The sequence below is a fragment of the Protomyctophum bolini genome (assembly GCF_963924005.1).
Source record: "Protomyctophum bolini genome assembly, chromosome: 9".
NCBI lineage: Eukaryota > Metazoa > Chordata > Actinopteri > Myctophiformes > Myctophidae > Protomyctophum > Protomyctophum bolini.
This window is the reverse complement of record NC_137870.1, coordinates 5,026,033-5,157,784: the sequence shown is the minus strand read 5'-3', so window position 1 is coordinate 5,157,784 and position 131,752 is coordinate 5,026,033. Positions and strand designations below refer to the sequence as shown.

General features: G+C 44.2%; 5 protein-coding genes across 8 annotated transcripts; 2 read left to right on the top strand and 3 right to left on the bottom strand.

Annotated features, from left to right (window-relative positions):
* Positions 1–16,463: 16,463 nt before the first annotated feature.
* On the bottom strand, positions 16,464–35,666 carry panx1a (pannexin 1a). Of its 3 annotated transcripts, none has more exons than XM_080771858.1 (8): positions 35,526–35,666; positions 33,180–33,397; positions 32,684–32,826; positions 31,726–31,928; positions 28,208–28,486; positions 26,235–26,457; positions 18,149–18,416; positions 16,464–17,401 (listed from the first exon to the last, which is right to left on the bottom strand). In XM_080771858.1, the coding sequence occupies exons 2-8, from the start codon at positions 33,358–33,360 to the stop codon at positions 17,331–17,333; spliced, it is 1,368 nt and encodes a 455-aa protein (XP_080627984.1). In that variant the 5' UTR covers positions 33,361–33,397; positions 35,526–35,666; the 3' UTR covers positions 16,464–17,330. The 3 variants fall into 3 exon arrangements, with proteins under 3 accessions (XP_080627984.1, XP_080627986.1, XP_080627985.1); XM_080771860.1 differs by having other exon boundaries at positions 18,149–18,347; XM_080771859.1 differs by having other exon boundaries at positions 32,684–32,799.
* Positions 35,667–37,630: 1,964 nt separating this feature from the next.
* On the top strand, positions 37,631–39,634 carry LOC308321396 (sec1 family domain-containing protein 1-like; the record flags this gene model as incomplete). Its single annotated transcript, XM_080772258.1, has 1 exon — positions 37,631–39,634. One exon carries the CDS (start codon positions 37,631–37,633, stop codon positions 39,632–39,634), a length of 2,004 nt encoding a protein of 667 aa, XP_080628384.1.
* A 4,541-nt stretch (positions 39,635–44,175) lies between these two features.
* fam124b (family with sequence similarity 124B) lies at positions 44,176–62,273 on the top strand. Of its 2 annotated transcripts, none has more exons than XM_080771455.1 (8): positions 44,176–44,418; positions 50,822–50,853; positions 51,264–51,533; positions 52,171–52,302; positions 54,277–54,558; positions 55,185–55,381; positions 57,788–57,974; positions 58,646–62,273. In XM_080771455.1, exons 1-8 carry the CDS (start codon positions 44,306–44,308, stop codon positions 59,377–59,379), a joined length of 1,947 nt encoding a protein of 648 aa, XP_080627581.1. In that variant the 5' UTR covers positions 44,176–44,305; the 3' UTR covers positions 59,380–62,273. The 2 variants fall into 2 exon arrangements, with proteins under 2 accessions (XP_080627581.1, XP_080627580.1); XM_080771454.1 differs by having other exon boundaries at positions 51,243–51,533.
* Positions 62,274–65,650: 3,377 nt separating this feature from the next.
* mmp28 (matrix metallopeptidase 28) lies at positions 65,651–100,188 on the bottom strand. Its single transcript, XM_080772437.1, has 8 exons — positions 99,799–100,188; positions 91,520–91,596; positions 89,287–89,525; positions 77,315–77,536; positions 76,174–76,422; positions 69,812–69,952; positions 68,929–69,096; positions 65,651–66,311 (listed from the first exon to the last, which is right to left on the bottom strand). The coding sequence occupies exons 1-8, from the start codon at positions 99,946–99,948 to the stop codon at positions 65,902–65,904; spliced, it is 1,656 nt and encodes a 551-aa protein (XP_080628563.1). The 5' UTR covers positions 99,949–100,188; the 3' UTR covers positions 65,651–65,901.
* A 1,364-nt stretch (positions 100,189–101,552) lies between these two features.
* Positions 101,553–125,412, bottom strand: taf15 (TAF15 RNA polymerase II, TATA box binding protein (TBP)-associated factor). Its single transcript, XM_080771640.1, has 16 exons — positions 125,281–125,412; positions 122,988–123,021; positions 122,711–122,744; positions 121,922–122,012; positions 121,272–121,365; positions 119,491–119,695; positions 118,369–118,703; positions 112,158–112,192; positions 111,326–111,358; positions 110,170–110,300; positions 109,365–109,494; positions 108,622–108,774; positions 107,239–107,317; positions 105,925–106,019; positions 104,395–104,530; positions 101,553–102,096 (listed from the first exon to the last, which is right to left on the bottom strand). Exons 1-16 carry the CDS (start codon positions 125,288–125,290, stop codon positions 102,057–102,059), a joined length of 1,635 nt encoding a protein of 544 aa, XP_080627766.1. The 5' UTR covers positions 125,291–125,412; the 3' UTR covers positions 101,553–102,056.
* Between the last annotated feature and the right edge of the window lie 6,340 nt (positions 125,413–131,752).

Here is a 131,752-nt window from a genome sequence, read left to right as displayed (position 1 = left end):
AAGGGGGTTTTATTAACCAAAATCAGGAACAAACAAAACACTGGAACACGAGGAAAAACTAGGAGCAAGGCAAAATACTAGGAACATGGAAAATCACGAGGAACAAAAAACCACTGACAACATTTTAAGAACGAACAAGGAGCTGAACACACAAGGGCAAACTTATAGACATGGGATAACTAGACACAGGTGAACACCACTGACAATCAAGACTGGGATAGGCTGGGGAACTAAGGGGACACAGGTGGAAACATGGGCAATCACAGGACTAGTGAGACAAGGCAGGAACAGAACTACAGGGGCAGACAGGAAGGCACAAAACATGACTACATAATAAAGGTTCACAGTGCGAGGCAAAACTGCAACTAAGAAACGAGGAATACAAACCATCAAGATCACAGAAACACAACAGAAAGGTAAAACAATAACAAAAACCAAGAACAGGGTACACAAGAAAACATAACACGTCACAGAACGTGACACTAACCCCAGTTTTGTGTAATGCAGGGTCATACTTACATTGATCCTTTCATGAGAATTGATTCTGCCCGAAATCTGTTAGTTTCCATTTTTTTTGTAGCCACAGCAAGGTAACCTTTATTAAAACAAACGAAAAGATCATGTAGAGTCATCATGTTTGGATATTTGGGATGTTTCATATTCAATTAAAAATCTCCATGCTACTCTTGTTATAGTGTTTACTCATTCGAGCTATAGTTAAGTTACCTATATTTTATTAATTACAGTTATCATCACAGTATTATAATATACCAGTAAGACGCGCAAACGCGGGAAGCGAACGCAGCGCGTACATATTTGGGGTTTTTTAAGATTTATTTTTAAGTTATAATTTTTTTAAGTTAAGTTTAGCCATAACCATATAAGGAGTCCCCAAAGCAGCTATACGTCCAAATATGGAGTGTGTTGCATCAATCAAAAACAAATCACTCAGCTCCATATATGGGCACAAAGGGGGGACACACAGACACACGCACGCACGGACAGACATGATCTGCTAGGTCTCGTAGTAGCCTAAGTGCTCACTGCATTCGCAATCACTGCGTTCGCAATTATATCTTGGAGCACATTACCTTTTCCAATGTCATATTTTCAAAATGTACTTACCTCCGGCATCAAGACTTTTGTGTAGAAATCTTCACTTCCGTCTTTCAATTTTTCATACACCTTCGTATTTCTTTTACTCAGAAATTTTAGAAAAAATTCCCTCTGTAAATACAAAGACTTTATTACATTCCTGCAATGACATGTCATTAGGGGGATGTGACAAACATAATTGCGAACGCAGTGAGCACTTACTACGAGTAAGACGCGCGAACGCGGGAAGCGAACGCACTCAGCTCCATATATGGGCACAAAAGGGGCCAGGTCCACAACAAACAAATCACTGGCCCCTTTTGTGCCCATATATGGAGCTGAGTGGACCTGGCCCCTGACAGACACACGGACAGACACACAGACATGATCTGCTAGGTCTCCTAGTAAGTGCTCACTGCGTTCGCAATCACTGCGTTCGCAATGAGACCTAGCAGATCATGTCTGTGTGTCTGTATGTCCGTGTGTCTGTCCCGCTATCCAAATATGGAGTGTGTTGCATCAGCAATCACTCAGCTCCATATATGGGCACAAAAGGGGCCAGGTCCACTCAGCTCCATATATGGGCACAAAAGGGGCCAGGTCCACTCAGCTCCATATATGGGCACAAAAGGGGCCAGGTCCACATATACAGTAACAAAAAGGGCCAGTGATTTGTTTGTTGTGGACCTGGCCCCTTTTGTGCCCATATATGGAGCTGAGTGCGTTCGCTTCCCGCGTTCGAGCGTCTTATTCGTTATTGGTATATCAAACGGTTACTTACGTTTGCTGCAACGTAAGCCAGAAACACACATTTCTATGAAAAACACAAGAGTTGACTTGAAAGCTTTGGACAATGTTATGATAACCACGCCTTTTCTAGACAACGAAGATCTTCCACTAACCACTATGTCTAATGAGTGTTCATTTTTAGATTGTGTAATCGTGTTTTTGGTGAGTTTTCTTTACCTGATTGTATTGTGTTGTATGAGTTTAGTTTTTTCGCTGTACAGAATGACAAAAAAGGTCACGGGCGCATCGGACGTTGTGATTTTTCAGGGAGGCCGCCAACTCGTGACAGGGAGTCCTAAAAACTGCTGAAATGTTTTGAAACATTCTTTTTTTCAAATATGACAAGATGTTTCACTTGTGCTGTGTGCTTCATTGTGTAAAATGTGTTTGAAATGAAATGTAATGTGACATGTTTTGAATTACATTGCGTTCAAGAAATAGTCATTGTCTTAATATTATTATGTGAATTTGATATGAATTGATTCGCCAATTTAGTTGCTAATGAATGAATGTATGAAATACTTTCTTTTATCTCGTGCATAGTTGTAATTATTTAAATAATGAAATAAAAATGTAAAAAAATGCATGAGAAAAAGAAACGGGTCTTCGCTCTTCGCGCATGCGCACATCTACAGTACCCTGTTGAATGCATATTCCATACACTTGAATATAAACACATTGTTGAGATAACATTGTTCATTTCTGTCTAACATCAATGGGAACTATAGATGCTAAGTGCTAACATTGATAACAGCTAAAGTGCATTAATTTGCCGTTGCAAAGAGTCGTTTCTGAAGACATAGTGCCATTCACACTGACCCTTTGTGTGCGTTTAGTTAGGAATGAATGGTACCATCTAATAATAAGCGGATGGACATTTAGGTCCCTCAACCGTTTTATTAATAGATGTGGCTGTATTGTGTTAAATGCTGAGCTGAAATCTACAAGAAGAAGGCGTGCATAGGCTTTGTTATTGTCCAAGTGTTTCAAAAGAAAATGGTCCAAGGTCAAGACTGCGTCCTCTATACCCCTGTTGCTCCTATAGGCAAACTGAAAGACATCCAATGAGCAGCCTACCGCTGCCTTCAGCAGACTGACAATGATTTTTTCAAAGCATTTCATGACTACTGAAGTCAAAGCGACTGGACGATAGTCATTATTTTCCTTGCAGCCTGCCTTTTTGGGAACAGGAATAATAATAGAGTCTTTCCAGGTGGGCGGAACAGTACATGAGTCCAGTGATTTCTGATAGATGGGACACCAAGCCTCTGCTAGCTCCTGACTGCATGAATGCAGCAGCCGGCCACATATCCCGTCTGGACCTGAAGCCTTCCGGGGACATGTGTGGGAAAACATCCTCTGGACTACACGTTCATCCACAGTAATTCCCAGATCACTGTGTGTGGGTACAGACTCTAGGGCAGCATATTGTTCATGCAAGAAGTCAGCTGTTTCAAACCTTGCATAAAAGTTGTTTAGCTCATTGGCCTTTTCTTTTTCATCCGTAACACAAAGACCCTTCTTAGCTGGAGCCATGTTAGTCATGGCCTTCATAGATTCCCACATTTTCTTTGAATTAGAAGAGGAGCAGTAGGCCTCAAACTTCTCCTTCTCCTTCTGTTTAGCCTCCCTTATTTTAAGGTTAATCTCCTTCTGAATGTTCTTCATAGTTATTAAATCCCCGCTCTTGAATGCCCTTTGTTTCTTAGCTATGCATTCTTTGATTTCCCTTGAAATGAAGGGTTTATTATTGGGGTACATTGTTATGGTCTTTTTTGTCAGCACATTGTCTTTACAGAATTTAATGTACTCTGTTATAGTACTGTAGCCTCCTCCAGGTCTAGGCTATGGAAGAGGATCCAGTCAGTGCAACAAAAACATCCCTTCAACGTTTCGATGCCATCATTGTCCCACACATAAATGGTTTTCACCTGTGGTTTGCTGCTCTTAAGCAGTGACTTGTATGAGGGAATTAAATGAACAACATTGTGATCTGCATTGGCCAAAGGAGGTTTAGCTTTGGCTATATAGGCGTTCTTAATATTGCCATAGCATTTATCTAATATGTTGTTCCCTCTGTCATAACAACAAACATAACAACAATACAAACATTCAGGGTTTGTTCTTAATTGACATAATTTCACAGTAAAAAGAAAACATAACAGGTGAGTAGCTAAATGACCTACACACACCAAGGCAATTAGCAGGATGCCCTACACCTGTGCACTCTAGGCTACTATGCTCTGCAAACAGCAGCAAACATTGTTAAATAAATAACTTTCCTCTTACAAATAAACATGAAGGCCTACACAAATTCACAAAGTTGTACAGAAAGTTAACTGAAATCAACACAACAACTTACGGCATTGCCACTAAAATGCTTCCAAGTGGGTTAGATGGGATTCTAGGCTCACAGCTCTGTACAGCCTGTGATCTCTGTGCACTGCTGCATGAAAATGGTGCTGACAGGAAATGACTCATTAAATACAAAGAGTTTTCAAAATAAAATCACTGCCTGTAACCGCCTTCAGAATAAAGTACTCAAAGCCCTTCTAAGGTAAACAGAAATTCAACCACGTACCATTAATTAATATACAGAAAAATAGAACATTTGCCTTAAAGGCAACACATATGTGTTTATTTCTAGTTTTATATAAAATCAACTAAATACATTTTCGTTGTGGCTTGATTGTTTATTGCACAGTAATTGAGTAATTAATTGCACAGTTTTGTCGGGTAACGCGAGCCTTGTCAGAGGGAAATAGATTGGTTAAATGTCCATATCTGAAAAGTGTGTGTGTGTGTGTGTGTGTGTGTGTGTGTGTGTGTGTGTGTGTGAGAGAGAGAGCTATAGTAAGAATAATATGCAAATGGTTCTCTCTGTCTCCCTCCCATCAATAGATATCTATCATGACAATGTCAAGATTTACCATGTGGGGGTCCCCGAACCTCCTAAACCCCGATAATGCGCCCATAGAGGCAACACGATTGGGCGGCGGCGGTGGCGGTGGCTCAGGGGTAGAGTGCCTGGATGGGAACCGCAAGGTTGCCAGTTCGAACCCGGGCTCCCCCAGAGTTACTGTCGAAGTGTCCTTGAGCAAGACACTGAACCCCTAATTGCTCCCGATGTGCTAGTTGGTGCCTTGCATGGTTTCCGCTGCCATCGGTGTGTGAATGGGTGAATGTAATGCACAATCTATGTAAAGCGCCTTGGATAAAGGCGCTATATAAATGCACCATTTACCATTTACCATTTACGATTCCAATCAACCCCTGTCCAAAACAGTTGAGAATTGATAGTTACCATGGGGGGGTCCCCGGGGGTCCCCGAACCTTGAGACCCCCAAAGACGCCCCCGGGGGGGGGGGCGACACGATTCCAATGAGACCACCCCCGTCCAAAACGGTAGAGAAATGACAGAGTTACCATTTGGGGGTCCCTGGGCCGGGTCTCCCCCCGGCCCAAATGGATTCTGCCCTCCCTCGGCTTCACTTGCTAGAACATTTCCATCTCTATACTCACCTTAACCTGGCTGTTACACTACTGTCTACTGTCTGGTCAATTGGTACAAATAATTTTCTCCCTCCCTCACCATCTCTCTTTGCACTTACTGTACAAAAGTGTACATCTCATATACTTTATCTTAGCCCTGACCACTTCTTAGCCCACACCACCTGACATCACATCTCTCTCTTCTTACCCATCATCTAAAAAAAAACCCAATGGGCATTGCCCATTGACATATATATTCAAGTCTGTGTGTGTCTGTACATCTGTAATCCACGTAACCCGAGAACCGTTTGCCCCACCGACTTCAAACGTTCCACACACCCACAGGGAGTGCAGTGCCCGGTCTCGAGTTGGTCGGACCCACGGTTGTCCAGAACCGCCACAAAAGGCCCTTTTCATTTGGCGGCCATCTTGAAAAATGGTGTCCATTTAGTTTTTTTCAAGTGGACAACATACTTTTCTGAGAGAGTAGGTTCTGAAGCACTTGTGTGCCAAATTTGGTGCTTGTACCATAAAGTGACCGATCGTCTCACTAATATCCTCCACTTATGAACCGGTTCCCAACCGATGGAAAAGGGGTCTGCGAGTGTTGAGCATGCTTCTCTGCTGTGTGCGTTGCTCTGCAATGTATGTGTGCAGCCTGTGTTGGGGCTGCCAGGGATATGTGACCCTCCCCTTCCCATTGACCAGAGGGCAGCTTTGCTGTTGGTTGGTGTCCCATTGGCCAGAGGAGCCAATCAGATCCGTCTAACTAGGTGGTAAATTGGTGGTGAAGTCGAACATGGGCGATATTAGGTCAGGTTTCGTTTACCTGACAGAACAATTAATAAAATAAAGTATCAATACTGCAATGTAGAAATGCTCTGTTACAAGTCAAAGTCCGGGATACAAAATTGGAGTAAAAGTGCAAAGGTATTGGCTTCAAAATGTAATTGAAGTATCAAACGTAACGCAAAACCATCAAATGGGCAATGTGTGAAGTTTGCATTAAAAAAAATTGCTAATGTCAAACAATCTTTTTTGTGTGCGTGCATGCGTGCGTGTGTAACAGACGTGATCTTGCGTTGTGTTATATGAAGCACCATAGACCAGGATCTCAGCAGTGAGTAGATTTATTCTGTACAACAAAGAATGAGTCAATCACTGCTCTGCTCTGACGTATGTTTTCCACATTACAATTGCTGGAAAAAAAGCAGATGCAACAACTTTGGGTACATATAATAAATAATAGACAGATAACAGATAAATAATCTGCAGAACAAAATAAACACAACCTACCGCTTTCAAAGCCAATATGAAATAGGAAGTGCGGTAGGTTACGTCATTAGGTTATAGGTCATAGGTTACGTCAACCGCCTGAACTCTTAAAGTGACAGAACATTGGATCATAATATAATATAATGCCTGGACAAGTGGAAGCACTATTAACCACGTTACACGTGCATGTGTGTGTGTGTGTGTGTGTGTGTGTGTGTGTGTGTGTGTGTGTGTGTGTGTGTGTGTGTGTGTGTGGTGAAAATGGGGGGTTGGTGATTGTGGAAATGTTGATTTGCATCACAGCGAAATGTTGCGCAATAACAGTCACGCAAAAGCAATATTTTTACAGTAAATAACAGTTGCAGTGATACAATGTAGTCTTAGAATTAGAATTCCGGTGGCATGCAGTTTTTTTTCTGCATGGAGAGATGTGTGCTAATGGAGTGGGAGATGCCGACCAGATAAATGGCTTGTGTTCTATTAGGGTAGAAGGATTTGGCCGCCGACCCCCATCTGAAAATATGTTGTTTTCTCTCAAAAACCATCAGAGCTACAGTTACAACACTTGGAGGGGAGGTTCAGAATAATTATTAAAATACATGTAATAAATATTACATCACTCGGCCTCATTCAGATGTGTCATTCCTTGGGTCATGACACATCTCCCAATATAGGCCACGCCCATTTGCGTCAGGGTAGATTTGACGCCATTTTGACTTTTCTTCAAAACACACTTCTTGCTCTTCCACCTACAGCTTTTGTGCAAATCTCACAAAAAACGGTACTCATCCGATTAAAACACCACAGGCAGACTTTTCAGAGTCCGTATCGTTCGGCTGTAATCGGCTTCCAAAGTTAGTGGGAGGGGCCTGTTTTACAAAAAATCTCACCCGTGTGAACTGAGTGGTGCAACTCCCCTCCCCCCTCCTCTCTTTCTCTCTCTTTCTCTCTCTCTCTCATTAGCAGGCAACAGCGCAGCACTATCACTCTCTCTGTTTCTGGCACAACAGCATTGGTACTAATAGTCATACTGGTGCTCATTAACCATTGAACTAAAAAAAACATAGGAGGGGCTAGCGCCCCTCAAAAACACCAAAAGGGGTTCCCGTCCTGAATGGGATACATTGACACGAAAACATGTCATCAGAGCGGAGGGAGGGGCGTCAGCTGCGACTCCTCCCACCCCCCAGGGTAAGTTGTGATTTGCTCTCGTTCACTGCAATGCAATTTGCGGCATTTCCAAAACAATATTGCGCAGAGTAGCGATTATCAAACGTATTTGCAATGCCATACGTTGAAAGATCTGTTGCCCGTGGACAAGGCACGTTACCTCCGCAAGTTAGATATTATCGGCATAGAGGCACGGTGGCACAGTTGGTAGTGCTGTCGCCTCACAGCTAGAAGGTCCTGGGTTTGATTCCCGCTCGGGGCGCTGTGGGTGCTGGCGGCGAGTTTACTCCTCCGCGTCATCAGTGCCCATACCCGAAGGCGGGGTTGGCAAAAGGGCCTTTCTGTGTGGAGTTTGCATGTTCTCCCCGTGTCCCCTAGGGTAGGTACCCTCACAAAAACATGCAGTAATCCTGGTCTCTAAACTGCCTCCCCCTGGCCAGCCTGATGGAGGGGAAAAGGAACTGGTTGGAATAACGTGTTCCTTCCACGCGCTACGTCCAATCGGGTGTAAAGGAGCAACTTGGACACTCAAGCATGAAGGAAGCATGAGTTAAGTCAGTTGCTCTCCCCAGGTTGGTGGAGGGTGTGTAGAGCCTATAGGATCACATTAGATGATTGACACAGGGGTGAAAAATGGGTTACAAAATCGTGGGATAAAAAAATATAAGAAATAGATATTATCGGCATAGATGTTTGTCCGTATGTGATTAAGGATTGGAAAAAGTTGCATTGGCAGCCATAGAAAATTCTGCCCAGGGTAAATGGGTTTTTGGGCGTTCCTGTCTTGTTAAAAAACTGGATGTGACGTTTTTGGGCGTTCCTGTCTTGTTTCGTGTCAGTGTATACAAGGTGTGCGGTGTGTAGATAGATAGAATACTTTATTGGCAGTTTAAGAAAATTACAGAAACATTACATAATTTAAAAAAAACGCCAAATGGACTTCGACACAAAAAAGCCTTCGCTTGTTTCCATTGTGGTCCACTTTGTAACAATGAAACTATAAATACTGTACAGACAAAACAACCACAACAGTCTTGACGTTGATTTGGCACAGTCGCCTTCCAAAACCAACTAACTGTGGAGGAATGGACGGGAGAGACACGTTAGTGATGTGAGAAAATAAAGATTGCAGCACATAGAAAACATCCGGCCCTAACGCAGTGATGTGGGGAAAGGGTTATATGCCTGTCTGTCCAAACATGGACAGGCATTCATTATGTAATCCTCATTTCAACAGCACTTTTAGTTTTTTGCACAAGTTTGTTTCAACGAATAACGGTGACTTTGCAATTTAGGAATATGAATAGACACAGGAATATGTAGACAGCATAAGTGCATTGTATGTAGTCATAGCACGTCATAGTACATAATGTATATCATAGTAGTATAGATGTATAGCTTATTTCATTATAGATATTCCACTGTTACTTTCTTAGCTTACGCATGTTTCATGATAAATGTTTTTATGTGATGTATTCCCCATGCTTTTTGTTCTTGCTTAATGTAAGTCGCTCTGGATTAAGAGCGTCTGCTAAATGCCTAAATTGTAAATTGTATGAAACATGGTCTTCCACAAGGTTCAGTAGGCCTAACTCAGGGGTGCCCAAAAGGTACAAAGGCTGTGCATGGTATAGACCACATGACCTGCCCCTAAATATATATAACGTTTGGCATGTTTGACTTGATTGATTGACTGTCTGATCTGTCAGCTTAAAGAGATAACTCAGATTTTTTTTAACTTAAGCTGTATGAAATCCTTGCAGGGTTGGACTCATTTTCGCGCGGATTTGGCCCCGACCAGCCCACCACAACTATAGCGCGCAGATAGCAGAAACTATACCGCCCGCTCCGTCGAGGCACACACAAACAAACAAGCCCTAATACCACCACTTTTACTGAACAACATGAATGATACAAACCAACAGACAACTACACAACCCTTTGTAGAGGGCTGACTGGCTGGCTGGCTGGCAGAATGGCAGCATACACGGACCATTCCTGGTGACCTGCCGCCTATTGGCCTGCCTGCCTGTCGCGGCCCACCGGGAATATGCCGAGTACGTCCTATGGCCTGAATACTTGCCATAGTGGTTGCAACTGTATTAATTGATTGACCGAGCCCCGTGGTGGGTGTTCTGCTCTGGTTTCGGTGAAATATTAAGTAGTTCCGTAGTTCTTCTATATGGAGAACAACATCGGGTCATCTTAATAATAATAATAATAATAATAATAATAATAAAACTTTATTTGTATAGCACCTTTCATGACATGAAATGCAGCTCAAAGTGCTTTACAGAAAAATGGAGAATAAAAGAAAAGCAAGGCAACAACATTAAAAACAAGCAGTAATGCAATACAGTGAGGACATGAATAACAAAAATAAAAAATAAAAGATCAATTAAAAGCAATGTTGTAGAAGTGGGTCTTGAGCTGAGCTCTAAAAATGTCTACAGAGGCTGCCTGACGAAGGTAGGCCTACAGTGGGAGCTTGTTCCATGCCGACGGCCCGTAGAAGCAAAAAGCTGCTTCCCCGTATTTTTTAGTTGCCATTTTTTTTGGCAAAGCGAGCAGGCCAGCAGTGGAAGACCTTAGGGGGCGGTTTGGGACATATTTAGGCAGGCAGTCATGTAGGTAGGAAGGTGCGAGACCATTGAGAGCTTCATAGACAAGTAAAATAATTTTAAAATCAATCCTAAAAACAACCGGAAGCCAGTGCAGTGATGCCAAGTAATATGTTCTAATATGAGTAATATGTTCTAGTAATATGTTCTAATATGAGTAATATGAGTAATATGTTCTCTCAGAATCGTCTCATATAATAATTGTGGTCCAAAAATAACTGTCCCTTTTCGCTTTTTACAGATTATGAAAGAAGTACATTTCTAAATGATGTCATTGAAATGACATGGCCTGAGAAAAAGCCAAGACAAACAATGTGACGCTCTTTGGACAATCGCAACCATTCACAGTACAAACACGACGAGGTGGACAACAACATTGTGTGTGTGTGTGTGTGTGTGTGTGTGTTGAAATAGCCGATCTAAATTGGGGTCTAATTGTGGTCCAAAAATAACTGTCCCTGCGATATTATCGGGAGATAATGATGCTCTGTATCATTTTTTTTTTTTCGCTTTTTACAGATTATGAAAGAAGTACAGAATGTACGATTTCTAAATGATGTCATTGAAATGACATGGCCTGAGAAAAAGCCAAGACAAACAATGTGATGCTCTTTGGACAATCGCAACCATTCACAGTACCAGTAAGACGCGCAAACGCGGGAAGCGAACGCAGCACGTACATATTTGTGTTTTGGACGTATAGCTGCTTTGGGGACTCCTTATATGGTTATGGCTGAGTCGTGGTGACGTAATCACTCAGCTCCATATATGGGCACAAAAGCGGGACAGACAGACACACACACAGACATGATCTGCTAGGTCTCATAGTAAGTGCTCACTGCGTTCGCAACAAACACGACGAGGTGGACAACAACATTGTGTGTGTGTGTGTGTGTGTGTGTGTGTGTGTGTGTGTGTGTGTGTTTTTACGAGTGAAAAAAAGCTAGTATACGAACATTGTTCGTCTTAGTATTGGTAGACGAAATCAACATTGGGTCCCAGTTGAAGGGTTCCGTTTTTTTCGGCCGCGCTTTGTTTTGGTTCCCCCAATCCATCCCCATTTAAATGCTGAATCTACTAGTTTAGTCGCCAGTCGCTATATACGAGTCGCAATAGAAGATGGATATACCAAAGAAACTATTCCTATATATGAGCTAAAACTACGCCGTGTCATGGGTTTTAATTGGACAGGCCCTAAAATTACGATGTAGGAATTATTAGTGTGGTTGTTGCCTATAGGCCAAAAAATAAACGGCCTCCTGGTGGCGCTACAACATGCCCATGTGAAAACTCTGGGGCAGAGGTTCTGCTGTGCCATCCAGGGAGTGAGTGAGTGAGAGTGAGAGTGAGAGTGTGTGTGTGTGTTTTCGCCACGACGGTGCCGGAGATTAGCTCACAACGTGTCAAATGTAGATCAGCTATAGTTCAACCATTTTAAAATGTTTTTCAAAATAGTAAAAAAAAAAAAATCACACCTGTGTGAACTGAGTGGTGCAACTCCTCTCCACCCCTCCTCTCTCTCTCTCTCTCATTAGCACTGCAGGCAACAATGCAGCACTATCTCTCTCTCTCTCTCTGTTTCTGGCACAACAGCGCCCCTACTGGTACTCATAGTCATACTGGTGCTCATAAACACACATTAAGGGGTGGCGCAAGATATAGCCCCTGTCTCTCCCCATGGCTTCGGCCTTCGGTGGAGACAATAAGTAGCTTAATATTTTAATGGTTAACCCAGAGACTTTTAGAGAGAGAGAGAGAGAGAGAGAGAGAGAGTGAGTATTGAGGGGTCAGAACACAGAGCTCGAGAGCTGTTCATGCAGCCTGGAGAGTGACAAGCTGGAGTTTGAAATGCATCGTTTTCAACGAGGGCGGTGAAAATATCAGCAATTCTATAGGCATGTGTGCAAACGTGGTCTCTGTAATGCTTATGTTGTACTATTACTATATAAAAAAAAATACATCTAAAATAAAAGGGATTTAAGATCATTAAAACTGTCTCAGTGCAACATGAAGCCTTATGAGGCCTCCCCAATATAGCTGCTGCCCGAGTCCAGTGCATTCTGCCAACTATACATAAAGAGACAGACAGTGGGTGGGTATGACACCTTCAGTCAAAATGTAAGTAGCCTTGCAGAGCCATGAGGCCCATAGGGGCAGGAGCCCATCTCCTGTTTCTGTAGCGTGAGGCAGCTTCAGAAACAGGGGTATGACCCGGCCGGGGATCGCACCCCGACCTCCCAGACTCCGGGTGAACACTCTAACCACAAGGCCACTGAGCTGGTCAGTCAAAATCTACTGTCCATAAAAGGTTCTCAATAATGGAATGAGGTCCCCCTTTTAAAAGAATCTTGTGATCGTGTGTGACGCTCAGTCCAAAATAGAGTAAACCTACCCTAATAATAGCTTAATCTTTTCTTATTTTTTGTATTCTTACTAGTCTTATTACGTTTGAAATGTACTAGGTATTTGTATGCTGTGTCCTGTATGTCAGTCCTGTTTGTATTGTTTGATGTTTGGGGAGGGAGCAGTAGTTTAGTTAGACTAGTCATTGTTCTGGGGACTGCAGATGGAAATTAGCATGTTTTGCTAAATCTGATATATTTACACTGCATTTGTCATGTAATGTTCATCAATATACACGGTCCCGACTAAATAAACTAATAAAGTGAACGGAGTTGTGGCAACTCTCTCCTCTAAACGGTGCTGGGTTAACCCAGCAGCTAAAGATTCTAAAGACAGAGTTCCTAGCGCTTACCTCACCGGTGGCTCTCCATCCAATACATACAAAAAAAGCTCAACTCAAAACACGTTTAAAATATTGTATTCAATGTGTGGAATATGACAATATCACAACACAAACACATCAAGCAGCCGTTTCTTACAAATATTCAGTTAGCCTTTTTTCTTACAAATATTATACAAAAGTTTTGTTTGAGAAAAAAAGAAATGCACAAAAGGTGACCCCGCAATATTCAACCATCAAATTAAAAAATATATATACACATGCAAGCATGAAAAGCCTGGTTTCTCTCACAGTTTACCAATGAAAACATAAAATAAACTAAAATAAAAGAGTATAAAAGGCAGTCATCGTCTGGAACATTCCAGTATGTCTCTCTCACGCACGCACGCACGCACGCACGCACACACACACACACACACACACACACACACACACACACACACACACACACACACACACACACACACACACACACACACACACACACACACACACACACACACACACACACACACACACACACACACACACACACACACACACACACACACACACACACACACACACACACACACACACACACACACACACACACACACACACACACACACACACACACACACACACACACACACACACACACACACACACACACACACACACACACACACACACACACACACACACACACACACACACACACACACACACACACACACACACACACACACACACACACACACACACACACACACACACACACACACACACACACACAGGGTCCCTGGAGTCTACAGTCTACAGCAGGTATCTGACATGCATTGATATGTTACTTATCTCCCTGAGATTCCCAAAGTAAACATCGATGTTACAACGTGAGAATGTAAGTAGTTGGTTTCACATGTAAAAGAATTACATGCCTCGAGTGAAAAGTCCACCAATACTGTATGGCAAAATCGTTACGCGACGAGTTAAATAAATCGCCTTGTGATCGGTTGTCAAGTGGGGTAGGGAGGGAGCACTCTGTGAGGTGACCACCGAACTACAACATGAGTGTTATAATGTTATAATCATGAGTTGCCCATGTCTGTGTACTTGAACTTGAGATACAGTGTACTTGATATGTATTGTGTACTGCCTGAACTGTAGCATACTTTATATATAGGCTACGAGAGACATCTCGGTGGCAGCAAGGTCAGCCTTGCTGCAGTATAGGCACGTTATTTTGTCTCATATCATATTATCACGTCATCGTCTATAAAGTATGCTACAGTTCAGGCAGTACACTGCATCTCAAGTTCAAGTACATGGGCAACTCATGATTATAACAACGAGCCGAGGTGAAGAGCAAACCACCGCCACCGCCCCAGCCCTTCTCTCTGTTTTTACTCACCACCGCTCAACGTTATTTCAGCTCCGGGGGTGGTCAGCTCATCACCGGAGCGGTGGTCACCTCACCACCGAAAATCCAGACTATGAATGAGCCTTCTTGAGCTGTTGGAAATCCCATCCTACAATGCCATTACTTTTCGGTTTTCTGTACAGTTCCAATATTGAGGATTAACTGCGTAAAGTACCATGAGTTAACTGTTGTGTATTGTGCATTCCCCTTACCTTTTGAAACGGTTTGAAATACGAATGACAAATGGCATAAAATTACATTCTCACAAATAACTAGTAGTGCAACTTGACGTTAGTACCTATAAAACTCCTATTCTACACAACGTATTATTAGCTCATGAAGATTTTTTTATTTTATTTTTTGCTTAGGCAGCAGTTCAGTGAATCACATCACACCCAGCTTCGGCAGTCTGCACATAACCACTAGATGGTGCTGTGGCACTGATTGAGTTCCGGCCATGTAAGTCCCCTAACCTCATATCAGTCTTAAAGGTAGTGTAGGTGATATTTTTGGGTTAAAAAAACAAAACAACTTTTGTTTAAAAAGGTTACTATATTCTGATAGTAGTGGTAGAGGGCGGGGCTTTGCTAAAGGTGAATTCCACGTGTTTGATCTGTATCCTGATTGGATAAAATTGCTATTCCAGTTTCGGTTTCTGAAAATGCATTTTCTGTTTAATTAATAAAAAGCTGGAGAGACATGAGAAACTCCTGTTACTTAAACACTCTACAGCAATGAGTACTATCACAATACAGAGTGTTTTAAAAAGACCCCTGGCTATAAAAGACAAATATGCCTTAAAACATCATACTTGCCTTATATAACTAAAATTAAAAAATAAAAAACACCTTAAATATTGTATTTCTTTCATAAAAAGAAAATGTTTCACTCAATGGGAACTGCTCCTGTCGCAAGTTGATGATGTCATATGTCCATGTGTGGTCCCGCCCTGTGTAAAGTACGTGCTAATAAAAGTATTTAAAATATTGCTTTGATGCTTATATTAACCTTAGGAAGTATTAAGTTGTTTCTTTTCAGCATATGCATTCCGTACATTCCACAGGGCTAGACCACACATGGACTTTATGGACCACATGCTCATATAGTGTTGAACAACGACCCAACATTACATACTAAGCATTCTGAATGTATATATTCAGGAGAACAAATGAAAGCAGAAAAAATGCAGGCAAACTATCCTCAGGCTCCATCACAAAAACATATTTAAAAGGATATTTTAGGGAAAAGAAGAAGAAAAAAATGTAAAAGGAAATTACATCTCCGAAATGCATTTAACATCGTATGACAAATTATTGTCCAGGAGATCTCCCCATGTGGGCTCTTTGCCCATTGACTGCCCGGTTTATTTCGCCCACCTGTTCTCTCCCCTGGCCACGTCTAAGCTCTTATTTTAGGGAAAAGAATCGGAGATAAATTGGATTTTAACAGTCTCCATATCCAGCAATGATTAATAAGGACAATGGCCTAATCGATTAGGCCCTAATCAATCCATTAATAAAAGGACAATGGCCTAAATCCAGTGGTTTTCAACTTTTTTTTTCATGTTTCACATTTATTCGGAATTTGAGCCACACGGACCACCATTTGATGACATTAACCCATTCTGAACGGGAACCCATTTTGGTGTTAGCATCATGTTATGCTTTAGCTTTTGAAAAACAGCAGATCTACAAGCTCATATCGCGCCACCGAGTGGCGCGCTACGAGCTTGTAGGTCTGCTATTTTAGAAAAATCGAAGAACGACTGACATTTTTTAAATCTGATCTCAGGTCAGAATGGGTTGATCAGACCCAGTGTGTGTCCAGTGGAAACCTCGTATGAATCTGATCTCAGGTCAGAATGGGTTAAGCCTCTCAAATCCAAAACTTTGAAGATTTTGTTATCGGATAACACTTTGTTAAGGTGGGGTCAGACTCGCCGCACCCGTTCGTGCAGCTTCTCGTCTTTGCATTGACTTTGTATGTAATCGCGCCGCTCTAACCATCCGAGGCTACATTAAAACAGGCTCAAAAAATTGTCAGTGATGTTACCCATGTTTTAAATGGCGAGTTTGTACTTCTGCCCTCTGGGAGAAGATACAAAGAACCAAAGTGGAAGTACATCAGATTTAAAAAATAATTTGTATCAGCATCAACCAAGATGCTGAACGAGGCTCTGAAACAGCAGTAACTACGTGAGGCCTGATTATCCACATAATGTGTGCAATTGTGTAATGTTGTGTCTTCCTCTGTAATGTATTTGTGTTGTCATTGATGTTTTATGTGTGGCTGCAGCTGGGGTGAAAGCCCAAGACAAATTTCCCTTGTGGACAATAAAGTTTACCTTGACCTTGACCTTGTCTAAAACGCACCTTTAGGAGGGATACAGTAACAGGGCAAATATTGATCAAACTATCAATTCAACTTCTTGTAAATTATTATTTAAAAAAGAAAATCGTAAAATTAAACCAAATAATGGACCCATATGTTACGGTTTACAGGTCCATTGTGTCTCATTGTATGCTCTCAAGAGCTAAAAGATCTAATAAGGGTCCATTTGTTTACCACCTCTCTGGGGACCACCTGGGAACCTCCTCGGAGACCACCACTGGTTGAGAACTGCCGGTCTAATCGATCCGTTAAATCACGTCCAATCGGTGCTCTGGTATCTGGCTCCCAGCGCCTGGCCAGCAAGCCAATCAGATCACTCTGCATCCAACGCCGGGCAAGCATAGCGTCCATGTCACACCGTTCGCTGGCGGACCTCCCCTCCACCTGTGACGTCACTGTTGCCCGGCAACAGAGGAGACAATTCTGGTGGGGGAGGAAGGGGAGAAATGAGTGGTTATACGTACTTCATCGGGGTGTTAAGTCCGTAGGAAAGTTATCACACACAGTGGGATGGAGAAAAACAGAAAGAAATAACATTTAGTTTGACCCAGAGCCTTAAGCCATTTTGACCTAAGGACGATTCTACAAATCCTCATGTTTCTATGTCAGTGGTGCTCAAACCGTTTCATTTCAAGGACCCCCAATATCATTATGTATTTGGCTGCCGACCCGTATCTGAAAATATGTTGTTCCAGGGCCCTCCCAGAAGCGAAGATTTGAGAAATGTTCGCTCTGAAAGAATATATATATATTCAAAGATTTGCACTACATTTTCACTCGGCCACTGCAGCATGGCAAATTGTGGTGAAATTGGTGACCTGCCGAAATATGTGACTCGGTGCCACACTATGAGCTATGAGCTATTTCAGAACAATCGTGAAAATGTGCCTCAAATCGTTGAATATATATTCTTTCAGAGTGAACGTTTTTTTTTACCTCAAATCTTTGCTTCTGGGGGTGTGGGGGGTTCCTGGAACTACATATTTTCAGATGGGGGGGGGGGGGGGGTCGGTGGCCAAATACATATGACTTTTGGGGTCCTTGACATTAAATATTGAGCACCACTGTCAACTGTCCGGATTTAGAAGATGTCAGGCCTAAATGGGTTAAAAACACCAAATGTTTATGGGTTTAAGAAACGTAATTGAAGCGTCCTCCTCCATTCCTCACCCCTCATCACCAAGGTGGTGTCCTCCTTCAGAGACGCTGGACCGTCGCCGCCAGCCTTCGTAGCTCCCGTGTGGCCGGCGGCGGCGGTGGCGGTGGTGGGGGGGCTCCCGTTGGGGTCGGCCGCGGCTTTGACCTTGGACGGGGGCCACCGTTTCCTCTTCCTCCCGTCCACCGTGTCCACCTTCACCTGGCAGAGGTTCTGCAGAAGACCCATGAAGTCAAATTCCTCTCCCGAACACTCGCCCTGTCTCTTCAGCAACTCCAGCACCTGTTTTGTTGTACAGAACACACACACACACACACACACACACACACCGCTGGTTCTTTACTGGGCTACTGGGACAATTGGGGCAAACACCGTCTTTTAAAGTGAACGCGTATGCTGACACTGGGAACTGGGGTTTATGCTAACAGCTAGCGGTAGAGATAGAGTTAATGTGTAATAGTCAGTCTTGACACATTACATGACAAGAAACACAACCCGGGTGGGAATTAACGTCTGTGTATAATGCTGTTAGGTTTTTTTTACAGGACTCCAACACATTCTCACAGCCTCTGTAGACATTTTTAAAGCACAGCTCAAGACCCACTTCTACACTCTTGCTTTTAATTGATCTTTTAAATGTTTCGTTATTCATGTCTGCACTATATTGCATTAATGTCTATTTATGAGCAGGCTACATTAAAACGGGCTCAAAAAAATTGTCAGTTGACAAAAACACACACATAATAAATAAATCATTTGTACCAGCGTCAACTAAAATGTTGAACGCGGCTCTGAAACAGCAGTGAACTGTAAGCGGTTAGATTATTCACACTGTGTGCACTTGTGTAATGTTGTGTCTCCCTCCGTTATGTATTTTGTTTTGTCATTAATGTTTTGTGTGTGGCTGTCCCTTGTGGACGATAAAGTTTACCTTGACTTGTAGGACTGTAGTTCACATACCTTCATGTACTTGACTTGAGCAGTGTTGTTTTCGTCGACTAAAACTAAGACGAAGAATGTTCGTCGTCTACCTTTTTCCACTGACAAAAACTATTGGAAACTAAATGAAAACTAAGCTATGATGACTAAAACAAAGACTAAATGTATTGACAATTTTGCCAACAGATAAAAACTAGACTGAAATGTTAGGAAGGGACTAGTGGACAAGAGATCCAGTATAAGTCATTTTACACTTGGTTGCATGCTGAAAATAGCAGATCTACAAGCTCACGACGCGTCGCAGCGCGACGCAAGTGTAAAATCATTGTCATTGCGATGGCATCAAGGCCCGCCAAAATACATTTCAGTCGACTAACTCAACCGTAGATTTAGTCGACTAAAATCTCACGACATTTAGTCGACTAAAACTAGACTAACACTTAAAACATCCCAGGTGACTAAAATGTGACTAAAGCTAAAATCTAAACTATTCGATCACTTCAATTGTATGACTAAAACTAAAAATCAATCATTTGCTGCCACAAAAACAACACTGGACTTCCGAGCTCTGTAATGGGAAAATGACATTTCAGTCTATGTAAGCTAACTGTAGACAGAGAAAATACTCTTCCACCTGTTACCAGCTTATTCTAGTAGACCAGAGCAACAGCATGTAAGGGCATGTGTTAAGCCATATCGGGACATGTGTCGAAGGAGTGTCTTGTTGCTTTTTCAACCATATGTATTTCTATTCTTTTGGTACCTCTCGAGATGTATAAGAGAGGGGGAAAAACCTGTGATTGGGAGTTGTCATGATACTGTTAGGATATTGTGCTCTGGGGCAGCAGAGGGTTTCACATATATATACACATCAGTCCTATCATTCCACCTCATGCACACATGGTTTGTTTATTTGTTTTATTATGTTGGCACCGCCTCTACGTCACAACATTGGAGGCCGGCCACTGGAAGTACGACGTCATAAAATAGACGTCATCACAACGGGACGGGAGACGGAGGAAATGTTTGGACAGCACGGTGTCTAGGGCGTGAGGCAACAGTTAGGAGGACGCGACTCAGTGGTACCGACCGACACATACGAAGGCCACCGGCCAGCTGCACTGAACTAGACGATAGGCCACGGAGGGATAGCGCTGTCCTAAGTAGGTCTATAGTGTTACAGTGGGTTGGGTGTATAGTGGAGCTTCGCGTAGTTGGAACGTTGTTACTGACCGTCCCTTGTTGTCCTCCTGTGTCGGCGCTGAGCCACGACTAATCCATAAAACTAGAAAATACCCTACGGGGAACAAAAAAAGAAGCAAACCAACGGAAGCTATTAAAATAGTAACGACGCGGGTTGTTATCCCCGCACCTGAACACCTACCGATCCAGCACCTCGCTTCGGCTGTGGGCCAACGCCAGAGCTGGCCGTGGACAACAGGTGAGTGGACCGGGGTGTTGGTGATGCGGGGGCCGGTGCCGTTTTTGTTTTAGTTTGACATATGCACGCTCACACGCACATACGTTCATCCACGTCTTTTAGGTCAGGGTAGCTCCTAGTGTTGTTGTTAAATATCGAGCCTATAGGAGCAACCCGTGACAGAATGGGGGCTCGTCTATACTGAACCTTTATATCTAGTTGTTTGGAAAATAGTTTAAGTGTTAAGTGTTAACAGTTTAAAGGAAAACATGGCAGAATTTACACCAGAGACGTTTTTGGGAAAAATGCGCAAACTCAGTGAGTGGTATAACCTGAAGAAAGAGGAGTTGCGGCTAGTGGCTGATTATTTAGCAGTGACGTTAGCACCGGAGATGAAGAAGGGGGAAATGGTGGAGATATTGGTGCAACGAGTGGGGGGAGAGCCGCTTGATAATGCCACTCGACAACAATTGTCAGCAGTAGAATTACAAAAAGTGGCGCTGGAACAATTAAAAATCAAAGAAAGAGAAGAGACGGAGCGTGAGCTGGCTCGTATTGCTTTAGAGAGAGAAAAACTGAGGGTCGAATTGGAAATCAAGAAATTGGAGCACGCTGCTGGACGAAATGAGAGAGTATTTGAGGTGGGGCGTAATATATGTCTCGTGCCCAAGTTTAATGAACAAGAAGTGGATGTATTCTTTTTGTCATTTGAGAAAGTGGCAAGTAGCTTAAAGTGGCCCCCAGAATGTTGGGCGCTGTTGGCACAAAGTGCATTGACAGGAAGAGCTCAGGAGGTGTATGCAGCTCTAGATGAGGAAAAATCAGCTGATTATCAGACGGTGAAAAGGATTGTTTTGGGTGCTTATGAATTAGTCCCTGAATCATATCGCCAGAAATTTCGGGGTTTGCAGAGGAAAGGGGGGGAGTCACATTTAGAATTTGCCAGACAAAAGGAGATGGCATTTGATAGGTGGTGTCGAGCCCAAAATGTGAATCAAGAGTATGATAAACTGAGGCAGCTCATCCTAACCGAGGAATTTAAAAATAGTATGCCCGCAGAGATTAAAACACATTTGGAGGATCACAAAGTAGACAATTTGCATAAAGCTGCAATATTGGCAGATGAATATGAATTGTCGCATAGGACAAATTTTGCTGGGGCAAAGACATTCTATCAAGAGGTACAGGATGAAGGGGGATTTTCAGGTTCCAGGGGAGGGGGGAGGGGGAGGGGAGACAGGCCAGGAGCACCTTCGGGTATGCCGGCTGGACCAACATGTCATTATTGTAGGAAAAGAGGACATATAAAGGCTGAATGTTACAAATTGCAAAATGATGTGGCAAGAGAAGGGGGAGCGAGACCAGTGGGGGTGGTTTCGAGGAATTCTGAGTTGGAGAGGACTATGGAAATGTACAAGGAGTTCATTTCAGAAGGGTCAGTCATAGTTGATGGAAAGGAGAGCTCCATAGTAGTGTTGCGAGACACAGGAGCCAGTCAGTCGCTGTTAATAGAAAATGTTGGAGAGAATGACGGAACGTTTCTCAAGACATATGCGCTGATTAAAGGGGTGGGAGGGGAATACATCTGTACCTATCCACCAAGTGATGTTAAAATCAAAAGTGGTGAGTGGGCTGGTGTCTGTGGGAATGGTTGCCAGTTTGCCAGTGCCGGGAGTAGATTTTATATTGGGTAACGACCTGGCTGGGGACAAGGTTTTTGCCAACCCTACAATCACTACAACACCAGCGGTGTCGAGGGAGACTGAGGAGTTACAGGATAGATTCCCAGGAATATTTCCCGCTTGTGTTGTGACACGAGCACAGGCGAAACAGACAACAGAAAGTGAGGGAGAAGAGGAAGCAGGAGAGGCTCAGCGTAGTGTGGCAAAGGTGTTTTTTGCAAATGTGGAAGGCTCCATTAGGACCTTTACACATAGGGATTTAGTGAAGGCCCAGCAGGAGGACCCAGACACTAAGAAGCTGTCTGAGGGTGCGATGTCACAGGAGGAAATGGAGAATGAAGCGGGGGGATTTTATGTGAACAATGGTGTACTCATGAGAAAATGGAGGGCTAGGGAGTGTCCAGCTAATCAGGACTGGAAGGTAGTGTATCAGGTGGTGCTCCCACCGGGTTATCGAGAGGACATCCTTAAATTGGCTCACGAGGTTCCGACAGCGGGACATTTAGGAATTAGGAAAACCCAAGCCAAGGTGCAACAACATTTCTATTGGCCAAAGATGCATAAGGACATAGTCTGGTTTTGTAAAACGTGTCACGCTTGTCAGATGGGGGGGAAACCAAACCAGGTTATTCCCAAGGCACCACTCATTCCGATTCCGGCCTTTGAGGAGCCTTTTACTAGAGTGTTGATAGACTGTGTAGGGCCCCTGCCAAAAACGAAAAGGGGGCATCAGTATCTGCTCACAATCATGGATGTGGCAACGAGATATCCTGAGGGAATCCCCCTGAGGAATATTAAGGCAAGAACAGTGTTGGATGCACTATTAAAGTTCTTTACCCAGTATGGCATTGCACGGGAGGTCCAATCGGATCAGGGTTCGAACTTCATGTCAGGAGTGTTTCAGGAGGTAATGCACCAGTTAGGTATAAAACAGCTGAAGTCATCGATCTACCACCCGGAGTCTCAGGGAGCCCTGGAGAGGCACCATCAGACCTTGAAAACTATGATTAGGACCTATTGTGTGGAAGACCCAGGGGACTGGGACAGAGGTATCCCTTTTTTGCTATTTGCAGCAAGGGATGCGGTAAACGAGTCAACAGGCTTTAGTCCGTTTGAATTGGTGTTTGGTCATGAGGTAAGGGGACCGTTGAAGTTGGTAAAAGAGAAGTTTCTTGGGCAGGAGGCCGAGGTGAACATCTTGGATTATGTTTCAGAGTTTAAGTCCAGACTGAGGGCAGCCTGTGGGATTGCGGGAGAGCATTTGAAGGGTGCCCAAGAAAAAATGAAGGCTACATATGACCAGACAGCTCAGAGGCGCAGTTTTAATGTGGGGGACAGGGTGTTGGTACTGTTACCTATTAGGGGAGATCCCTTGCAGGCGCGGTTTAGTGGACCCTATGTAATTGGTGAGAAGATCAGCGAGGTGAATTATGTCATTAACACTCCGGATAGACGTAAGAAGAAAAGGTTGTGTCACATAAATATGGTGAAGCGGTATCATGGTCGGGAGGAGAAGCCAGTGGCGGCTATTACCATAGGAAAGAGTGACCCAGAGGAGGAAGGTGGGGCAGAGAGTTTGGAGCCAGTGGGAATCCGGTTGCTAAACAGTGAGGTGATGGATAAGTGGGGTCCGTTGGTGGAGCATCTACAACCAAGTCAGGGGGAGGACGTGTATGCTCTGATCCAGCAGTTTCCGGAGGTGTTTACTGACACTCCGGGGTTGACCTCGGGGGTTAAACATGATATAGAAATAGGGGATGCCTTGCCTGTCAAGCAGCATCCCTATAGGTTAAATCCTACGAAGATGGCTGCAGTTAGGGAAGAAATAAAATACATGCTAGAGCATGATATTATTGAACCTAGCAGTAGTGATTGGAGCTCGCCGGTGGTACTCGTGCCAAAACCGGATGGGAGTATTAGGATGTGTGTGGATTTTCGCAAGGTAAATGCAGTGTCTAAGGCAGACTCATTTCCGCTTCCCAGAATTGAGGACTGCATTGATAGAATTGGCTCAGCTACATACGTATCTAAGTTTGACTTGTTGAAAGGATATTGGCAGGTGCCGTTGACAGAACGGGCCAGAGAGATCTCAGCATTTGTGACTCCCGATGGACTGTATCAATTTCGGGTCCTGCCGTTTGGGTTGAGAAATGCTCCGGCCTGCTTTCAGCGTCTGATGAGCCAGGTCACCAGAGGACTGAGGAACTGTGTAACCTATATTGACGATGTGGTTTTGTACCATGATACGTGGGACGAACATGTAGCTCAGATAAGAGAGTTCTTTGCCCGGTTGACAGAAGCCAACCTAGTCATTAACTTAGCAAAAAGCGAGATTGGCAAGGCTCAGGTGACGTATTTAGGGCACGTGGTAGGTCGTGGTCAGGTCCGCCCACGTACCGCTAAGGTACACGCCATTAATGATCTGCCTGTACCTCAGACAAAAAAGCAGCTCATGAGAGTATTGGGAATGTGCGGTTTCTATAGGAAGTTTGTTCCTAATTTTGCGGCAACTACAGAACCCCTCACGAATCTCTTGAAGAAAACTGTGAAATTTATTTGGAACGAGAAGTGTCAGATAGCATTCGAGCAGGTAAAGGCCATCTTAACCTGTCAGCCTGTGTTAGCGGCACCTGATTTTGGGAAACCATTTAAACTGGCGGTAGATGCATGTGATGTGGGAATCGGAGGGGTGCTCATGCAGGAGGACTGTGATGGTATGGATAGACCAGTCGCTTACTATTCGAAAAAACTGAACCGACACCAAAAGTTCTATTCAACTATAGAAAAGGAAGGGTTGGCATTGGTGTTGGGGTTGCAGCATTTTGAGATCTATGTGACCAATGGTTGTGGGGAGGTTGTAGTGTATACTGACCACAACCCTCTGGTTTTCATTGAGAAGTTTAAGACCAAGAACCAGAGGCTCTTTAGATGGGGTCTGGTCCTGCAGCAATACAATCTGCGCATACAGCATGTAGCAGGGAAGGATAATGTCATTGCTGACACACTGTCTAGGGCAGCGGGCTGAAAAAGTGCTAGGGGAGTTGAAGAGAATAAGAAGATGTAGAGTATACGTGCAGGATAAAGAAAAGTAGAATTTTCTTTTTTTTTATGGGGGGAGATGTTAGGATATTGTGCTCTGGGGCAGCAGAGGGTTTCACATATATATACACATCAGTCATATCATTCCACCTCATGCACACATGGTTTGTTTATTTGTTTTATTATGTTGGCACCGCCTCTACGTCACAACATTGGAGGCCGGCCACTGGAAGTACGACGTCATAAAATAGACGTCATCACAACGGGACGGGAGACGGAGGAAATGTTTGGACAGCACGGTGTCTAGGGCGTGAGGCAACAGTTAGGAGGACGCGACTCAGTGGTACCGACCGACACATACGAAGGCCACCGGCCAGCTGCACTGAACTAGACGATAGGCCACGGAGGGATAGCGCTGTCCTAAGTAGGTCTATAGTGTTACAGTGGGTTGGGTGTATAGTGGAGCTTCGCGTAGTTGGAACGTTGTTACTGACCGTCCCTTGTTGTCCTCCTGTGTCGGCGCTGAGCCACGACTAATCCATAAAACTAGAAAATACCCTACGGGGAACAAAAAAAGAAGCAAACCAACGGAAGCTATTAAAATAGTAACGACGCGGGTTGTTATCCCCGCACCTGAACACCTACCGATCCAGCACCTCGCTTCGGCTGTGGGCCAACGCCAGAGCTGGCCGTGGACAACAGGTGAGTGGACCGGGGTGTTGGTGATGCGGGGGCCGGTGCCGTTTTTGTTTTAGTTTGACATATGCACGCTCACACGCACATACGTTCATCCACGTCTTTTAGGTCAGGGTAGCTCCTAGTGTTGTTGTTAAATATCGAGCCTATAGGAGCAACCCGTGACAATACCCCGGTGTTATGCTTCTCCAGGAGCGCTCTTGTAATAAACTCGTGATTGTGTTCTCAACACTTTTGAACTTTTAACATGATCTGGACTTCGACTTCTTTCCATTTTTGATTGTGAATCTAAAAAATAATCCACTTCAGCTCACACACACATACCTTCATGTACTTGTAGGACTTGAGCTCACTGAGGTTCTCGTGCAGGTAGAGGACGTACATGGCCAGGTCGTCCCACTGGCCGCCGGGGTGCGGCAGCACGTCCACCGTGGGCAGCAGCTCGTACATCTTCAGGAAGTGGGCGTAGCCGTGGCAGAAGAGCGGGCGGAGGCTGGCGTAGATGACCACGGGCACCAGCGTGAGGTAGACCACCAGGTTCACCAGGCTGACCGCAACACCAAAACATCGTCAAAACAAACACACACACACATAATAGTTTAGGGGGCCAAGTAATGAGGATGGCGTAGATCGGTGGTTCTCAACCAGTGGTCCTTGTTGAGAGGGTTTTCCTGGTGGTCCCCAGCTAAAGGATGGGAGAGTTGGTAACCAAATGGACCCGTATATAGACTTTAATTAATTTTTTTAACCCATTTAGACCTGAGACTGATTAAAAAAAGTATTCAAACATTTCTGAAAAAACTATGTTTCTATGTCAGTGGTTTTCAAACAATTTCGTGTCAAGGAGGGAGCCCCAGAATCATATTGTAACTGGCCGCCGACCCTCCATCTGAAAATGGATTTAACCCATTCTGACCTGAGATCAGATTCAAACGAGGTTTCCACTGGACACACACTGGTCTGATTAACCCATTCTGACCTGAGATCAGATTCTAAAAAGGTCAGTCGTTCTGCGATTTTTCAAAAATAGCAGACCTACAAGCTCGTAGCGCGCCACTCGGTGGCGCGCTATGAGCTTGTAGATCTGCTGTTTTTCAATAGCTAAAGCATAACATGATGCCAACACCAAGATGGGTTCCCGTTCAGAATGGGTTAAAAAACAATATCAGATCCGAGCTATTTTTCAATAGCTATAGTATAACATAATGCTTAAAACACCAAAAGGGGTTCCCGCCCATAATTGACAAGAAGTCTATACACAATATTATATAATGTAGAAGAATTGTTATTTTGATCAACGTTTGTCTGTCGTTTGTCTAGATGTAGCCTCGGAAACCCAGACGTTTTTATTTCCAGGGAGAAAAAAAAAGTCCACTTCAATTCGGCATAGAGTAGCGCAAACATTGCTCACTCTCTGCTGATTTCTGATTGTCTGCACCTTTGTAAAATTGACATACACACGCACACATGTACACACACACGCTCCTCTCTCTCTCTGTCGCTCTAAGTAATTAGTCTCATGTCGCGCAGCTGCGCATATATTCTCCCGGCGGATCCTGCCGGGAGCTGCCTATGCCATAAAAAGCATAGGTGAGTTCCAGGCTAGTCTAGATGTGTCACAGACTGAGACTACATTTTTTTTGGGGAGCGGTCTACCCATTGCTGACTGTCTGAACACCCAAAAAAAAAAAATATATATATATATATAGCAGTTTTAATTTAACTCTGAGAGTGCACGAATGGAACATAATGGACCCCTGGGGGTCCCCAGACCCCAGCATGAGAACCACTGTCTTTAGAAGACATATTGCAGTATATATATAAATATATACCTGAGTTTTCTTTTTTTTTTATATATACTTTGTTTTATTTTATGTTTTGTTTTATTTTATTTAACTATTATTATTATTACCCTTATTTTTACCCCCCATTGAAGTTGTTTATTAATCATAACCATATGATCCCTTTCTTTGTATCTTAGTATCTTGTCTACCTATTGGTTTTATACCTGTGTATATACTGTATGTAGTGTGTATTGTTTTGTACTCAACCTATTGGTTTTATACCTGTGTATATACTGTATGTAGTGTGTATTGTTTTGTACTCAACCTATTGGTTTTATACCTGTGTTTATGTGTTTATATGTTGTTTGTATGTCTGGCCTCGTGGGGAAAGATGGTGGGTGGGTGGGGACGACTGGGAAAGGAGTTGTGGGAGAAAATGTAAAAAAACGAAGAGTCATATTCTCTGTCTGTGAAAATGACATGACAAATTTACTTAAAAATATAAATATATACCTGAGCAGCGAGAAGACCCCGACGGCGATGAGCTTGCACTGGACCTTGTCGGGGACGGTGGAGTCGTTGACCAGCAGGCCGGTGCGCAGCGAGCAGCCGAACTCGTCCGTGAGCGAGGCCAGCTGCAGGTAGTAGCCCAGGTAGACGCACGCGCACAGCAGCGTCAGCAGCGTCAGCCCGCGGCACAGCAGGTACTGCACCAGCAGCGTCCGCGAGAAGCGCTTGGTCTTCAGGTAGTTCTCCATCAGCGGGTAGATGAAGCAGCCGTCCGTAGGGTCACTGTGGGGGGGCAGGAGAGGAGGGGAGGGCAGGAGAGGAGAGGAGGGCAGGAGAGGAGAGGAGGGCAGAAGAGGAGAGGAGGGCAGAAGAGAGGAGAGGAGAGGAGAGGAGAGGAGAGGAGAGGAGAGGAGAGGAGAGGAGACATATTTTTGTTATGACTCATACATGACCTTACAATACAATGTTGTTTTGACCCTACAAATGTCTTCTAAATCATGACAGTTTTATGAAAAACCCCTGTGTTTCTGTGTCAGTGGTTGTTCTCAAACTATTTCATGTCAAGGACCCCGAAAATTATATGTATTTGGCCGCCAATCCCCAACTGAAAATATGTTGTTCCAGGGAGCAGCAAAGATTTGAGTTACAAAACGTTCGCTGTGAAATAAAGATTTGCGATTTTGTGCCACATGTTCACGATTCTTTCAAATATAGCACATCTACAAGCTCATAGCAAAGTACCGAGTGCCACGCATATTTGGCCAGGTGATTCCTTACCTGTCTAACGAGGCATTAGAGGTGGAGCTGGCCATGCGTTTGGCCAGGTGGTTCCTTACCTGTCTCAAGAAAGCTTAGAGAAGGAAACGTGTCACGTGACTGAGGGGCTGCGCCCCACCCCCTTGTGCCAAAACTCACACTGGAAGTTCGATGAATACATTGCAGTGGATGGGAGCCCGCTGGACATCTTGTAAACAAACATTATGTATGAACGATAGCGACCTTTGTCATATAATCGGTCCAGGAATATAATAGAAGACATATGATATCACAGATTGTTTTCCGACTGGGTGTTTTTCGACTTGCTAACTGTTTAATTTTATTCAGAGTACAGCTCTGGGCTGCATGGGCTTAACCTGACTCCGCCAGCTGGTGGCAGTATTGAGTTCACAATCCTGCCTTCAAAAGCCCATAGGCCTATATTGTTTTTAATTCATCAACATTACAAACTAAATAACGCTTTAAAAATGTTCAGAATAAAGGATTTTGCAATATTACAAGTCAGTGGTGTTTGATGAAATACTTTTTTTCACTAAAGTAAAAGTTGCCTAGCAGTATCACAATGTAACATGCTCTACAAGTGGTGGAAATTAACAGTAGCCTTAGGACCAACCTGCCTAGTATAATACAACCGTAGTTTTAAGTGGTACAACGTAATAGTAGTCTAGTAGTAATAACTAATAATTGTAGTGAAAGTATAATATTTGCATGTGAAATGTAGAGGCAATATTAAACGATGTGTCCCTCAAAATATATAGTAGGCATAGGAATACCTTATTAAAGAAGTTAATGCTTGCTCTATCAACTCCAGACATTGCCTTATTCAGTTTCAAGTTAACCCATTCTGACCTGAGATCAGATTCATACGAGGTTTCCACTGGACACACACTGGTCTGATGAACCCATTCTGACCTGAGATCAGATTCTAAAAATGTCAGTCGTTCTTTGATTTCTTTCAAAAATAGCAGACCTACAAGCTCGTAGCGCGCCACTCGGTGGCGCGCTATGAGCTTGTAGATCTGCTATTTTTCAATAGCTAAAGCATAACATGATGCTAACCCCAAAATGGGTTCCCGTTCAGAATGGGTTAAATATGAATGAATGACTGGCCAAATGAAATGTACTGATACCACGGAACGGGACACGCACGCACGCACGTGCGTGCGTGTGCGCATCGCGGCATGCACACAGACAGAACAGCTGCATAGCCTAAGCCTAAAACACAAAAGTGGACTTAAAGTGGTCAGACAAACATCCTTACTGCACACTAGCGAAACTAAAAGGTTTGCTTTGGACGAATATATCTGTAACTGTTTCTTTGATGGAGGAGAATACCACACAGCAGCAGTAGCCTACTGGAGCCATAGCAGTCCACAGCACTGCTGTTAAAGTCAAGTGTGCATGGCATGCTTACCGGCTACGTGTGCTCACAGTCACAGTCACCGATCAGGTATAAACAAGTTAAAGCTGTTGTTATGCAAAGTAGTGGCTATTTGAATTCGGCACGCTACTTTACACGGGCGCCATGAGTAAACCTAGACCACTGGGTACTTGGTGGTGACTTCAAGACAGTAGAAAGTAATGTGTGATGATATGTTACAGAAGCGTTTATTTTACAACGGTCTCAATCATTCAGAAAGTGTTTATTTATATGCTTGTCTATACTTTGCTCCATTTACTTCAATATTCCACCGCAGTCAATGTCTGCTTCAATTTGGTACTCTGCCACCCATTGTGACGAATCTGCCAGCTGGAATTGCAGACAGTCTTCACGTTCAGAAACGTATTTGTGCTCTTTGGATAGCTCTATAAAATTACACAGTGTACAAATCGAAAAGAAACACAGCAGACAACAATGTGTTATATGTCTTCTTTTCGTTTCCAGAAGTGATTATTTTACAAGGGTCTCAATCGTTCAGAAATAGAGTTTGTTTATGTGCTTGTCCACTCGGCTCCATTCACTCCAATGCATTCCCAGCAGATTTGACACACAGTGACGAATCTGCCGGCTTGAATTGCAAGGTAGAGAAAATTACTTTGGAGTCTTTTCCCTTTAGATGACTCAATAAAATTACATGGTTCGCAAGTTGAAAAACACCCACTCTGAAAACAACCTGTCATATGTCTTCTTGTATATTCCTGGACCGATTATATGACAAAGGTCGCTATCGTTCATAAATAATGTTTGTTTACAAAATGTCCAGCGGGCTCCCATCCACTCCCATGTATTCATCGAACTTCCGATGCGAGTTTTGGCACATGGGGGCGTGTCATAGCGCAGCCCTGGCGTCCAGTCACGTGACACCATGACGTTGGCGTCTTTTCCTTCTCTAAGTTTTCTTTTTTTTTATATATTATTTTATCCCACGATTTTGTAACCCATTTTTCACCCCTGTGTCAATCATCTAATGTGAGCCTGGGCTCTACACACCCTCCGCCAACCTGGGGAGAGCAACGGACTTAACTCATGCTTCCTTCATGCTTGAGTGTCCAAGTTGCTCCTTTACACCTGACAGGGGGGAGATTCCCTGGTTGGACGTAGCGCGTGGAAGGAACACGTTATTCCAACCAGTTCCTTTCCCCTCCATCAGGCGCCCCGGCTGGCCAGGGGGAGGCAGTTTAGAGACCAGGATTACTGCATGTTTTTGTGAGGGTATCTACCCTAGTTCTCTAAGTTTTCTTGACCTGTCTAAAGAGGCATTAGAGGTGGGTGTGGCCATGCGCTTGGCCAGGTGATTCTTTACCTGTCTAACGAGGCATTAGAGGTGGCATTCGAGGTGGACGTGGCCATGCGCTTGGCCAGGTCCACGGCCCGGTTGTAGCAGCAGTCCAGCTGCTCCATGATGAAGCCCAGGTCCGACTGCAGGATGGGAGCGGTGGAGAACCGCCAGAACAGAGCCGGCCCGTACATCATGACGGCCACCAGCAGCAGGATGTAGGGGAAGAACTGAGAGGAGAGGAGAGGAGAGGAGAGGAGAGGAGAGGAGAGGAGAGGAGAGGAGAGGAGAGGAGAGGAGAGGAGAGGAGAGGAGAGGAGGAGGACTGGGATCACTGGGGGAATTCAATACTGCACAAGGCATACATGAACAGAGAGAAGAGAGGGGCAGACTGGGATTAGAGGTGCTCCAGTCAGGTTTTTGTGGGGACCGATCACCGATTGTTTGAGTGGTGCAACCACTCCAAGGAACAGCAATGTCTGTGTTCACCTATGTGTTCACCTATGTGTTCATTAATGAGCATCATATAATGAGTACCAGTAGGGGCGCTGTTTGCCAGAAACAGAGAGAGAGAGACAGTGCTGCACTGTTGCCTTGCCTTTTTTTTTCTCACGATCGGCCAACATTGAATATTTCCAAAATTGTTATATGTCAAAACCAAACATCAAAAGTGTTCCTGCATGTGTGGCAAGGAAGAGGAGAATGTTTAGGCCTTGTCACAAACATCAGCAAAACGATATTATACTATAATAAACACTTTGTAGATAGAAAATAATTCAAGCTAATTCGAGGATAATTCAAGCTTTTCGTACAGCTGCGATGTTGGCGAGTTTGACGTCGTTTTAATACCTCACCTTCATACCTTGCTGGCAAGATGGCCTGCATATGGTCAATGGCAAAAAAAGAGGACAGGGGCAGGGTGTGAGTGTGTAGTGTAGTACCTTATGCAGCCACAGGGGCAGGGTGTGAGTGTGTAGTGTAGTACCTTATGCAGCCACAGGGGCAGGGTGTGAGTGTGTACTGCTGCCCAGCAGTACGAGTCGACATACGCGCCCTGCTTCCAGGAGAAGTTTGCCGGGGCGAAGCAGCTGATCTGTGTACCTAGGGCAGCACAATTCGGACAGTTTTCTGAAAAAGCCCATCGTTTCTATGTCAGTGGTTCTCAAACAGTTTCATGTCAAGTACCCTAAAGAAATATGTGTAGTTGACCACCGACCCCCATCGGAAAATATGTTGTTCCAGACGCAAAGATTTGACTTAAAACGTTTGCTCTGAAAGAATATATATTCAAAGATTTGCACCACATTTTCTCACCCAGAGACACCCACCCACTCACAGACACCTCCAACTCACCCAGAGACACCTCCAACTCTCCCCACAGACACCCACCCACAGACACCTCCAACTCACCCACAGACACCTCCAACTCACCCACAAACACCTCCAACTCACCCACCCACCCACAGACACCTCCAACTCACCCACAGACACCTCCTGAGCGAAGGCCAGAGAGATGAGGAGCAGAGGAAGGCCCACAGCCACGCACGTCACCATCATGTCCACGGCCAGCTCCGTGCGCACGTTGCGGTAGCGCTTCTGGTTGGGCTCCTTCAGCAGGAAGTCGCTGAACACGTACTCCGTGGCCACGTGGGCGATAGCCATCTCTGAGAGAAAGATGCGAGCCTGCTGCTGGACTGGGCTGGGGGGGGGGGGAAACGCAAGACAACAGTTACATTATTTTACACTTTACAACATGTAACCTTTACTTTCATGTAACATTATGGTCCCCGTTTTCGTCAGCGCCTTTACCCTCATCCCTAAACCTCTTTGCCTTTTTTACTAGTACTCTGAATTCTGAAAGACATTTTTGAATAGTTCAAAGAGACGATCTACAACAAGCCTCCCATCACTGGAACAGTCTCCCTACAGAAATAAGAGAGACCTCCCAACTATTTGACCTTCAAATGTAACCTTAAGAGGTGGCTTAAAGCAAACCAAATCTGTAATCACGAGTCACTGTTATTATTACTAGCTTCCTTCGTCACTGGTGTCACTTTTCACTGTAATTGTTCTGCCCCCTGTACTATGTTTACTTGTTGTTGTATTGTATGTTTTTGTACGGATAGTATACCCTTGTACCACTTTTAAGAGCCCACAGATGGAAATTAGCTTATGGCTAACTCTGGCCCATTTACATGGATTTGAAAAAATGACGTGTTGAGTCCGTTGACTAATGTGCATTGTCCCTGTTAAATAAATGAATAAATACAATTTGAACTGCACCCATTCTACAAACTGGCTGATAAAGACTTATATTCCTTAATTAAAATACAATTTTATGCCTTTTAATTTTACCATTTCCAATCAGTAACTCATCTATGTGCTATGGCTGTGCTACTGTGTGGTCATCCTGATGACAGGCAGACGGCCCCATCTGCATGACGACTAGAAGCTATAATTTTGCACTCAACTCTAAATGTACATATTGTGTAACAACACATTAATTGAATGCATGAATATATGTATGTATATAAATAAATATGCCTACATTGATCCATCCAACATTCTCTCTCGCTAAAATAAATCATATATTATATATGTTATACCACTTCAAACATGTGCACATACATGATCTATATCATATTTATGTACAAAAGGTTAGACATTTAAAGTAAACTAAATTAAACAGATTTTCACTAATTACAGTCATATTGATTGATTGAAATTCGTAATTAACAGTAGAATGGCCAGGTAGCCAACAGTTGAGTTCAAATGAAAGCACAAGTCAATACAACAACTGATAGAACCAGAAAAAGTTGACATCATCAAGGGTCCTCCATTTTCAATTCATCAGAAGTTAGAACATTTAAAAATGTACAAACATACACTTCTATGAAGAAGAAATTAAGGAAACCATCACGGTCATAGTAAAAGTCATAGTGTACCATTATACATCCAGTTTGTTCCTACCTGTGGCATAAATAAGACTTCTGTATCTGATCTTATAAACATACACAGCATAAAAACACTGACTTACTTTTGGCTGCCCTGGCTGGCTCACTGCAGGCTGTATGTATATTTATATATGACTGTCTGTCTGTCTGCCTGCATGAATAATGATACGCCCAAACATACATAACAACACTACAGGTCTGGTCTTGCTCATTTTTATTTTTAGAAATAAGAACGACATTGCTGTAAAGGCAGACAGACTATACCAACCCTTACCCTAATAATAAAGTTAACAGAGGGGTTTCACTTTCCCTCAGAGGGAGTGGGGGTGTTTCGTTTCAGACAGATGCCGTTCGCAACCAGTGGTCCGGGGACCACCAGTGGGGCCTTGAGGGGGTTGGTAAACAAATGGACTCTTCATGTAAAATGAAACCACGTACGGGTCAATTTGGTTTGTGATTCTACACTATCAAGAGTTATAATGTAGTGTTAAACATCTGCATTACTTAATTTAAAAGAAGATTACACAATTAGAGAATGTAGAAATAATGACTTTCATCAACGTATACGTTGATTCAAACAGTATTGCTTGTTATCTGTCCTATGGTACCAACGTCAAAACAGCATATGGAATTTTGGACAAAAACGTATCCAACGACAACATATTCTTTTAGTTTTGGGTCTGAATCTGAGAGTTATACATGTCATCAAATGGTGTACGTGGCTCAAATGCTTAATAGAATAATAATGGACCACCTTGGATGTGTAAAATGAATGAAAACCACTGATATAAGAAATCGCATTCACAGTTTCTGTTGGTTGTGATTTAAACAACAAAGACAACGTGTGTGTTTTCCTATTGTTTTTTAACTTACCTCTGCTAAACTGCTGCTGCTGCTTCTCACGAACACATAATGAAGACCGTTCGGTTTGTCGTCATTATAATGTCAGAGAATCAAGAAAATAAACACGGGAAATAAAAACGTTCCATGGTCGGAAAACAAAATAATAAAAACTTCCAACTCTCAAGTTAAACTGGAACTTCTTCCGGGGTATGCAGGATCATAGTAATCTATTAAGAGAGTAGCGACACTTTGTGTTGACTCCCCATCGTAACAATGGAATGCAGAAGTGCTAATTCTATCTCAATGGGATAGTTCCAATGTTTGGAACTATAGTAGCCCAGTTGCGGCGTGTCGCCACTCTACTCTGGGTAGGATCTCCTTCTTCTATAGGGTTTAATGGCAGTTGGCAAACCATTTAAGGTTCATTACCGCCACCCACTGGAGTGTGGAGTGGAGTGTTAAACTAGTACAAAATCAACCTATTTTTTTTTAAATAGGTGTACATTCAAAATAATGACAATCCCATTGAACAGACATTGCCCGCTCAGTTTGTGATATTATGCCTCCTTGGAGTCCTATAGCTCCTACTCCCTCCTTTCTCCTCTGTGCATTGTTAAGTGTAGAATATATAGACTATTAACATTATAGGCTTGTAGATCAGTTATTTCTGGCAAGCGACACAACAGCAGGAGCAGGGAAAATTAAACCCTGCTCAGTGCCGGTTCTAGGCCTTTTGAGGCCCTAGGCAACATATTATACAGAGCCCAAAATGTTTATAAACAAATCACAAATGTTTATAAACAAATCACAAATGTTTATAAACAAATCCCAAATCCCTTGGTCCTACCCCCCCGACCATGAGACTTACTACAGGTAAACTGGTAGTGGTCCTACCCCCCCCCCCCCCCCCATGAGACTTACAAATCCCAAATGTTTATAAACAAATCCCAAATGTTTGTAAACAAATCCCAAATGTTTATAAACAAATCCCAAAATGTTTATAAATAAATCACAAATGTTTATAAACAAATCACAAATGTTTATAAACAAATACCAAAATGTTTATAAACAAATCCCAAATCCCTTGGTCCTACCCCCCCGACCAATGCCCTGCTGATTATAAACCCAAAATCAATTTGTTGTGACCAAAGGTCACAGATTACGTCACATCTCGTGAATAAAAAAAGAAAAGAAAGGTCCATATATGGGCATTCCAAGACGATGCCCTAATACAATCCCTGTTTATGCATATGGAGATCCCTGATGTCATCAATATTAAGCCCATATAAGGGAATGTCAATATATGGCCATATTGTGACAGTCTCATGATAACCACGTGGTTGTCATACTTGCAAATGAACCAAGTTGGTACAATTAACATGGATCTCCATATGTGGAGCTGACTATCATCACCTGGATCTCCATATATGAAGATCATGACACTGACCTCATCAAACCCAGGATGCTCAGCCAATCAAATCATCACATTCCGTGTAACTTGTAAGGTGTGCATGGGAGGCCCTCAAAAATCACACTCGTGTGAAGTGGTGCATGCAGTCACTCCAAGGAACAGCAATGTGTGTGCCTGTCTGTGCCTGTGTCTGTTTAGAGTACCAACAGGTGACAAAGTGGCGCTATTGAGCATCACACTGTACTTCACACTGTACTGCTTGATGGGAAGCGGAGTTCTTAACAGCCATTACGTGATTTCGGGTGCGACAGTACAGTGCAATACAGTAGGGACCCCCTGCGGACCCCCACCCGGTAACTCTGTCATTTCTCGACTGTTTCGGACTCGGGGCGGCTCGCCTGGAACTGGGCTGGCCCCCTGGTCGCGTTCCTGGGGGTCTGGATGTTCCGGGACCGCCACACGGAGTTGCACCACTGTTCACATGGGTGTGATTTTTACCTCTATGCTAGCGCCCCTCAAAAGGAGAACAGCAGTCGTTAGGAAGCAGAACTGTTTTGACCTGAAAGCACCTGCGCAAATGGGCCTCAGTAAAGCATGCATGGCTGTGCTGGTGAGAGGTTACGTCGGACAACAACCCCTTTATAACACAGCGCGATGGTCGCACGTGAACAAAAACTCTGACGTTCCGAGGCCCTGAGTTTTAGAGGAACGTTATCGGAGAGAAATGGCGTCCCTACGGGAGAAGCAGACGGCCGCCCTCAGGCGCATGCTGAACTTCAACTCGCCTCCTCCGAGGACCTCGCTGGCCGAGCCCATGTGGAAGGTGCTGGTCTACGATCGCTTCGGACAGGACATCATCTCGCCGCTGCTGTCCGTCCGGGAGCTCCGAGACGCGGGCGTCACGCTGCACCTCCCGCTCCACTCGGACAAGGAGCCCATCGGCGACGTCCCGGCCGTCTACTTTGTCATGCCCACGGAGGAGAACGTGCGGAGGATCTGCGGGGACGTGCGCGAGCGGCTGTACGCGTGCTACCACCTCAACTTCATCTCGCCCGTCAGCCGCGGCAAGCTGGAGGACATCGCCGGAGCCGCCGTGGCCGCGAACGCCGTGGAGCGGATCGCCACGGTGTACGACCAGTACCTGAACTTCGTCGCTCTGGAGGACGACATGTTCGTCCTCGCTCCGCAGAGCAGGGAGCTCGTGTCGTACCGCGCCATCAACAGGACGGACCTGGAGGACGGCGAGATGGAGACCGCCGTCGAGTCGATTGCGGACACCGTCGTGGACGGTCTGTTCTGCTTCTTCGTCACCCTGGGCGCCGTCCCCGTCATCCGCTGCCCCCGCGGGAACGCCGCGGAGATGGTGGCCGCGAAGCTCGACAAGAAGCTGCGCGAGAACCTCCGCGACGCCAGGAACCGGCTGTTCACGGGAGGAGGAGGAGGAGGAGGAGGAGACGGCGGCGGGACGGCGGCGGCCGGCGGCGGCGCCGTCCCGGGACAGTTCAGCTTCCACAGACCCCTGCTCGTCCTGGCCGACAGGAACCTGGATTTGGCCACGCCCCTCCACCACACCTGGACCTATCAGGCGATGATCCACGACGTGCTGGACCTTCACCTGAACAGGGTGACCATCGAGACGGAGGAGGAGGGGGCGGGGTCAGAGGACAGACCGAAGACGAGCAACAACAACAACAACAACAACAAGAGGAGCAGGAAGACGTTTGAGCTCTGCGCGGCGACCGACAAGATCTGGCAGAGTCACAGAGGGAGTCCGTTCCCCGAGTTGGCCGAGTCGGTGCAGACGGAGCTGGAGTCGTTCAGGGCGCAGGGCGACAAAGTCAAAAGACTCAAGAGCGCCATGGGTCTGGAGGAGGGGGGCGAGGGGAGCGAGGGAGGCGAGGGGGGAGTCCTCATGGCGTCCTCCGACAGCACGGCGGTACTCACCTCCGCCATGGGCTCCCTCCCGGAACTCCTGGAGAAGAAGCGCCTCATCGAGCTCCACACCAACGTGTCCACGGCGCTCTACGACCACGTCAGGAGGCGCAAGCTGGACGTGTACTTTGAGTACGAGCAGAAGCTGATGAGCAGGTCCGCGCTGGACAGACCGCTGCTGCACGTCATCACAGACCCGGACGCCGGGACGCCCGAGGACAAGATGAGGCTGTTTCTCATCTACTACATCACGTCCTCCTCCTCCTCCTCCGAGTCCGACCTGGAGCAGTACGAGGAGGCGCTGCGCGACGCGGGCTGCGACCTGTCGCCTCTCCACTACGTCAGACGGTGGAAGGCCTTCGAAAAGGACGAGACGCGCGTCTCTGCCGGCGGCGGCGGAGTCAACAAACCCATGGGGCTGTTTTCCCGGGTGATGAACTCGGGCTCGCAGCTCGTGATGGAGGGCGTGCGGAACCTGGTCCTCGGGCAGCAGAACATGCCGCTCACGCGAACCCTGGACAGCCTGATGGAGATGAAGTCGCATCCCGACACCGACGACTACCGCTACTTTGACCCCAAGATGCTGAGAGACAGCGAGAGCTCCGCCGTCCCCCGGTACAAGGGACCGTTTCAGGAGGCCGTCGTGTTCGTCGTGGGAGGAGGAAACTACGTGGAGTACCAGAACCTGGTGGACTACGCAAAGTCCAAACAGGGTAAGAAAGTGCTCTATGGCTGCAGTGAACTGTTCAACGCGGCCGAGTTCCTCAAACAGCTGTCGCAGCTCGGCCAAAAGTAAAGGAATACCGGAGAACTCCGCCGGTTTACCAACTCGCCGTGGAGATAAACGAGTTCCATTGTCTTCATCATTATGCTGACATGCTGTCTTCATCAGTAGCAGGCCTATATGTCAAACCCACAGATGTTATAGTTCATTTCCAAAGTGATCCAATTATTTTGTGCAATGAAATGGTCAGCTATAGATAATGATAAAAAGGTGAGTATGTTAATACCAATGATATTTCAGGACATTGTTTACTAATTAATTACATTGTTTCGGTAGGCCTACTTTGGTGTTTAAACTTTAGCATTCCTACACTTCATCTAGTGTAAACTCTAAACAACTATCCTCTCTCTCTCTCTCTCTCTCTCTCTCTCTCTCTCTCTCTCTCTCTCTCAATTCAATGCAATTTAAATAAAGGTGGAGTAAAACAGAAATGCACTAAACCACGGTGAGACAGAAAACTGGCGAGTTCTATGGTTACCAAGTAAAGTAGTGTCGGAAGTAGTGTTCACCTTTAGCAAAGCCCCGCCCTCTCCCACTTAGACACTCCCACTTGGACACTTTCCAGCCGGGCTCATTCATTCCAATGTAAAAATCATGGATTTTATTTTACACATTAAATACTGGTTCATTTTTGGAACCAGACCTTCAAAGATCTCTCTCCCAAATCCATCAACAAGATCTGCCATATGCGCTGGAAAGATATTTGCGTGGCATTTATTTTTTTAAACAGTGCTTTGTCATATAGGAAAACTATTGGTGGAGAGGTTTGTCTAACGTTCTAACCCATGTTATGCTGAGCTGTGATTGGACTATAGCAGTTTGGGGAGGGGTCAGGTCAGGATATTGCTGCATTTTGTGAGAAAACAAACAAACATCACACCTGTGTGAAGTGAGCAGCGCTCACTTCATCATACTGTAGGCCTACATCATCTCATCCCGGCCAATCACAATTTGCGTCTTCAATTTTGTCTTCATGTTGTCATGTTTGTGTTTACACGAACCCGGAAAGCTGGGCTTGAGAGGGGCTGGCGCCCCTCAAAAACGACGGCACGTTTCGGCCTGCATGGTGTGCCTACAGACAACTCAAAATAGTGGGTGATCTAAAGGTCAGAGGTCAAAAGTCAGAACACGAAAGTTGTTCGGCATGACGAGACGCATATATATGTAGGAGCCATTATGATGCTGGTGTATTATGTTGGCAATTTTATTTTTCAAGGGCGCCATCCCCTTCTATATTCAGCGATTAGTGTAGATGTCCGTCCTATACGCGAACATTAAATTCCCATTGACAATGAATGGACAATTTTACGTCATAGCTGTCTGAGCAAATCCTATACATAAACATTAAAATTCCCATTCACAATCAATGGAGAATTTTACGTCATAGCATCTGAGCAACTAGGCATAGGGCTGTATTTTGCGTGTCTTAAGTACCAGGTCTTATTCCCTAACTTGAGTAAACTAAAGACCTGGAGGTGTGATCAATGCCATTTGGCTATTCTGAGTGGCCAAAGAGCATTGACCACGCCTCCAGGTCTTTAGTTTACTCAAGTTAGGGAATAAGACCTGGTACTTAAGACACGCAAAATACAGCCCATATAGTGTCTTGTGTCTATTTTACGTCATGATGATGTGGCCGGTTAAGACACATGCGTGGCCTGCAGTTAAGACACATGACACAACATGCATGGTGGGTCAAGACACATGTGTGGCCGGTTAAGACACATGACACAACATGCATGGCCGGTCAAGACACACGTGTGGCCGGGTTAAGACGCATGCATGGCCGGTTCATGCGTGGCCGTTTACGACTCGAGTCTTAAGTTGAAGATATTATTTATTTTTGTTTGTTTGTTTGTTTATTAGTTTCTTGTTGTCCCAGATTTTCCCAATGGTCAAGCACGTCCCTGATGAACATCCCAGAAACTGTAATGTTTCATGTATCATCAATACATGTAGAGTAATGAATAATGAATGAATAAATGGCAGAAGAATTTTCATAAAACTGTAATATATAGGCTATCCATTGGCTCATTAAAAGCTTAATTTTTTAAACTTAAAAACAAAACACATTTTCATTAGACATTGGTCCAAAGACGCAACGCGGCAACGTGCCAATGAATGTACGTTTTTAATCAGTAAAGTAAAATAATGTATTAGACATGTTGCTCATGTAAATGATTTTTAACGAAAGAAGAAAAAGTTGGACGAAAAAGAAAATCTACTTTTGACATGTTTAAAAAAATTGACATCCAGCATCACACCAATGAGAGCACTTCCCCATAGTCGCCATATACCGGTACCCTACAGCAGTGGTTCCCAAAGTGGGGTCCGGGGACCCCCAGGGGTAGTATAGGGAGTTCCAGGGGGGACCCAGCTAAATTATCAAATAGACCCTTAGTTATGGGTCTGTAACTCGGAGTGTACAAATCGAACCAAATGGACCCTAATGGGTCCATTTGGTTCCATTTGTCCGCTCTCAGAGTTAAATTAGCATAGGATTTTATGTAGTATAAATTGGGGGTCTCAGAGATGGAAATGCTATTTAATGACTAATGCATGTCAAACTGAGGGTCCTTGAAATTAAACAGGTTGAAAATCACTGCCAGAGCCATACAAATCTTCTCTTATTGGGGTCCCTGGCATTATGTTTTCAAATGGAGGTTCACGGGGCTATTTAGTGTCAATTTGGGGGTCCTTGACATGAAAAAGTTTGGGAACCACTGCCCCACGTACAGGGCTTTCAGTTCAAACTGTGTCCTTAAAAAATAGAGAGGACCCCGCCGCACTACAAATGAAAAACGGACAGGAATTTAATGCTCTTAACGTGGATTTAAGGGTTTAATGTTCAGGGTTTAGAGTCCCCCGTCCATCCATAATATAGGTCCTCCTGCAGTGCACTTTTAATTCCGTGCACCCCGTCTGGCTCTTTGTCCCTTCACACCATCTGCTGCTGCATGGCCTGTGATTATTATTGACGGCTTTAGATTAGATTTTGGGGCAGCATGAGCAGCATTGGCCATGCAGTTATCCACATGGTCCCTTTCCCCTAGAATGGCTATCCCTATTCCCTTATCCTTATATGACCTCTTTTTAAAAACCGTATAAAATGATAATTTTTGTTCATAGGGATAAGGGATGGCGTGAGATATAGGGCCAATTTTATTTATTTATTTATTTATTTATTTGACAGGGACAAAGCTCATTAATCAACAATTTTCACATCAATGTAAATGGGCCAGAGTTAGCCGAAGCTAAATTTCATCTGTAGTCCCAGGGCAGGCTCTTAAAAAATGAATGAATGATAAAAAAGAAGAACAAAGTGTAGTGTGCCCGCACACAACACCATGCGTTGATGCCATGTGTGCATATGTGCAAGCACCCAACACTATGTCCATACAAAAACACAATACAGTACAGGAACAGATCGACATGGTACAGGGGACAGAACAACGGCAAGTGAAGTGAGAAATGACACCGGTGATGAATAATAGTGCTGATAGTTAGTTACTCATGATTACAAATTTGAGTTGTTTTTAGCCACCTTTTCAGGTTGGATTTGAAGGTCAGTCACAGTGACAATTATTATATTTTTGCAATTTTCATAATGTTGCTATGATGTCTGAGGTGGGTGGGTCTTGCAGTACCTTTATGATGCTCAGTGACATCATAGAAGGTACTGTAGGTTTGTTTCCCTGCATGCCCACATCCCTGATTTTTTCCTACAGGCAGGTGTTCGGGTGAATAGTGTGATATAGAGAAAAATCCAGAAAGATCCAATAAAAATACCTCAAAACTATATAATATATATATATATATATATATATATATATATATATATATATATATATATATATATATATATATATATATAAACAACTGGGGAACAGTTACATTTCACTCACTGGCTAGATTAGAATTAAGATGGCACAATGAGAGAATATGACTATCACTTTCTGCATCCCTGTTTGCCATTTCGCCAGAATTCTGTAGCCTCTAAATCTCATCTCTAGGGGTCCCTGATCAGATTATTTCAAACGGGGGTCTGCGTCTGCTCACTGCTGCCTTAATTAATTCCTTTAGCCTACAATACAAAAATATAGGCCTATATTAGACGCCTGGATAATACAGATGTGTTTATTCTGCCAATAAAGTAAAGTGTAAAATAAAAAATATTAAATAAAACTGCTCTGTGACTATAATAGCCTACAAAAAGAGACATTCTTGTTTTCTGCTGAATCAAATCGACTAATCTAAGTAGCCTACAGATACTAAAGAAAGTCAAATCATCATCACTAACTAGCCGATCTACTATACAAGCCTATACTGCCTACAACGCGCAGTGGTCGATCTGTTCTTTTTCGTGATCTGATTTATTTGGGCATTAAAAAGAAAGGGTGCGTGTTTGGCCGGTGACGTCAGCCGTCCCAAAGCGAGTCACCCCGACCCCGTTTAGTTTGAGGAGGAGGAGGAGGAGGAGGAGTGTCTGTGTGTCGATCTGACTGAAATCAAACGGAGTAGGATTCTGTTACACTTTGTTTCAACGGCCGGGACCGGACCGGGGACGGCAACAATGTAGCAATAACTCCCTTGATTATACCGTCCAGCGGTTAATTGTCCTTTGATCAATAATTGATGAATAATAATAATAATAATGTCCTCTGAAAAAATCGGACGACAATAATGACGATGATGATGATGCTTCGAAGACCGATCGCGTTGAAGAGGATCGAGGACGATGATGATTACGATTATGATGGGAATAATGTGGAGGACTCTGGCGCTGAAACTGCAGAGTGGGTTATTTAAAAGTTTATTTGCAGTCTTTATGTTCTTATGTATTCTTTTAGCATGCATGCTAACAAAGGCTGCTGCTCCCTCTTGTCGGTCGCTTTGCTGGACTTTTATTTTCAGACTAAACTGTTGCTGCTTCTTCTTCTTGCTTCAATAGTTTTGTTTTTTATTGTGAGGCTTTCATAATGTGTCTTATTGTTTCAGTGTCCATTGTTCCAGGTTATTTTTGGGCCGTTTTCTAAGCTAACAACAAGGATACAGTGAGTGTTGTCATGGTGATCTGGCTGGTCACCCAAACGGGACATGTTACTACGGCAGCGTCTAGTGAACAGTTCTAATGAACAGTTTTAAGACTTCCGGTGGACGATCTCTTCAAAATAAGAGTACCCTCTAGAGTATGAAAAAAAAGTTTCATTTGCACATTAAAACTACAAATTAAGCATTTAAATGATGCTATATGATGCTAGAAGACACACATTATGTTTCTGTGTAAAAATAAGTAATTAAATAATAATAATAGTAATAATAAAGTCATCTAAATGCATAAATGCTCATCACTGGAGTGCATGGACTTTATAAAGTGGACACTGGACAAAAGACGGCTCCGCGAGGCAACTATCTGGACATACCCACGCGTCCGGGGAGATGTCCTCTACCACCCCACAGTCTCCGCTAAGCGGGAGAGGTGTAAAATTCAGAGCAGCAGAGCTTCTACTGGGGTCAATGCAAAAAAAAATACCGTTTCCGGACCCAGACTGGACACTGGACAAAAGACGGCTCCGCGAGGCAACTATCTGGACATACCCACGCGTCCGGGGAGATGTCCTCTACCACCCCACAGTCTCCGCTAAGCGGGAGAGGTGTAAAATTCAGAGCAGCAGACCTTCTATTGGGGTCAACACTCAAAAAAGTGCCGTTTCCAGACACAGAATGGACACTGGACAAAGAGGCCTCCGCGAGGCAACTATCTGGACACACCCACGCGTTCAGGGAGATGTCCTGTACCACACCCCAGTCTCCGCTAAGCGGGAGAGGTGTAAAATTCACAGCAGCAGAGCTTCTAATGGGGTCAATGCAAAAAAATGTACCGTTTCCGGACCCAGACTGGACACTGGACAAAAGACGGCTCCGCGAGGCAACTATCTGGACATACCCACGCGTCCGGGGAGATGTCCTCTACCACCCCACAGTCTCCGCTAAGCGGGAGAGGTGTAAAATTCACAGCAGCAGAGCTTCTAATGGGGTCAATGCAAAAAAATGTACCGTTTCCGGACCCAGACTGGACACTGGACAAAAGACGGCTCCGCGAGGCAACTATCTGGACATACCCACGCGTCCGGGGAGATGTCCTCTACCACCCCACAGTCTCCGCTAAGCGGGAGAGGTGTAAAATTCAGAGCAGCAGAGCTTCTAATGGGGTCAATGCAAAAATATGTACCGTTTCCGGACCCAGACCTAATTACTGGTGTTTGAACACTAATGTCATTTGACAATGAATGACAATGGTAATGTTAGATGGGCCATTAACATACATTAGCCATACCTCTACCATGAATTGCAAAATACTGTAAGGCTAAGTATTTTTGCAGTGGACCAAATACATTAACCAGTTCTTGTTCAGGACTGAATCCATTAGAACAACATCCAAGCCTTTACCAAAAAGCAGTTTATAAAAGTGTACTAAGTATACTTAAGGTAAAAGGTGCTTGCTTTAAAGGTATTCAACTAATGTATTTTCACACACACATTGGCTTCTTTGGTTTTTGGCTTTCTAGTCTAGTCCCGTTCATATTTGTTTGGCAACGGTGATATATACAAAATGTCACCAACTATATTACCAACTCATAGCTCATAGCTGGCTGCATGCAATTGCAATTGCAAAGTAATACTAATTATTTTGGTAATTACTGGTGTTTGAACACTAATGTCAGCATGAATAACAATGTAATTCACTATGTAGATGGGCCATTAACAGTAATAGCTTATTTTTACAGTGCTGTACATTCCTGCCCCAGATATAGATGAGGTGACAACGATTGATCGTTGTATATATAAAGTGGCCCTCTCCAAGCATTACATTTATAAAAGAATAAAAGAATACAGACAAGGCTTTGAAAGTTAGAAATAAATACCTTTTAATTAATCATTCAATCAATCAATTCAATGGAAAGAAAAAGGCATACAGTTTCATTCACTGTTACACAGAAGAAGAAAAAATCACTCTTCAAAATAATGGTCATCACAATCAGAAATAAAACGCTCATTTTAAAGTTTCCAAATCCCTACAATATTTGTTTTTAAACATCACAATTTGTCTTAATGTGGACTGAGAAGCTACTTTAATAGTTTAGTAGTCACAGATTTGATCAATTTACTGCATGTGTGTGCGCATCTGTGTTAATACAGCAAACATTATTCAAACACATGCAAAACATGCAAAAACTACAAAGTCAATCAGTGCAAACATCACTCAAAAGTACAAAATGGTACTATAAGTGCAACGTACCTATAAGTGCATACATTACTCAAATGTATAAAAAGGTAAGACGTGCAATGTACCAAGTGCAAACGTTACTCAAATGTATAATATGGTACAACATGCAATGTACCTCAATGCAAACGTCACTCAAATGTATAATATGGTACAACATGCAATGTACCTAAGTGCACACATCACTCAAATGTATAAAAAGGTATAGTGCAAAGCATCACTGCAAACATTAAGTGCAAACATTGTACACACACACACACACACACACACAAATTGATCAAAAGTTAGATGTACTTTTAAAGCAAAACCAGCTCAGTCCAAACATTTCAAACGTTTGTTTTTAGATGATCACAGTAAGCACTATTGGATTAAATCACGTGGGGACGTGTCATTTGGCGTCCCTCGCATCCTCCATTGTCGAAGTTCTCCTACAACATAGATAAAACAGAGCCTTTTAGTGCAGTGCAGTACTTAAACTATGTACTCAAAGCAATACATTTTTTCCTGTCAGCTCATACAATATGATATCTCGCTTTTCAGTCTCTGTTTGGAAAGTGTTGAGACTCACATCAAACAGAACAGCTTTGGAAAATAAACAAGTGTAGAGACCACAGCTACTGTTGTCAGTTTGTGTTATGAAATGAGGGCAACTGTCATAACACTCATATCTAAATGTGATATTCATACCTCTACCATGAATTGCAAAATACTGTAAGGCTAAGTATTTTTGCAGTGGACCAAATACATTAACCAGGTCTTGTTCATACGTATGGACTGAATCCATTAGAACAACATCTAAGACTATGCTATCACCCTCCACTGTCTTTTTAGAGAAATCTATGACAATTGCTCCCCAATGAGTCTTTTGGAGGTTGACTGGCAATATTACCAACTCATATCTCCACCAATTCTGTGATGTTCTTGGTACATCTGGTACATCCAGCTAAATCCACTGCAAAAATACTTAGCCTTACAGTATTTTGCAATTCATGGTAGAGGTATGGCTATCACATTTAGATATGAGAGTTATGACAGTTGCCCTCATTTCATAACACAAACTGATACTAGTAGCTGTGGTCTGTACACTTGTTTATTTTCCAAAGCTTTATTTATCAAATCTGTGACTACTAAACTATTAAAGTAGCTTCTCAGTCCTCTCCCGCTTAGCGGAGACTGTGGGGTGGTAGAGGACATCTCCCCGGACGCGTGGGTATGTCCAGATAGTTGCCTCGCGGAGGCCTCTTTGTCCAGTGTCCATTCTGGGTCTGGAAACGGCACTTTTTGAGTGTTGACCCCAATAGAAGGTCTGCTGCTCTGAATTTTACACCTCTCCCGCTTAGCGGAGACTGGGGTGTGGTAGAGGACATCTCCCCGGACGCGTGGGTATGTCCAGATAGTTGCCTCGCGGAGGCCTCTTTGTCCAGTGTCCATTCTGGGTCTGGAAACGGCACTTTTTTGAGTGTTGACCCCAATAGAAGGTCTGCTGCTCTGAATTTTACACCTCTCCCGCTTAGCGGAGACTATGGGGTGGTAGAGGACATCTCCCCGGACGCGTGGGTATGTCCAGATAGTTGCCTCGCGGAGGCCTCTTTGTCCAGTGTCCATTCTGGGTCTGGAAACGGCACTTTTTTGAGTGTTGACCCCAATAGAAGGTCTGCTGCTCTGAATTTTACACCTCTCCCGCTTAGCGGAGACTATGGGGTGGTAGAGGACATCTCCCCGGACGCGTGGGTATGTCCAGATAGTTGCCTCGCGGAGGCCTCTTTGTCCAGTGTCCATTCTGGGTCTGGAAACGGCACTTTTTTGAGTATTGACCCCAATAGAAGGTCTGCTGCTCTGAATTTTACACCTCTCCCGCTTAGCGGAGACTGGGGTGTGGTAGAGGACATCTCCCCGGACGCGTGGGTATGTCCAGATAGTTGCCTCGCGGAGGCCTCTTTGTCCAGTGTCCATTCTGGGTCTGGAAACGGCACTTTTTTGAGTGTTGACCCCAATAGAAGGTCTGCTGCTCTGAATTTTACACCTCTCCCGCTTAGCGGAGACTATGGGGTGGTAGAGGACATCTCCCCGGACGCGTGGGTATGTCCAGATAGTTGCCTCGCGGAGGCCTCTTTGTCCAGTGTCCATTCTGGGTCTGGAAACGGCACTTTTTTGAGTGTTGACCCCAATAGAAGGTCTGCTGCTCTGAATTTTACACCTCTCCCGCTTAGCGGAGACTGTGGGGTGGTAGAGGACATCTCCCCGGACGCGTGGGTATGTCCAGATAGTTGCCTCGCGGAGCCGTCTTTTGTCCAGTGTCCACTTTATAAAGTCCATGCACTCCAGTGAATAGCAATAACCATTTAGATACCTTTTTTATGTTATTTAATTACTTATTTTTACACAGAAACATAATGTGTGTCTTTACAATAACTGTAATGTAATAATAATACTAATAATGTAATGTAAAAATTATTTAATTAACGAATTAAATAACCTTATTTTATTCTGAAAGCAACCGGATGTCTTAAAGCTGCTAGCTCTCAGACCGGAAGTTCTAAAACTGCTCATAAGACGGAGCCACTACTTTCCAAGTCCACCACCAACCAGTAGTTGCCAGATTCAGATTGTGTGGGAGAAATAAGCAACCAGGTTTGATTGATTGATTGAAGTATAACAGTTTGCAGAATGGGTACATTTCATTTCACATGAAAGCACAACTCGAAAACTGTTACTATAGTGTGGACGACACACTGATATTGCATTACACTTGTTTACAACAGGGTCCACCTTTTTGAGTGGTGCATAGACACTTTAGACAGTGGCTGTGTCTGTCTGTCCCTGTGTCCCTGGCTGGGTCTGTCTGTCTGTCTGTCTGTCTGTCCCTGCGCCCCTGCCTGGCTGGGTATGTCTGTCCCTGTGTGTCCCTGGCTGGGTATGTCTGTCCCTGTGTCCCTGGCTGGGTATGTCTGTCCCTGTGTGTCCCTGGCTGGGTCTGTCTGTCCCTGTGTCCCTGGCTGGGTCTGTCTGTCCCTGGCTGGGTCTGTCTGTCCCTTGCTGTGTCCAGCACGAAAATAGCGTTATAGCGTTTGTTCACCACCAAGTGTCACTGTTGCACAGCCTAACACACAGACACAGACACACACACCAGGGAGGAAGGCTTGTACAGCACAGCACAACTCTGGTCTAAATGTTCAGATTTTTTAATTCATCCGAACATTTAGAGACGTACAAATATACACTTCTGTGTATACTTACTGATTGGTTAGTCATTTCGACTGGTTTTTGTTGTTGTTTTTTTTTCTCGACCAATGACATTGACAAAGCTTCTAGGAACAACAATGCAGATTGTGGCCCCTAGATGTGTCACAACAGAGAATATATATTTTTAGAGCGTTCACATTGCAGCGATCCGTAACCAAGTACACTTCAATCGGTCCCTATAGACTACCTCCAGTGGTCCCGGGAACGGTTGGGGTGATCCACTCCCGGGAACGGTACGCAGCATTCACACTAACCACAACATCTGCTAAGTGGTCCCGAGTGCGCATCCGGGACCATATAGTGAGAACTGCGAATCTGCCCTAAAAACACCCTTACATGGCAGATAAATACACCATTGGGAGACCTACTTGACCTACTTGAAGAGCTGAGATTGTCTTCAAGTTCTACTCCAGGCTCTAGAAACCAACTGTGCCATCTACACTTCAGAAACAAGACCAACAAAATGAAACCCACAACTACCAATATTATATGCAAGTGACTTTACAGAAAAAACTAATATAATAAGCGGACCTGCATGGCAAGATGGGAGACAGTTAATTTTGTTTTATTTTTTTTAAACTATCTGTCTGAAATAGAGATGTTAATATATTTGTGATTCATTAATGTAATTTTCCTGTATTTTAATTGTATTCTTTTTATTGTTGTTTTAGATCTGATTGCAGTAAGATGTCATCACCAACCAGTAAGTTTTATGTCTCTTCTTATAATCTATAGAGTATGTATTTATAGTCTTTAGTCATACTGGTGTTGTTTTTCTGTAATGTGTCTCAGTTGTTGTCACTGTTTGTACTTTGTTTTCTCGCTGTTGTTTTTCTGTGTGGTAGCTTTAGTGCACTTGTTTTTATTTTTCTCCTGTACAGCACTTTGTTAACTGTAAAAAGTTTTATAACGTGCTATATAAATAAAGTGGATTGGATTGGATTGGATATGCGGGGTCCTTGACATGAAAATGGTTGAGAACGACTGACATAGACCCATGCGTTTTTTTGCTTCTCCAGAAAACTGTCAAGATTTTAGAAGGCATTTGTAGAATCTGGTCTCAGTCCTAAACGGGTTAAATAACAGTGCCAGGCCTGTGCGTGTGTCCGATAGACGAGGCGGCCAGGCGCAGGCAGCAGCAGCAGCAGCAGACGATGACCACCATGATGATGACGATGAACATGCACCTGCTGGCCAACCCCGGAGACTCGCTCCTCCTGCAGCAGACTCTGGACGGCCTGCTGCGCTGGCTCTGCCCCAGCCTGCGCATCTTCCACGTGTCCGAGAGGGCGGCCCCGCTGCGCGCTGCTGCGTCGTCCATGTCGTCGTCATCATCATACGCACGCACATCATCATCATCAACGCGCCTCTGTCCCGCCACAGGTGAGCTGGTATACGCTTGACGATAAAATATTAACTTTCTTTGTAGCTATAACCTTTGCAGAGATTAAAGTAGGGTGCATTTTGCATCCCAAAACGCAATTTATAGTAAAGGGACGCAATAAAACAACGGCCTCTGCATCCACGGGATGCACTACTGTACTACTGTACTGTTTTTTATTCTAGTTTATTTTTGCTAACTTTATTTATAGCGAGTAAGACGCGCAAACGCGGGAAGCGAACGCAGCTCGTACATATTTGAGTTTTGGACGTATATCTGCTTTGGGGACTCCTTATATGGTTATGGCTGAGTCATGGTGACGTAACAGCGGGACAGACACTTGCATCAATCACAAACAAATCACTCAGCTCCATATATGGGCACAAAAGCGGGACAGACACACACACAGACAGACACACAGACAGACAGACATGATCTGCTAGGTCTCATAGTAAGTGCTCACTGCATTCGCAATCACTGCGTTCGCAATAATCATTTCTTCTTCTGTTTTCTACATGGATATAACCACATAAAATGAAATGGGAGTTAAATGCTGCAATTTGTAAAAATGGCAAAATATGACTCCTAACGTCGTTGAAGTGGTACTCAATTCGTTAAGCAAAGCATTGCCTCCTCCAGGCTACCCCTCCCTGGCCGTCACCTTCTTCCTGCACGAGGCGTACGGCGAGCAGCGGATCCTGCGGGTGCTCGACTTCCTCCAGAGACCGCCCTGGCAGTACCACCACACAGAGAGTGGTGGCGCTATAACAGGTAAGACCCTGGACACTGCAGTACCACCACACACAGAGTGGTGGCGCTATAACAGGTAAGACCCTGGGCACTGCAGTACCACCACACAGAGAGTGGTGGCGCTATAACAGGTAAGACCCTGGACACTGCAGTATCACCACACAGAGAGTGGTGGCGCTATAACAGATAAGACCCTGGGCACTGCAGTACCACCACACAGAGAGTGGTGGCGCTATAACAGGTAAGACCCTGGCACTGCAGTACCAACCACAAACACAGAGTGGTGGCGCTATAACAGGTAAGACCCTGGGTACTGCAGTACCACCACACAGAGTGGTGGCGCTATAACAGGTAAGACCCTGGGCACTGCAGTATCACCACACACAGAGTGGTGGCGCTATGACAGGTAAGACCCTGGGTACTGCAGTACCACCACACACAGAGTGGTGGCGCTATAACAGGTAAGACCCTGGCACTGCAGTACCACCACACACAGAGTGGTGGCGCTATAACAGGTAAGACCCTGGACACTGCAGTACCACCACACACAGAGTGGTGGCGCTATGCGATGCGATCTGTGTGTATGTTTACATCAATTTGCATGTTTCACTTTCAATCAATCTGTTTATCTGTGTATCTGTAGGACTGCAGGGCTGCAGTCTGCAGGCTATCAGAGATGACTTTGGACAGATGGAAAAAAAACTTTAGTCAAACTTGCAGAGTTTAACTAAACTGGCTTTGGAGGGACCTTTATCTGAAGAGATGGCTTTCTTTGTATGAATTCAACTTGGAATCTGGCCCAATTGGCCCAGAAATCTTCTTTTGAATCTTAGCTTTAGTCCACCACCCCCAGAGATAGAGGGCCACATTTCAACCAAGTGTAAAATTACTTACACTGGATCTCTTGTCCACTAAATCCTCATCATTGGCCCAGAGGCTAGTTCACACACCATTCGACAGTCCCTTGGCCCACTGGCAGCAAATGTCAAATCAACAGCCAAAAACCTGGGTGTACTTTTTGACAGTAGGATGACCCTTGAGCCCCATATGTCAAAAAAGTTACCCAGGCATGCTTCTTTCACTTACGCAACATCTCTAAAATAAAATCTATTCTCACTCCCACTGACCTAGAAAAGATTACGCACGCATTTGTGTCATCCCGCCTTGACTATTGCAACGGACTATATACCACTCTATCCAGCTCCCCTTTATCCAAACTTCAACCTGTACAGAACACAGCAGCCAGAATTCTCACCAACACCAACCGTCGAGCACACATCACCCCGGTCTTATAGCCACACTCCATTGGCTGCCCATCAAGGCTAGAATAGATTTTAAAATCCTTTTAACTACTTTTAAAGCCCTACATGGACTGGCCCCACCGTATATTTGTGATCTTCTGCCCCCCCAAAGGTCAATGTGAGATCCCTGCGATCCTCTGATAAAGGCCTCCTAATGGTTCCTGGGACTAAGCGAAAGAAAGAGGGTGACCGTGCTTTTGCAGTAGTTGCACCTACTCTATGGAACGCCCTGCCTTGCACTTTGAAAAATGCGTAGTCTGTCAATATTTTTTCAAAAGTTTGCTGAAAACGTTTTTATTTCGGGGACATTTTTCTGATGTTATTTGACTTGATTATGTTGTTCTTATTTGCTTGTTGTACTGTCCTGTTTTAATTATGATTGATTTTATTGTGTTCATTGTACAGCACTTTGTAACATTGTTAAGAAAGGTGCTTTATAAATAAAATGTACTTACTTACTTACTTACTTACTAGTCCCTTCCTAGCATTTGTCTAGTTTTTAGCTGTTGACGAAATTGTCAATAAATTTAGTCTTAGTTTTAGTCATCATAGCTTAAAGATTTTCATTTAGTTTCCATTTAGGTTTCGTCAGTGAAAAAAGGCAGTCGACTCGACGAACATTTTTCGTCTTAAGTTTCAGTCGACAACAAAAACAACAACACAAACTAAACTCAAACCCAACCCCCCTTTTTAGGAACGGGAGGCGGAGGCGTGGTCCACATCTCGTCGTCGTGCTCCCCGGCCGACGCCCTGCTCCGCCCGTACCTCCTGCCCAGCCGGGACTTCTACCGGCTGGGCGGCGTGGGCATGCCGCTGTGGGCCGTGAGGCCCGTGCACTGCGGCGGGGAGGTGCTGCGCGTCACGCTGCACAGCGCGCACGACAACTACCGCGACGCCGTCAGGCTCTACGAGACCGTGCTGCAGCGCAGGGCCCAGGAGGGGAAGGCGGGCTTCTGTTGGTTCACCCTGCACACGGGTACGTTTCTGATTGGTTCACACACTGTTACTGTTTCTGTGATTGGTTCACGCTGCACACTGGTACTGTTTCTGATTGGTTCACGCTGCACACTGGTACCGTTTCTGATTGGTTCACGCTGCACACTGGTACTGTTTCGGAAGGGTTGAAAACCACCGCAAACCACTGCTTTAACCCATGCATAACTGTAACTATTGCTGGTGTGTCTTGGCGTTCACAGAACCTGCAGGCCTGTCCTTGCAGCTAGCCGTTAGCTAACTGTAGCTGTGTGTCTTGGTGCTATCATCACAGAACCAGGCCTGTCCTTGCAGCCAGCCGTTAGCTAACTGTAGCTGTGTGTCTTGGTGCTATCATCACAGAGCCAGGCCTGTCCTTGCAGCCAGCCGTTAGCTAACTGTAGCTGTGTGTCTTGGTGCTATCGTCACAGAGCCAGGCCTGTCCTTGTAGCCAGCCGTTAGCTAACTGTAGCTGTGTGTCTTGGCGTTCACAGAGCCAGGCCTGTCCTTGCAGCTAGCCGTTAGATAACTGTAGCTGTGTGTCTTGGTGCTATCATCACAGAGCCAGGCCTGTCCTTGCAGCCAGCCGTTAGCTAACTGTAGATGTGTGTCTTGGTTCTATCATCACAGAGCCAGGCCTGTCCTTGCAGCTAGCCGTTAAGCGCCTGTCTCCGGGCGTGGAGGTGGAGCCATGCAGCTCGGCGGTGCTCCAGTTCCGGGTGGAAGAGATGGGACAGCTGGTTCCTCTGCTGCCCAACCCCTGCTCGCCCATCAGCGCCTCCCGCTGGCAGACCGAGGACCTGGACGGAAACAAGATCCTCTTCCAGGTACAGTGTTGTTGGGCGGTTCCTAAAACCCATTAAGCACATATCGTATCTCCGCTGTCTGTCGGGCAGAAACCTCGTATCTTATCTCCATATTTAACTTTTTCTTTTAGTTTTTTCTTTCTCGTAAATGTCCCACAAAAGACACAGATCCGCAAGCTCCAAACGTACTGCATGGGCTTGAGCTTGTATAGGTCATATTGTTCATGAATTTGACTCCTGAAAAGTAAGTGTTGGACATGAGGGGCTTGCACCTGACAAAATGATTATACGTCTTCTCACTTCTTGTAATATTTATCAAAGTTAAATAAATATCAAACATATCGGATCAGTCTACATAAGAGTTAAATGCTTGTATTTCATTCAGTCCGAACAGAAGCAGGGATAAGACAATAGCTGCACCCACCGGCCATGAAAGGCTCAAAGACTATAGTCCCCGCCACCTACCCACCCACAGCAAATCCACTCCTGCAGTAGGCCCTACGTGTAAAACCCTGACTTTACAGACACTGAAATGATGCACGTGCAGAGCCTGGGAGTGTACACTGTACAGTAGCCTACAGCCACATGGGCACTTTACATACGTTTGGGTGGGGGGGCTTCTCACATTTTGTACACACACACTAACCCTGTATTTGACTGAGCGATGTTGTTGAGTCTCGTCATAATGGTATGTTTTTAACACACAACACCAGTGACTCAAATCAAAGGCCTGTGGTTGTACACAGCGTTGCTCTGTGTTTTCTGGGAGTCTGTTGTGGGTAGAGCGTGCATGGCTTTCTTTCATAGCCCCCGACCGCCCCATGCCAGATCTCTGTGGCTTGACCTCGAATTAGGAGAACCCAAGAAAGGGCTTCGGAGAGCATCGTCAGAGCTCTAGCTGATGAAGGCTCTCATCGACGAAACACGTGAAGCGTTCCTTTTTTGGTGTGTTGCCAATAAAGTAATGAAAAATTTACTTTGTCCGCCATGTATTTAACATTTTTGGATGTGCTACCTTTTGGGATTTATTTTTTACAAGGGTCCATTTGGTTCCAAACTATCATTTAGCTGGGGACGCACCTGGAACTCCCTCAAGGACCTCCTGGGGGTCCCCGGACCCTACTTTTGGGAACCACTGTGCTAGGGGACGATGTGGCTTCTTTGGCCCGGGGAGGGGAGAGAGAGCATCCATGTCACTGTAAACACAGCCTCTCTCTCTCTCTCTCTGCTGCTCTGTGATTATCTCCCAGCTTACTGTACATACAGTACACAGTCCGCTGGGCCTCAACCTTTGTCTCGTATAAAACATCTGGATTGGAAAGAAAAGGTTGTCATTTTGTTTTCTTCGTACTTGTACCTCTTGAAATCTCTGCTTTGTGGTTTGGGGGAAATATGGGTGTCAAAAATAACGTTCAGAGCAGCAATGTGAATTCTGTTTTTCTTGGGAGTTCAGTGTCTTATTTTATGAGGGGCGTAATTCAGCACAAACTCCCATTGACAATGAATGGATAATTCATGTCATAGTGTGGACGAGCAAATCGGCATGTTACGTCATGATGATGTACTTATCTTATCTACATGAGGGCCCCTCACTTCAAGTTCACACCGGTGTGATAAAACATTTTTACGTATTTATTTTCCCCCATTCATTCAGAATGAAAACGCTGATACTAACACACGGACGGCTGTGGCTCAGGAGGTACAGCAGGTCTTCCAATGACCTGTGGGTCGGCGGTTCGAATCCCGGCTCCTCCTCCTGTCCACATGTCAAAGTGTCCTTGGGCAAGACACTGGATTAATTTCACGTCTAAAACGCAGACTAACCACTTCATATCTACAACACAATTTAATTCTAGATCATTTTTTTATAAAAACGAAAGCGTTACTTTGGCCAATGTCATGTACTGAGAAGTCGCCTGCTTTAACCATAGTTGTTTTAAGCATTATGTTATACTTTAGCTATTGAAAAATAGCAGATCTACAAGCTCATAGTTCGGCACTGAGTGCCGCGCTACGAGCTTGCAAGGTCTGCTATTTTTGAAAAATCTTGAAAATGTGGCGCAAATCTTTGAATATAATGCTTTTACAGCAAACGTTTTAAACTCGTCTTTTGCTTGTGAGGGGTCCCTGGAACAACATATTTTCAGATGGGGGGGGGGGGGTCCCACAGCCAAATACCGATCATTCTGAGCGTCCTTCACTGCACGAAAAGGTTGAGAACCACTGACTGACATAGAAACATAGGGTTTTTCAGAAAACTGTCAGGATTGTAGAATCGTCCTCGGGTCTAAATGGCCCAAATGGGTTAACCATATGTTGGCTGGTCGCTCTGTCAAAGTTGCTTACGGTAACCTGCTTTAATCTCCCGTTTTAAGTGTAAATCCTAATCCCTTCCCTCCTCCTCCTCTCCTTCTGTCCGTCCGGCAGGTGAAAACCCCGGCCCAGCCCCCGCAACCTCTGACCTGCGCTGCTTTCCCTCCGACGTGCCCCAGCAGCGGCTCCTCCCCTCGGGGGTCCCAGCCGAGGGGCTCAGGAGGAGGAGGAGGAGGACACGCCCCCGCGCTGCAGAGCCACGCCCTCGCCACGCCCCTGTCCTGGACAGGACACAGGCCAGGTCAGAAAAATCTTCTTTTTATTTGTTTTACCCCCATTTAGATCTGAGGTCGATTCTACAAAATGTCGTTTAAATCCGAAAAACCTCATGTTTCTATTTCTATGTCAGTCGTTCTCAAACAGGACCCGCAACAATTATATGTAATAGGCCCCCGACCCCCATCTGAAAATATGTTATTGTTCCTTGTAGATCAGCTATTTTCAGCATGCAACCACGCGTAAAATGACTTATACTGGATCTCTTCTCCAATCTCCACTAGTTCCTTCCTAACATTTCAGTCTAGTTTTTATCTGTTGACGAAATTGTCCATATATTTAGTCTTAGTTTTAGTCATCATAGCGTAGAGTTCATTTAGTTTCCATTTAGTTTTCGTCAGTGAAGAAAGGTAGTCGACGGACATCTTTCGTCTTAGTTTTAGTCGACGAAAACAACACTGGTCCTCAGGTCACAGACCCTACACTGACCCATTGTTTGTCTGTGGTCCTCATAGGTCACAGACCCTACACTGACCCCTGTGTGTCTGTGGTCCTCATTGGTCACAGACCCTACACTGACCCATTGTGTGTCTGTGGTCCTCATAGGTCACAGACCCTACACTGACCCCTGTGTGTCTGTGGTCCTCATAGGTCACAGACCCTACACTGACCCCTGTGTGTCTGTGGTCCTCATAGGTCACAGACCCCGCACCGACCCCGGCCTGGAGAAGCCGTGCGCCGCGGGGGAGAGCCCGGGGGGCTCCGACGGCGGCCGCTGCAGCAGCACGCCTCCCGGCAGCTCCTGCTACTCCTCGCAGCGCAGCAGCCCCTGCCCCCCCGCGCCTCCTCCTCCTCCCCCCCGGGACTCCCCCCTCCGCCGCTCCCTCTCCCACTCCCTCTCTTACCTCCTGTTGGAGGAGGAGGAGGAGGAGGAAGACGAGGAGGAACCGGAGACCAATGTGGACACGGGCGTCCCCGTCCCCCCTTGGTGCTCCTCAGACGCCGCCGCGGGGGGAGGGGTCTTCGCCGTCCGGCGCCCGGTGTCGTTCCCTCAGTGGTCGGAGGAGAGGCCCGCGGCCGTCGGGGCCTCGGCTCTGGAGAGCCTGGCCCGGGAGCTGATCGAGTGTCTGCCTGCCAAGCACTTGGCTCCGCCTCCGCCACTCACCGGGGCCTCCAGGACGCTTTGCAAGTCTGTCTCCTCCACTATGGACGGCTACGGAGGCGGCAGGACCGCAGCGGCTGGTTGTAAGTCTGTCTCTGTCCCGGCCATGGAAGGATGCAGGGGCAGGACTGTAGCGGCCGGTCGAAGCCCTTCCAAGGAACCCGCGGCAGAGAGGACACTCGGGGGACCTGCGGGGGGGCCCAAGAACACTCTGTTTCCGTCTGCACGCGACAAACACAGCGACGAACTGGACGAGTTCTTCATCTGACCTTTTCTCTGCTTCGTCTGACCGTTCGTTCGTCGTTTAGACTGTAGGCAGGTGAGCGTTCGGGTAGGGGAGGTGCCGCCGGCAGTCTGACAGAAGGGTAGGAGCGACAAGCGGGCCACGATCCTGTGACACCGTCTTGTCTTGTGCTCGCTCGTGTCATGCGCACACGGCTGCCTGCGCGTTTGAAACGTGTAGAATGGTGTAGCTTGGTAGACTGCAGATAACCAACACACCAACATAGAATCTACAGCTTGGTAGACTGCAGATAACCAACACACCAACATAGAATCTACAGCTTGGTAGACTGCAGATTACCAACACACCACCATAGAATCTACAGCTTGGTAGACTGCAGATAACCAACACACCAACATAGAATCTACAGCTTGGTAGTTCTGAAGATAACCAACATAGCCAACGCAAAATGTATGCTCATCAACAACAGATAACGGCAAATATCAGCCGATACGGATATGTGTAAAAAAACAACATGGCTGATAAACCTCTGCACTGTGATAACACGGTTCCCAGCCAGGTGCTTCTAATAAGGATTCAGTAGGGATAAAACAATTGTCAATTGAGTCGGTGCCTGGTAAAACATTAGGAACAAATCCACTAATGTTGAATGTGTAATGTATTTCTATGCAGTTTCCATGTTTTTTAACTAGAGCTCAACATGCTCAGCAGCTATAATCCTAGGAATGTATAGCGCCCCCAACCTGTGACTCTTAATGGGTATTTCCGAGTGTTTACAATCCCTTTAGCTTTACAAGGTAGACCGCTGTGATCATGGTGCCAATATTCCTTTAGGGCAGTGTTTCCCGTCGCGGAGTCGTTCATTTTTATTGTTTGCAAGTAAGTTACACGTTTTTATTATAATTTTTATTATTATTATTACCCTTACTTATAATAAAGAACATGGTGGGTGTGTGTGTGTGTGTGTGTGTGTGTGTGTGTGTGTGTGTGTGCGTGCGTGCGTGTGTGTGTTTTCAGGGAAAAGTCAAAAGAATGTTCAGAACTTCAGAAAATAGCTAGCTCTGGTCCATAGCACTAATGCCCTTTGCTGCCGTTGCATTAAGGCTCTGCCACTGTTCTCTTCCTGCCCTCGCATGAAATGCAGACCAGCCTCTCCTCTGTAGCGGAAATATAAAGAACGTTTTTACCTCCTCACCACCACAAAATGGGCACTTTTTGGCCAGAAAGGGATTGTTTTTCCACCGGAAAAAAAATATACTTTTAGTTACTCCACTGCGCCTTCTACCGATATTGCCAAGAGAAAAAATATCATAGACAAGATTTTCCTTCTGGAGATAAACAATCCCTTTCTGGCCAAATAGTACATTTTATACGTGTGGTGGGGGCTCAGAGTGCGTCCACTAAGGAAAGTAGGCTTTCTAATAACACAAGCCACCTTTGTATTGGTGAGTAGGTAAAACGTTTTTTTACATTTACGCTACAGACGAGAGGCTCGTCTGCATTTATACGAGCGTAGGAAGAGAACAGTTCCATAGCTCTAACGAAGGCATTAGAGCCATGTATGGTACCAGAGTTAGAAAATAGCCAAAATGGTAGATCTACAAGCTCACAGAAACATTTGGGAGCCCCTTCTTTGGGGAAATGCATGCTGTGTGGAGCCTGGTTGATAATGTACAGTATGTATCTCTGTGGTTTAATGCACTTCCCAGCGTTTGGATTAACTGAAGCAAGAATCATTGTGAACTGAAGACCAATGTAAAGTGTCGTTGTTGGGTACTTAGAAAAGCGCTATATACATTTGAGATAGTATTAGGCTATTAACTAGATAAGTTCTATATACATTTGAGACATTATTAGGCTATTAACGGAAGTGAGAACTCACGTTATTTTTTGTTGGGGGGGTGAACTACTCTTCTCTACAATTTTATACTTATTTTCCATCAATTACATGCCACCGTGAGGCCTTGAAGTTGAATTCATGGTGATGTTTTAGTTTTTGTCGCATTCCTTCCACCAAAAACTACGAGACTCTTCCCGTCATATATATATATAGAGAGAGAGGTTTTTTTTTTACTATTCCTTTTGTATAAAATCAGGCTTAACCCATTCAGGACGGGAATTACCCCTTTGGTGTTTTTAAGCATTATGTTATACTTAAATGTGGCACAAACGTTTGAATATATATATTCTTTCAGAGCGAACGTTTTTAACTCAAATCTTTGCTTCTGGAGAGGCGGTCCCTGGAACAACATATTTTCAGATGGGGGTCCGTGTGGCCAATTACAGATAATTCTGGGGGTCCTTGACATGAAAAAGGTTGAGCACCACTGACAGAAACATGAAAACTGAAAAATGATTTAGAAGACTTTATTTTTAGAATCGGCCTCGGGTCCAAATGGATACATACATGAATTCCAGGCTTCATGGCCCATAGGGCGTGTAATTCATAGAAAATAAGTCCTTTTTTATTTTGAAAATGTGTGCTTTTTTCAGTAACCCACTCCTTTTTAGTATAAAATCAACGAGGCTTAACACCTTCAACGTAACAACATAAGGCTGGCGTGCACCGAGGGATCAGCCTGGCCACAGTTTGGGGGGGATTAACACAGGTGATACCTCTTAAGGAACGAGTGATTAACTGGAATTAACCAGATCAGGTGTGTGTGACAGACGGGGTGTTGTTGAACCCACAACCTTTTTGCACATGATGATCAAATCTCAGTAGAATGCTATAGAGACCAGCTGGAGCTGTGACCAATTATGTCATGTAAAGAGAATAGTTTGTTACGAATCATTACATTTCATTGTTTTGTATGTTTTTAAGTTATTCTTTTATATTTTTGCTGAAGAGCCCCAGGCTTGCTTGTACTGTCTGATATCACATGCTCTTTAATTAAAACAACAACTTTCAATGGCTATTCGATATGTTGTATTCTTAATTAATGTGTACATTTTGATTAGCTTTTGTGACATCTCAACTCGGTAGGCTGGATTATAATGTGCAGTTTAATAAAGTTTCTCAATGTTTCAAAGCATAAAAAATTATATTCTGATAGTAATCATTGCTATAGTGTTTGTTCAGTAAGTGTTAAATAGCTCTATATTGTAACAGTAATCATTGCTATAGTTGTTCAGTGACAGTGTTAAATAGCTCTATATTGTGACAGTAATCATTGCTATAGTGTTTGACAAGTATTTGAATCACTTAGCCTAGCTTTAATTCTCAGTCAAATATGTTGAAAGTTCATTGTCCAGACCTTTTCTCATCGTATAAGGTCACTGATCATTGCTCAGACATGGAGCAATCTATCTGAGTATCGCTACAATGATTTCCTTCAGACTTCTGCAATAGCACTGTTTCACCATGTGGTGGCAGCAGAGTTGCAAACATGTAGACTTCCATCTTTCATATTAACGCGAGTCAAAACTGGCAACATTTATTTCTAATATTACAAATACAGCCACAATAAACATTTGAAATGTGGTTGCTGTAAGCAATAGAAAAACCGGCATATCATGTGCAAATAATAATAATAATAACAATAAACTTGTTCAGTAAAGTGTACATACAGCATACATTAATTGCACTTTATTTCAAATCTAGCGTAAAGTATGTAGACATATTTAAGTTCCTTCCAGGGGTCACCGCAATGCTGGCAAGGGGGTCCTTGAACATTTGAGAACCACTAGCCTATTAGTTGTAAAACAATCAGAACAAAAATCTTTTCTTCCCCAAAAATCCATAAAGTCAACAAATAAAAAGGAAAGAAAAACATAGTGTATTGCTCACCCATCAGGACTCAGGAGGCCACAGCAGGTTCCTTTGTCCAAAAGCTCTGAATGGATTCAGAGCTAAACCCTCAGAAAATATTGTTTGACCAAACTGTTCTTCTTCAGATCTCATAGTTTTCCATGATTATGGTTTAAGTCTTGGCTTTAAAAAGAGTATCTTTTGACAAACCACCACAAAACCTTATTGATACCTAAACATGGAATAGGCTACCTGGCCACCTCACTTCCTGTACATGTATAGCTGTTCCTGGTACATCACTTCCTGGAACTATTGCTCCCATGCTTTTTCCCCACAGCTCCCCCTCTGATCAAACCATGTCAACAGAAAATAAAGGGCACAGTCAGTAGTGCTGTCACCTTACAGCTAGAAGGTCCTAGGTTCGATTCCCGCTGGGGGCGTTTTCCCTCCTCCGCGTCATCAGTGCCCATACCCGAGGTGGGGTTGGCGAAAGGGCCTTTCTGTGTGTAGTTTGCAGGTTCTCCCCGTGTCCCCTAGGGTAGGTACCCTTACAAAAAACATGCAGTAATCCTGGTCTCTAAACTACCTCCCCCTGGCCAGCCGGGGGCGCCTGATGGAGGGGAAAGGAACTGGTTGGAATAACTTGTTCCTTCACATGCTAGGTCCGGCTGGGGAAACTCCCCCCTGTCAGGTGAAAAGAAGCAGCTTGGACTCCTCATGCATAGAAGGAAGCATGCGGTCAGTCCGCTGCTCCCCCAGGTTGGCAGAGGAAGTGTAACACCCAGGATTACATTGGATAATTGACACTGGGTGAAAAAATGGGTTGCAAAATCATGGGATAAAAATTATTTAAAAAAGAGAAAAAATAAAATGAATGACCATGGTTTAACTACACAAAACACTACATCTCAGAGTTAAATAATTATGCAACCATAGTTTAACCAATATATTCCCTTGTTGTATGTTGTGTCATTTACTCTCAATACTAGGACAGGAAATACCATTTCTTCACACATGTATGTGGCAGTGTCACAGTTGGACTCCTAGTATACTAGTAAATCAGTGTCATACATATATTCTGAAGGAAACCTGGAGACTTGACATTCAGTAATTGGATCTTGTGATCAAAATTAGAAGATCATGGTAGTGTGTAAAAAAAACAACAAGTTGCCATGGACAAGAGCAAGACTTTGCCACAGACACATTTGTCCCATGTACGGACATTTCGGTGACCCCTCACCTCTGTAGGACATATCGATGACCCCCCCCCCCCCCCCTGGTTCCTTCCCCTTGTAGTAGTGGGCTCATAGATATTTATAAAATAGATGCCTCACTGACCGCTGTCTCCAATGAAGGCAGTGAAGTCAAGCAGAAGTGCCTGAAGGCGTTCGCTGAAGGCACGCTGCATGCGTCGCTGCCCAAGTGACGTCCACTCATGCTCCATGTCTCTCTCGCTGTCTCTCAATTAACCCATTCTGACCTGAGATCAGATTCATATGAGGTTTCCACTGCAGGACACACACTGGTCTGATTAACCCGTTCTGACCTGAGATCAGATTCTAAAAAAATGTCAGTCGTTCTTCGATTTTTCAAAAATAGCTAAAGCATAACATGATGCTAACACCGAAACGGGTTCCCGGTCAGAATGGGTTAAGGGACTATGCTGGCCAATCACAGCGCGACTTTTTCCGGGACTTCTGTATACGCGCACGTGGAAACTTGACGAGCTTATCCCTTCCGCTCATATGCTTCGCAAGGAATCTCGGGAATATTGTGCCTTCAATTCTGACACGCGCCCTCAGAGCCGGAAAAGAGGCGTCTATACCGTTTAATGTCTGTCAGTGGGCTGACATCCAATGTGTGAAACAACAAACAGCCTTTGTTAGTCGACGTTTTCTTTTTTTAGTAAAACTTATGGGAATTTGTCATCATGACGTAAACATGTCTTATTTGCTCAGACACACTATGACATAAAATTGTCCATTCATTGTCAATGGGAATTAAATGTTTGTGTAGGGCGAAGTTTGCCCTAATAGCTGGTTATAAGAAAGGGCTGGCGCCCCTCAAAAAATGCCTAGCTATAAGTCAATGACAATAAAGGCTATATACAGGTTTATTTCAACGTCTAAATGGGTTAAGTTCAGCTGTTGTTTCACACTTGGAAGACTAATTCATTAGAGCGACAGAGAGAGAGAGAGAGGAGTGTGTGTGTGTGTGTGTGTGTGTGTGTGTGTGTGTGTGTGTGTGTGTGTGTGTGTGTGTGTGTGTGTGTGTACGTGTGTGGCTGTGTGCGCGCGTTTGTCAATTTAACGAAGGTGCAGAGGATCAGAAATTAGCAGAGAGTGAGTGAAGTTTGCGCTACTCTATGCCGAATTGAAGTGGTCTCTACCGTTTCGGCCGTGGGGCGGCTCGCCGGAACCGGGCCGGCACCCTGGGTGCGTTCCTGTGGGTCTGGAAGTCCCCCGGGAAAATAGCAGATCTACAAGCACACAACGCGTCACGCTGCGACGCGTTGTGAGCTTGTAGATCTGCTATTTTCAGCATGCAACCAAGTGTAAAATGACTTATACTGGATCTCTAGTCATACTAGTTAGTCCCTTCCTAAAATGTTTGTCTAGTTTTTATCTGTTGACGAAATTGTCAATATATTAAGTCTTAGTTTTAGTCATAATAGCTTCGTTTTCATTCAGTTTTCCATTTCGTTTTCGTCAGTGAAAAAAGGTAGTCGACGAACATTTCTCGTCTCAGCTTTAGTCGACGAAAACAAACACCGATTGATTCCGACACAAAGTGCGTCAGAGGATGTGGTTGCTCCGTGGCGCCGCCCGGCGGCAGCCCGTCCAGCTCAGCTCCTGGGCCCACTGGCCCTCGCGGGTGACCTTCACCTTGGCCGGGTCGAACCTCCAGAAGCGCTGCTCGCGGAACAGGTAGAGGCGCCCCCCGTCGCCGGGGCGCGACAGCGCGCCGTTGGTGCGCTGCGGCACGCCGGGCCAGTCGGCCAGCCTGCGCGGGTAGTAGGGCTCGGAGCGCAGCGTGGCCAGGTTCAGCACGGAGTAGCGCGAGCCCTTGAAGAGCACCATGTGGCCCAGCGGGGCGTAGTAGAAGGCGCAGTCCGGGTGGTGCGGCAGGCCCAGCTCGCTGTTCTTCCTGGGGAAGCCCGCGTCCAGGTGGCTGGACGACGCGTTGTAGCGCCACGTCCTCTTCCCTGCGTGGAGAGGAAAGCATGGTGGTTAAGCAATGGAGTTAGGAGGTTTTGTCCAAGGCAACTTTTACTACTTTCCATTGGTTCAATATTTTCGGGAAAAAAAACACACACTCATTTATGCCAAAAAACTAAAACATAAAAAATGTAGTTATGAGGTTTCCTCCCGACAGCAACCAAATGTAAGCATGTTGCCCGCCAACAATAGCCTATCTACAAGCTCACAACACAATTAGTTTCATGGTGTATTTATAACATGGCCACATGGCATCCTACGTGATGATATAGTGCCCTAAACAAACATTAAAGTCCATAGACTTGGCTGGCAAATGACGCAAATCTTCAAAACCCATGTGTTGACCGTCCTAAAAAAGAAGGGGGCTTACTAGTATACAGTGTTGTTTTTGGCAGCAAATTTATATTATAGTTTTAGTCATAGGTCTCTTGAATAGTTTTCATTTAGTTTTAGTCACATTTTAGTCACCTGGAATGTTTTAGTGTTAGTCTAGTTTTACTCCAAACAGAAAAGTCATATCTAATTGCAATTAAACGACATTAAACAATGTTAAACTCACTTTGCCTGTCACTTCCTAACATTTTAGCCTAGTTTTTAATCTGATGACGAAATTGTCAATACATTTAGTCTCAGTTTTAGTCATCATAGCTTAGTTTTGTTGGTAAAGCTGCCCAGCCCTCTTTCTCATTGGCTGTAACCCAAACATTGCATTAACCTTTCAGGACAAACGCATATTATTAGCTGCCTCAACTGCTGCTAAAGAAAACAATTATCAAAAACGGGTTTGAACCGGACTGTTAACTTGAAGAGAAATTGGCTTAATTGCTTTTCTGATATTTGTTTACTGGAGCGTTCTACTGCCAAGATGAATGGCGCCAGAGCTGTGGACACTGTGGACAACTGCTCCAATTAAAGCTCTTGACGCAGTTCAATTCATTATTTAACCCATTCTGACCGGGCACCCATTTTGGTGTCAGCATCATGTCGTGCTTTAGCTACTGAAAAATAGCAGATCTACAAGCTCATATCGCGCCACCGAGTGGCGCGCTACGAGCTTGTAGGTCTGCTATTTTTGAAAAATTCGAAGAACGACTGACATTTTTAGAATCTGATCTCAGGTCAGAATGGGTTAATCAGACCAGTGTGTGTCCAGTGGAAACCTCGTATGAATCTGATCTCAGGTCAGAATGGGTTAATTGATATGACGTTGTGACCAACGGTTTGCTGTTGGCTCCCTTGACTGTATCTGTAGCCCTTGTACTGTACACGTCTTATTTGTCTTGTCTCGTCCTTGTCTGTGTTTGTCTTGTACTGCAGGTCTGTAGTGTCTGAATGTTTTGTTCTGTTTGTTTATTACGATATTTTGCTGACTCATGAGGTTTTCGAGTTACAGTATATCTATATATTAATATCGATCGACGGTTATTTTTTCTCAATTGTTTTACCTTTTATTATTGTCTTTGTGTCATTGTTTTAGCTGTCCGTGTGTAAGGCCACCTATGTGCATTGGTCATTTACACGTTTGTCTCTCTCGTCAGTGGAAAAAGGTAGTCGACGAAAAGAAAATCGTCTTAGTTTTAGTCGACAAAAAAACAACACTTCTAGTATAGACACTTCATGGCGGACCTCGGGTTAAAGAAGCATAATATACTAGAGTTGAAGTGGTTAATGTTACGATTGGCTACAGCTGGGCGTCACTGAAGGCAATAAACGAGCTGTTAATTGTGTCTTGCATTCAGGTGACGGGGAACGCAAAATACCGTTACGTAGCACTTTCTCTTTTAACAGAAGCAGACGCATTCCTCCATAAAGGAGTGTCGGTCCCTTCACAGATAGGTGAGGAGAGTTTGGTTTTTTTTGCCATGTAGCAGCGGTAAGGTCAGCGTTAACCCATTCTGGGCGGTAACCCCATTTGGTGTTTTAAAGCATTATGTTATACTTTAGCTAAAAATAGCAGATCTACAAGCTCCGAGTGCCGTGCTACGAGCTTGTTGATCTGCTATTTTTTGAAAAATCGTGGAAATTGTGTCGCAAACTTCGAATATGTATTCTTTCAGAGCGAACGTTTCTCAAATCTTTGCTTCTGCGAGGTCCCTGGATGGAACAACAGCTCTGAAAGAATATATATTCAAAGATGTGCGTCTGAAAACATCTTTCACTATTTTTCAACAGCTATGAAGTTTAAAATAATAGTTAAAAGTGGTTAAAAGCTATATGGCGACACCGATGCGTTCCCGTTCCAAAATGGGTTAAGTTTGAGTACTTTTACCATGTAGGTCGTACCTTTGAAGAAGGTCGTAGGTCATAGGTTGTACCTTTGAAGGTCATACGTCGTACCTTTGAAGGTCATATGTCATACATTTTGAAGGTCATAGGTCATAAGGTGTACCTTTGAAGGTCATAGTTCATAGGTCGTACCTTTGGAGAAGGTCATATATAGTTCATAAGTTGTACCTTTGGAGAAGGTCATAGGTCATACTGTACCTTTGAAGAAGGTCATAGGTCATACTGTACCTTTGAAGAAGGTCATAGGTCATACTGTACCTTTGAAGAAGGTCATAGGTCATACTGTACCTTTGAAGAAGGTCATAGGTCATACTGTACCTTTGAAGAAGTACCACTTGTGGTCCAGCGGGGAGTAGGCGGCGGCCTCCACCGCTACGGGGAGGTGTGGCCAACGATCGCGGAGGAGGAGCGGCGAGCTGACGTTCCCATTGGTCGATATCGTCCAATAGACACCGCTACGGAACACATGCACTGTCTGCTCCTGGTCTGGACGCACACACACAAACACGCACACACAGGCGCGCGCGCACACACACACACACACACACACACACGCACACGCACACACGCACACGCGCACACGCACACACACACACACACACACACACACACACACACACACACTGAATGAAGCATGAGCTCAGTTCAGGGCTCACCCCAGGTCGGCAGGGGGAGAGCAGTGCTCAGGATTCAGGCGTGTATCCACACTTTTCCTGGGCTGTGTGTGCTCCAGTTCCTGTTGATTCCATTGGATATCATTGGTCATCTGACCAGTTTCATTGGCTTTCATTGGATCAAATCGACCGGAACTGGAGCACACAGCCCAGGAAAAGTGTGGATAGCGTGGATACGAATTACTGGGGCAACCTCGAAGCTGGCGTTGCTAACGGGGTGCCGTTTGAAAACAAAGGCGGCATGCTGTGGTTTAATTAGTGCTGCCAACAAATATTCCATATATTCGAATGAATATTCAGATGTAAAAAGTAAAATAACAATCAAATGTATTAAATTAAGATTCAAATTAAAAAAGTACAGTACTTAAGTAAAAGTACTTAGTTACTTTCCACCACTGAAAAAGGGTTTTGGTTACCAACTCTCCCATCATTTATAGCTGGGGACCACCTGGACCTCCCTCAAGGACCACTGGTGGTCCCCGGACCACAGCTTTACAATGACACGGATTTGAAGTGAAGTGCCTTACCTATGGTGATGGCATCGAAGACGCCCTGGCAGTACAGCGGCTGGCCACCAGGGGGGGTCGCCTCGGCCTCTTCCCACTCCTGGAGCGCGGCGCGAAACACCGGGCCGGGCAACCTGACCGGGTGACCGCGCGGCGGTTTACCTGGAGATGAAGGAACACAACCACCCTAAATATCAACCTGACCGGGTGACCCTGTGACGGTTTATACCTGGAGATGAAGGAACACAACCACCCTAAATATCAACCCGACCGGGTGACCCCCGCGTTTTAACCCATTCTGACCGGGAACCCATTTTGGTGTCGGCATCATGTAATGCTTTGACTTTGACTTACTTGCTTTAGCTATTGAAAAATAGCAGACCTACAAGCTCGTAGCGCGCCACCGAGTGGCGCGCTACGAGCTTGTAGGTCTGCTATTTTTTGAAAAATCGAAGAGCGACTGACATTTTTAGAATCTGATCTCAGGTCAGAATGGGTTAATCAGACCAGTGTGTGTGTCCAGTGGAAACCTCGTATGAATCTGATCTCAGGTCAGAATGGGTTAAAAGGAACCAGGCGACTATTTGCTTTTATTTATTTTTGCACTGGCCTGCACCGGGCCATTATTTGGTTACAATTCCATTGACCTTTAGCTAAGCCCCTCCCCAAACTGCTATGGTCCAATCACAGCTAAGCATATTAACATGGGTTAGACAATAAACCTGTCCACCAATAGTTTTGCTATATCATAAAACATTGTTTTAAAAAAATAAATGTCACACACACATATTTTTCCAGTGCATACAACAGGCCTTGTTGACGGATTTGGAAGAGATTTTGAAGGTCTGTTTCCAAAAATGAACCATTATTTAATGTGTAAAGTCCATGTATATTTACATTGGAATGAATGAGCCCCGGCTGGAAGCTAAAGGTCTAAAGCTGAAGGAACTGAAAATAATATCCCAGCTAGGCTGACCCAAATTATAGGCTGAAAGATACTCAAAATCTGCTGTCAAAATCAACACGGGAACTGAAGCAGTGCTCAACTCTCCTCTTGTTGACATTTTTCACTTTCTACAGACAAACAAACTGCAGCCTGAGTGGAGCTATAAACCAATCATTTCTGAGCTATGCCAAATACAAATGTTTTTTTTTTTCTTTTCCTAAATTGGATATTGGAAGAAATGAGCCTCCTAACTGGAAAGACAAACTGTTGACATTTTGACCAAATAGAGTTCAGGGTAATGTTAACATTCAAACAGCCTCTTCCTGGCTTGGTGTATACTGAGAGAGAGAGAGAGAGAGAGAGAGAGAGAGAGGCACGTCAGATAAACAAAGGACCAGAAACTATCCATTGCAATCTTCTCACGCAAACGGACGCATTACACAATTCAGCATTATATTAAGTTTGGGTGCACGATTATATATCATCATACTGTATATATAGATCATGCATATCTGCCGATAATGATTCTGACCGATTCCGAATATTACACAGAGGACCACAATGGAAAGAAGGCAGACTCATGGCTGCTCTGCGAATACAAAATCCATTGACGGTCACATTATGATTGTGTGTCATCAATATCTGTGAGAATAATCTGGATTATTTTGAGGCCGATTCCGATGTCGAGATTTCGATTATGGTACCGATTATGTCGCGCATCTCTAACTATAAAGATCCAATTAATCGATTTGTGGTCAGACTCTTTTTTTAAAACCTTTATTTCAGTGGTTCTCAAAAGAAATCGTGAAAATGTGGCGCAAATCTTTGAATAATTATTCTTTCAGAGCGAACGTTTTTAACTCAAATATTTGCTCCTGAGGTCCCTGGAACAACATATTTTCAGATGGGCCAATTACTTATATTTTTTGGGGTACTTGAAATAGTTTGAGCACCACTGATATACTGTAGAAACATAGGTTTTTCAGAAAAATGTCATGATTTAGAAGATTTCTTTTTTTCATTTCGACGTCAGGCCGAAATGGGTTAATATCGCACATAATAATGACAATTTTAGACCCAAAGAATGGAGGATAGAATGAACGAACGGATGAATGTCGGGAGGACAGCGTGTTTGGAGAACGTGCGGAGCAGAATTATCCCACAGCACAACAAATAGTTGTGTCTGCTGATAAGTGCACAGGGACATGAAAACATGCAGCCATTGTGTTTGCAAGGAGCTGAACAAACAATTTGTCTGAGAACGTGGATAAAATCTGGGAATCTCCAAGCGTGGTCAGACCTGCTTCTAACTGTATCCTGAATGATGCCATGAGGCAGGAGGAACGGGAGGGTTTGCACATGCACACACACATGTAGGCCTACGTACATGCACGCGGCACACACACACACATGCACACACACACACACACACAGTACGCCCATGCACACTCTTCTCGCACAATTATGCTCGAATTGCACCTTCCCAAACCGAATTTGTTGGATATATGGAACACATAGCCTCGGATTGCACCTTTCCTGCTCTTTTTGAGTGGTGCTAGCCACTCCTATAGACAGCAATGTGTGTCCCTGGCTGGGTCCGTCCGTCCGTCCGAGTACGGAGATAGCGTTTGTTGACCACCACGTGTCACTGTTGCGCAGCTTAACCCATTCTGGCCGGGAACTCATTTTGGTGTTCAGCATCATGTTATGCTTTAGCTATTGAAAAATAGCAGATCTACAAGCTCATAGCGCGCCACCGAGTGGCGCGCCAAGAGCTTGTAGGTCTGCTATTTTTGAAAAATCGAAGAACGACTGACATTTTTTTAAATCTGATCTCAGGTCAGAATGGGTTAACACACACACACACACACGCACAGAGGCCAGGGAGGAGGGCTTGTATACAGTACAGTACTACAGCACGAGTACAGTACAGTACAGCACCACTCCGTTCAGGCGGGTCTGATTTATCTTCATTCTATCCATTGTTTGCTGTCTGTGTTTGTGTTGTTTTGAATGTCATGTTATCTGCGCTGCAGCATTGTGTGACGGAACCCAAGCCAAGATACGTTTTACTCTCATGTACCTGTATAGTGTACACAAGCAAGTAAAGTAACAATAAAGTATACAACCTTGAACCTTGAACACACTCACACAAGCCGACGGTCATATCACAGAGCAGACACAACAGTTTCTTAGTTCAGTAGAACCACTCTTGGCAGCTGTGCCACGCACATGTGAGTTGTTTTCTCGCAGTGAGTGGGAGCAGCTGATCTGGTCTCCTGGCTGTGACAGGATAGGTGGGTACCCAATAGGAAGAGTGTTAAAACCCATTTAGGCCTGACGTCGAAATAAATAAAAAGTCTTCTGAAAGAATATTATATTCAAAGATTTGTGCAAAATGTTCACGATTTTTCAAAAATAGCAGACCTACAAGTTCGTAAGTGAGCTTGTAGATCTGCTATTTTTCAATAGCTAAAGTATAACATAATGCTTAGTTAAAACATCAAAAGGGGTTCCCGTCCAGAATGGGTTAAATTTGCTATTCTTTCCAAAATGTTTTAAAACAAATACCGTAATAATTGGAAAATGTTTTTAACCCATGACCTGACGGAATTTAAAAAATGTCTTCTAAATCATGCCAGTTTTCTGAAATACTATATGTTTCTATGTCACTGGTTCTCAATATTTCATGTCAAGGACCCCTGTCAACGGTGTCGGAGATTAGCTGGTAGCAGATCTACAAGCTCGATCTACAAGCTATGAGCTTGTAGATCTGCTATTTTTCAACAGCTAAAGTAAAACATAATGCTAGAAACACCATAAGGGGTCGACGTGAGGTCGGGTGGGGAAAAAAATGAGCGTGTTTTAAGGTTAGCATTCCGGTTAGCGTTTAACAAGACTCCGCGGAAACAGAGACAACAAGACTCACGTCCACAGCGACACATGTGGAAACCTGCCTCACACACACACACACACACACACACACACACACACACACACACACACACACACACACACACACACACACACACAGGGTAAATAGATACTACTGTTGTATCTCTATCTGTCAGTCATGCAGACATGTTTATGTAAAGATCTACAACTCAAACCACAAAACCCACAATCCATCATGACAGGAACCAACTAAACACTGTGCGCGTGTGCGCACGCGTGTGTGTGTGTGTGTGTGTGTGTGTGTGTGTGTGTGTGTGTGTGTGTCTGCGTGCGTGCGTGTGTGCGTGCACATACTTATGTCACACAGTAAGTGTGGTGTTGAGAGATAATACACAATGAGGTCAGACCAGTGCATGAGTTATGTCTGGGTAAACAAGTGTGTGTGTGTGTGTGTGTGTGTGTGTGTGTGTGTGTGTGTGTGTGTGTGTGTGTGTGTGTGTGTGTGTGTGTGTGTGTGTGTGTGTGTGTGTGTGTATGTATGTGCGTGTGTGCGTGTGTGCGTGCGTGCGACTGCGACTGTGCATGTGTGTGTGTGTGTGTGTCATTTGTAGGTATGGTTCAAACAGCTGTGCTCCTTGCCTGAGAGGGATGAAATCACACAGGTCTGCTAATGTGTGTGTGTGTGTGTGTGTGTGTGTGTGTGTGTGTGTGCGTGTGTGTGTGGCCTACATGCGTCGTGTGCATTTACGCGTGCGTGTGTGTCTGTGTGCATGCGTGCATGCATGCACAATTTGCGTTTGTGTGTTTGAGTAGCTGACTGAGCATTCTAAAGTGTGATTGGAATGGAATTTCCCATTCTACTTATTTTATTTCTATGGCTGCAGCTGTGAGGCTCCAGGGCTCTGAGAGAGAGAGAGAGAGAGAGAGAGAGAGAGAGAGAGAGAGAGAGAGAGAGAGAGAGAGAGAGAGAGAGAGAGAGAGAGAGAGAGAGAGAGTGAGAGAGAGAGAGAGCTTGGTGCCATGACTCCAATGTACAGTCTTATTATACCTAACTTGAGTAACCTAAAGACTTGGAGGCGTGATCAATGCAATTTGGCTATTCTGAGTGGCCAAAGAGCATTGATCACGCCTCCAGGTCTTTAGTTTACTCAAGTTAGGTAATAAGACCTGGTACTTAAGACACGCAAAATACAGCCCTAAGAGTGTACAAATGGGTCCATTTGGTTCCGGCAGTTTCTAATTAAGTTGAATTGTTAATTTATCCATTGAAAACTTTGGGAGCAAAATGAAGATTTTTGAGTTTCCCTTTTGTCTCTCTCTCTCTCTCTCTCTCTCTCTCTCTGTGCAAGTCTGACATTTGAGGGGAAGACAGTAAAGTCAACACTTCAGTCCTACTGTATGTATATTCCCCAAAGCAATCACAGCAACGTCGTTTATGAAAAGTGGCAATAACTTTGTGTATCAGCCTAAATATATCTGTAAGCTGTACCCACCAAATAAACAAGAACGTTGTGTCTGAGCCAACGTTGACTTTGACACCAAAGTTTGACACCATAATGGTCTCTTGCAAGTAGCAAGCTCTAAAAGCTCACAACAATCTACAAGCTCACAACGCGTCACAGCTCATACTGGATCTCTTGTCCACTATAGTCCCTTCCTGACATTTTAGCTAGTTTGTAGTTTTAGTCGACCCAATCAACACTATGGTCTGAGTCTAAATGTATCTGTAAGGCCGTAACCACCACAGTGAGATATTTGTCAGGGGCCCATCGAGGCGTTTCTTCTCCTCGCCCTGGACGAGACCTTTTAACCTGAAGTTAAAGTGGAATTTCCCAGCGAGCGATGGCCGGGCGCTGAGGTTAACGTCCCTGCTATGTGGGAAGCAGATGTACGTATAGTGTACCTGCAGGCCATGGCACAGACCCTGGTGGCACAGACCCTGCTATGAAACTTTGTGTCGACAAAAACATGCAGTAATCCTGGTCGCTAAACTGCCCCCCCCCCTGGCCAGCCGGGGCGCCTGATGGAGGGGAAAGAAACTCCCCCCTGTCAGGTGTAAATGAGTTCAAGTCCGTTGCTCTCCCCAGGTTGGCGGAGGGTGTGTAGAGCCCAGGATCACATTAGATAATTGACACAGGGGTGAAAAATGGGTTACAAAATTGTGGGATAAAAACTATTAAAAAAGACGAAAAATGTATTTAGGGTTTCTTCCTGGAGGCTGAACCCTTGACAGTCAAACGTGCCAATGAAAAAAGCAATCAGTCCCTCCCCTAACCCCTCCCCCTTTATCATACAACTACAGCTGTGGGTGCGGCTTAAGTTCAGGTGGATCACCACCCATCACCACCCACCAGGCAAGCCAGGCATACTTAATGAACTGGTGGGCATGTCCACATAAAAACGACATTTTAACAAATACTGTACACTCTCTTGAAAAACGTCTTCCTCCTTATATAAACAATAAGATGATGTTTTTTTAGGGTGGAAAAAAATCATGGCACTCCATCTTTAAGTAAAACATGTGAGTCCTTTCTCCACTCACCGTAGAGCTGTTGCACGGCGGTGACGTCGTCCCAGCTGAGCAGCGCGCCGCGTCCTCCCAGCTTCCTGTAGTACGGGGACATGAGGGCCGAGCGGACCGGCGAGTGTTCGAGCCCCAGCGTGTGGCCCACCTCGTGGGCCACCACCGTGAACAGGTTGTGGCCCTTGTGGCCGTTCAGGGACCAGCGCTCCGCCATGTCGAAGTGAGCCTCGCCGCGGCACGGCAGGAAGGCGTGGGCCAGGGTGCCCCCTGGTGGAACGGGAGGACAGGAAGAGTGTACGGATTAATGGGGTTTTCTTTCGTCCTATACATGAACAATACATTCACCATTGACAATAAATGGAGAATTCACGACGTGTGGACGAGCAAATCGTCAATGTTACGTCATCTTTGTGATTTTTGGACAAAATAAAACTGTCTTGGCGTTATTGTCAGGGAGGTGTCTCTGTATCGTTTATGACAGTCAGTCACTCATGTTTGTTTCTAGCGGAAATGTAACTAATTCAGCAGCAGTAACAATAGCGTTTTCTCTCAGTCAGTTTGATTCTTCATATGAAGAGAAACAGACAGGATTATTTGTCACCAGATTTGACTGAGAGCCTGCCATCGCACAACATTCTGCTTTTCACCAGAGGAGAACAACTTCTTTCTTCTTTTTTTAAAAAAAATCCAAAATGAGTTTATAGCACAGGCAGACTCTTCACATACAGTACTAGAGCATGTCTGAAATAAGTGTCAGAGCTAAAATTGACAAATGAAATAAATGCTTAAACATGTTGTTATAGGTATAGAGACCACAGAAGTGAACCTTTCAAGCCTGTTTTCTCAACTCGCCGTTTCTCTGCAAGACATTACTCTATAAGTCATATCTCCAAAACCGGTGGGTCAAACTGAACAACCAACATTGTCATTTTGAAGCTATGGTTCTCTGCTTTCATATGAAAATTTCAAAAAATCCAATGGCAGCCCCTCAGTCAAACTTGGACACATTTGTTATCCCTATGGGGATTAGAATGCGAATAAAAAGTACATGAACCCGTGGACTTCAGGTTCAGAGTAAAAGCGGCCATGTCTTTCCGGCACCCCAGAGCTTCTATTTTGAAGGACACTGATTGTGTTAAGGGCGTCCCTCCTTCCTTACCTGGGCCGTCGAAGGCGTTGCTGGCTCCGTCGTTGTGCTCTCCGTCGTAGAAGGCCAGCCGGATGTCGGAGTGACCGTCCAGGATCTCCTGGAAGAGCAGGCCCGACACGTTGCTCCACAGCTGGAAGGCCGCGCGCACCGCTAGCCTCACCGGCCCCGGGGACAGCAGGCGAGGCCAGTTGACGATGCGGTAGGTCAGGTGACGCTTGTACCACTTCTCACCTGAGACACACAGAGAGAGAGAGAGAAAGAGATGGTTTAGTTTTAGTTAGTTTTGACCTTTTCTTTTTGCCAGGTGAAGCCTGGCCTAATTGTCTCTCGGGTTGGCTTTGAGGACCTATAGTATAGTCACGATTGGCTGCCCCGAGTCTGAACCCATAGTCTGAAACGCTGCCTAAGACTATGGGAGTGCCTCCTAAACCCTGAAGGTGCGTAAGTGCGTGCATGGAGTCCTATAGACTGTCATTGACATACTGTATCATGTCAATAACAATGGAAAGCAGCTGTTCAAATGCTCACTCAACAATTATGGAAGATGGAACATACACAGCATGCAATTGTGCGTGTGCGTGCGTGCGTGCGTGCATGCGTGCGTGACACTTGGTGGTCAACAAACACTATTTCCCTACTCGGACGGACGGACGGACGGACGGACGGACGATGAGCTTGTAGATCTGCTATTTTTCAATAGCTAAAGTATAACACACTTAAAACACCAAAAGGGGTTACCGCCCCAACGTGGGTTAAGCAACATGTGCGCTATACTATCAGCGTCCGTGTTGAGTTTAATGGGTTAGACTCAACACGGACGCTGACAGTAGTATAGCGCACGTGTTGTTTAATAAACACAGGCGGGCGTGCAGCGAGCCCGCCATCAACAGGACAACCTTTTTGAAGTCGACGTCGACGGCTGAGTCACGGCTCTCCAAAATGATAGGATGCCGACCTCGTTAGCTCACAGCTGCGTAAACTCAACCCCGCTGCATCGCTACACGTAATCAATTTGCTCCGACACGTGTTGCGCGGCGTGGTTGACTTAAGGGCGTCTAATTACACGCTATCCTCCTCCATAATAACACACCGTGAAACCGCAAACAGCAAAAAACCAACATTAAAAAAAAGATATAGGTCATGGCAGCAGAAATATGGAAAAGTTGTGACAGTGACCAAAAAAAGATGTGCAATTCAATCTATCTACGTTTAAGAAAATGTTTACTTTAAAGATAATAAATTATAGTTGATGAATATACAACATTTACCAATAAACACAACTCCAGATTTACATCTTTAAGAGGTTAAACAGCGAGGGAAGATGGACAGATTTATGTGGTTGGTGAGATATAATGTTTTCTCTCCTTCCGTAATTCAACAAGAGGAAAGCATTACAATGACTTATAGTGTGAGAAATAATCTTCTAAGAACCATGTGTTGCGCCAGCAAGGCATGGTCGTGTGTGCGTTGCATGCATTACATGTGTGTGCGCGTGCGTAGTGCGTGCGCAGGTGTGCGTGCCGTGTGTGTGAGCAAACTTGCCAGAGAAAAGTTAAAAACTGTCTGAGGTGTTCACATGAACCAGACGTCAATAAAATTACCGTTTTTAAGTGAAAATATATTTAAGTGCAGTACTTAAGTAAATGTACTTAAGTTACTTTCCGCCAGTGTACTCACGCACAGAAACCAGACTAGACCTGACAGGAATCATCCTATACTCTCAGTCGCAGAAAGGATTTTGTTCCAAGGTTGTAATCCATCAGTGTCAAAGACCTGACTACACGTACAAAGAATACTTGAACAATATACTTCATAATAGTCATTAAGACACGTGAATCATTTGACTCCTTCAAAACTGCTCTCAAAGGGCACCTACGGACGGCTGCAATTCGAAACTGGCCCCCCGTCAAATCTGAACCCCCCCTTTTTAACTCCTTCTAATCTATCCTGACGACAATGGATGTGGGGAGATGTGGCATGACCCGAGGAATCCAGGGAAAGGCCGACTGATGTAATTATTCATTACATTAATTTTAATAATTATTATGAACCTCCCCTCCAAGCGTTGTGACTGTATAGCTCCGACGGTTTCTGAGAAAAAAATACTTGATGTGAGTTTTCACATTTTCCCCATGTAAGTGGATGGGAATATTCAATTCACTAATTTGTTATTAATTTATACTTTGTTAAATCCTTAACTCAATGTCTGCCAAGGACTTAATTAACTGCTTTTTTTCATATTACTATGGTCAATGCCTGTGTGAAAAGTGGGAGCGATTGGTGCAGGCAGTGAGGAGCTACGACAATCAGACGTTCATTCAGACATTGAGTTATAATAGCAGACTGTATGAAATATGAGTGACTGTCGTAAGCGATACAGAGACACCTCCCCGACAATATCGCAGAGACAGTTTGTTTATTTTTGGACCACAATGCTTATATGTGATGATTCTAACCCCATGTCATTCTCCATAGGGAAATGATACTTCCACGAACCCCTTGGAACCAGGGGATGAGCGTGTGACATCTCAGGAGGGACTTCTGTGCTCTATTGTGTTGCTGTTCAGATCTTTTAGTGGGTTCTTTTTTCTTTCCCGTAATTTAACGTCCTATACTTGATCACTCTATACCGCGTCGCACAGAAGCATCAAACGTAGCAGATCTACAAGCTCACGACGCTTTTGAACTTGAACTCCTGAAAAGTAACAGTGCAGGACACGAGGTTTCCACCCAACAGATACCATTTCTCAACAGTATAGGCTAAACATGCGGAGTGATAGTCTCTCTCTCTCTCTCTCTCTCCCCCCCCCCCCCCCCCAGACCTCCACCAGAGGGTAAGTATAAGGGGTCCCCGAGGATGCGAAGAAGGCAGGAAATCAGATACTGAAGACATTCCATGACTTCCCTTGTGGAAGCAATTAGCATTAAAGCAGTGGTTGGTGCTTTCGTATAGTGTGTGCGTGTGGCGTGTGTGTGTGCGTGTGTGTGTGTGTGCGCGTGTGTGTGTGTGTGTGTGTGTGTGTGTGTGTGTGTGTGTGTGTGTGTGTGTGTGTGTGTGTGTGTGTGTGTGTATGTGTGTGTGTGTGTGTGTGTGCGTGTGCGTGTGCGTGTGTCAGGGTCGGATTAACCATAGGGGCACTTGGCAAGGAGGGGCACCATGGCAAAATAAAATAAAATGTTAATTTAACTCTTGAGAGTTACAGACCCTTAAGGGCCCATTTAGTTCCTAACTATCTATCATTTAGCTGGGGGACCCCCTGGAGCTCCCTCAAGGACCCCCTAGGGGTCTCCGGACCCCACTTTGAGAACCAATGATATGCTGAAAGAAAATACAAATTAAAATAAATTGGGATGCAGCAAAGAATGGTATGCAGGATCGCCGCGACCCTGATACACACACACGCACACGCACACGCACACGCACGCACGCACGCACACACACACACACACACACACACACACACACACACACACACACACACACACACACACACACACACACACACACACACACACACCTTATCATGGACATGGGTGATGGAATGCCAGCTCTGTAAATATCAGAAGGAACTGAAGGGTTTCGATCAGATACCTGTAGCTGTAGCTACAGCCAGCAGTACATTTACTTAAGTACAATTTCTCAAACACTCACTCAAAACACTCCTTCGGCTAAATTCGGCCATAGCCATGCACTTGCCCAAATGTGATGACCTCATGATGACCTCATCACATTTGTGATGACGGCGATGGCCGTTTTTAGGCCAATGAGTGTTTTTCGTGCAAAACGAATGCTTGCAATGTATTCCGAATCATGAATAACCCATAGTTTGACACGTCACATGCTACTTAAAGCATAATTAACATTTTAAATGTTTGCCTTATATGGGTTTGTAAAAATGTAAGTGTCTTTTTGTCTCATTCCTATGAGCCAATAATGCTGCTCTGACAAAACTCAGTCTAATCACTAATCAGCACAGCTGATGATATTTCTAATGTGATAAATCCGTTCTCAAATATTCTAAATACGGCTAGGTGTGCTGTCGTGCCCATTTCAGCACGGCTGGATAGCCTATTTCAACCAATTGCTTGGTCAGAAAGAACTACCTTCCACTTTTGTTTTATTTCTCCTTTTTTGGGGTGACTTTTTGTGGTACTATAGTACCAGTGGTTGGGAACCTACAAGACTGCAACAGCGTGACTACTACAGTATGTGACGTGCGTGTGTTCTGGTCTGTCTCTCAGACGACGGTCTGTCTCCATGCCAAAGCATCCTGGTTAGTTTCTTTTCCTCCGGCTTAGTAACATGCTTAGATTCAGCGGGTCGCCTCTCGTCTCGTCAAGCGAATTACAACAACACAAGTTAACCAACAGTGCACACAACTATACACGACATCAACGGATATTCTAAACCAAAATTGTAATGGCCTCTGGCCTGAAGGGGGGAACGGGATCCACTATTAGAGAGATCCCTTTTCCTCTGATGTTGGGGGGGGGGAGGGGATATGTCTGGGACGGGAACAATGACATGTCAGCAAAGCTACAGACAGACAGACAGTAACCTCGCGTCACCAGGGCTTTCCACCTCGGAGGAAAAGCCTGCGGTCTTGTGTTTCAAAATCGCTGTGTGAACCCTCGGTCTGCTAAATGCCTAAATTGTAAATTGTGGTTTCGCATGCCTGATGACTACAAATCATTGACTACAACAGGACGGAAGTCACCATCCGCTCCCGAACCGGATCCTAAACCCATAGCCAGACAGTAGCAGTGCATCCAGTCAGTCAGTTATTCAGCTAGCCAATTAGCTAGTCAGTCAGTCATCCATCCATCTATCTTCCACCGCTTATCTGTAGTTGGGTCGCAAGGGGGCAACAGCTCCACCAGAGAGAGCTCCAGACTTCCCTCTCCAGAGCAACATTAGTGACTTCAATCTCTGGGGACCCTAACCCAGACATAAACCTCATCCGGGGGTCTCCTCCCAGTGGGACGTGCATCGAGGACCTCCCTATAGGGAGACGACCGAGAGGCATCCTAACCAGATGCCCGAAACACCTAAGCTGGCTCCTTTCCAGGAGGAGAAGCAGCAAACTACTATTACTAGTCTCTCTCGCGTGACTGAACTTCTCACCCCTATCTCTAAGGGAGATGCCAGCCACCCGTCTTGTATCCGCGACCTTATTCTTTCGGCCATGACGCCAAACTTCACGACCATAGGTGAGGGTATATATAGGAAGGAAGATTGCTCGGTATAGACAGAACACTTTTTGCCTTCTGGCTCAGCGTCTGTAAAGCGAACAGTCACTGGCCACAGAGACAGATAGATACGTCAGCCAGTCCAGACAGACAGACAGACAGACAGACAGACAGACAGACAGACAGACAGACAGACAGACAGACAGACAGACAGACAGACAGACAGACAGACAGACAGACAGACAGACAGACAGACAGACAGACAGACAGACAGACAGACAGACAGACAGACAGACAGACAGACAGACAGACAGACAGACAGACAGACAGACAGACAGACAGACAGACAGACAGACAGACAGACAGACAGACAGACAGACAGACAGACAGACAGACAGACAGACAGACAGACAGACAGACAGACAGACAGACAGACAGACAGACAGACAGACAGACAGACAGACAGACAGACAGACAGACAGACAGACAGACAGACAGACAGACAGACAGACAGACAGACAGACAGACAGACAGACAGACAGACAGACAGACAGACAGACAGACAGACAGACAGACAGACAGACAGACAGACAGACAGACAGACAGACAGACAGACAGACAGACAGACAGACAGACAGACAGACAGACAGACAGACAGACAGACAGACAGACAGACAGACAGACAGACAGACAGACAGACAGACAGACAGACAGACAGACAGACAGACAGACAGACAGACAGACAGACAGACAGACAGACAGACAGACAGACAGACAGACAGACAGACAGACAGACAGACAGACAGACAGACAGACAGACAGACAGACAGACAGACAGACAGACAGACAGACAGACAGACAGACAGACAGACAGACAGACAGACAGACAGACAGACAGACAGACAGACAGACAGACAGACAGACAGACAGACAGACAGACAGACAGACAGACAGACAGACAGACAGACAGACAGACAGACAGACAGACAGACAGACAGACAGACAGACAGACAGACAGACAGACAGACAGACAGACAGACAGACAGACAGACAGACAGACAGACAGACAGACAGACAGACAGACAGACAGACAGACAGACAGACAGACAGACAGACAGACAGACAGACAGACAGACAGACAGACAGACAGACAGACAGACAGACAGACAGACAGACAGACAGACAGACAGACAGACAGACAGACAGACAGACAGACAGACAGACAGACAGACAGACGGGTTTGTTTACCCAGGTAGCAGATGGAACACATCAGGTACTGACACGCGGCAGAACACATGCATGGTCTACTGTTTGCTACATTCCCAATACGTGAGACTATCTCTGCAGTGACAGCGAGGAATGCAGACACTATACACACTGTCTCTACACGCTGAATGACTCCCACAGAAATGACTGGAGAGAGAGAGAGAGGGAGAGAGAGAGAGAGAGAGAGAGAGGGGAGAGGGACTTTGACTTTTAACAACTTCTTTATTCTTGAAATAGTTTACATTCTTCCAAATACAATAACAAATTACAATAGGACCTTACCCCTTTTTTTTCTCCGATTTTTAGAGCTATTAATTTACAAAAGTGACTCCCTCATCATTTACAGAAAAAAGCACACCTTCTTAGGGCCGATTCATACTCCTATTTTAGAGCCGAATAAAAGTCGGTTCGGCGCTGTAGAGCCTACAATGTGACGTCATTTGAGGTTCGGGGGGGCAGTACCGTCGTAAAGTCGGCTCTTCGGTGCTACTGAAAATTTCTGACGAGCCGAAATCATTTCGGCACTACAGCGCCGAAACAGCGGTAAAATAGGAGTATGAATCGGCCCATAGTCTCCCAAACCTCCAATTCATCAATTTTTTCATAAAATTTGTATTCAAACAGGAGAGAGAGAGAAAGAGAGAGAGAGAGAGAGAGAGAGAGAGAGAGAGAGAGAGAGAGAGAGAGAGAGAGAGAGAGAGAGCAAGCAGCAAGTTGAAAAGCGTAAAGGTCCATGACTTCTTGGGGAGATCGAGAGAGAAAAGAAACACATGCACAGTGCACGTGAGATATTGGAACAGGCCAAACATACATAATATACAACCACACAGAAAACATCTACGAGCATTTAGAAGACACAAAACAAAGATAAATAAAAACGTGGTCAAGTCTGTCTCTGTGGGTTTATGAGGGGCGCTAGAGCCCCTCCTGTATATATTCAGCTATTAGTGTAGACGTCTGTCCTACACAAACATAATAAATTCCCATTGACAATGAATGGAGAATTTTACGTCATAGTGTCGGCACAGTGGCATAGTGTTTATTTTATGTAATGATGATGTACGACGATACTTTTTTTTGTAGCCTAAACCGTTACATTGTATACCATTTAAGTGGTAAAAAAGTCAATCATTTATATAGTATAATATCATTTTGCATCTTTGTGACAGGCCTAAACTCCCCCCCACACACACAGGACCAGTTTGGAAACCAAATGGACCCTTTATACAGGTCCATTTGGTTTCATTTTACACTCTCAAGAGTTAAAGATATAATATTTGTCCATTATGTCACCAACTCTCCCTCATTTTTGGGGTACCACACCTGGAACCTCCTCAAGGACCTCTGGTGGTGAATAGTTCTGAAGTGTGTCGCACGCACGCACGCACGCAAGCACACACGCACACACACACACACACACACACACACACACACACACACACACACACACACACACACACACACACACACACACACACACACACACACACACACACACACACACACACACACACACACACACACACACACGCACACACACACACACACACACACACACACACACACACACACACACACACACACACACACACACAGAGACACGCGCATGTGGTATCGTTGTGTGAAGAAGACAGACGTCAGGTCTATCTGATAAAGTAACAGTTGATGGTCGTGGTATCGAGGCCAAAGGTGTCAACTATATATGCTTAGGCATATAAGAGTGACTCACCAGTCACCTATGTACACTATGTATGCACTCTGGGTCAAGCTGATAATAGTTCTGTTTGTATAAGTCTGACCCAACCCTACCCTACACTCGTAGCGCGGCACTAGCTTCTACTATTTTTTGAAAAATGGTTGAAATGTGGCGCAAATCTTTGAATATATATTCTTTCAGAGCGAACATTTTTTATTCAATATGCTGGGGGGTCCCTGGAACAACATATTTTCGGCCAAATACATATATATTTGAATATAGAAACGTGGCTTTTTCAAATAGTTGACCAAAAGGCCCGAACGAATCAAAACAAAAGCTATCGGCCGCAATTGAGATGTCCCGCTGCAACGTCACCTCGTTGTCGAGAGACTTTTTTTCCGATCTCCGTTTCAATTCAATCAGGGAGCTTTGGCCCAGGGAGGTGCAGTACCTTTGTGCCTAACGACACTTTAAGGAATCTGTGAGAGATTTAACCACTCCTATAAGTACCCCTAAATACTCTTAACCACCTTAACCCATTTTGACCTGAGGATCACAGTTTTCTGAAAAACCTCATGTTTCTATGTCAGTGGTGCTCAACCTTTTTCATGTCAAGGACCCCCAAAAATATCTTTAGTTGGCCGGCTGAAAATATTGTTGTTCCAGGGGACCTTCCAGAAGCAAAGATTTGAGTTAAAAAAACATTCGCTCTGAAAGAATATATATTCAAAGATTTGCGACATTTTCACGATTTCGCAAAGATAGCAGACCTACAAGCTCGTAGCGCCAAGCTCGTAGCGCGGCAATCGAGCTTGTAGATGTGCTATTTTTCAATAGCTAAAGTATAACATAATGCTTAAAACACCAACAGGGGTTCTCGTCCAGAATGGGTTAAACGCAGTGGCCTTGCTAATGCTCCGCTCTGCGCGGCCTTTTGTTAGGATATCTCATGGCAGAAAATTGCAGTGATTTGGAAAATTGCCATCCTAATTATTCCTGTATAAGAATGTGAGTCTTCGCAGTGTGTCGGTACCCAAACAGCAATGCCCCGTAGTCTTTAAAATAATTTGGCATCCGATATTTAACTATACGATTTCTTGGAATACACGCAGAGAACTATAAGAAGTTCTTATTAAGAACTGTTGTTGAAAAGCCCTCTGTAAGGCCAGCAGTGGTGGAAAAGGTACTCATTCGTCAATTCCAAGTAAAAGTCTGGCATTCAAGATGGAATTAAAAGTGCAAATGTATTAGGTATCAAAATGTACTTAAAGTACAATTTCGAAAGTACTCATTATCGCATTATTTTTTATGCATGAAGAATGTCCCCTTTCACACGTGTTCAAATGCATACAAATCGTTTAAGCTTGTAGATCGGCTATTTTCAAATGGCCCAAAATGTACAGTATATATAGGGCTGAAGTGGCTACTGCATATCTTCTAACAATGATGGAAATCTACAAAGTAACTTAACGTTTTCAAATAAATGTAGTGGAGTAGAAGTACAATATTTGCCTCCGAGATGCGGTGGAGACTGCATGGAAATACTCAAGTAAAGTAGGCCTACAAATAACTCAAAATTGTACCCATTAACCCATTTTGACCTGAGATCAGATTCTAATAAATGTCTTCTACATCCTGACAGTTTTCTGGAAAAAGCAATTTTTATGTCAGTCGTTTTCAAAAATAGCAGACCTACAAGCTCATAGCGCGCCACTCTGTGGCGCGCTATGAGCTTGTAGATCTGCTATTTTCCAATAGCTAAAGCATAACATAATGATATCACCAAAAGGGGTTAAGTAAATGCACTCAGTTACTTTCCGCCACTAGCTCCGGGGCGCTTCTATACAAAAGGCCGTCCGTCCACAGTCACACACACAGTGCTTTAGGGGGAGTTAAACGGGGGCCGGCATGCGACAATAGTCTTAATGATATCCCTGGGATCTATTAGGGGCTTAGTTTTATGACAGTGGAGGACACTCCCAGGTAACTTTACGACCATTTACTGCCCCCGACGGGAGGTAGCAATAAGCCTCGCCCTTCGTTGGTCGCATACTGTATCTTCAAAGTCCTCCCAGACTTCTTCTCCCTTCTGGCTACCAAAACTATATGGAATGATAACTTCCCATTGCAATCAGAACTGTAGACCTCAGGCCTCATTCACATGTATAGTCCAAACACCAATCAAGCAAATGTTTGGTCCTTTTTCTTCCCGTTTTTTTTTGGGCCACCACAATGCTTTTCCAATGGGAGTAAGAAAGAAAGAAAGGTACTATGTTTACCCAGGGTAACTGGACTAAGCTCAATAACTTGTTTACAGCCAGGCCCTGCTCATATAGAACATTTCATGGTAGGGGTTCAATGCCTTGTCCAAGGGCACTTCAACGGTGGTAATTTTAACGTGCCGGTCCGGGGATACGAACTTCCGATATCAAGACCGCTCCGCAAACCGTTCGGCCACCTCTGCCCCAAACTAAGTCACATGGTTTGACCAAACATTTTAGTTTGATGAGGGGGGGGAGGGGCAGGACACCACCAGCAATCAGCAATCGAACACAAATGTTTGATCAAACCATGTGACTCCCATTGGAAAAGCATCGTGGTGGCCCAAAAAAACGACGTTGCATTTCCCATGTGTTGTTCTTGCTTACTGTAAAGTCGGCCAAGTCGCACTGGATTAAGAGCGTCTGATAAATGCCTACATTGTAAAATCGTACACAGCAGCTCCACCCACTAGGAAACAAGGATACACAGACAAAACACACACAACACACCCACACACACACACACACACACACACACACACACACACACACACACACCCACAAGGACACGCGCGTGTATAAATCCTCATACACGCACTGTACACAGCAGCTACACCCACTTGGGCACACAGACATATCCTGACAAATCCTCATAACACACACAACAGACACTCAACCGCATCCTCCAAATTAATATTTAGCCCAAAACAGAGCATTTCCTTTGCCTCATGCCCGTACGGAGACACAAAGACGAGCGGCTGTCTGTTGATGTCCGCTGACGACCGCTATGGACCATATTATGCACATAGCATTAGGTTAATGGCAGGGTGGGAACCAGCAGCAATTTGCAACTGACAGTCCATATATCAGTAAATATATACTGTATAAGTGTAGTGGAGTAAAAGTACAGTATTTGGATCCGAGATGCAGTGGAGCAGAAGTAAAAAGTATTGGGGCAGCGGTGGCCGAACGGTTTGCGGAGCGGTCTTGATATCGGAAGGTCGCTAGTTCGTATCCCCGGACCGGCACGTTAAAATTACCACCGCTGAAGTGCCCTTGAGCAAGGCATTGAACCCCTACCATGAAATGTTCTATGAGCAGGGCCTGGCTGTGAACAAGTTCTTGAGCTTAGTCCAGTTACCCTGGGTAAACATGGTAACTTTGCTTTGCTTTGGGAAATTGGAAATACCATTTGGACCTGAGGTCGATTCTACAAACGTCTTCTAAATCCCTGTTTCTATGTCAGTGCAGGTTCTCAACATGTCAAGAACCCCGTTGTGGAGTGTTTGGTTTCTAAACACACATTCACTCATTACCTTGTGGAGTGTATGGTTTCCAAACACACATTCACTCATTACCTTGTGGAGTGTATCGTTTCTAAACACACATTCACTCATTACCTTGTGGAGTGTATCGTTTCTAAACACACATTCACTCATTACCTTGTGGGGTGTATCGTTTCTAAACACACATTCACTCATTACCTTGTGGGGTGTATCGTTTCTAAACACACATTCACTCATTACCTTGTGGAGTGTATCGTTTCTAAACACACATTCACTCATTACCTTGTGGAGTGTATCGTTTCTTGCGGAGTCGCGGCAGGCCGCTGCCAGCGGCGGTGGCAGTGGGCGGTGGTGTCGCCCCCCTCTCCCTCCTCCTCCCGGTGAAGATGGCGTTGACCCGCCGTGCCCACCCCCGGTGGCTGCCCTGGTCCGTCACCCCGCAGCGCGGCTCCGCCATCTGCCTCAGGGTGGCGCTGTCCAGCCTCCCTGTGACGGGCAGGCGGGACAGGAACTGGAACTCCCTGCGGCGCACACACGCGCACACACACACACACACACACACACACACACACACACACATGCATGCATGCACGCACAAACACACAAAACACACACACACACAGGAGAGCGGTTGGACTGTCACAATTACACATTAAAGTTGACGACACAAATAATTGCAATTAACGATTTAATTGTGTTGTTTTTTTGAACAATGGAACATTACATTTGTATTTCTGTTTGCCTTTTAGGCGTCGTAATCACAAAAACGCACAGGGTGCAGATATGACAAAATAAACCTTAAATAATAAATACAAAGAAATCACTGACACATTTAATCATATATATTTTTTTCAAATGTTTGAAGACGATTGAAGATCATGCATGCAACAAATAATTTGCGATTATCTCAACTATAATTTGCAAATTAGGCGATTATGTAATAATAACTGCGACGGGCCTATATACAGTGGTATATACAGTAGGCTTAGTAGTCACATTGTTTCACAATCTAATCTCTCAAACTATTCTAAAGGCCACATAACAGAACAGAAGCATGCCGGCCGAGAGGGAGGGCGAGGTTCTTGATGCCGCCGCCGCGGCCAGAGGGCGAAGGGAGGAGGTTCTTGGAATTCCTGCTCAGTTCAGGGAGGGTTCAGGAGGTGAGGCTGTGTTTTTACTGACTATAGCATGCTGCTGCCTTTCAGCCCCAGAGGCTGCAGGGCCCATCAGAGCCATGAACCACAGCCTTTCAGCCCCAGAGGCTGCAGGGCCCATCGGAGCCAACCACAGCCTTTCAGCCCCAGAGGCTGCAGGGCCCATCGGAGCCATGAACCACAGCCTTTCAGCCCCAGAGGCTGCAGGGCCCATCGGAGCCATGAACCACAGCCTTTCAGCCCCAGAGGCTGCAGGGCCCATCGGAGCCAACCACAGCCTTTCAGCCCCAGAGGCTGCAGGGCCCATCGGAGCCATGAACCACAGCCTTTCAGCCCCAGAGGCTGCAGGGCCCATCGGAGCCCCCCAGAGGCTGCAGGGCCCATCGGAGCCATGAACCACAGCCTTTCAGCCCCAGAGGCTGCAGGGCCCATCGGAGCCATGAACCACAGCCTTTCAGCCCCAGAGGCTGCAGGGCCCATCGAAGCCATGAACCACAGCCTTTCAGCCCCAGAGGCTGCAGGGCCCATCAGAGCCATGAACCACAGCCTTTCAGCCCCAGAGGCTGCAGGGCCCATCGGAGCCAACCACAGCCTTTCAGCCCCAGAGGCTGCAGGGCCCATCGGAGCCAACCACAGCCTTTCAGCCCCAGAGGCTGCAGGGCCCATCGGAGCCAACCACAGCCTTTCAGCCCCAGAGGCTGCAGGGCCCATATTGGAGCCAACCACAGCCTTTCAGCCCCAGAGGCTGCAGGGCCCATATCGGAGCCAACCACAGCCTTTCAGCCCCAGAGGCTGCAGGGCCCATCGGAGCCAACCACAGCCTTTCAGCCCTAAAGGCCTCACTCACACCTTTATATAAGACCCACTTGTGTTCTGTGTGTCATTGGCCGGCCTCAATGCATTTCCAAATTCCAATGGGAGTCACATGGAACAAGGTTGTGTCATGATCAAACCATTATGTTCTCCCGGTGTCCCCTAGGGTATAGGTATATACCCTCACGAAAACATGCAGTAATCGTGGTCCCAAAAACTACCTCCCCCTGGCCAGCCGGGGGCGCCTGATGGAGGGGAAAGGAACTGGTCGGAATAACGTGTTCCTTCCACACGCTACGTCCAACCAGGGAAACTCCCCCCTGTCAGGTGAAAAGAAGCAGCTTGGACTCCTCGTGCATAGAAGGAAGCATGAGGTCAGTCCGCCCCCACCCCCCCCCCCCCCCCCCAGGTTGGCAGAGGAAGTGTAGCGCCCAGGATTACATTAGATAATTGACACTGGGTGAAAGAAAATGGGCTGCAAAATCGTGGGATAAAGAAAAAGAAAGAACTAAAAAAGTATGAACTCCTGTCGGGGGAACAACACTTACTTGACAGCCGACTGCACCTCCACTGCATTGTGGAGCTGGTGGTCTTCATGCAGGTAGCCGTACTTCTCCAGAAAAGCCTGCAATAATTTTAAAACAATTTAATTTAAAATGTATAGGGCATTTCATTATCAGACGCTCTTAACCCATTCTGACCGGGCACCCATTTTGGTGTTGGCATCATGTTATGCTTTAGCTATTGAAAAATAGCAGATCTACAAGCTCATATCGCGCCACCGAGTGGCGCGATACGAGCTTGTAGGTCTGCTATTTTTGAAAAATCGAAGAACGACTGACATTTTTTAGAATCTGATCTCAGGTCAGAATGGGTTAATCAGACCAGTGTGTGTCCAGTGGAAACCTCGTATGAATCTGATCTCAGGTCAGAATGGGTTAATCCAGAGGATCCATCCGTCTACAGTGGAATATCTGGACAATGAAACTAAGAGTATACACGATGGAATGCTATGTCTACAGAGTATGCTATCTAAATGACATCATTTGAGCCTTTGCGTGTTGCATGTACGGTCGCTGAGGCTCTATAGGCAAGTGCTACGGAAAGATTGCAGAAAATAGCAGATCGACAAGCTCACAACGCATTGCACGGCGACGTGCATAGAGCTTGTTGATCAGCTGGCGTGGTTAAGGAGCAGGAGCTATCGGAGCCAGTGGATACACTTAAAGGTTAAACAATCACTAATATCTGGATTGCATTTGATTGTATCGTGGTTGAGATTGTATCATTTGATTGTATCATGGTTGATTCTATATAATTTGATTGTATCATGGTTGATTCTATATAATTTGATTGTATCATGGTTGATTCTATATAATTTGATTGTATCATGGTTGATTCTATATAATTTGATTGTATCATGGTTGATTGTATAATTTGATTGCATCATGGCAAAAGCACAATTTGAAAGAGCCACACATATTTATGAATATACGTCTTAAGTTAGTTTCTACACTTTACCCCCAATGGATATTATCTATGCGGGGTTGCCATGGCAATCAATTCACCTACAGTAAAAGCCGGCTTAGACACTCCCACTTGGACACTTCCAGCCGGATTTTACACATTAAATACTGGTTCATTTTTGGAACCGGACCTTCAAAATCTCTTCCAAATCCGTCAACAAGGCCTGCCATATGCACTGGAAGAATATGTGCGTTGCATTTCTCTTTTAAAACAATGTTTTATCATTATGGGAAAACTATTGGTGTAGAGGTTTGTCTAACCCATGTTATGCTGAGCTGTGATTGACGATAGCAGTTTGGGGAGGGGCTTAGCTATAGGCTGGAGGTGAATTCTACAGGTGAGGGGACTTAGATACATTAGGTCCACTGGCAGAGCCTGACCAGAGCCTCTTTGTTCTGGACAACCGGCTATCCGACAGACTCGACACCGGGCACTGCGCTCCCTGTGGGGGTGTGGAACGCGTGTGTCAAATTTGAAGTCGGTGGGGCGAACGGTTCCCGAGTTACGTGGATTACAAGACGTACATGTAGAGATGTGGTGCATTTATTGTAAGATGTGTTGTGACATATTTGCATGGTTGGTTTTGCGGTGTATTGTCTGCCAAAGGGATTACTGATTTATGTCAGCTGTTAGTGTGGAAGTGCCCTTGAGCAAGACTCTAGTCTGAACCCCTAATTGCCTCCAGTCAGTCCAGTGGTCGCCACCGTCGGCGTGTGAATGTGGGAAGTGAGGACGCTTTGCTGCTTCACCTCGGCTCCCATTGCTCCAATGCATGAATGAATGAATGGACCATTGCAAAGCACTTTGAGCAAGCACCATTATTATTATGTTTAACAACTTGTACGTGTTTCCTTAAAAATGACTACTAAACAAACAAAAAAAGCCAGGTTTTCTGTTCAGGCCCAAGACAGAAAACCTTGCAGCCACAAGACTTGACAGGCTCAGAATTCAAACCTCCCTTTGGGGATCCGTTTGTGTCCCATATGGCCTGCTGAAGAACATTACAGAGCAAAAGAAAATGTTGGTGCTCTGTTAGAACAAATCACGTCCCTTTAGGCTATCCCGAAAGGAAGCATGGCATGGCATGCTTTACCTCCCTGGCTGCTTTTAATGGAAAAGAAAAATCATAAAAAATGGGAAAATTGTATACCTATACATTTTCCATTTCATTTTGTGGGCCATCTGTCAGTGACACGATGTGTCACTCGCTCTTGTTACAGAGACGTACGTACGTGTGCATGTGCGTGTGTGCGTGTGGTTCCGGAGAATCCGGACCACCCAACACACATTAGATAAAGAAGGACCCTTGGGGCTGTTACTCAACAAGCAGGCATGCATCCAGTCGTTGGGTAAATGTCTTGAATGTAAGCCAAGAAACAAACCAAACTGCATACATGACTACAAATGTCGATGCGGCATTTACGCTTTGAGATTACCGTGTTGGAATTTTTTTTAAATTTTTCATAGTAAGGCTACAATCTCTCGATCCCTCGATCTCCTCTTGGCCTGTTCCAGCTGAGCCGCATGCGTGTTCAGGCAGCTGCAAACAGCAACAATTACAGATGTGGTGCATGGTGAGGATGTGTTGGAAATTAAAAACGCAACCGATGACAGATGTCTATTATATGAGGGGGAATGCAGGGGCTAAGACGTGCTCTTGCCCTCGAGACACACAGAGAAAAGGCAAGGCATGCATTAAATGTCAATCCCATGTACAGTATAACGTACAGTATGTGTCTTAATCGTTGCTTGCTGTGTGTGTATAATCTCGACAGCGTTTGCAAATGAGGTGTAAACCTCAACGCTCCAACTCGAGAATAAACAAATTGTTGTGTTTTTTGTCCCTAATTGCAGAAACAAATGTGCTTGGGGTTTCATAGCCTACGTTTAGGATTGGCCAATAAAAGGCAAGACGGTGCCCCGCAAAACTGCAGTCAAAATTAAACCACTTCAACCCAAACTATACAGTTGTAAAATTCCAAACATGTAAGGCTATAAGGCAGACTTCTTCAGAAAACTGGGTTGAACTTTAGACAGTTTGTTAAACTTTGCTTTAGTATGGGCAATGCCCAGGGCTGGACTGGGACAAAAAACCAGCGCGCAGATATAGCAGAAACTCTACCGCCCGCTCCGTCGGAGGCACACACAAACAAACAAACAAACAAGCCCTAATACCACCACTTTTACAGAACAACATAAATGATCCAAACCAACAGACAACTACACAACCCTTTGTTGCTCTCACAAGAATGTTGGCAAAAGGATTCAAGACAGAGGAGGGTTTATTTGTCACTCACTTTGCCTGCCTGTCAAAAAAACAATCTTAAAAAAATTAAAGAATCATATCGTAATTTGAGTGGCCCCCTACGGTCGCAGCCCACCGGTAATACCGGTACATCCACAGGCAATGCCATACATTTTACTAGCATTATCCAGAAATCTGCCTCTGGGGGTAGAATTGTTATTCTCTATGAATCAGCTGCCGCCAGTCAACTTGCATGACATACAACTGCTGTCAAAATAGATCTAGCTGCAGAGATGCAGCAGCCCCATGCATCATTTATCATCTAGGGTTGATCAAAAATTATGATTAAGTCAAAGTTTTACTCAGGAGAGGAATGTATTACTTATTATTATTACTCCATAAAAGTAATAATATATTGCTTATGTATTATAATATTAACTGGGTGGGGCATGCAACTTGCATAGTGCCCCGCTCTAATAATCCTGCTACCCTAATAGACAGGGGTGCATGAGCACCTGGCCGTTCATTCGTGCTCTATCTCCGACCAAGCCACACTTCCACCACACATCTCTCTATGCAAAATAAAACCTGCACACTCCCACAAAAGACATAGACTACATTGCATTCGCCAAAAATGTCTTCTTTACTGTTTAAATATTACTTTTCTGAAACACGCTATTCTTGCTCAACCTCAACAGCCTACGTCAGAATCGTCATGTTGGCGTCTACTACGCCAACTACGTTCACTTAATGGGGCCAGTCCTTCACAGTGACACACGCGTTAGATCAACCACGCGACCGGGATGGTTTCTACCCCTCAATGTCGTGCCTACTCTACACTGCCATCCGAAGGCCCCTCCCCCTTTCACTGCTCCTGTGTGTGACCTGTGAACTACTCTCTGACTGCACTGTGGCTTGATTTATATGTGCGAGGTTGAAATGTAATGCACATAAATTAATTATAGGTCCAGCAAGCAAATCATGATTGTCTGTTTGTGCTCAATAGGTCACCATCACATTCCGATTTTAGGTGTTGTGTTTTCTATGACATTTATTTGGGCCAGTAGTTTCATATCTATCCTTTTTCCGACCAACACAGAACATGCTAACGGTGTTAGCGCGTTAGCATCCATCTTGCTTTTGATTTATATGTGCGAGGTGGAAATGTAATGCACATAAATTAATTATAGGTCCAGCAAGCAAATCATGATTGTCTGTTTGTGCTCAATAGGTCACCATCACATTCCGATTTTAGGTGTTGTGTTTTGTATGACACTTTGGCCAGTAGTTTCATATCTATCCTTTTTCCATTGACCAACACAGACCATGCTAACGGTGTTAGCGCGTTAGCATCACACAGCTTACAGCGTCAGTGTTGCATGAATACTTTCAACCATGACAATGCCGACTACTTTTGCTACACACACTTCCCAAGGATTATGGAGATGTCTTTATTTTTTTTTTAAGGTTGAGAAATGAAATAATTATGGTCGTTTCTAATCTCAGCATTTCACAAGAGAAAGACGTGGATGCCTTTCGCTGCGCTGTTGGCGTTGCCATGTCTCATAGAAACAAGTAAATAGGTCTTTCAAAATAATCCCAAAACAAGCGCATATAACAGGGGTCTGTAACCTATTTTAAATGAAGTGCCATGTTTTTATTTTCTAGATAGTGAGTCAGCCACAAGCTCACATCACAACAATAATCCATGTAATAATCACAATAACAATACTAATAATAATAATCATAATAATCCTGCTACCCTAATAGACAGGGGTACATAAGCACATGGCCGTTTATCCAACAGCTTTCTCCGACCCAACCACACTTTCACCACACATCTCTATATGCAAAATAAATTCGGCACACTCCCAGAATACATATAGGCTACATTTCATTGAAAGAAATGTCTTAATTACTGAATAAATATTACTTTTGTCAACCACGCCATTGTTGCTCAACATCACCAGCCTACGTCAGAATCGTCATGTTGGCGTCTACTACGCCAACTACGTTCACTTATTGGGGCCAGTCCTTCACAGTGACACACGCGTTAGATGAACCACGCGACCGGGATGGTTTCTACCCCTCAATGTCGTGCATTTGCTGCGCCCTTCTAATGCTGCGCCACGCCTACTCTATACTGCTCCATGCGACTCGAACAGCGTCAGCAGCAGCAGCTCCGAGCCTCCGTCAGAAAGGCTGCCCACAGCACTGCACAGCCCCACACCCAAATGAATCGAATGAATGAATAAGGCGCTTATATCGCTATTGCTCAGTGGATGGGACATTTACATTAAAAGCAATCGGATGGACGCGTGGATAACGGCATGGTTGTGTGCAATCGGAGGGAAAGCTTCCATAATCCATATAGCTTCCATGCTAGCTGCTTCAGACACAGGGGAGGGGAGGGAGAAATAGTGTGAAATAGCGCTTATGCAACAATTACCCTAAAACACAAACACCTCAACTCGATGTCATTGTGAATAAGAATTTCGAGCGAAATAATAATTTTTGGAAGGACACTTTCACCCAGTATGAAGCTAAATGTGGAAGCCGTGTGTGTCACACCAAAACGGCTGACCTATAGAATCCTGTAACCAGCCTCTCGCACTGCCTGCCAGTTGGCTCCGTCTAAGGCTCCGTCTTATGAGCAAATTTAGAACTTCCGGTCTGACAGCTAGCAGATTTAAGACATCCGGTTGCTTTCAGAATAAAATAAGATTATTTAATTCGTTAATTAAATAATTTTTACATTACATTATTAGTATTATTATTACATTACAGTTATTGTAAAGACACACATTATGTTTCTGTGTAAAAATAAGTAATTAAATAACATAAAAAAGTTATCTAAATGGATAAATGCTATTCACTGGAGTGCATGGACTTTATAAAGTGGACACTGGACAAAAGACGGCTCCGCCAGGCAACTATCTGGACATACCCACGCGTTTGGGAAGATGTCCTCTACCACCCCACAGTCTCCGCTAAGCGGGAGAGGTGTAAAATTCACAGCAGCAGAGCTTCTACTGGGGTCAATGCAAAAAAATGTACCGTTTCCGGACCCAGAATGGACACTGGACAAAGAGGCCTCCGCGAGGCAACTATCTGGACATACCCACGCGTCCGGGGAGATGTCCTCTACCACCCCACAGTCTCCGCTAAGCGGGAGAGGTGTAAAATTCAGAGCAGCAGACCTTCTATTGGGGTCAACACTCAAAAAAGTGCCGTTTCCAGACCCAGAATGGACACTGGACAAAGAGGCCTCCGCGAGGCAACTATCTGGACATACCCACGCGTCCGGGGAGATGTCCTCTACCACCCCACAGTCTCCGCTAAGCGAGAGAGGTGTAAAATTCAGAGCAGCAGAGCTTCTACTGGGGTCAATGCAAAATAAATTACCGTTTCCGGACCCAGACTGGACACTGGACAAAAGACGGCTCCGCCAGGCAACTATCTGGACATACCCACGCGTCCGGGGAGATGTCCTCTACCACCCCACAGTCTCCGCTAAGCGGGAGAGGTGTAAAATTCAGACCAGCAGACCTTCTATTGGGGTCAACACTCAAAAAAGTGCCGTTTCCAGACCCAGAATGGACACTGGACAAAGAGGCCTCCGCGAGGCAACTATCTGGACATACCCACGCGTCCGGGGAGATGTCCTCTACCACCCCACAGTCTCCGCTAAGCGAGTAAATGGGTGCTTATATTTCTATGTGAAATGTGGTGATGCTGGCATCACAATAGATGCCAGCATCACGCTGCCTCCGTCTAATAAGCACATTTACAACATCCTGTTTGGAAACCGAAACAGATGCTTCTGACATTTGCCTGTGCGTGCTTAATCGTTGTACTTCTGAACACATTTCCCAAATCTCAGTGATTTATCCACACATCGCTCTGTGTGTGTGTGTGTGTGTGTGTGTGTGTGTGTGTGTGTGTCGCGTCGCCCTCCAGCTGCAATTGCGAGTGTGCGCTGTGTGCAGGGCACACTACTGAGTTTAAAACCACAGCTGAAACATGAAGTGGAGTCTGTCAATTCCCCCAATTTCCTTCTTCCCATATTGCGCTGCAACGACACTAGGATTGAGCCCCCCGAAGGGGGGCGAAATTCTAGTAATAATAATAAATCACAAATCAGCCAAACTGAATAATTGCAAGGTCAACAGTCTCTCAAACTTAATCCAACTATTAGGGGAACTAACTATTAGGGCATTTGAACACCCATGCCTGCCAGTCACAATGATGTGGGACAGGGTCTCAATTTGTGGTTCCCCTTCAAAGTCCTGGAAATGAGGGACTGTTCCATGCAAAAGGGGACATCTGATAGTCACCCATATGTAGGCTACCGTAGATATCCAAGCATCATCAATCTCTCTTGAGCTTTTAAACAATTGTTTTCAAAAGGCAGCCAACCTGAGTAGCTAGCCTACTATTTTTACATAATATGACAGTGTTTGGTTTTGATTGATTTATTAACAGTTAGAGTAACTCAATACAAAAAACCTGTCAACTGTGAGTGGACGACACAAAGCATTACACTTGTTTACAAGAGGGTCCACCTTGTTCAATTCATCAAAACATTAAGAGATGTACGAATATACACAACTATATTAGTCAAAACAGGAAACCATCACCTTTCTCAGTCTGTCTGCATCGATGTTTAGCATACCGGTATAGCCTATTTATCATTTATTCTGTGGTTTTCAACCATTTTCATTCACATGTCAAGGCACATTTATTCTCCATTTGAGCCAGGACCACCATTTGATGACATTTAGCCTCTCAGACCCAAAAGCGAAAACTAAAGATTTCCTATAAGATTTTGTCCACAATTCCACGCTATATATTGATGTTGCAGCCAGGCTTTATAACAGGCAAAACGTTTATAAAAATAAAATAAAATTATTCTACATTCTCCAATTGTGTAGACTTTCTTGTAAATGTATGCAGGTGTTTTAACACCATATCAAACATTTTAGTCGCGTGGACAGTTCAATTGAATCAACAAGTTAAAACCCTTATATGGTGGGAATATTGACATTAGGCTACCTCAGGGTCCCTGCTGCGCTCCACCGGTGAACACACGGCCGACTTCAGGACGATCAACGCCGCTAGAGTCAACCTCCATGTCGGCCTGATGAAGTTACAGTCACCGCCGGTCCGCCGCCGCCGGTCCTCCGGTGGTCCATGGAGCTCCATGGTTGGTGGTGGTGCGACAGTAACATCACATCACGTCGCAGATATTCGCAGATAGAACTTCCACTGATCTACCTTTTATTTATTTTTACTTTATTTAAAGGCTACAGGCTAATTAACTGAGCGGATATAGCGATAGCCTTAGTACCATTATTTATTTTAATTAATTTCCAAGTGGTCAAAGCAGCAGAGCCGTTCCTTCACTATAAAGATCACTGCAGTGAGAGACATCTCACCTCTCCATCCATATCCACCCCAACATAGAGAGAAACTTAGAGACAAGCCAGTTACATTAGTGGTGGAGGGAGGGAGTTTTGTGGGGCCGTCGCCGCCCACATCTGTGCTGGCCTACTACATGAAATGCTGAAGGCAAAATACCAGCAGAGAGCAGTGTTGTTTTCGTCGACTACCTTTTTCCACTGACGAAAACTACATGGAAAATAAATAAAAACTAAGCTACGACTAAAACTAATACTAAATATACTGACGATTTCGTCAAAAAATAAAAACTAGACTAAACGGTTAGGAAGAGACTAGTGGACAAGATATCCAGTACAAGTCATTTTTACAATTGGTTGCTGCGACACGTTGTGAGCTTGTAGATCGGAAAGTGTAAAATCAGCCAATACAACGCCATCAAGGCCGGCCAAAATACATTTAATAGTCGACTGAAATCTTGATATTTAGTAGACTAAAACTACACTAACACTAAGACATTCCAGGTGTAAACTATTCAAGAGACTGACCAAAACTAACAACAAAAAACACAGCAGCAGTCAAAGCATTTCCCTCCCTTGCACGGTGACTCAACTCACTCAAGCCTCGGTACCCAGGCTTTTATTTTCGCTCACTCACCACCACCACCAGGCCTGCCGGCTGTAGCTCTGATGCAACTGAACCTTTGACTGTGTGGACAGTTTCACTTCACAAGTGCAAATCTTGTTCCATTTCTATAAGTGCCAGTTCATTACGATTAGGATACCTCCCAGGCATTTGGTTTAGCATTGCCTTGCCTTGCATTTACATACTTGTATATTTGTACTTTTTGTAGTGTTAAATGATAGATAATTCACAAATACAATTACATTGAACAAACAGTCAGAATGTAGTTTAAGCAATACAAAAGTTGCATAGAAGACCACTCTCCAAATGCTGAAACCGTAATATTCTAATTGTGTTTTCGTAATTGAACACCTTTACTTGGTTATAATACTACAGTACAGCCGTGCGTCACACGAAACGAAAGATTGTTTTAAATTTGAATCCTGAAAGCAAGTCGACGTGAGGTTTCCACCCGACAAGACGAGCTTATTGCCAACGACTTTTGCATAATCATTTCCATGTTGACCAACGTTAACACATTTTCAAACATCCAAACGTATCAGGAATGGCAGATCTACAAGCTTACGAGTCACATCATGACGTGTTATTTTTTTGGGGAAAGTAAAATGTATTATTTCAGCAATTTCTTTGTATATTTAAGCTAAGTTAACCTGATGGTCAACGACCAAAACGTTGTTCCATTCACATTCAAACTTTTAATTTATTTTTTGCATTTGAAGACAGTGTGCAGGAGTAAAAAAAGAAAAAAAGACAGACACCCAGAGTAAAGATCACAACAGTTTTAATATCTTGAAAAAAAGAAACAAAAAAAACAATCCCTCCCAAACCGCAAGTAAAACATCGTTCTTACAAAACAACGGCTACGAACTCTAGAAGCTCACAGAAAGAAAATATATAACACCACCAACCAGGACTTTTTAAGATTCAGAGAAACATGATGATGTACAAATAAAAATGAACAAAAGAAAAAAAAAAACGAACGAACGAACGAACAACATTCGACCCCCAGTACAGACAAAACAAACTGCCAATCAGCCCAAAAGTCCCCCCGTTTTTCCATTCACAGTAGCTGTGCACATCCTTTCGCGGCCAAAAGGCCGACCAGAGGGCCATCTGATCTGATCCACAGGATGCGTTGGCAATGAAAGGTATGCAAATCAGAGTCTTCATCTTTCCCCCTCCCTCCCTCCCTCCCACCACCCCCCTAATAACGACCCCTGGGCTGGAATGGTGTTCTGTCCGGTCAGCTGAATGGATCTCGTCCTCCTTTAGTATGGCCGGTCTCTTCTGTCTTCTCTATGGTCACCTCTGTTGGAGAGAGGGGGCAGATTAGGAGGAAACATGAAAGCGTTTTGATTTACAGCCCACTTCAATGAGACCAAGAACACGTGGAATAAAGATCTGCTATTTTTCAATAGCTAAAGTATGACGATGCTTAAAAGGCCAAAAGGGATTCCAGTCCAGAATGGGTTTTAAATCTACCAACTCTAAAGGCCTATTCATAGTCTGGATTTTCGGTGGTGAGGTGACCACCGCTCCGGTGGTGAGCTGACCACCGGAGCTGAAATAACGTTGAGCGGTGGTGAGTAAAAACAGAGAGAAGGGCTGGAGCGGTGGCGGTGGTTTGCTCTTCACCGCGGCTCGTGACGTCATGTTGTAGTTCGGTGGTCACCCCACCACCGAAAATCCAGACTATGTATGAGCCTTAAGCGGAACATTTGAGAGCCAGGACGAGACTGCATTCATTTCAGATGATCCTGAAGTTCTGTCAACTTTTAGGTCAATGCGCCCTCTACTGGACACAAGTCAAAAATACATGTGAATGGTACCCAGTGGTTCATATACCACATAATATGCTAGTCTTATTTTGGGGCGGGAACCCCTTTGTGTTTTAAGCATTACGTTATACTTTATCGTAGCACGGCACACGCTACGAGCTTGAAGGTCTGCTATTTTTCAAAAATCGTGAAATTGTGTCTCAAAATTGGAATATATATATATATCCTTTCAGAGCGAACATTTTTAACTCAAATCTTTGGTCCCTGGAACATCATATTTTGAGATGGGGGGGGTTGGAGACCAAATCCATATAATTCTAGGAGTCCACTGACAGAAACATGAGGTTTATCAGAAAACTGTCGTGATTTAGAAGACATTTTGTAGATCTAAATGGGTTCAACCAGTGGTCTTTGAGGAGGTTCCAACCAAAAGGACTCTTAAGAGATCTTTTAACTCTCAACAGCGTATAAAGGAAACTAAAATGTAGACCAAATAGAATTAGTGGTCCATTTGGTTTAATGTTACACTCAAGAGTAATGTCATGGTTCAACATCTAGATGTCGTAATTTACAAGTGTACACAATTAGAGAATGTAGAATAGTTATTTTGTTTGCCCGTTATCTCGCCCTGTGGCACCAACGTCAATACAACATGGAATTGTGAAAACAAAATCTTATCATAGCAGACAACAAAATATTCTATGTTTTGGGTCGGCGAGGCCAAATGTCATCAGGTGGTCACGTGGCTCAAATGCTGAATACATAATGGACGTCGACATGTAAAGGGTTGAAAAACGACCCCCGTTTGAATCCAACCTGGGGCACTGTACTGTCCCCGCTCACCTCTGACTGTTCATTGTCTTGTGTGTCGCAGACAGTTCACTAGAGACTGTCCTAATATGAATAAAGCAGAGATTGCCCAAAACATAATGCATTTGAACTTGGCCAATGAGACCAAAAATGCAGCCGTCAAAAATGTGTTAAGCATGTCCTCTTCAGTACACGATATCTATATGGAACAACAGATCACTTTCTCTCTCTCTCCGGGCTGCAGAAGGAGAAGTTGATAACGTTTTGGTCTACTACGGGTGAAATATGTTATCCACCAAGCTCATGGATAACCTCAAACTAGACAAAGCAGAAGCTAAATGGCAGTCAATAGTATTTTAGTAGCCTAGACACAATCTATGTTGATATTACAGGTAGGCTGGTAACCAAAATCACACACACCTTTCCAGCAGATTTCGTAGACCCATTTAGGCCTGACATTTAAAAAAAATCTTCTAAATCATGACAATTTTCTGAAAAAAACCCATGTTTCTATGTCAGTCGTTTATTATTTCTTGTCAAGGACCCCCAGAAATATATGCAATTGGCCACCGACCCCCATCTGAGAATATGTTGTTCCAGGGACCCCCCCCCCAGATCAAATATTTTAGTTAAAAACTTTGGCTCTGAAATATATATATTCAAAGATGTGCGCCACATTTTTACAATTTTTCTAAAATAGATAGCAGATCTGCTATTTTTCAACAGCTAAAGCATAACATAATGCTTAAAACACCAAAAGGAGTTCCCGCCCAAAATGGGTTAATCATGTATGAGTCTTAGCTTATTTTAATGTACTTCTTAAAATATAAAAGTATTGTATTTTAGCTTCCATGTACAGAACTTCACATTCAAATTGTCCATTAGTTTTTTTTGTCTTAGTTTGAAGAATTATAAAAACCCTTGCACAACCTTAGAAATGTAATTTGAAAAAACGTAATACAATTTCAGATATCCTAAAAACAAGATAAAAAGAAGAAGCATGTGCTCTTCAACTCACCGTCCTCCCATTTTGTATCCTCCTCCTCCTCCGTAGCCCCCACGGTCTCCCCCGCGGTCTCCCCCACGGAACCCTCCACGGCCCCTGAAGCCTCCGCCGCCTCGGTCCCCTCCGTACCCACCTCGACCGCCGCGGTCTGACGGGACAGAAACAAGGACATTCTTTAAGAGGCCGCAATTTAAGGATTAATCACAGACACACACACACACACAGGCAAGCAAGTTTAACCCATTTTGACCTGGGAACGATTCTACAAATGTTTTCTGAAAAACCCAATGTCAGTCGTTCTCCAACATTTTCATGTCAGCTATGAGCTTGTAGATCTGCTATTTTTCAATAGCTAAAGTGTAACGTAATGCTTAACCCATTCTGACCCGAGATCAGATTCTAAAAATGTCTTCTACATCCTGACAGTTTTCATTCTGACCTGAGATCAGATTCTAAAAATGTCTTCTATGTCAGTCGATCTTCGATGTTTAAAAAATAGCACCAAAAGGGGGAACCCCCCAAACTTGCATCGGTCTACCTCTGTCCGACACAGGGATAAAAGTCGGTCTAATAAAATATAAAATAACATGGCCAAATAATAGCAGCGCACACCAATGGTGTGCACCAAAGTTGCCTTTACCAAATGTGTGTGCCAACTCATGCTTCATGGATGGAAGCAGCTTTTGAAGTTCTGTTGCATTATATTGCTAGTCTGGCCTGCCCAATCAATTCAAATAGGCCATACTCATATCTTACAGTACTGTAGGGCTTGACTTTACCAGTCACATGGTGCATAGCAGCAGTGTGTTAAAGTTAATAACCCCAGAGGAAGACATTTCTAGGCATGTAGCCTTCAATAGTCCATTATGCACTTGACTAGCATAGCAAGCCTGCTGCGTTGTGCCTGCTTCGGTCATGTCATTCACATCACCATAAAATGTGTTGTTGGATACAGTTTCTCCCTCGGTCATTTCCTCGCATTTCTAGTTTACCGGTATTTAAATAATGTCATGCACCATGTGTCCAGTGCATAGGCTACTGCAGGCCTGGTTTGACTAGATTTAGAAGACATGTTGATGCTCTTGCTACTGAAACGATCGTTAATTTATATGGAGAAATGGTGGGAGGACAGCAGTGTGAAGTTGTCCGGTAGGGGTCTAACTCTATATCTGTCATCAGTGAATACACTCTGCATGAAACATCTTTTATTATATTTGAGTCATGAAGCCATGTTCATGAGGTCATGAACATGGTCCAACTTCCTTCCTGGACTACAAAGTCACACCTCCATGCAGCCTCCTCCCTCTCCACAAGGAGGGGGAAGTGCACTGAAGCATTATGGGCATCGTAGGAATTCAGCGATCCAGTCAAACACACAGACAAATACTATTAACAATAACATTGAGTGACTGCAGTTTCTTCCAGCGTTGAAATATCCCTTTAAAGATCTCATGTTTTAGCTCACACATTATGACATGCCCAGAACATGGACTCCAGAGTTCAGAGGGTTAAATCAAGCAGGTGACAGTGATTGACACGTACCTCCTCCTCCTCCTCCTCCACCGCTGTCCCCGGGTTTGGGCGCGCCGCACTTGTTGCATTCATACCGCCGTGCGAAGTTCATGTTGCCGCATGAGCTGAGGAAGGAAAGGCCAAGAGAGACTGAGTGTGAGCACCATGCATCACACTTTAGTACTAAAGAGAGACCGAGCAGCCGTCACATTTTATTACTAATGCCAAATTTCAGGAGCGGACATCTCTGAAAATGACAAACGTATATACGAAAAGCCACGCTTATATGGTTTAGTTTGTGTCCTCGACTAATCCAATACCAATTTACAATTTAGGCATTTAGCACTTAATCCAGAGCAACCTGCAGTAAACAAGACCAGTCCACCACATGGTAATACATTCGTCTAACAGTAGAATATCTGTAAAACGAAACTATCAGTATACACTATACAGGGCTTAAAGCCAAAAACAATCCCAAGACTGAAAATGTTTTTTTGCAAATCTGCACTGATCTCATTAAATGACCCCTATGAGATCCTCAGGACTGAAATCAGTCCCCAGGACTGAGCACTTTAAGCCCTGCACTATAGAATGCTATGTAAGTTACATAAGTTTAGTCTTTGCATACGCCTGTAAGGTCATCGAGGCTAGTTACAAGTGCGAGTGAGTCTGCAGTTCTGATTGCTACGAGGAGTAAATTCCATAGTTTTGGAGCCAGAAGGGAGAAGAGTCTGGGACGCGTGGAGCCTTCGTTGTCCACGATGTTTTTTAGTGCCAAAGGCAGGGTCTAAGTTTCTCTAACCACTTGCAGATCGTTTCATTTCAAACCAACCATTAATATCACAAGAGGTCAGGCAGTGTTGTTTTCGTCGAATAAAACAAAGATGATAAATATTCATTATGACGGAAACAAAATGGAAACAAAATGAAAACTAAGCTATGACGACTAAAACTAAGACTAAATATATTGACCATTGTCAACCAATTAAAACTAGAATATAAAATGTTAGGAAGGGACTAGTGGACAAGAGATCCAGTATAAGTCTTGCTTAAATGCTGAAAATACCTCACAACACGTCGCGTTACTTGCAACGCGTTGTGAGCTTATTAAAATCAGCCATTACGACTGCGTCAAGGCTCGCCAAAACTCATTTTAGTCGACTAAAACCAACTGTAGATTTAGTAGACTATAAATCTCATGATATTTAGTCGACTAAAACTACGCTGAAACGTTCCAGGTGACTAAAACTAAATTAAAACTATTCAAGAGAACTAGGACTAAAACTAAAATCAAATTTTGCTGGCAAAAAAACAACAGTGGGTGGTTCAGGGTTGTGTTCATACCTGTTGGGGCACGGCCAGTCTCCTCCCTTCACGTCAAAGTTAGGCCCTCCTCCGCCTCCGCGTCCCCGTCCTCCAAAACCTGACACGGCAAAGAACAGACATCATATACCTGGGATCAACCATTACATCATCGCCCAATCGCAGTCATTATTGGAGATAATGGCAATTTTTTTTTTGCATAATCGTCAAACGTTTCCATGTTGAAAAATGCCCAGACGTGTTTAACAAAAATAGCAGAACTACAAGCTTAACACGTCACGTCGCATAATAAAACTATTTCTGCCATTTTGTACATTTAATTTGTTGTTTTATGTGTGCAAATTTGTGATTACAAAGCCTTAAAAGGCAAACTGAATATGCATTGAAACGTTCCAATGTTCAATTGGAAAATTGCAAAGAAATTACTTGTGTCAGACATTCTGTTAGTCCGACCTGCATGGCCGGTTAACATTTTCAGAAAACGTAGGATTTAGGTCCAAATGGGACTAAAGACTCACCCGTGGCTTAGGTTAGGTATAGTGTTAGTTCCTAATTATGGGAGGTCGGAATGTGACAAGGGCCAAGGGCCCTCCCTGTAACTTGTACTTTTGTAGAAGGGGCACAAACTAATATCGTTTATGCAGTTTTGCTTTTATTGAATAATTGATTGAACACGTACGCCGTAATATGATTTGGGTGTGTTCTAAATAAAAGTGTTTGTGTTTATTATCGTGTAAATCTAATTATAGTAAACTAATACCATTATACTAAAATGGATAAAGATGAAAGGGAAAAGATACCTTTTTCCCAGAACAATAATGTTTCAAGTTTACACATACAAATTACATTAATCAGTGCACTGCAGATCAAACGGCAGGGACAAATTAAGAAATTGTTTCAAATTTGGTGTTTATCGGGTCTCAGAGACGCGATACATTTTGCACAGAGGAAGGCGAGGCGTTACCATCGGTGGGTCTAGAGGAGGACGTAGTTTAGACCAGGGTTTTTGGCAGCAAATTTAGATTTTAGTCGACTAAATCTACAGTTTATTTAGTCGAACAAAATGTGTTTTGGCGGGCCTTGATGCCGTCGTAATGACGTTCTTTTTCAATTGCAGAAAATAGCCGATTTACAAGCGCGGCGCGCTGTGAGATTGTAGATAGTCTATTTTCAGCATGCAACAAATTGTAAAATGACTTATACTGGATCTCTTGTCCACTATAGTCCCTTCCTAACATTTTAGTCTAGTTTTTATTTGTTGACGAAATTGTCAGTATATTTAGCCGTCATAGCTTAGTTTTCATTTAGTTTCCATGTAGTTTGTCAGTGGAAAAAAAGTTAGTCGACGAACATTTTTCGTCTTAAGTTTTAGTCGACGAAATCAACACAGGTTTAGACGCGTACCTCCGCCGCCGCCTCCTCCTCCTCCTCCTCCTCCTCTTCCTCCACCTCCTCTTCCTCCTCCTCCTCCTCCTGATGATCCTCCTCCCCTCTGTGTGAACTCTGCTCTCCGGGTGGCAAAAGACACTTTGATGGCTTTGCCTTGGAACTCCTTGCCTAGAAACGCAAAATTACATTTTGTTTTCTTTTTTGCAATTATTTGCTTTGACGTTCATTCAAAGTTTTAATTATTCTCGAAATTACAGTAATCAAAAACTCATTTTCGGTGTCGTCGAGTTATACAATAAAAAAAACATAGAAAAACATCACAGTACATCAGAAGATCAGGAAAATAAAAATACAATACAAGGTATACTTGTGAAATTACATAAGTTTACAAATCTAAAAAACACATTGTGGGGGTCTGTGTGCTCACCAAGGATTTAAAACGATGCAAGGGTACCAATCTGGTCAATTTAAATGTCTTTTGTAGGTCACATAGTTTGTGATGACATTTTATTTTTAACCACTCAACCCACACTTGTTATTTTGACATCAATACCACATCAATACAGCATGGAATTGTGGACACAATCTTATCCAACGATAACAAAATATTCTTTAGTTTTGGATCCGAGGCTAAATGTCATCAAATGGTGGTTCCGTGGCTCAAAATGCAGGGGAAAAAAATGGACCTTGACGTGGAAAGGGTTGAAAGCCACTGTACGAGTCAACTGCTTCCAGTAGAGCAGAGAGAAGACTCTTACCGTCAAACCATTCGATGGCAGCTTTGGCGGACGGCGGGTCTTCATAAGAGACGGTAGCCTCTCCTTTTAGCCGTCCGGTGGCCTTGTCGGAGTACAGGTTGATCATGAGCAAGCCTGTCTTCTTGTTCACCTACAACAGAGAGAGAGAGATCGGTCCTTAAAGTGTGCTACAACTTACAATCAGTGTTGATTTCCTCGACTAAAACTACGAAAAATGTCCGTCGACTGCCTTTTTTTCACTGACGAAAACTAAATGGAAACTAAATAAACACTCAGCTATGGTGACTAAATATATTGACAATTTCGTCAAATAAAAACTAGACTAAAATGTTAGGAAGGGACTAGTGGACAAGAGATATAACAGTATAAGTCATTTTACACTTTGTTTTATTATTATGGCAAGTATATGCAGAATATAGCCTATGCTGCATGTATTATGCCATATTCAGGTTCATACATGTGCATAAATAGGAAATGTATGTGTCTATATAGCTTATGCAATTCATATTTCCATGTGAGGGGGTGCGTCAGCTAGGTCAGGAGGCAACAGGGGGTTGCATGCACGGCCAAAAAGGTTTTGGGAAACCACTGGGCTAGATGGAGCAACGTGCGGTGGCTGCAGCAGCACAATGGATTGAGAAAAGCTTAACCCATTCTGAACGGGAACCCATTTTGGTGTTGGCATCATGTTATGCTTTAGCCATTGAAAAATAGCAGATCTACAAGCTCATAGCGCGCCACCGAGTGGCGCGCTATGAGCTTGTAGGTCTGCTATTTTTGAAAAATCAGAATGGGTTAAGCGCACCTTGATCACACCGATCTGTTTGAAGTAGTCGCCCACTTGCTGCGTCGTGACCTCCTCAGACAGTCCCTGAACGAAGATGGTGTTGTTGTCGGAGTTGTCCTCGCTGTTCCCGCTGCCGCCGCCGCCCCCGGCTGTGTGTGGACGATGACGAGGATCCAATCAGGGGAGAGATTTAAACGTTAGAGATATATGTATGTATGTATAAATATATACCTGCAACCTCGCGATAGAGCGCCGCAGTCCCTCCCCCTTTCAGAAAAACGAGTGGCCCAGGAAGTGGAAGCCCCATGCATTCTCCCATCGGCACTTCTAATATAATTAATTTAAAGACTGTTACGCCGCGGACAAAGCCAAATCATGACAATGAACACAATATTTTGGGCCGATCAAATAATTTATAAGACGAAAAATAAAACAAATAGTGTTGTCTCCTGACTTTCTTTTCTTCTTTCTAATGATTTGATCGTCCCAAAATATTGTATTCATGGTCATGATTCGTCACGATCCGAATTGGCTTTGTCCGCGGCGTAACCGTCTTTAAATAAATTATATTAAAAGTGCCGATGGCAGAATGCATGGGGCTTCCACTTCCTGGGCCACTCGCTTTTCTGAAAGGGGGCGGGGACTGCGGCGCTCTATTGACACGGATCGCGATATAGACGTGTATACATGGGTTACACGTCGGTTTCCAAATAATTACCCTCATTTAGACCCCATAGTTCCGCGTTATCTCGGTCTGCTCCGAGTGCCGCGCTACGAGCTTGTTGTAGGTCTGCTATTTTTGAAGAATTGTGAAAATGTGTGCAAACCTTTGATTATATATTCTTTCACAGTGAACGTTTTTTAACTGAAATCTTTGCTTCTGAGAGAGTCCCGGGAACAACATATTTGGAGATGGGGGGGGGGGTGGCGGCCCCCCCCCCCCCATCTCCAAATACAGATAATTCGGCCAAATACAGATAATTCTGGGGGTCCTTGACATAAAACAAATGTTGAGCAGCACTGACAAACAGGATTTTCAGAAAACTGTCTAAAACTGATTTTAGAAGACATTTGTACAACCTGTTCTCAGGTCTAAGATGGGTTAAATGAGACTCTCTAGTGTTAAGTTAACCACACCCAAAGCCCCCAAAAAGTCAAGAGCGAGGATTCTTACCCGGTTCATCCCTCGAGCTGTAGTCTCGAGAGCCTGTAACACAGCAGAGTAGAGAGAATGGAGGGGGAAACCGTGAGCAAAGGAATCCAACACAGCATGCAGTGGTCCATACACACACAGACACATTAACTCATTCAGCCACGATTCCTACAAATGTGATGCATAATAAAAAGCTACTTTTCTTTTGTGTTTAAAAAAGAAACAAAAAAAGATCTCATTCAACCAAGTCCATGTTTGTTTTTACAGGTTCCCTGCGGTGTGTTTCGAGACGGTTGCATCATATACCAACACCTTATTGCAACAAGGACACAAATAGCTGTTTTTTTTCCCCCTTTGTTTGGAGTTTAGATAGAAAAATAAAAAAACCACCAGAATGTCTCCAGGTCTAGAATGTTTTACCTTTATGTTTTACCGTCTTCACATCGCACACACGCACGCGCACACACACACACACACACACACACACACACACGCACGCACACACACGCGCGCACAAACACACACCCTTCCTCCTCTGGCATTTAAACATTCAACCCATGTCTTCATGCAACAACAGTACCATATTATTTTACAACTCAACCTCCATTGTTCTTTTTACCATATTCTGAAGACCATTTATAAGAGATCCTGTTAACAGGTGGACTTTCCCTTGGGATTCGAACTTGAAAATGGTGGCATTCACTTTTGTTTAGTCTCCCCCCCACCGCCCGTCCTCTCTTGATCCCCTTGTCCCTCCCTAGTTTTCCTTTCATTCTTCCCTTTTCCTAAAAATCTAATCCTCTCCTCCTCCTCCTCCTCCCCAACCGAGACAGTTCTGATGCTCGTCACTTACCACCGAAATTTTTGTAGCCACCTCGGTCACCACCTCTGCAGAGGAAAAATTGGAGATATTGATGGCTTTTCCTTTGTGTCCAATAACAACCGGGAGCTCATAGCTCCCCTACATCACCATCATCATCACAGAGTCATGTCGCGACGTACTGCGACAGACAGAGAAACGCCTCCGCCTCCTCTCTCTCTCTCTCTGGCGAGGGGAGTGCGTTACGTCTCGGGGATTACCGTGCAGATCAGTTGGACAAGACGACAGACTTGGACGTCTCCGGGCTCAACGGATGGAAGCCCAGGCTCGGGAGTAGAGACGCATGATATAATCAATCTGTGTAGCGCTGTCGAAATTATCGGTCTCAATATATTCCAGATTATTATTAATTTTCGTTAATGGCTTTGTACTCGCAGAGCAGCAAGCCTGCCTCAGCCAATAGTGGGGCTTACCATCTATCAAAATAATTTAAGTTCAATATGTAATTTATCGCATCGGACGATATGCAAAGTAATCGGAGATTGGATGTCGTTCATAATTCCAATATCGTGCATCTCTACTCGGGAGGGAGAACACCCAGTTATCGTTATCGTGTCACTGAATCTTTACACAATTTTGATAGTTTTTTTTTTGGTTAGATTTTTTTTGTTTTAACCACTTAAACCCTATGTTACTTAGTTGACTGGAGCACCCCATGGGTCTACTACGCTAGGCCTGCTCCTGTATATATATTTTTGCTGTACACTTAACCCATTCTGACCGGGAACCCGTTTTGGTGTTAGCATCATGTCATGCTTTAGCTATTGAAAAATAGCAGATCTACAAGCTCGTAGCGCGCCACCGAGTGGCGCGCTACGAGCTTGTAGGTCTGCTATTTTTTGAAAAATCGAAGAACGACTGACATTTTCTAGAATCTGATCTCAGGTCAGAATGGGTTCATCAGACCAGTGTGTGTCCAGTGGAAACCTCGTATGAATCTGATCTCAGGTCAGAATGGGTTAAAATATTTTCTCAGAAAACGGCACCATCTACAAGCTCGCAGGGCACCGTTGACGACGCCACGCGAGCTTGTACATCTGCTATTTTCACCGAGAAGGAACGATAGGGTTCAAGTGGTAGGGTCAGATTGGATTAAAAAAGAAAAAGTAAATATATAATATACGGTAATATAAAATATAACAGTAAACAGCCGAGTTGCCAAGTCAACGCCGTTGATTACATTGAGGTAAAAACACAAAAAATGGGCCAAATTAGCATTAATGGGTCTGTGTCACTGGACAAGCGCTCTTCCAGCGAGTGCACCATGTGAACGGTCCTTTTACTGAGGTCCATGTTTTATGTCAATCACTTTGACACCTGTAGTATAAAACGCACATCCATGTTAACATCAAATATAACAACACTTTGAATGAAACCTGTTGAATGTGATGCAGCTCAGTCAGAATGTGGGCTCCAGTTCAAGTGCATTGGGTTTTTTTTTCTCTCCAAAAAGGAGGTCATTTCATCGGTTTAGCAAGAACCGAGGGGGAAAAAAAACAAGTGAAAAATAGACCCCAAAAAAAAAAGGAAAATCAGGGTGTATTGTTTGCTGCATAATAGTTACCTACAGACATCTGGCCAAGTGGAAATCAAATAGTTTGCAGCCAGACAGAGCAGTCACGATGTGGCATTTAAATCCAGACATTTGATGATCTATTAACCTAAGGTTTTCCTATGTATGCGCCTGAAAAAAAGTGACTAAATTGCATGGCCTTTCCTTTCACCCGTATAGTAAGTAATAAAATAAAAAGTCACTTAAGCCCCATTTTCAGTAGTGAAAAAAAGACTTGAGGAAATGGCTTCAAAAGAGTGCTCATACCAAGGAACGCTGAGGTCTCGTCAAGCAGTCTGGCTTATAAACACCAGCGGGCCCATTTATATACAATTAACTTTAGTTAGAGCTCTCTCTCCCCCAACACCCCACCCCAACCCTCCATCCAAAACAAAATGGCCAATCAACTTCCTACCCACCCGCTTCGAATGTCATCAACCCATAATCACCAGTAGGTTCATTACCGAATGCAATCGAGCCACTAGGCTTGCCTTCAGCCTACTGTCTGCAATTAGGAAAACACAGAAGTGGAATTACTGTCGCCGAAGAAAGGACATTGTAAAAACTGACTTACGTGGCCGGTTAAGACCGATATGAGGTTAGGGGAGACTTACGTGGGCCGGTTAAGACTGATATGAGGTTAGGGGAAACTAACAGACTTACGTGGCCGGTTAACCCATTCTGACCGGGAACCCGTTTTGGTGTTAGCATCATGTTATGCTTTAGCTATTGAAAAATAGCAGATCTACAAGCTCGTAGCGCGCCACCGAGTGGCGCGCTACGAGCTTGTAGGTCTGCTATTTTTGAAAAATCGAAGAGCGACTGACATTTTTAGAATCTGATCTCAAGTCAGAATGGGTTCATCAGACCAGTGTGTGTCCAGTGGAAACCTCGTTATGAATCTGATCTCAGGTCAGAATGGGTTAAGACTGATATGAGGTTAGGAGACTTCCGTGGCTGGTTAAGACTGATATGAGGTTAGGGGAGACTTCCGTGGCCGGTTAAGACTGATATGAGGTTAGGGGAGACTAACAGACTTACGTGGCCGGTTAAGACTGAGGTTCAGGGTTTCTAATAGTCGGCCTAACGCGACTAACACCACGCCGGGCGTCTCTGCGTGTCCTAATCGCAGCCAGTCGGCTCCAGGCCGAACCTGCTGGCTCAATTTTATTTGAGTGACAACAAGTAAACCCTCTGGTGATTATCTGTTGACTTTCATTGGAATCCACTATCCTAAACTACACAGGCAGGGATTTGTGAATCAAGAGCAGGGGACCCTGTCCGACGGGGGCCTAGAGAACTCCTGGTTCAACACGCATTGTACCGTTTGCCGTCCCATCTGAGGGCTCTGCTGATGCAGTTAAATACCAGTGGGTTGTGGTCCTCCTCAGTGAAGCACGCTTCAAGCTCTCTCAAAAAACACATCAACCGTCTCTCAAAAGAGAGAGAACCCATTATACTGGAAATGTACATGCATGCTGTTGGGTGGGTGGGTGTCCATTGAACAAGTGTTTGATTCAGAGACAGTTCTAAATGAGTCGGGTAGAAATGAGGGCTGCCACGATTACACGTTCACGTTGACGATTAACTGTCACCCTAGTAATAGTGATTAATGATTTTGGGCTTTTGGCGTTGGAAATGGGGACAGTTAATTTGAATAGAAATTACATTTCCGTTTGCCTTTTAGACTTCGTAATGGAACAATTTACAATTTAGGCATTTAGCAGACGCTCTTAATCCAGAGCGTGGAAAAGTGCACAGGGCAGATATGACAAATGAAATATACAAATTTTCAGAATTGTATACTTTAAAATGGGTAAAAATGTAATTCTGCTTTGAATGGGGGGGTTGAACATCTTTTAACACAGAAACGGATCATGACCAAATAATTGCAATATCTCAAATAGTTGCAATTAAGAAGATTATGAAATTAATAATTGTGACAGCCCTATACTAGTAATAAAGAAATGTTAATGAAGACAGGTGGGGAACTGGAACGGGGCTTTATGGTCGGCCTATAGAGCTTAGCAGTGTGGGCCCACTGGAAAATCTGCCATTCATTTTTCCCCCATATAGATTTACAAATTTATATCGATTATTTGAAAAGCTTTGAATCTGTGAAAAAAAAATTTAATGAAAAAACTCTAAACAAAGGTATTTATTAGGTCCGGGACTGTTAAACGAGTTAATTGAGATTAATTAATTACAGAAACATTATCATGTTAAACTATTTTAAAACTTGCTGAAAATAGCCTTTTATTTGTTGACAAAATTGTCAATATATTTAGGCTTAGTTTTAGTCATCATAGCTTAGTTTATTTAGTTTTAGTCGGTGAAAAAAGGTAGTCGAACATTTTGTCTTAAGTCGACAAAATCAACACTGTCGCTGAGATTACTTTTCTTGTACCAGTGGATGGGAAATAAGTTTAAAGGAGAATTCCATGCTAGAAGGCTTTCTTACCTTTATTTGTAGTTGTTTCGTCCCAAACCAAGAGGTCCAGGTGTTATTTTGTGCAAAAGTACATTATTGGCTATTTCCCCTACCATAAGCCCTCAATGAATTGAATGGGGCGGTGTTGCGCCAATTTGCTTATTTTTATCGCTCAAAAATCAATTTTACTTTACTACTTATTTCGATGGAAATAAGCACATATGGGGAAATATCCAATGATGCACTTTTGCACAAAATAACGCCTGGACCTCTTTGGTGGGGACGTTACAAATAGGTAAGAAAGCCTTCTAGCATGGAATTCTCCTTTAACACTATGGTACATTCGATCCTTTCCCCAATCTCTCACTCAAATGCTGCGTTCACACAGGCAGACGAACGACGAAAGAGAGTATCATTTGGAGCAGCTACATGCATGATTGAGTCTTTGCATCATCATGTTGCTGGCTTCCATTAACAATGAATGCTCAATGATAGAATGTATCTTTGTGTCTGCCCGTGTTTAATAGTTAGCGTTTCCAACGTTCTGAAATGTGCTTGCTGCACAACCCTGTGGAATGTACTTCCCAAAACTCTCAGAGACATGCCACCACCCTTCAAACCCACCTCTTTAATGTTGCTTTCCCCAGATATCTCATTCCACTGTTTTAATTGATTCCTTATAGTCCAAGTTATTTTTTGTTTAGTTCTCATGTCCCCCTTGTAAAGTATCTTTAGGCACTATATAAATTTGAGATATTATTAGTAGGGCCGGGACTAATTGCGATTAATTTAGATTAATTAACTACAGAAAAATTAACGCGTTAAAATAATTAACGCATTTAATCGCATATTTTGTTTTCACCGCCGAACCGGAACGTTTCTCACTGGGCGCACGTTTCCACTTACCTAAGATGCTGACGCACCCAGCAGCAACATTGCTGTCTGAGCATTCACTTCCGCTAGTACTAGACGATAACAACAAACTGAAACGGCACACGTTAAGCATGAATGCAGACCCAAATAAGAACGCGCAGCTTGGGAAATTTAGTGGGAAATTTAGATTTAAAAAGCGAGCGGATGGAAGCGTGGACAGAAATGCAGTTGTATGCATATTATGCAACAAAGAATTTGCCTATCACCGCAGCACATCGTCCCTCACATATCACATCAATGCCAAACATGTTGCTGCTAGCGTGGAAGTTCACGTTACTCCGTCTTCTTCAACGTCGCAACCTACACTCGACCTGATGCCTGGTTTCAGAGGCAATATGACTAAGTCCAAGTCTGACAAAATAACAAACTCCCTGGCTTACTGGGTTGCAGTCAACTGTAGACCACTTGCGACCACTTTATGGCAAAAATGGCACTGATTTGTTGGTTTTGGTTTAAGTACCACCTGATGAAAAATAAACAATGTTTTGTTGCTGAAGTTTATGTATTCACTATTCATTCCTTTACTCATAAAGTCATAATACCAAAATCCATTTGAAAAAATTGCTTTCTCACTGTTCTCGGGTCAAATAATGATATGCGATTAAAATGCGATTAATCTAGATTAATTAATCGCAAAGCCTCTGATTAATTAGATTAATTTTTTTAATCGAGTCCCAGCTCTAATTATTAGTAGTACTTAAGCAAAACAATTTTATCGCTTAATCTTATGTACATAGTCACTATGCATTGATTCAATCGTATAACAGAATCCATTTGAAAAAAATGTTTCTCACTGTTCCCGGATAGAATATTGATATGCAATTAAAATGTGATTAATCGAGATTCATTTAAAGAGCAGTTGAGACAAATGACAGTCTAATTAATTAGATTTTTTTTTTAAATCGAGTCCCAGCCTAGCATTTATTAAATGTAGTGTATCATAAAATTAATTAAATTTGAATTTTTCCTTCACAGAATCCAAGGTTTAATGGTGTCACGATTCACCAGCATCCTGGACGGCTTTTGATTCTAGGCTCAGAATAATTTATATAAATATTTGTGTGCATCTAAATCTCTATGGGGAAGAAAATAAATTCTGTGGGTCTAGAAAACCACGCCCACTGCTATGCTCTACATGGGGGATGGGTACATTCATGCAAAGGGGGAGGGGAGGGAGGCTTATATAAGTGACGTCTAGGGTGTGTTTGGGGGGGTACCTCAGGGAGGGGGGGGGGGGGCTGGGGGGGCAGTGGCGCTCTGCAACTTACCCCATAGGAGGTCCGCCGCCTCTTCCCCCGCGGTCATACCCGCTACTGCGCTCGTAGCCGCCGCCGCCGCCGCCGCCACCTCCGCGATCCCCGCCGCCGTAGCTACGCTCTCCGTATCCTCCTCCTCCTCCTCCGCGATCACCTCCGTATCCTCCTCCTCCTCCTCCTCCGCGGTCTCCGCCGTAGCTGCTGCCGCTGCCGCCACGGTCTCCCCCTCTCCCCCGGCCTCCTCCTCCTCTGTAGCCTCCTCCTCCCTCCGAGCGATCCGAGTCGTCTCGGCTGCCGTACCGGCTGCCTCCCCGGCCGCCACCGCCACTCTCGCCTTCTTCGCCGTCAACGCAGACAGAATACAACACACTTTAGATGCCGTGATGCGATGCGTATCGCAGACACAACACACACACTTTAGATACCGTGCTGCGATGCGTATCGCAGACAGAACACACACACACACACACTTTAAATACAGTGATGCGATGCGTATCGCAGACACAACACACACACAAACACACTTTAGTACCGTGACTAGTGCTGCACACGTAAAAGGAAATCGTGATCTAGATTCAGACACCTGTGACAGTCTACATTTGCACACTAGCTGCCCTTATGCTTTTGCTTTTGAAGAGAGACTTCAAGGATTAAAATAAGTCACGCATTGCAGCTGTAAACATTATGGTTTTACTACAGTGGGTTTTAACCAGTGGTCCATGGAGGGGGGGGGGGTTCCAGGTGGTCCCCAAAATGTAGTTGATAACCAAATGGACCATTAGAGATCTTTAAATCTTGAGAGCGTCAAATGGAAACCAAATTGACTCATAAGAGTAGAATTATTGTCTAACATCTGCATTACTCATAAGAAGTCAATTCAATTACAATTAAAATAATGTAGAATTATTGTTATTCTGGTCCACTTTTGCCCATTATCTCTACTAATGGTACCAGCATGGAACAGCATGGAATTGTGGACACCTTATCCAACGATAATGAAATATTCTTTCGTTTCGGGGTCTGAGGGGGCTATAAATGTGTCGAATACATAATGGAACTTGACGTGAAGAGGGTTGAAAAACCCACTAGGTCGAGTACTTTTCTCAACAATCAGACCACTACAGAATTCTCACCCTCGCTCCTCCTCCCTCCATAGCCGCCGCCACCACCACCACCGCCGCCTCCGCCACCACCACCACCGCCACCGCTAGCGTCTTGTGACTGACCACCGTAGGAGCCCTGCTGACCATACGAACCACTGCCCGGCTGCTGGCCGTACGACGCACCGGACCCCAGTCCTCCTGGCTGTCCTCCGAAAGACGCAGGCTTGTCACCATACCTAGACCAAAAGAAAAAGAGCAGAGGATTAGTGTCCTGTTGGCCGTATATAGGGCTAGTCTCCCATTGGCCGTTAAGCGGTCAGCCAATCATGAAAGTCTCACTGGTAGACCACGTGACTAGACTTAGTCACGTACAACGGTGAAAATACAATGGCCTACATTAAGCAAACATTAAAACCAACCCATTTAGGCCTGGAACTCCATTTGTGTCGCTTTAGCTTTTAACGACTTTAACCCAGTCAGCAGGGGAACCCCTTGGTGTTTTAAAGCATTATGTTATACATTAGCTATTGAAAAATAGTAGCTTTACAAGCTCGTAGCACGGCACTTAGATCTGCTATTTGAAAAATGGTGGCGCAAATCTTGAATATATATTCTTTCAGAGCAAACGTTTTTAACTCAAATCTTTGCTTCTGGGGGGGGGTCCCTGGAAAAACATATTTTCTGATGGGGGTCGGCAGCCAATTACATATATTTTTGGGGGTCCTTGACATGAAAATGTTTTGAGAACTGCCACCACAGAAACATGTGTTTTTCAGAAAACGGTCATGATTTAGAAGACATTTTGTAGAATCTGGTCCTCAGGTCATATATATCAATACAACGGGGGGGAAACGCCCTACAAGCAAACATTGAATCCACCCATGTGAAAGCAGGAAGCAAGCACTGGAAGGATTTATTTACTTTTTTTTTTAACTAAATCAACTACAGTGCATATAATATATGAACATCTACCGGTATGTCGACTGCATTTTCAGACATTTCGGTTAATTGGATAAGTTCTTAAAGGATTCCCATCATAAAGATCACACGTCGGCCCCTTCAGTCCGGTATTAATATGAAATAAATCCTAGTCCTCAGACAGTCTAATCCTCTTTCCATTTTCATGTAGAAACCGTTAAGGGGAAGAGAGGGTGGGGGAAAAAAGGGGAAAATAAATCCTGTTTTTCTTGGGAGTAAACAGCAAATCAAAGTCTTTGTGATATGTAGGGCTGTCATGATCATCACATGGTACAAAAAAAAGGTAAAAAAATAAATACATTTGTTTGGCTTTTAAAGGCAAATTAACTAAGACATTGACATATTTAATAACGTTATACTGGTTTTAAATAGCTTGCAGCGTGTTGTGAGCTTGTAGATCTGCCGTTTCCACTATTTTCGGAGAATGTTTTCCAACGTGGAAACGATTATGCAAAAAATAACAGCGATTGGGTGGTTTAGTGGTTATTGTTTAAGGATTGTGACAAGGCCATGTAATCTTACGGGAGATGTCCCCATAATGTGTCGGAAAGGTATCGGTATAGGCCCTTATTTGTCATATCGGTATTGGTGAATATGCAAGTCTAACCACCGATCCGACACAGGGTTAAGAGGTTGACACTACAAATGAAATGTTGGGGCATGTGGAGTTTGCTTTCGAGTTGCCCAAATTGCAAGTGCACATGTGAGTGAGGAGTCTGTTATAAACACAACACAAGATAGATATAGCTAGATAGCTATAAACACAACATGAGATCACAACACTGGTATCGGCTAACACAGACATTGTGGTATCGGGACGTCTCTAGATCTTACCCAACGGGATCCTGAGCGGCAGGCGGCTGTCCATAACTGTCGTATGCCGGCTGGCTTCCATATGCTGCCGGTGGTGGTGGCTGGCTGTAACTATCTGTGACGACAAACAACAAATATGACATTTAAAAAGCTTCCATATGCTACCGGTGGACTGAGGCTGGCTGTTAACGACAGAAAGACAATGACATTTTTTTTACATACTGATACACACAGGGTCACGATTACAAATTTGATTAAATTGTGTTTTATTTACGTTACCATTTGTATTTCCGTTTGTGTTTTAAACTTCGTAATCACAGATTGCACAGGGCAGAAAAACCCTGACATTTAATATTTACCTTTAAAAAACTGATAAGTATAGGGGGAAAAAGTCTTCAATTGCAGAATTAGATTTATTGAACAACGTTCCGGTCGTTCAAACCTTCAGGCATTTAAAAAAAAAAAACTGTACAAAATAGCGGAAATAGTTGATTTACAAGCTCACAAAATGACCTGCTTGCATTTCTGCTTTAAAAAAAAAATAGATTTGCTTTTATCTCAAGTAATTGTTGTGACAGGCCTAGTATAGCAACAGTCCACAACCCATCTAAACCAACAGAACACGTCTGCTACAACTAAAGTAGGCCAGCAGACGAGATGACGTATCGTACCTGTTTGTCCTCCTCCATAGCCAGCAGCAGCACCACCGTAGCCCTGACCTCCTCCTCCGTAAGAGCTGGCTCCGTTACCTTGACCGTAACCCTGGGTGGGTGGGGGGGGAAGCACCAAGGACACTTAACACAATTTTGACCTTGGACGTGTATACACGTCTTTTCTAATCTAATCGCAGGTGGCCTTGTTTCGCGCATGCATGTGCGCTGCCATTCACTTCCTTGTTTATGGCTCAGAAAGAATGGCTCGTATCTCCTAATCTAGGGAACTCTCCGTGGTTTCCACCAGAAGGACAATATTAATTTCTGACTTCAGCATGCCTCTCGTTTGAAATATAAACGCTTCTAGAGAGACTTTAGGTATACCAGCGTGAGGTAAGAATGGAAGATTATGCCCCCTCGTTTTTGGAGGGAACGGAAGGGGGGGTCCTTTCAGAGTCAAATCTGCCACATCTGCTGGTCACTTTAGCACCTATATTTTAAAATATGCTGGCAGCATCCATTGTGTTTATAACAGGCCATATTTATTCAAAACGGACTGCTCTACATCGAGTATGTAAGGGGAGAGCTATTACTAGGGATACAACACACCTGTTACACAGCCAATACCATCTATTACCATCAGGGTCGACGGTACACAGTACTGTATTTATGAATAAGGACTTATTGTGTATGTGTTTTTTGTATCCTGATGACTGCTTGGCACAAAACTAATTTCCAAAATAAAGTATCTAGTAGCCACAAGCTAAACAGGAGATTGGTAGTGAATAAATTGTGAAGATGTGTTACCTGTCCAGTCGGCGGACTGCCATACGATCCGTAACTATAATAAGATAAAAATAAAAAAGGTCACATTAGAACCAAAATGTCACGTATTTATATTCTCCTATTTTATCATCAAAATATTGGGTCAGGATTCGACACAAACAAGAAAAACCATCGCCATGAATTCAAGGCTTCATTTGGTGTGTAATGATTAATAGAAGAGACATGTTTTGGGTGAACTGCTCTTTAAGACATGACCACTTATACATTTTTATATTTGGTGTAATAATAATCATAATACCTTTGTGCCGCACCGGGCTGACCGTAGCCCGAATCTGTAAAAAATAAAAAATAAATTAGAGATGTTCTGATGAATTGGAGAGAAAATAATGCAGGACCCCAATGTAAACAAGTCTTAGTTATTTTCTTTTCTGGGTTTATCCTCTTAGCAGCAGACACATTGTAATTGCTTTCCTCAAAATGTGCTTATTTATTCCACAAACGTTTCAATCCGATTATTATTAGGCTTTGGAGTAGCTCTGCTCCATAGCGTTAGGAGCTATGCTTCTAATTCAGTGGATTTCAACCCTTTTCATATCAAGGACCGTGATTTTTGGGCATTTGAGCCACGGACGACCATTTGATGAGATTTAGCCTCTCAGACCCCAAACGAAATACTTTTGCGTCATTTTCATCTTAGGTGGTTATACTTATAATGCCTCTCGGGCGTCTCCCTAGAGAGGTCCTCGAGGCACGTCCCACTGGGAGGAGACCCCGGAGACCATGGCGCAGATGGAGGGATTACATCGACTCACTGGCCTTGGACCATCTCGGGATCCCCCAGGAGGAAGTTACTAATGTTGCTATGGAGAGGCCCCCGCGACCGGACCACGGATAAGCGGTTGAAGATGGATGGGATAAGATTCCATGCTGTATTATTGATGCCGATACCATATAGGAGAGATAACAGGCCAACTTTGATCACAATAACAATTCCTCTACATTCTCTAACTGTGTAGACTTCTTGTAAATTAAGCAATGCAGATCATTTAACAATTACTTTTTTTTTTAACTCTTTAGTGTAACGTGAAACCAAATTGACACTTACGGGTCCACTCCATTTGGTTTCATTGTACACTCTCAAGAGTTAAAAGATCTAATAAAGGGTCCATTTGGTTACATTACATCCTTTAGCTGGGGAACCACCTGGAACCCCCTCAAGGTCCACTGGTGGTCCCCAAACCACTGGTTGAAAACCACTGTTCTAAGTCTATGGACCATGAGAAGAAAATTACTCAAAATCACAAATGTGTGTGGATGGCGAATGGTATTAAACCCTCAAAACAGTCAGGCCCGATGACATGATCTTTGTTGGTATGGTAATCTCTCTCTCTCTCTCTCTCTCTCTCTCACACACACACACACACACACTTAATTCTGGGAAGTAGGTTAGCCCGTTAAGCTTGAGTTATGCTCGCTTGACCTAAAAGCTCTGCCTGCATTATTAGAGCTTGTAGATCTGTTCTTTTTTTTCTCCACGGAAAGAAGCGACACCGTTGTACTAGGATTCAAGTATATAAAAAACAAAACGAGGCCTCCGTGAAATGAATCACCACGCCGTGCGTGTGCGGCAAAAAAAATGGCGGTGGATTTCCACCACCGTCCGGGGTTTGGACTAATACCTGGATCACAAAACACAAATGAAAAATAAACGCGTAATATACGTGAGAGTTGAGAGCAAAACAACAAATTCCGCACCGCCGACAGGTTACATCTAACCAAAATTAATATATATTTTTTGTATTCTCTTATTTGCTCTAATCATGTCTTAGAGAGATAACATAAGTATTATCATGTTGTAGATATTTTATTTTGTTTATTTGCAATACACCAATCATGTAAAAAATGGGGGGGGGGGGGGGAGAGATTCTATATCCCTTGTTTACAATCATGTTCTAAATGTTTTTATTATAACTTACAGGTTGAGGCCTCGTATAAATTAGCCCTTGGGCTTCTTGCCTCGTCCTAGCACTTTCCCCTCATATGTTTATGTTTCATTGTATTTGTATACAGTGCTCAATAAAAACCGAATCAAATCTAATCTAACGGATCTCTGTAACTCACATCCCGGACAAACAACAAAAGAAAGAAATAAAGCCGGCCGCCCGGGGTCACATCATCACAGGCAGGCAGGCTAGCACCACCACCAACAAAGATCAGCTAGCATGTTAGCCTAGCATGTTAGCACGCGTCTAACGTCGGTTAGCCACTAAGTAAAGCTCAAAACAAAAACAAACAGCCTCCGTTGCAGTCATTATAATTAGCGGAACATGTATAATTACATTGACGTCTATATAAATATGTTATACATTAAGCTATAAATGCAACGAACGCGCTCGCGCTGCGTTCCACGACATAGCCCGAGCCCTGGCGGTTGGTAGCGTGGCCTCGCTCGCTAAGCTAACGGCTAGGTTTTGATGCCATTTCACGCATGCACAACAACAACACATATTACCTGAAATCTGTGCGTATAATATATATATATAAATAACTTGGGTGGAAAATATAGAAATATATACACATGTTATTCTTACCAGAAGCCATTCTGCTTCTTCTGTCGATTTAAAAACAACAAGAAGTTATTTCTTTTTTTTCCCTCCTCTGCAACACACACTGGAGTGGATTAAAATGGTTGTATGAGGAAACACTGACACCGCTGGTCCGCAGCGACAAATATACACTACAGTCAAGAGAGCAACGCTGTTGCCAGATTGTGCGAGAGAAATAAGCAGCCAGGTCTAAAACAAGCTTAATTATTATTCATAACTTATTTGCAGTCGTGGAATTTAGTAACTAGTACTACTAAGTACATTTACTTAATTTATGTACAATTTTGAGGTATTTTAATTTGTACTTCTCTCATCTTATCTCATGGCACAACATATTTTGCTTAATGTGGGTGGGGGCCCTTGACATGGAAATGTGTGACTGTGAGAATCACTGGTTTAAACAACTTTTAGGATAGCAATTACAAACAATTAAGCCTAAATACGCAACTATAGACTTTAGATAAGAAACATCACCAAAAACGTTACCACATCGTCTTCTTTTAAAAAGCAAACTAAAACCTACCTATTTCCACTAGCTTCCAGATAGATTGTGGAGTGTGTAGTTTTTATTTATTTATTTTACTAATAACTAATTTCTGTAATTTAATCATATAATTGTCTTAATTTTTGTAAGTATTGATTTTTGTATTTTCTTATTTCTATTGTATTTCAATGAAGCACATTGAGTCTGCACTTGTCGTGTTAGTGAAATGTGCTTTATAATAAACTTGACCAATATTTACAAGCAAATTTTCAGAAAAATAAGCCCAAGGACGCTTATAATAAGTAGACATGGCAACCCTGGCAAGCCAACCAAACCGCTTCCTCTTTGGAGAGATTCTTCTTCTTGTTTTAATGTGCTTTTCCGGCAGGCTGTAATGAGTGAAAGCGTAATGCTGCCCTCCACAGGCATATACAAATTGCATATTAGTAAAAAAAAAATATATATATATCAGTGCATTGCTGTGTTGAAATGTAGAACAACAAATCACATCTCACACCGGCCAATCACAATTTGCATCCTCAATTTCCTTCCTCACTTTTCCGTTTATCAGCGTTTCCAGACCTGAGCAGACAGGCGCGCCCAAAGGAAGCTGTCTGCCGGTGTGTGTCTCTTTCGGTTTTTAGACAGTTGGTGTATCCTGAGGTCAACGGGGTTTCGGGTCTCTCACCCCTCACTCAGGCGACCCAGCCGGGAGTGATCAAGTCCTGACTTACGTCCCAGTAGCTACCCTCAATCAGTCCCACTAGGGAAAAACCAGGGGCACACAGTCCGTTGGAACTACTCCAGAACTACTCTGGGCTGTACCAGGGCTGCGGCTGTCCGGGCCCCTCCTACGTCTCACCAGGTCCACTCCTGCTCTCACCAGGAGTAGAGCGAGGACCTGTGCGTTGCACCAGAGTCCCAGCACCAGACAGTTCATTCAGGAGTGGTGGGAAATGGTTCCAAAGGGTCATGGAGCTGCGGTTCCACTTGCTGCTTGCATGGCCCTCCCAAAGGCCTCACCGAGGGTTGTTGGGCTTAATTCCTCCTCACGGAGGACACAGGCTGGGGCGCTAACCCATACTGCTCACCCGGGTGCCGTCTACATTTCGGCTGTCACCCGTCTCTCCGGTGGTCACCAGACTATACCTGGTTGTCACATATAGTCTATTCCCATGAGTCACTATAAATAGAAGAACTATAACTAAAAAACGTTGCATGGATGCACCTGGGACGTATCCTCAGTGATGTATCCTGAGGTCAACGAGGTTTCGGGTCTCTCAACATCATACCCCTCACTCAGGCGACCCGTTGGAACTACTCCAGAACTACTCTGCCAGGGCTGGGAGGTACACTTCTGACAATGAATGGAAAATGTTACGTCATATAGTGTCTGAGCAAATAGACATAGGCCCTCATTTATCAATGCGGTGTACATCCAAATACACCATAAATGAGGGCCTCACTTTTAATCCTCAATACATACTTTGATCAGCCAATCAATCATCGCTATGGGATGCTCAGCCAATCAAATCATTGCATCATCATCACCGCATAATTTTAGTAACGTGTATGTTTGTGTGTCACAACTCACAACCTCGCGCGTGTACTGTGTGGTTCAATGACTGTTTGGTTGTGGCTTTGCATTGTGCTGTTTCAGCCGCGTTTTTCTCCAAAGTTGAATGTTGCCACTACTGTTTGAGCAGCCATAAACTACACAGGTTCATCCCGATGTTCTGGGCATCTTTGTAACGTTAGTGTTAGTAAAACGCAGGTAAAAGAGTAAAGTTTGAGCAGACTAACATCAGTCCATTCACCATCCACTGTACCATTCACTGTAAGAGGTGCAGGTTTAAACCACAGCTATGGCGGCTCCACCTATACAGTAAGCTGCAACCATGAGACCCGTTTCTGAATTTGTATAAGGTCAAGGTGTGACCTTATACATAGTGATTTAAAGGAGGATTATAGAGAGACAGACTGATGTCATATTGATCAACTCTAATCAATTATATCGATCATTTATTTTTAAACTAAATGTAAAAATCATAGAGAACTTTTTTTGTGTTCTTCCCATTTTCTTTTGGCTGTGCCCCAGTTTTTACTGTGAATATATTTCCTCTTTTTCAGACAATACTTTTTCTGATCTTTTGAATCTCCCCATGAGAAATTAAATTAAAAATAATAAATATTTTGTATTTTTTACAAAAGAAAAACTAAACTAACAAATCTACTTTAAAAACGATTAAAGCTAACCTGAAAACTAATAATAATAACCTTGTGCACTAGTTAGTCAATAGTCACTGTCTCAAATGATACAGTCAGTAGACTGTATTTCAGTGACCACAGGAGTCTCTATTTGCCCCCCTCCTTTTCCCTTCTCTACACCTGGATCTATTTGCCGAAAAGCAGCTGATCAACAAGCTCACAGCGCATCATTTTGTGATGCCTTGTGCATAGGCTGAGCTTACAGATCAAGCATATCTTCACAGAATGTTGTGCCTTTTTTTATTTTTGCTGAATCTTCACTTATTGGACATGCCCAGAATGGAGACTGCAGAGTTCCTGTGATTAATTGTCATTCATTATAGAACTTGATTAAAGTCGTGCCCAAATATGCAGTTCCACGCATCACCAGACTGGCGTACATCCCATAGCCTGGAGGCTTGGCACAATATCATGAGAATAATTGGCATTATAACTTCCAGTGTGCAAGCAAATCAAGTTTTGGCCTCCATTGAAGTACTAATGTCATTATTGATGAGCAAACTCGGTTGATTATTTGTGACTTGATTGTTTCTTTGTGACTGTGACTGTGACTTTAACTGCTAAAATCAGAGATAAATATACTTTTGCCACATTATAATAATGCCACAGTTTTGTCTCATTCGTTTGCATTTTTAATTGGGTTCTTTTTTAAACTACCAGGACATCTGATTATATTTTTATTCATGCAGAAATATAGAAAATCTTAAAGGTACATACAATTTAGAAACACACGCGAAGGGTCCCCCACGACTTGCCAACACGGCCTGCACACCGCATTTATAGAAGGATAAGGGCACATTTTACTGGAATCTATAGGGATTCCACAATCTGTGCATCTTGTGTTGGAGGCTGATCTCTCGATGATGACCTCCAAGTTCTCTGACAATACTACCGGTATGTCACAGTAGCCTACTGCTGATGCCATCATATACTGTAGGCCTGTTACTGACAGAACTGAACTCTCCCGAAACGTGAAATGACAGTGTGATAGACTGGCCTCCTTTTAGTAGTTCTCAGATAATGGATACTGTCCACATATAAGTACTGCATGGCTGCAGTACCTAGTAAGGACATGTTCATAAGCGACTGCTAAATTAAATGTGCATATCAGAAACTGCTAGGAGTGCATGGTGTGTGTGTGTGTGTGTGTGTGTGTGTGTGTGTGTGTGTGTGTGTGCGTGTTGGGACGGTGATAACATTTGTGAAATCAAATTGCTGGGTTATATCTGTTCACACAGAAAACGTCATAATCGCAATTTTATTTTTGTGCTCGGGTCAAATTTTGAAATCAACCCACTGAACCTTTTCCCAGTTCAGAAACAATAGACATGTTTAAGTTTAAGAACTAGCTTTGTTGATGTTTAGGATTACATATAGCGGCTGATGTTTAGGATTACATAGCACCCACTATACAGCTAGTATAGCAGGACTAGCTATAGTAGTTTATGACTTTATGTGAGATAGCACCTAACATGGTACATAACATTATCGTACAAGACTTCAAATTCCACATGTCAGGCGGTTGTCCGGAACCACCAGAAAAGGACCTGGCTGTGGCCCAAATGAGCCGCCTATAAGCTTGATTTGGAAAATTCACCTGCCCTTTATTTGATCACTTAGTCAGTCCACTTTCCACGGTGAGTCTGCACTCTTCACACATTCTTCACAGATGTTTTACCATTCTCCACAGACGTTTACCACCACTCCACTGTCCAGAATCACCGATGTCCCCGATGGCCAGATACTGATAACATCCAGGATCTCCACATATGGTGTGTGCATGCAAGGATGCAAGGACAGACAGATATAGATATATCATAAAAGCACAGGCAGACAGACAGAGATCTCTATACCGGTATGGGTATGAAAGGGAGACTGATGGTTACAACGGGTACTCTGACAACGGGTATGGCTTTGGCTTCGGTCTCAGCTTTCTTTGGCCCCTAGTAGGCCGGTGCCCGGTCCAGTATCAATGAAATGAGGTGGAATATAGTAAATAATTTTGTTTGTTCATGAGCCGGTCTAATGGTATCGTGGTTAGGATAACTTACTCTGACCTGACAGGATCACTGAAGCAGCCGGGGAAAGGATCCGTCTCGAAGATCTTGGCTCCGATCCTTGGTTGCACGGGAATCTTCGGGAAGTCCGTCCCTGGAATCCTCAAGTTACCGTAGTGAAGGGACAGACAGTCAGAATACTGGTTGAAAATGTCTCTCTTATGGGCCAGAGGACTGTAGCACGCTGCGTCTCTCAGAGACCGCTCGTCTGCTTGAGAAAAAGGAAATACAGAAGAGGTGTTGTGGCCGGGCAAGGTGTCTGTGCACCCCGTGTCGCCCTGAATCAAAGAGTTGGCCACCTGCAGCTTGAAGCAGGCCTTTAGAGGTGTGTTAGATTGGCTGGTCTTATTATTCTCACAATTACCTCCCTGACTGATGATCCCCTTTGGAGGAGCGTTTGCGGCTGATTTCGTTGATGGTCTCGAAGCCTTACTGGCGGTGGTCTTCCTGGCCCTCCTTTGTTTTTTCTTTGACTTGCCGGGTTGATTAACACGCCGCGAAGGATTCGGTTTGACGTGAGGAAACAACTCATTGCTGCGGTCACCCGTCTCCTGCACTTTTTGCCGTTTGTGGCTCACTTCCTCCATACCCTCCTCATCGTCCTTACCCTCGTGGCGACGTTTAATTGTTGACAGACGACTAGGACTCGTTATTTCACCCGTAACTTCATCTCCCCGAATCATAACTTCATTTGCGTGACTCGCTACGCCATCACACTTATCTCCCTGAACAATAACTTCATCCTTTGGGGGGGGAGTCATTTCATCTTCACTCTTAACTCCACGAATGATAACTTCCTTTGGGGGAGTGAGTTCATCTCCCTCAGTGATAATTTCCTTCTGAGGACCCGTTTCACTCTCACATTTATCCCCCCGAATAACTTCCTTCGGAAAATTACTTGTTTTGTCCTCGCACTTAGTTCCATGAACGATAACTTTCTTTGGGGGATTATTAATTGTCCCCTCACACTTGGCTCCCTTATTGCCCCCAAGTGCTTGGGACCCTTTGCGCCCCCTGCGTCCTTTCTGCTGCCCCCTCCGGCCTCTGCCGCTTGGCGGAGGACGGTGAAAGTGCTTCGTCTGGCCCCCAGGCGTGTTATTAGAGAACATGGGTGGCTTCGGGCCTTGCCAGTGTGCCACCGGAATACCTTGAAATGGAGCCGAAGGAGGGGGAGGGCGGTGACAGTGCTTCCCTTGGCCTGAGATTTTAGAGGCCTTCGGAGGCTTTGCGACAAAGTAGTGTTGGTGTTGCTGCCAGTGTGCTGCTGAATGACCTGGATACGGAGCCGAAAGCAGGCTCAGGCCGTGACCGTGCTTCATTTGGCCATGGGGGCTGTTTGGTGGGTTTGCACCTAAGTAGTTATTTGGTCGTTGCTGCTGCTGCCAGTATGCTGTCGTTGCATTACCGTGGTATTGAGCTGAAGGCAGGATAGGCCGATGACAGTACTTTGCTGGGGAAGATACCTTTGGTGGGTGCATGTAGTTATTAGGACATTGGTGGTATGCCATTGCATTACCTTGATATGCCATTGCATTACCTTGATATGGCATGGCATTGCCTTGGTATGGCATGGCATTGCCTTGGTATGGGGCTGGATGTGGGCTAGATCTGTGAAAGTCCATTGTTTGGATGTTCATTTCATTAATTA

Coding starts and splice junctions, on each gene's coding strand:
- panx1a (XM_080771858.1), bottom strand. CDS start 33,360: ATGGCTATCGCCCACGTGGCCACGGAGTACGTGTTCAGCGACTTCCTG. Junction 32,827..33,179: donor CGCTCAGGAGGTGTCTGTGG/GTGAGTTGGAGG, acceptor GGGCTTTTTCAG/AAAACTGTCCGAATTGTGCT. Junction 18,417..26,234: donor AGTCCTACAAGTACATGAAG/GTATGTGTGTGT, acceptor ACAACAAAACAG/GTGCTGGAGTTGCTGAAGAG.
- fam124b (XM_080771454.1), top strand. CDS start 44,306: ATGACGATGATGATGATGCTTCGAAGACCGATCGCGTTGAAGAGGATC. Junction 50,854..51,242: donor TAAGATGTCATCACCAACCA/GTAAGTTTTATG, acceptor TAACAGTGCCAG/GCCTGTGCGTGTGTCCGATA. Junction 57,975..58,645: donor CTGGACAGGACACAGGCCAG/GTCAGAAAAATC, acceptor TGGTCCTCATAG/GTCACAGACCCCGCACCGAC.
- mmp28 (XM_080772437.1), bottom strand. CDS start 99,948: ATGGAGCTCCATGGACCACCGGAGGACCGGCGGCGGCGGACCGGCGGT. Junction 89,526..91,519: donor GAGGTGCAGTCGGCTGTCAA/GTAAGTGTTGTT, acceptor TGTGCGCCGCAG/GGAGTTCCAGTTCCTGTCCC. Junction 69,953..76,173: donor CGCCGTGCAACAGCTCTACG/GTGAGTGGAGAA, acceptor CTTCATCTCCAG/GTAAACCGCCGCGCGGTCAC.
- taf15 (XM_080771640.1), bottom strand. Junction 121,366..121,921: donor CTATGGAGGAGGACAAACAG/GTACGATACGTC, acceptor TTGTCGTCACAG/ATAGTTACAGCCAGCCACCA. Junction 108,775..109,364: donor TGCCATCGAATGGTTTGACG/GTAAGAGTCTTC, acceptor TTGCGTTTCTAG/GCAAGGAGTTCCAAGGCAAA.